This window comes from Elgaria multicarinata, chromosome 5 (genome assembly GCF_023053635.1).
Source record: "Elgaria multicarinata webbii isolate HBS135686 ecotype San Diego chromosome 5, rElgMul1.1.pri, whole genome shotgun sequence".
Classification (NCBI taxonomy): domain Eukaryota; kingdom Metazoa; phylum Chordata; class Lepidosauria; order Squamata; family Anguidae; genus Elgaria; species Elgaria multicarinata.
This window is the reverse complement of record NC_086175.1, coordinates 131,695,510-131,833,404: the sequence shown is the minus strand read 5'-3', so window position 1 is coordinate 131,833,404 and position 137,895 is coordinate 131,695,510. Positions and strand designations below refer to the sequence as shown.

The 137,895-nt window shown below is 45.4% G+C and overlaps 2 protein-coding genes across 2 annotated transcripts; both read left to right on the top strand.

Annotated features, from left to right (window-relative positions):
• The first annotated feature begins 35,945 nt into the window (after nt 1–35,945).
• CAPN5 (calpain 5) lies at nt 35,946–137,448 on the top strand. Its single transcript, XM_063127244.1, has 13 exons — nt 35,946–35,999; nt 57,186–57,362; nt 86,732–86,863; nt 106,751–106,959; nt 107,593–107,785; nt 111,089–111,282; nt 117,883–117,960; nt 119,984–120,179; nt 124,242–124,364; nt 125,154–125,350; nt 128,989–129,110; nt 133,693–133,829; nt 136,034–137,448. Exons 2-13 carry the CDS (start codon nt 57,201–57,203, stop codon nt 136,205–136,207), a joined length of 1,917 nt encoding a protein of 638 aa, XP_062983314.1. The 5' UTR covers nt 35,946–35,999; nt 57,186–57,200; the 3' UTR covers nt 136,208–137,448.
• Nucleotides 96,742–97,221, top strand: OMP (olfactory marker protein). The gene has a single exon (XM_063127869.1). The coding sequence runs from the start codon at nt 96,742–96,744 to the stop codon at nt 97,219–97,221; it is 480 nt and encodes a 159-aa protein (XP_062983939.1).
• Nucleotides 137,449–137,895: the final 447 nt, after the last annotated feature.

Below are 137,895 nucleotides of genomic sequence, written 5' to 3'. Positions count from 1 at the left end.
GGCGCAGTTGGTATATCAGCCTAAGCTGATAAAAGGTGCTCTTTGCCCCTGAGTTCACCTGTGCCTCAAGTGACAGTTCTGGATCCAAGAGCACCCCCAAACTACAGACCCGATCCTTTAGGGAGAGTGCAACCCCGTCCAGGACAGGGCAAACATCACCTCGCCGGACAGATGAACCACCCGCTAACAGTACCTCCGCCTTGTCTGGATTGAGTCTCAGTTTATTAGCTCTCATCCAGTCCATTACCGTGCCCAGTAATACTACTTTCCATACTAGTGGGGTATGATCAGGGGATGTATACTGTCATTGGATTGGAGCAGTAGCTATTATGACTTCCATTTTCCGGGCACAATCTGCCTGGAAATTATCCTGTGCAAAACGCTTGAGATGAACCACATTTTGATGATGCTTGTCAAGCAGCACTTTCTGGTGAGGTGTGCCATCACTGACTCCTAGATGTTTCCAGCCTCGCTCCTGGAATACTTCCGCTCACAACTGTAGCAAACAGGAAACTCATTGGTCCGGCACCCAAGAATAAAAGGAATGGGATTTTGGAAACTGCAAACCATTCAACAACAAACTGAAAATTGTGGTAAATAGTTTTTCCGTCTTAATGGGACTAATACTTATGGAGAATGCAGTAAAAAGCCCACCCGTGAGCTGGCTGGAAGTAGCAGGGAGACAGGGATGATGAAGGAGCCCACATTCTGTCTACAGCTGTATTGCACCGTCCATCTCAGTTACATATTATTTGTCACTTCCTGGCGCCTAGAGAGATGTTTTCCCCTTGGCTGGCTGCTACCTTACAGCTTGGCAGACTTGGCAGACGCAAAATGTGCAGTTGGGGGGAAATGTGCAGTTTATTTATTTATTTTATTACATTTATATACCGCCCCACAGCCGAAGTTCTCTGGGAGGTTCACAAAAGCTAAAAACAGTAAACATTAAAAGTATACAACATTTAAAAACCATCAGAGACATAAAAACAACAGTATAAAAACAGAAGCATCCATTTAAAACAACAGTTCTGGGGTCCATTAAAAAACAAACTTCGCGTTCAATGCCTGGGAGAAGAGGAAAGTCTTGACCTGGCGTCTGAAAGATAACAATGTTGGCGCCAGGCGAGCCTCATTGGGGAGATCTTTCTACAGTCGGGGGGCCACCACCGAAAAGGCCCTCTGCCTTGTTGCCATCCTCCGAGCTTCCCTCGGAGGAGGCACTCGGAGGAGGCACTTCAATGTTGAGCGCAGTGGACGGGTAGGTTCACGTCGAGAGAGGCGTTCCATCAGGTATTGCAGTCCCAAGCCATGTAGGGCTTTATAGGTTAAAACCAGCAGCTTGAATTGGGCTTGGAAACGTATAGGCAGCCAATGCAAGCAGGCCAGAATCGGTGTTACGTGCTCAGATCTCCCTTTTCCAGCTATCAATCTGGCCGCTGCATTCTGCACAAGCTGCAGCTTCCGAACCGTCTTCAAAGGCTGCCCCACATAGAGGCCATTGCAGTAATCTAATTTGGAGGTTACCAGAGTATGGACAACTGAAGCTAGGTTATCCTTGTCCAGATAGGGGTGTAGCTGGGCCACCAACCGGAGTTGGTAGAAAGCACTTGGTGCCACCGAGGCCACCTGAGCCTCAAGAGACAGAGATGGCTCTAGGAGAACCCCCAAACTATGAACCTGCTCCTTCAGGGGGAGTGGAACCCCATCCAGAACCGGTTGAACACCCCCCATCCGGTCAGAGGAACCACCCACCAACAGCATCTCAGTCTTGTCTGGACTTGAGTTGGAAATCTGATAATGTGCAGTTGAAAAAAGATGTGAAAAGAATAAGACACTTGTGACGTGTATATGTTTATTAAGAACTTAACAATAGACAAAGCCAGGAATGGCATGAAACCCAGATTATGTAAGGATGCAGGTGAAAGAGCCCTTGATGGTGGGACTGGTGTTGTTGGGTCCTGTGACAGGGTTGCCTGAATAGATGTGGGGGCAGAGTTGGCGCTTGGCTCTATTGCATGGTGTGGTCATTCTGTCCTGTGTCCTGTTGCTGGTTAGCATCCGCTTCAGGTTGGGAGGTGGTCTGTAGGCCAGGAATGGTCTGCCCCCCAAGGCTTATGAGAGGTAAGTGTCTGTGCTGATGATGGGCTGGAGTTCACGGAGGATCCGTTGCCACGGTTTCAATTGGCGGTATAAGTGACAGCCAGTGGTGTTCTTCTCTTGGGGCTCATTTACACCAAGCAGGACATTCCACTATGAAAGTGGCATGAAAGCGGTATATAAAAGGCAGGAGCCACACTCCTGCTTTATAGCAGGATTGAAGTGCACTGACAACTGTTGGGGCCCGTAGACACAGACCGTAGACCGCTTTCATACCACTGTTATATCCTGCTTGGTGTAGACGTGTCCATGGGCCCCAACAGTTGTCAGTGCACTTCAGCTACCTTGGCATCAACACAGCCTGAAGGTATTGCAATAAGGTCATAGAATCATAGAATAGTAGCGTTGGAAGGGGCCTATAAGGCCATCAAGTCCAATCCCCTGCTCAATGCAGGAATCCACCTTATAGCCTCCCTGACAGATGGTTGTCCAGCTGCCTCTAGGGTGGGAGAGCCCACCACCTCCTTAGGTCATGGGTTCCACTGCCACACTGCTCTAACAGTCAGGAGGTTTACCCTGGTTTCCCCAGTTTGCCTCTTCTGGACAGAGCATGTATTCAGGTGCACTCTCTGGTTGAAGTCTGCGCATTTCCGAATTTGCAAAGTGATCTGCGGACCAAAAATACTGTGTCCAACAGGACGTGTGTACATTTGAAAAAAGGACATTAAAAGTGGGTACTTTTGAAAAACACGCAGAAATAGGCATTAATCAATGGGAGAAGATGGGGCCCCACAATTCAGGAAGGACGCAGACAACCTGGAGCGTGTTCAGAGGAGGGCAACCAGGATGATCAGGGGTCTGGAAACAAAGCCCTATGAAGAGAGACTGAAAGAACTGGGCATGTTGAGCCTGGAGAAGAGAAGATTGAGGGGAGACATGGTAGCACTCTTCAAATACTTAAAAGGTTGTCCCACAGAGGAGGGCCAGGATCTCTTCTCGATCCTCCCAGAGTGCAGGACACGGAATAACAGACTCAAGTTAAAGGAAGCCAGATTCCAGCTGGACATCAGGAAAAACTTCCTGACTGTTAGAGCAGTACAGCAATGGAATCAGTTACCTAGGGAGGTTGTGGGCTCTCCCACACTCGAGGCCTTCAAGAGGCAGCTGGACAACCATCTGTCAGGGAGGCTTTAGGGTGGATTCCTGCACTGAGCAGGGGGTTAGACTCGATGGCCTTGTAGGCCCCTTCCAACTCTGCTATTCTATGATTCTATAAACACAATAAAATAGCAATAAAAACAAAAATGAAAGCCAACAATAAAACCAGCTAGAACAAGAATGGGAAAACAGCAACAACAGCAGTCATATCACAATTATGGTAAAATAATATGTTTTCAAGGCCGTCCTAAAAGCATGCGGTGCTGGAGCAACAATGTCAGCTTCTCCCAAAGGCCTCTGGGGCCACTGCAGAGAAGACCCTGTCCCATGTGATTTGTTGTGTGGGGTGTCAGTTTTGGGAAAATGTACAGTTGACTGCTTTAGCATCTAACCAGAAAAACCCAGAAATACAGGCCTCAATAGAACAAAACCGAAACTATCAAGAATGCACACTTTCTTCACATAGTATGATATAGTAGCTATAGTGACATTTTGGGAAAACAGTATAATGTGGAATTTCCCTAAATGTCTATTGGTAAAAGGCATGTTAAATCAATAAGGAACAGAAGAAATAACGATGCAGGTAATCTTACAGAGGGGATTAAGAAAACCTTCCCCTGTGGTGTCAACATTTCCAGAAATGTTGTATCTGTAGTCTTCTTATAAAAGTCTTGCTATGATGTAATTTCAGAAATCATTTGGGCGGCAGGTGGCTAAAGACTGGGTTGCAATATATGCGCACCTTCTCTTAGACATTTTATTCATCGTTCTAAAAGAAAATTCAATGAACAAAAAACCTACGGTTTATAAAACAACGTTAAGGCGGTACACTTTTCCACCAAGCACCAAAAAGCGGGGAAATTGGGAGTTAAGGCTCGCCAGCCTTAACGCCACATCCTCCCTAAGGAGGCAGAAAGTACCAGTGAAATTCTCATTCTGCCAAAGCAGATAAACCATGAGGACAGGATGGAGAATAGGATATGCAGAGGTGACTGTGGGGTTGTGGAAAACTGATGACGAACAACTTAGAGCCACCTACTTCTTTTTTTGTTTAGAGCAGCCCTTCCCCAACCTGGTGCCCTCCAAAAGTGTTGGACTACGACAATCCATCATTGCAAGTCAGTAAGTCCCATGGTCAGGAATGCTGGGACAGCAGGTTGGGGAACGTAGGGGGCGCCTCCAGGCAAGCCCCCCCCTACCCCACCCCGCTTACCTGCTCTGTCGTCGTTGGGCCCGGGCTTGAACTGAGCGCCCTGGTGCACCTGGAAGCAAGGCCACACTTGCAGCCTTGCTTCTGGGTGGACCCAGGGGCTCAATTCAAGCCTGGGCCAGGCGACGACGGAGCAGGTAAGAACACCCCCACACACACACCTGGCCCCTTACCTGGACCTGCTGCCACCACTGCACAAAGTATGGCAGCTCCAGCCAACCCCCCTCCTGCCTGGCCCCTTACCTGGAGCCGCCACTGCACAAACTGTTGCGGTGGCAGCTCCAGGCAAGCCCCCCCGCACCCCACCGCTTGCCTTCTCCGTCATGGCCTGACCCGTGCTTGAATCGAGCCCCTGAGTCCACCCAGAAGCAAGGCTGCAGGTGCGGACTTGCTTCCGGGTGGACCAGGGCGCTCGATTCAAGCCGGGGTCCAGCGACGACGGAGCAGGTAAGTGGGGTGGGCTGGGGTGGGGGCTTGCCTGGAGCCGTTGCTGCAGTTTGCACAGCAGTGGCAGTGGGTCTAAGTAAGGGCCCAGGCAGGAGGGGGTTGCTTACCTGCTCCGTCGTCCCCGGGCCCAGGCTTGAATTGAGCTTCCGGATGGACCAGGGTGCTCAGTTCAAGCCCGGGCCCAGTGACGATGGAACACGTAAGTGGGTTGGGGCTTACCTGGCAGCAGGGCCAGGCAGGAGGGGGTGGGGTTTCTTACCTGCTCCGTCGCCGCAGTCCAACACCTTTGGAGGGCACCAGGTTGGGGAAGGGCTGCTCTAAACAAAAAAAGAAGTAGGTGGCTCTAAGTTGTTCGTCATCAGTTTTCCACAACCCCACCGTCACCTCTGCATATCCTATTCTCCATCCTGTCCTCATGGTTTATCTGCTTTGGCAGAATGAGAATTTCACTGGTACTTTCTGCCTCCTTAGGGAGGATGTGGCGTTAAGGCTGGCGAGCCTTAACTCCCAATTTCCCCGCTAATCAACTGTTTTGTAATCAGCACTTTTATCTTTTGGAATCAGCAGGACACTGAAGATAATTGGATCTGAGTTCTTGCAAAATATGCATTTTGTCCAATCCGTTTCACTTCTGCCGTTTGTGGGTCTGTTGTGAATGTACCTTGTAAAAATAACCTGTTGGAAATTTTTTCCATTGTAAACTTCTTCATTGTGAACTAATCTTTGTTTCAAGGTACATTCACAACAGACCCGCAACCGGAGATTGATCTCAAGTAAAAAGCAGCGTCTTATGGAAATTTCACACTATTTTCACTAACTCCCTCTCCCCTCCCCCCACCCCAAATTGATGCCTCGATATGTGTATGTATTTACACAAAAAGGTTTAAAATATGACGTCTGAAAGTTTCAGGCTTGCAACACAAAGTGCAAGATTGAAATGAGGGTGAGATAGTGGACTTCTCCGGCAAATGGGTAGGAATAAAACCTTAATATCTCAACAAGGATTGCTCCTAGAAAATATTGATATGGAGCTTTTTTGTAGCAAATTTTATGCTTTTAATTTTGTAGTGAGAAATCGTTTCTGTGAGATTAAAAATAACAGTTATTGTGAGAAAACTGAATTTTGGGCGCCATTTTCCAAGATATTTTTTTAAAAATATATTTTTATTTAAAGTGATACAAAAATAAGGAATGAATACAAACAATCCCCTAACAATTAATATCAAACCAACAGTTATGTGAATATGTATAATATACAAGAAGGAACAAAAATACAAGTTGATTCATACAAATTCTAGGGGAAGGAAGCTTAATCAAGGTAGAGAGAAAGAAAGAAAAAAACACATAAAGGAAGAAAGGAGACCCCCCCCAAAAGGAAAGGGGGGGCAAGGAAAGAAAACCCCATTTTCCAAATGGCAGGTGTTATGATGATCTCCTGAGATGCCCCTATACCTAATTTTAACCTACATGGTAATAAATACCACCATTCCAAATTTCATACTTGTATCACGGTGTGCATGATTTCACCAGAAATTGACGGTAAGCCACTCTACAACTGGTGAAGCACTGGTTGAGCCTCTCCAGCTAAGTTCAGTACTGTAGACAGCCACCCTGTGAACTGACTATGTTGCTTGCTGGAGCCAGGTGCCTTGCAGGAGCTGCACCATCTTGATGAGCTGCTGACTCTGAGTCTAATGGTTAGGTGGACAATCAGGGAATTAGAGGTTTTGCGTTGAGGTGGGTCTCAAATCAAATGCAATCACCTCCTTAGGCAAAATGTTTTGCTTTTAGTTAGCACCCCTTCTTTGCTTCCTCTCCCCCATTCTCTTGTCGCTATTCATGTCTGTTATTTTCCTTTGAATACTTAGCCGTTATTGCAGATCCTGGAGCCAAAACATTTGGTCACGAAGACAGAATTTAGAATAGAGAGCCTAAGCATGAGGTTTCTCCTTAGATGCTCTACTTCCACACGGGCCACCATTTGTCACCAGTTCGTAAGCACCCCAGCGTAAAGCTTCCCAAACCCTGCCTTGCTATTTCCATATTCCTAACAAGTAAGGTGAAACAATAAGTGGTTTTATTTCTTGGTCGTGCTTCATACAAGTCTGAGTTTGGCATCCATCTTGCAATCACACCCGAAAAGCACAGAGCCGAAGCGAGCTCTGGTCCAACTAATTAAAAAAAATACGTTTGGCTTTTGACCACTAGATGGTAACCACATAAACATATGTTACAGCCTCTCCACTCATTGAGCTTGCTCTCATTGTGCCGCTGCTTCCCATTAAAACTTGTGACTTCACTGCTATGGGGTGGTGGTGGGTAAGTCCCAAGTGCAGGAGGCAGTGTGGGCTTTCCAGCAGCCATTAGGCTCACTTGCCTATTTGCCAACCCTCTGCTTGGCTTCCGGTGACCAATCAGCGGTCACAATCTGCCCTGGAACGCCCCCAGCTCAACGCTGGAGTAAATTCACAGGCTGTGTGGTAACCTTGCTTAGAAGGAAAAAGTCGGGGTAAGTCCCTGACTTTTTTAATGCACAGCTTCAAGGAAAAGTCCTGTGATGGCTGCGAGTCGGCGGCTGTGTCGTATAACCGATGCAGCGCCACTGCGTAGTGATCAGAGGGCAAAGAAGATGTATAGACTGCCGCTTCATTTGTCTAATGCGAATTTCCACATCAATGTCTTTCCTTACCACTATAGTAGGACTATTAGTAGTAGTCTACTGGTCCATGTATTGGTGAGCAAGAAGATCAAACCAGTCCATACTCCAGGAAATAAAGCCAGACTGCTCACTTGAGGGAATTGTATTAAAGGCAAAACTGAAGTACTTTGGCCACATAATGAGAAGACAGGATACCCTGGAGAAGAGGCTGATGCTAGGGAAAGTGGAAGGCAAAAGGAAGAGGGGCCGACCAAGGGCAAGATGGATGGATGATATTCTGGAGGGGACAGACTTGACCTTGGGGGAGCTAGGGGTGGCAACGGCCGACAGAAAGCTCTGGCGTGGGCAGGTCCATGAAGTCACGAAGAGTCGGAAACGACTGAACGAATAAACAACAAATGCCAACCCAGCATTTTTTTAACTTCTGTAAGATATTTGTGATAGCTTATATTATTTACTCTAAACAGTTGTCTCAAGCTAATTTTCCCCACTTTGAGGTAGCTATTTCCATACTTTCTTGAAGCACAGCGCAAAATTTGCTGTGTGCATACCACGCCTCTGGGAAAGATTGTTGGGGTGGTCCGGAAAAATTCCTCTCCAAGCAGAGAGATTAGCAGAGTATACAGCGTTCCAGGCAGGATTCAGAGAAAGCAAATACAGCCACAGAGATAATAGACAGCAACAGTATTTTTTCTTCAGCAATACTTTACTGAGGCAAAGACATAGCGATCTTATTTACAATATTACACAATATACTCACAGACACGTCATATTCACACAGGAGAGTAAAGACACGCTTTTACACAAGACTTATATACATAGCAGTATCTTTCTCTACCAATTTGCAACTTAACAGTCAATCAATCACATTTGTCAGGTCGTTAACCAATTATCCAATTATCTCCTGACCTTTAAGTGGCTGATGTAACTCCTTGCAACATTGCATTAGTCTGGGTGACACTGAAACTATGGATAATAAAAATCAAAACCCGGACAAAGATTCCTTCATTTCCCCTGTATACATGTGAGTTCGCATACATGTGTGAATGAGGTCACATGGTAACAAAATAATTGATTTTTTAAAACAGATAAATAGTTCATTTTTTAAAAAAAAATTAGATAATTTATTTATTTATTTATTACATTTTTATACCGCCCAATAGCCGAAGCTCTCTGGGCGGTTCACAAAAATTAAAACTACAATAAAACACCCAACAAGTTAAAACACAATTACGAAATACAGTATAAAAAGCAGATAAATGGGTTGATTCTCAAGACAGCTATTAAAGACACAGGAGTTCTGGCAGAAAAGGAGGACAGGGCTCCTGTAACTTTAACAGTAATGTAGAAAAGGGAATTTCAGCAGGTGTCAATTGAAGAGGGTGAAATTTCCTCTTCATCACAACAGTTAAAGCTGCAGAAGCCCTGCCCTCTTCTGGCCACTCTATTATAGCTAGTATAGCTTTAACTGTTGTGATGAAGAGGGAATTTCACCCTCTTCAATTGACATCTGCTGAAATTCACTTTTCTACGTTACTGTTAAAGATACAGGAGCCCTGTCCTCCTTTTCATATTGTCACCCTAAGTTTAGTAACCCTAATATGGAAGTTCATAATTCAGTTACACTGTTTGATTGAGAGTATGCTATAAATCAAAAAGACTTTCACCATCCTTTGTTAAGTTGATGGCTTGCCAATTGCAGATAAAATATTTTTGGGTGAAGGAATTTATTATGGACAGAACATAATTAACAGGTATTCTATCTGTAACTATACATACGTATTTGGCTCACTCTCTCAGGTTATACACTTCTCCACTGTGCTGCAGCCTGGGGACAACTAGAGATATTGAAAACTCTTGTAGAACTGGAAGCTGACATTTATGCAACCACCTTCCGGGGTGAAAAGGCCAGAGATATTGCCCACCGATAGGAGCAGACAGAGTGTGTTGATTTCTTGGATTGGGCAGGTAAGATTGGTAACTCCGGAGCCTTTTTTGAGATGTAGACCTGTTCTTACTTACATTAAGCCAGATGCTGAAAAGGTATAAATGACCATGAGTACAGCACTGAATTGAAACACGTGAAGATCATGTTAATGTGATGCAGTGAATCCAGTGCTTGATGTGAATTAGGGAAACTGGGTTTGCCTCTCATATCAGCTACAAAAATTGAGTTGCATCATAGGCCATAGATCCTCAACTTGCTGATCTTAATATAGCTCAAAGTGTTGTTTCTTGCAGCTCATTAATCAGTTAACCTGTCCTGGTATAGATCTATCCTATTCTAGGTTGGGGCTGGAGCCCAGCTGCTACCTAATGAACTTCCCAGAGCTCCAGTAAGAACAGTCAATGTAAGCCTGGTGGAACAATATGTTCCATTATGCTTCATGTCGTTAAAACCCCATTATAAATATGTTCTGCCACATATTAGGCAGTTGTAGTCCTAGAGAGGTGTAAATAGCATGGCTTCAGAAACAAACATTTCTGCCGGAAAGGAAGGCCAAAAAAAGGCATCAGAGAGAGTGCTCCAGTTGGGCTGTCATTCCCACTGCTGTTCGACTCCCCAGGGCCATCTACCACTAATTGCCCTGCGGGAAGGATTCCTGGAGAGACAAATAGGCAGGCAAAGATAAGACCAGGTGCCTGCTCAGCTAAACTACTCTCATCTTGGCATAGGAATATGTCCAGTGTTAGAGGAAGTGGGGAGATGCCAATGCATTTAAAAATGGAAAGCTTTTAAAAATGTGGACAGTCAACACTTTTATAAAACACTTTTTATTTAAGGAAAAGTTCATACATTTTTAACATTGCAGTATAAAATAAAATAAACATCCCCTTCCCTCCCAGGTGCTCATTTCCTCTCACTTTTTTGACTCTATAATAATAAATGTTGCAGAGAATGTGTTTTCTAACTAGTGCCTTTCTCTTTAAGACACATTTTTTTCTTCTCAAAACGGTTCAACATTTTGACATTAGTATATCTCTCCCATCCAAGCGTCTGACATGCATCTCAAACAGAAAATCTGTTATAATTGTTCTGTCTAGCTAGGAGATAGCTAAAACATTCGCTACTCTTTATCTATAGCCACCTTTATGACTTAAATACCAAACCTGAGCAATCAGTCTCTGCCCCAAGAGTTGTGTCCAATCCCACATGGTCATAGGAAAACAGACCCTGAACTCCCTTCCGTTGAATATTGTCTGAAAGTCTCTTCGCCCCTCTCGTACGCTAGTTGATTACCAAGTTACCCAATCAGTATCTCCGTCACCCGGGGTTTTCTTAAAATTTAGGGGCTTTCTCCATTCGAAATGTCAGCTATCAATTTTCCAGAATACCTGAGACTATCCCTCATATCAGATGTGAGTGGATATTGGACTCTAATACTAGATACTGCTTCGAATTATTTTACAAGGCAAATTAGAGCTTTACACTTTGTTTTATTTGCAAGCTGTCTGTTTAATCTAAATCTATCTGTAATCCCAACCTATCTTTAATAAATTTTAATTTGGTATCGACTGAGGGGTGATATTGACTGAGTGTGCGTTCATGGTACCGTAAAGGCCAGTGCAGAATATGGGAGACAGGCCAAGAACTTGCTCCATGGAGATAGAGCTAGTCATCCTTTGCCTTAGGACATGAGGGCATGGGGGAAGGGGGAGAGAGGATGTTCAGCAGCTGTTTAGTTTCTCCACACACACATTTAACAGTGAAGGGAGCACTGCAGAGTGTCCACCTTCAGCAGTACAGATAACTTGGAACCCATGTTCCGTTCTTAGCTGAGCCAGGATAACTTGCTATTTTCTAGTTCTTGAGAGATGCATTTGGCCATGTTTTGGATATTGTTTAGTTTGAGTTTACTGTTGTATTAGCTTTAGAGGAAGAGTTGAACCACATGTGTTAGCATGGCTTGAGACGCCATGTAGTAAACCCTTCTTCCTAATGCATACACACACAACTCTTGATGAGTTTATCACTTTATTACTTTATGGGAAGCTTGCATGGCTGCATCTGCACTAAAGGGAAGAGGTCCTCCTTGTTTCCTGTCATGGTGTCATAGAATCATAGAATCATAGAATAGCAGAGTTGGAAGGGGCCTACAAGGCCATCGAGTCCAACCCCCTGCTCAATGCAGGAATCCACCCTAAAGCATCCCTGACAGATGGTTGTCCAGCTGCCTCTTGAAGGCCTCTAGTGTGGGAGAGCCCACCACCTCCCTAGGTAGCTGTCCTCAACAAGGGCTGCCAGAAGTCATTGCCTGCCATGCAGGAGCTCTGAAGCAGTCGGCAGCAGGCACAGCTGTTCCGAGGAAAGGGAGGGAGGCCTAAGAGGAAAGCAAATGTATCAGGATCGGGTTTTGCTTGATTGCTAAGGGATCCTTTTCCTTCCCTGACTTTCTTCCACTCTTTTTTTTTTAGTGAATAACAGTTCAGATAAGCTTGGCCCTCAACCACTGACCCCCTTGCCTGCCCTCTACTTTTCTTGGGATCACTTGCCTATTTGCCAACCCTTGCTTTCTCTCTATCAGGCCCTCTGAACTTCCTTTATTCCTCTTGTTCCTCAGGAGATACCACTAAGATGGGACATCTCTTTTTATCTTCTGTTGCCATGGTAGTACAACATTAGTGGAAAGACTGGATCTGAAATATAGTGAGAAGGCCTGGTGTACAGCTGCTACAACACAGCATTTTGTTACTTATGAAACAGGCATCTTCTGTTACCAGCCTTCCTCAACCTGGGGCGCTCCAGATGTGTTGGACGGCATCTCCCAGAATGCCCCAGCCAGGCTGGGGCATTCTGGGAGTTGTAGTCCAACACATCTGGAGCGCCCCAGGTTGAGGAAGGCTGTGACAAATGTATTTATTTTTTACTCCAGTTTTGTATACTTGAAGTAGCTCTATATACCAGATTCACATGGAAGAATCACAGCATTATCTATCAAATGCAGTCTTTAATTGTTGATATTGTAAATGCAAATCACTTTGGATAGGCTTTTAAAATACATTTAAACACCTTCTTTTGTGCCTCTTTCACCTTAATTATCCATAAGATTCTTCACAGAATCCATCTCAAACATATTGAGCAACCATATTTAGCCTTTTGTACCCTGTTGGGTTAACAGCGTCATTACAAGTATTATTATGAAAGGGTGACCATGGGAAGAAAAAATCTTGTTGGGGGCTTTTTAGATTTCATGCATTGCAGTGTCTTCACCGGAGCTGTGGTTATGGGGACAAATTGAGAAGAGCTCTTTGTCCTCATCATTGTCATCACCTTTTCTCTTTTTGCTTAATTTATGATATTTGACTTCTTTCTTCTGATGGTGGGCAACACGCTTCATGTACTTCATCACCTTGGAGGTATTGGTTACCAGTCTGCAGAGCATTTTGTTCCTGTTGTAGGTGTATTCATCCTTCAGTTCTGTAGTAATTGAAACTGTAGATGTCTGGAGCATTGCCTGACAGGGCTGAGAAAAAGGGCAAAACAAGATTAACGTTCTGTATCAAGAGTAACAAAAAATAAGTAGGGGTTAAGCATCTTTTTTTTTTATTGACCGTGCTTGTATGTCTTTTAACAGGAGCTAGATGTGTACATGTTAAGCAGGAGAGGTTTTTCCTCACACAGAGATAAAAAATGATGGGAAACTCTTCTACTTAATTTCTTGCTATCAAGCTGTTACTAAAAGCACAGGAGCAAGGCCAGTAAAAATGGTGTCAACCTTAACAGTTGCAGTGTTTATATCTTGAAACTGGGGGCTGTCTAAATGTCATCTTTGCCCTGGGGTGGTTCTGAATCAGCGCTGCAGCAGTTGTAGGATGCAGCCACCTATTCAGAGCCACCTCGGGGCAAAGATCTGAAGAGCCGCAGCAGAAACATCAGGGATTTACCCCAACTTTTCTGCCCGAGTGAGGTCAGCGTAGCTCTTCCGCCACCTGGCCTGGCTCCAGCACTGCACTGAGGGTGTTTCTGGGTGGAAAGCAACCTCCTATTGGTCACCAGAAGCCATGGGAGGGCGATGGGGCAGCATCCTCTTACTAAAGGCTAGCTCACACACTAGTTTCATGCAGGGCTGCCAGTTTGCAACCAAGAGATTGGTGATATACTTTGAAATCCCCTAATGAAAGAGGTGAGGAGGCATGACATCTGTCAGCCATTCCCTCCTCAATCCTGCAATCCAGCACCACCCATCTGCCGTAGTAGGGTGACCAACTGTCAGGATTTTCCCGGATTTGTCCTGGTTTTTGTTCTTTCCATGGTGTCAGGGGGGATTTTCAATAATTTTCAATAATGTCCTGGAATGACACACCTTCCCCTTTAAGGCTGCCATTAGCATGGCAGGAGGGAGTGACATGCTTTCTTGAGGCACATCATTTCCCCACCCTGAGCTCCAATTGAGGTCTTAAAGGGGAAAGTGGGTCATTCGTGGACATTATAGAAAAGGCCGCAATTGGAGTGGATGGTGGTGGTGCAGAATGAAATCCTTTCCCCTCCTCCACTCCAATCGGGTTCTTTAAGGTGGCGGAGGAATAGCGTACTTTCTGCAGGACTCAGAAAGCTGCTTCCCCACACACACACTAGGTGTCCTCTTTTTTGGTTTCCCAAATATGGTCACCCTAGCTGTAGAGACCAGGGTTGCAGGCATGCTGCAGGGCAGGTTGGGTGAATGACAGTCCTGGGCAGGGGAGAGGTGAGCTGCAGCTGTATTGTCTGCTGCTACATCTAAATGAGTTTCAACCGATATCTGACTGTTCCACAGAGTGCAATCTGGCAAGCCCAAATGTAACCCTTGGGTCGGTACCCAGGGCCGGGTTCTATGTCTAGGGGTTGTTTGTTTTTCCCTTAAGGTTAGCACAGGCTCAAGCCCCCACCCAGGAAACCTGGGACACCAATTTAGAGATGTCTGAGTAGCAACCTCACCCACACACCTGAGGTATAAGTACTGGTATTTATTCAGTTTGACAACAAGCAACAAAAATAGAACATGGGAAACAACCTTTTGATTAACACATTTCCCTCCCAAGGTCTAGGTAGGCCGATGGAAGCCTGTGTCCTTTAGCCTTATTCACAAGCCCAGGAGACAGTGAATGAATAGGGATCCTCCAGGCATGCAATAAGGTGGATGGTAGGTGGCAGCCATAGGAACTGGGGTGCTCTGCAAAGAGAACTGATTCAGCAGGCCCAAACCAGGAACTGGGGTGCGCTGCAAAAGAGAGCTGATTCAGCAGGCCCAAAACAGGAACCACCTCCAACACTAACAATGTCAAAGTTCAGCTACTCCTTCTGCAGCAAGAGACTGTTGCATGCACAACACTGTATGCAAATGAGCTCCTTCATGTTAGGGCATGTTTTCCCTGCTCCCCCCCCACCGGGTGGCGTGTACTCATTTCTCTACTGCTTTACACTACTTTTTATGGTTCCCCCCCCCCCCTCTAAAAGCATTTATTGTTACGCTGTTAGTAAAGTCTGTGTATCAAACGTTTACATTCCTTGGACAAGGGATGTGTGTTTGTTTTTTGTTATGAAGAAAGCTCTGTTTTAAAACACAAAACACTGTGCCTTATAATGTTTTAAACTGTGATATTCCTAGCCTTTTTGGAAGTGGATGTCTATACCAAAGCCACAACCTGCTAAACAATTATATCCTCCCTATCCCCAAACCCCACAGGTTATTGTTAGAAACACGATTTTGAAATGAAATTGCTTGGACAAAGTGGTGAAAGTTTAAACACTCTGTTTTATTGAGCAAACTTGCAAGTTTGGGTGTCTAGGCAGGTAGGCACACCTACCAGTTAGTGCATAGTCTTTTTATCCCTTAGCCCGGCCGAAGCAGTCCCTCCCCAGTCCATTGGTCAGAGACTAAAGGGGTTACAGCCTATCCCGGTACGCCTTGTAACTCCTCCCTTGTTTACTTGCTTTTTCATTTCATTTGATATTCCACCCACTATTATTTACTTATGTCCATATTTAGGTTTTATTCTTTCTGGGCACACCTTTCTTTATTCCTCTTCATCACATCCCCCCCCCCATAAGGTCATGAGTTCAAACAACAGATTTGTTTCTCTTCCCCTATTATAACCTCAAAAACATAAATTCTGACAGTTCACATAGTTATTTAACCTCAAAGTCATAAATTCTGAGGGGCTCCAGTAAGTCTAACACACAATTCCGTTGCTCTGTTATTTTTGTTATAAAAATATGACCTTCCCTCTGCTAGGTCATATACCCCTGCCCCTCACCGTCTTCACTGTTCCTAGCTGAAAAGACCAACATTCTTTTTAGCTGACCCATTTCAGAAACTCTCACAAAATGTTTAATAATGCATTATCTACTATATTTCCCTTATCTATATAATCCATTGGTTATATCTCATTACAATATCCTTATAACATTGAAAAAGCAACATATTCTATATCTAACATTATTAAAGAATCTGACAGAAATTATACATGTTAAGTCTCAAAATGCACCCTTTAGAGAGAGTGCTCACGTCACTGTCAAAAGAACCAACTCTTTAAACTCTATGAACAAAAACTACCCAAATTAAATATCCTAAAATACATTATTGCCACCAGAAAGCCCACGCTGCCTCCCCAAGTGGGGATTATTTGCGCCCACCCCACACCAGTGATACCATGGGGTTTGGTGACAGAGTGGCACCAGCTCGGTGCTATGAAGGCAGCCTCTGGGTCCTTCACAGTTATTATTTATTTGTGTATATATACCACTTTTCAAATAACATTTGAACTTCATGCCCAAAGAGTTATCTTCAAGCCCTATTGGAAGGCAGCCTTAGGCACTCTTATACTATTCTTACCTCTATACCTGGAGGAACAATATATATCTACTGATATACCAGCAGTATCCCATTTCTTGTCTTTATGCATTATTTATTTTATTTATATTTATGATAACTTTATAACATCAGGTTTTGGTGACTGATGCTTTCATTTCCCGATTCTACTCATCCCATCTTTCTTAGATCTATCTCCTGGTTGTTAAGTCTACTTTTGATTATTTCCACATAAAATCCCTGATTCCAATTCTGCCCCGGCTTCACCCCAAAGTTCTCCTTTCTTTCTCCAGTCTTAGACTGCTGTCCTGGATTTGGCTTGAAAACATCACATCATCCGCTCCTCGCTTTTGGCGTTCCACTTATCTGCAGATTGGTCCTCTGTCATCTGTTGCCTTGGTGCTTGAGAGCCAACCCTAGTAGTGCAGATGTGAAAGTCTTTAAAGTAGAGCAAGGAGTTCCTTAATCAGTGCCTCTACACAGAATGGCAGCTTTAATTGAAAATTTTCGTCAACTGCGATCTAAGCATACATACACAGGCTATGTGTATGTATTTTTCTCAGAATTCAAATTGGCACATATTTAGCCACTTTTGCAAATTTAAAGTGTAGGATTTGGATTCATTTGATCATAATTTAGTTTTTTGGTTGCAAAATACATACAGGGCATATCTATACCTCACTATACCTGGTTTCGTTGTCCTAACTAGGGAAATTGTGGTTCTCCGAACACTGAGTAATGATCTCTAACAGAATTCTCACCCCAACCGCCAAACTACAATTCTCAGGATTCTGTGGAGGTAATCAAGTGGAATAAAACCAATAGGTTTGTAATGCAGATTTAATCACACTGGCCTGTCTACTTCTGTACTTCTGACAGGGAACACCAGATGCATGGTTTGGGTTTTTTGCCCTGAATGCATAGGAATCTGAGTTAGGGTAGGAAATCATAGAATAGCAGAGTTGGAAGGGGCCTACAAGGCCATCAAGTCCAACCCCCTGCTCAATGCAGGAATCCACCCTAAAGCTAGGGACAGATAATAGTCTTATTTGGAGTAGGTGGACAATATTCTTTATTACACAACTGGTATCTGAATCTTACCTTTGTCTTTTTTGCCAGTTTCAGTTTGGATAACAGGTAGTTTATAGATAAACCTACAACTATAAGGAATGCCACTTTACAACTGGCATGTAAAACTTCTAGGCACCGTTTGGATAGTCCCATGCCAGTAAAACAATGGCATATTTGGCACATCGAGGTATGAAGATAATTGGATTCCTCTTTAGTCGTTAGTTGCTCCAGATCCTCTGGAGTCATATCCCAACCAACTCTTGTCCAGGCTGGTCGTTCGCAAAAACCAAGAACATTGTGCAACAGCAAGAGAGTCCCCAAGAGAACAAAATTGTGAGGACCTTGAAGAAACATTTTGTGAAGTTTTCAGCCAGAAATGCCTCCCATTAATTGATGTTCCTTTTGAAGGAATTGCAGCAAATGGCCTTTGAAGTTCATACTGGTTGTCACAAAAGATTTCTATTCAAATAAATCCTTCCATCGTAACCAAGCTTCTGGCTTGAGCACTGGAAAGACTTGAAGGCAAGCAATATCATAGGTCCATCAGCTGTTGAAAGATTCTGTGATGTCATAAAGGAGCTCCAGGTCTTGATAAGAAAAGCTTCTGTGATGTCATTAATATCTCAAGAGAGGCTTTTCTCATCAAGCAAAATATGATGTAATATAGATGCAAGGCAGTAGAATTTCTATTGTAACTAAGCCAAAGTATATGTAATCAAATATATCACAAGTCCTCTCCCTGCATATCCACGTCTCCATTTTTCTCGTCTTCTGTTGTTTTCCTTTGTCTTATTTTATATTGCAAGCCCCTTGCATAAGGACCTCTCTTACCCGTTCTTTGTAGAGTTCTATGTATATAGATATTACTTTATAAATAGTAATTCTTTAGTACAGTTGACTTGTGAATGCTGGTGAATCATAAAACCTCAATGTGAATTTAAAATAGGACTTTAAAAAAAGCTATTATAGTTACGTAGAAATATTTGAAAATGTGATTATATTTTTTTTATTTCAAATAACCTTGTATGTCATATGTGGAAATGTGTGTGCTAATTAATAATGCTTTCATTAATTCTGGGTAAGGCATCTCATAATTAAAATAATGAAAGACTATGGCCTAGAATATTTATGAGATGTTGTTGATCATTTTTGTGTGTGTGTTAATACAAGATTGTTATTCAGTACTGTTCAGTTTTGTTAAATTGTGAATAATCAGTGCACTTTATTTTGAAACAAAATGAGAATGTTTTGGTAATATTCCAGAAAATTTTAACTTTATTTTTAATTTAAAAAGGCATATTTGTGGAAAATTACAAACCATTCCAATATTATTTTTTCGAACTCTAAAGTCTTCTTCGTTCTTTTTCGTGGTCTTTGTGCATCACACATATGGGCTCTGCGCCTGCGCGAAGCCCCGCTTCGGGAATCTTCTATAGCTAAGAGGCATTTTGGGCGGGAACCCCTCCCCTTCTACTGCGCATCTGCAGAGGGGTTCCCGCCCAGATTCCCTCAGTTCTTCTTCGACCATCTTAACGACAGCCTCGTCGAGAACGCTTTCTTAACAAATTAACGTATATAGCTAAGACTTACCTTTATCCTTCTTATTCTTCACGTATCTTCCTTCTTCTCTACTTCTCCTATGTAGAAAAAAGAAAAGAAATTATTACTCTCACTATCCCTCTTACTTTACCTCAAATCTCTTCTTCTCCTATCCGCCCACATGGGCCCCAAGGCCCCATTTAAAAAGTGTAGCCGTTGCGGCACAAAGCTGCCTCCGTCCGACAGACACAACTTTTGTGTGGTCTGTTTAGGAGAAGGGCACAAAGTGGACATTCGTCCCCATTGCCAGGCCTTTTCAAAGCTAACCAGACGCCACAGAACGCACAAACTAAGGGCTGAGCTGTGGGAAAGAGCAGTGGATAAGCCTGCCCTGGCACAAGAAGAGCCATTCGTGCCACCAGCTCCTGTCCAGCCGACAACAAGTCGAGCTGACCGGCCCCGACAGGACGCGCCTGCTACGCCAGGACGCTCTCTAGCTACCTCCGTAGCCAAAAAGTTGTCTAAAAAGGCGAGAACGCCCAAATCTACAGACAAGACGAAGAGTAAGAAAAAGTCAAAGACTCATCGACACGATATTGAAAGGAGACATGATATCGAGAGAAGGCCATCGACATCGACAGATACGCCTGTACCACCAACAATGCCGACAGTTCAGCATATACTTACCCAGTCGGCTTCGACGATCGACCCCATAACCGTAACATCGTTATCGGAGGGAGAGATATAGAATCATAGAATAGCAGAGTTGGAAGGGGCCTACAAGGCCATCGAGTCCAACCCCCTGCTCAATGCAGGAATCCACCCTAAAGCATCCCTGACAGATGCTTGTCCAGCTGCCTCTTGAAGGCCTCTAGTGTGGGACCTCCCTAGGTAGCTGATTCCATTGTCGTACTGCTCTAACAGCCAGGAAGTTTTTCCTGATATCCAGCTGGAATCTGGCTTCCTTTAACTTGAGCCCATTATTCTGTGTCCTGCACTCTGGGAGGATCGAGAAGAGATCCTGGCCCTCCTCTGTGTGACAACCTTTGAAGTATTTGAAGAGTGCTCTCATGTCTCCCCTCAATCTTCTCTTCTCTTCCGCTCCCCATTCAAGAATTTTGGAGAAGTAGGCAAATGGAATAAAAACACATTAAAAGTACATTTTTTTAAAGAAACAAAGTGCAAATAAAACATGCAAAGCCTCTCATCTTTCTTTCTCAACACACACACACACACACATGCACATCATGTTCCTAGTCCTCAAGGCTATAAAAATAAGCCATGAAACCACTGTGCCCCCCATGAAAAAGCACGGTCTAACCAGCATTCCTCAAACTGGGTTCTTCCAGATGTTTTAATCTACAACTATCACCTTTGACCATTGGTCATGCTGGCCGGGGCTAATGGGGATTGTAGTCCCAAACCGCTAGAGAAGGTTGGAACAGCTGGAGTTGTAATTTCCAGGTTTCATAACAGCCCTTGTCATAAGATTTTAGGTCAATGCCGCCACCTGCTGGTAAGAAAACCATTGGAATGCATATTCAGGGATGGGGAGCATGTAAAATATGTGGCTCTCCAAATGTTGTTGGACTACAACTCCCATCAGCCCTAGCCAGCATAGCCCATGGTGAGAAATGATGGAAGCCGCAATCCAGCGATATCTGACGAGCTGCACATTCTCCATCCCTTTATTAGGAAAAAATATTTGCCAACAAAAATTTGTATATTAGGCAAAATTGTGTACAAAGCTGCATGTATTAGGAGAAACACACACAAAAACGTATTAATTTTCATACAAAAGAAGAACTTCTAAAAAATGATCTTCATCAAAGTTTAGGGTGAACCCAAAGTAAAATGGTAAATGCTCACATACACGCACAATGAAAAAAAATAATACCCTATTTTATATCCTGATTTCCCCCAATTTTCTGGGCCTTTTACATCTCTAGATCCATCCTTTTGTTGTTGTGTCACATCTCTGGGTCCTGCCTTGGTATCAGATTTATCTTTTAGCAGCCCCCACAATGATCACAAGGCCCTTCTCTACAAGCGCCTCTACAGTAAAGAGAAACCATGTTGCCTTACCGGGGCTTTGTGCTTCTTGCTTCTTTTGCACAATTGTTATGGGCTGCATTACACGGGTGGAGAGGAGCGACCACGCGGCTTGATGAATACTTCCCCTCTGAGCATGCTCTGTTCACTTCCATTGAGACATTTAATGTGGATATATATATTATGCAGGATCTTCTACCACTAGATGGTGCCATATCAATTGCACGAAAGAAGCAGGATTCACAAAGCCCTGGGTAAGCAATGTGATTTGCCACCATTTTTACCAGCCTTACCTGCGGTGGAAGGAATGACAAGAAACCAGCAGATTCGAACTCGGCCCCAGAAGGCCCAAGCCTCACCCAGTAAGACCAACAACTGCCAACTGCATTGCAACCATTTTGAGGAAGTGAAATCCTGGGGCTATTTCTTAGAAACTTGCTGAGGGCAGTTTTTGAATGGTTTCCATCACAGCACAGCTGGTCATCAGAAGAACTGTAGAACGTTAAGAATTTTCAGATTTTCCTTTTCCCTCCTGATGCCCTTTTCCTCTTGTGTCGTGCCTTTTTCAACTGCAAGCCTGAGGGTGGGTTTTTAAAAAAAAACACTGGCCTTTTCAGTGGAAGAGCAAGGAATAAATGTTTAAATAAATAACAAAGAAGTATGTGGTGTGATGCCTTTGTCAACCTCAGTGGGGCCTCTCATCATTCTTGGGGCACCAGCAATGCCCCCCCTCCCATGCTATGTTCTGGAGTCTGCCAGCCATATCAGCAGCAGAAGAACAGGTAAGGCAGGTGCAGCTTATTCTGCCGTGGTGATCATAGCTTCATCTGATTCATATTTTTATTTTATTTTCAACATTTGTATACCGTTCCACATCAGACAGATTACGGAGTGGTGAAAAATACAGATAGGATAAAGGAATAAAAACACCATGTTAAAACAATTACTGTTTAGAGTTCTAATAAAACCATGGCCGATCACTCAGGGAAGGTTTCCTGAAAAGAAGCAGCACAATGTCCGTGCCTACCTGAGTTCCAAAGGCAGGGAATTCCATAGGAAGGGAGCCACCACACTTAAGGCTCTTCTCCTGGTGGACTCGAAATGGGCCATATAGATCCATGTGGAACCCGCCAGGAATATGGTCTCTGGTGGCCTCGATTGGTAAAGAAGTAGGCACTCTCTCAGATAGCCTGGTCCCAAGTTGTTTAGGGCTAATACTTGAAACTTAACAGGGCTTTCTCTGTTGTGGCACCCCAGCTGTGGAATGCCCTCCTGTTGGAGGCCCAACTCACACCAACACTGGCGTCATTTCGGTGCCAAGTTAAAACATGGCTCTTTATCAAAGCCTTTGAGGGCTAAATGTCATCCTCACACTGTGGGGAAGAAGCAGCGAGGGAGACAGGAGCAGGCAGAGACCATCAGAGCCTGCTTCAGTTGGACACCACCTCCCCAAACAGGGCTAACTGTCATCTTGACCCTGTGGGTAAGAAGAAGAATCTGTTGGTCTGCCCCTCTATTGGGAGATGAGATGGCAGAGCAGGGCCTTCCCACCAGCCTGGACAGTCTCCTTAATTTCTTTTTATTCTCTCTCTCTTCCCTCCCCATCCCCTTTTCCTTGTGTGTCGTGTCTTTTTTAGAATGTAAGCCTGAGGGCAGGGACTGTCTTCTTTACTGATCATAGAATCATATCATAGAATCATAGAATAGCAGAGTTGGAAGGAGCCTACAAGGCCATCAAGTCCAACCCCCTGCTCAATGCAGGAATCCACCCTAAAGCATCCCTGACAGATGGTTGTCCAGCTGCCTCTTGAAGGCCTCTAGTGTGGGAGAGGCCACAACCTCCCTAGGTAACTGATTCCATTGTCGTACTGCTCTAACAGTCAGGAAGTTTTTCCTGATGTCCAGCTGGAATCTGGCTTCCTTTAACTTGAGCCTGTTATTCCATGTCCTGCACTCTGGGAGGATCGAAAAGAGATCCTAGCCCTCCTCTATGTGACAACCTTTAAAGGATTTGAAGAGTGCTCTCATGTCTCCCCTCAATCTTCTCTTCTCCAGGCTAAACAGGCCCAGTTCTTTCAGTCTCTCTTCATTGGGCTTTGTTTCCAGACCCCTGATCATCCTGGTTGCCCTCCTCTGAACACGCTCCAGCTTGTCTGCGTCCTTCTTGAATTGTGGAGCCCAGAACTGGACACAATACTCTAGATGAGGCCTAACCAGGGCCGAATAGAGAGGAACCAGTACCTCACGTGATTTGGAAGCTATACTTCTATTAATGCAGCCCCAAATAGCATTTGCCTTTCTTGCAGCCGTATCGCACTGTTGGCTCATATTCAGCTTGCGATCTACAACAATTCCAAGATCCTTCTCATTTGTAGTATTGCTGAGCCAAGTATCCCCCATCTTGTAACTATGCATTTGTTTCTATTTCCTAAATGTAGAACTTGGCATTTATCCCTATTAAATTTCATTCTGTTGTTTTCAGCCCAGAACTCCAGCCTATCAAGATCACTTTTAAGTTTGTTCCTGTCTTCCCGGGTATTAGCTATCCCACCCAATTTTGTATCATCTGCAAATTTGATCAGCATTCCCTGCACCTCCTTGTCCAAATCATTAATAAAAATGTTGAAGAGCACTGGGCCCAGGACTGAGCCCTGCGGTACCCCCACTCGTTGCCTCTCCCCAGTTTGAGAAGGTTCCATTGATAAGTACTCTTTGAGTCTGATTCTGTAGCCAACTGTGAATCCCCCTAATAGTTGTTCCATCTAGCCCACTTTTAGCTAGTTTGTTAATCAGAATATCATGGGGCACTTTGTCGAAAGGTTTGCTGAAGTCAAGATATATGACGTCCACAGCATTCCCACAGTCCACAAGGGAGGTTACCTGATCAATTGTAAGCCGCTCCGGGAGCCTTTTTGGCTGAGGTGCTGGATAAAAATACTCTAAATAAATAAATAAATAAATAAATAAATATAAATAAATAAATAAATAAATAATTCTACGTCGTTAAAAATAGTTTTAATTGTTTTTAATTGTTTTTATTGCTTTTAAAAAATGTCTGCTGGTTTTAGTTTGTAACAATTAAATATATTTTTAGCTGTGTATATTGTTTATGTTTACATTGTTCTGATTTTATCTGGAAGCCGCCCTGAGATCCTAGTGATATAGGGAAGGATACAAATGTTTAAATAAATCAATAAAATAAATCAATAGTACTAGAACCTTAAACCTGGCCTGGTAGTGAATAGGCTGTGTTCTCTCTCTCTCTTTCTCTCTCTCTCTCTGTGTGTGTGTGTGTGTGTGTGTGTGCCAGAACTGACCTTTAAGGCAGCTTTACTGTTCAAACAACACAAAGTAGGTTAAAAGTAGTACATCAAAAATCCTAAATATACATAACATTAAATAGATGGGGAAATTGCTCTGGCTGAAATCTCCTTTCTACTGTTCAACTGTTTAAAAGGTTTGCTTTTGCACCCTGTGTATGAACAATTGGATTGCCAATATTATCTAGTGTATAATGGTAGCAAGAATTGCTGGATTAGGCGATTCAGATTTCTGCAGCACTAAATTCAGTCTGATGGCAAGAAGTGTCAGCTTTGAGCAAAACTCTAATGTCACCTTCATCCTGGCTAATAATATCAGCAGCGGCCTGATTTATTTGCAATGCAAGCATTCAGCAAGTCATGGTTTCCAGTGACCAGTAGGGGGTGCCAGATCTCTAGTAGTTACTCCCCATAACTGGTTTTAGATATATATATATTTTTCCCTTTTCTTTCCTAAGGGACAAATTCAGCCACTACCTGATTTGTGTGTGTTTTAGGCGTTAGCTAGACCTAAGGATTATCCCAGGCAAATGGAGGGGTCGTCCCTGCCTGCTCCCGGGATCCCCTGTGTGTCATTTGGATCCAAAGGGATGATCCCGGGATATACGCCTGGTCTAGCCATGGCCTTAGAGCAGTGGTTCCCAATTGGGGGGTCTGTGGACCCCAGGGGGTCCGCGTAACCCACCCAGGGGGTCCATGGCACCATTCACATATTCACCATTCATTTCTGGAGTCCACTGACGACGAATTCCTACCAGAAGTAAAATATACCATCCCTGAGCACCTGCGTGATTTAGCGACTAGCTTCAGAGATTACTTCCCTGCACCTAATCCTGAAAACCCATGGAGAAGGAATCCTTTTGAATGCGGCGATGTACAACTAACAACTCTATCTGCAGAAGAGCGAGCTGCACTTGTTGACTTGACTTGCGAGGGTTCATTGAAATCATTTTTCAAAGAATATAGACCGGACCAATTCTGGGTGACGGTTTTTCCTGATTATAAGAAGTTAGGCGAAAAAGCTTTGAAACATCGAGTTCCCTTTCATTCCACATATCTTTGTGAACAAACATTTTCGACATTTTGTTATATGAAGAACAAGCCTAGAAATCGGTTCAAGGTTGATCCAGATTTGAGATTAAAAGTAGGAAATTTTGAGCCGGATGTGGAAGGGATGGTTCGGGACAAAAAGAGGCATGATTTCTCCCATCACATTTAGGTTTAGTAGCTGCTAGACATGTCATAATTTTTTCAATTGTAAATTAGACGTTAGTAAAATTAAATTCGTCTTTATATTCCTAACTAAATCATTGTCATTTTTGCATGGTAATATCACAAATATCACAAATTTTATGGTCTGTTTTTTAGTATACCTAAAATCCTTTGCTTACTAGGGGCTACCCCTTATTTTCTCACAAAAATTGCTTCGCACAGGTAATTACCATAGAGATAACATTTTTTTCAAAAGTAGGGGGGTCCATGGCTTGGCATTTGAAAAACCAGGGGTCCGCAGGACTTAGCTAATTGGGAGCCACTGCCTTAGAGTATAGCGGACAATCCAAGACAGTGATCTTAAAACTGGAGGAAGAGAATCTATTACCTGTAGATGGGACTTAATTTTGTGGGTTTAATCACTAGGTGATACTACCCAATTCTCTTTACCCAGAGCATGAACTACAACTAATGTCCAGCTTTACTAATACAAAACCTATCATATTTCTACTTACATCTGCTTCCTCTCTCCCACGGGATCTCTATGTTCTGGTTATTGATGGAGAGACAGAACTAAGTAATTATTGTGAGTTCATATTTTCATCAAATAAAATGGTGGGAGGTGGGGGGGGACGACACACAACCTTTTATGTTCCAGTAGTTCTGGATGCGTCCCTAAAATCTACCTGGCACGTAGTGAAACTAATCTAAAGGCATCTCCACAGATCCTTCAGGGTGACAACATCAGGCTCAGCTTTTTCGCCACACTCTTGCTCAGGTTTCGCTTTGGAACCCTTGAGAAATTTGCTCCATCAAAGACTTTTTTCTGGACTTACGCAATCCGTTTCGCCTTCAAACAGTGGAGGCTGGTGGCTCCGATGACAGTGGGGTGGTGTATCCGCTCCGGGTTTCAGTCAGAACGCTAAAGGAGCTATCCAAGGTGCGGGGCATGGGCAGATGAGTCCACTCCAGGCTTCCGTCAGAACCAGTCAGTTAGCTGCTTTAGCATTCTGACTGGTTCTGACTGAACCCTGGGGCAGATTCCCCACCCCACGAACATCAGAGCCACCAGTCTCTACTGCCTTCACATAGAGGACTGTCGACTGTATCATAGGACACGTGGCCACTCTAATGACAGCTGTGGCTGAAATAAGGGTGGGGTTCTTAATCAGGAATGGCACAAGCTACCACCCAAGACCCTGCGCAGGGAGATAATGCTGAACTGAACGCCTGGAAAGGAGACACTTTCCCGTTTACAGGGCATCAGGACTTTGGTTAGATGCAAAGAACTGCTGCCATTTATTCTTGGGGGTGGGACAGAAAACAGCAACCATATGGCAGAGACGCCCTCTATACAGGCAACAGACTTTCGTAAGGAGATGACTTACACCAGGACAGGCGCTTTATCCTTCTAGCCAACACCCAGAGGTGGCTTTCTAGTTGGGGAGAATGGGGCGGTGCCTCTCTGCCTCTGCTCCACCCACTTGAGGCAGAGAAACCCCACCTCAACCAGGTACAGCTGCTGCAATGCACGGCATCTTCTATTGTCCTCATCTGACAATCTCAGTATAATATTGAGTATGTTAACCTGCCCTCTGCCCCACCAGCCAGGTTTTATTACTTTATTGATTTAGGGTGACCCTATGAAAAGGAGGACAGGGCTCCTGTATTTTAAACAGTTGTATTGAAAGGGGAATTTCAGCAGGTGTCATTTGTATGCAAGCAGTACCAGGTGAAATTCCCTCTTCATCACAACCGTTAAAGCTGCAGCTTTAATGGTTGTGATGAAGAGGGAATTTCACCAGGTGCTGCATGCATACAAATTACACCTGTTGAAATCCCCTTTTCTATGCAACTGTTTAAAATACAGGATCCCTGTCCTCCTTTCCATAGGGTCACCCTAACTGATTGATTGATTGAAACATTTGTATCCCGCCCTCTGTCACTGGGATCACAGGGCGGCGTGCAGATAAAATCAATTCAAACAGTATAAAACAATAAATAATGTACACTGCTGAAAACGCATAAAACCATTAGAAAGCTAAAACCCGTTGAAAATTTAAAAGCAATAGAAACCATTAAAACTGTGTGCAGCTTTTAGGCAAATTTAACCCTCAAAGACTTTGATAAAAAGGCACGTTTTAACTTGGTGCCGAAACGGAGCCAGTGTCGGTGCCATTCCACAACCGGGGTGCCACAACAGAAAAGGCCCTTCTGCAAGTTCTACCCTATTGTATGTCTCGCTTTTTAGAATGCCATAGGGTTTGGGCCAGACCCTCCACAGGGCCCCTCCCTCAGTGTGTCTACTTTTTCACCGCCAGTGTCACCAGTTGCTGTTGCTCCTCACATAGTTTACTAATACATATTTCTTTTGTAGTTTTGTATATTAAACATAAACTAAAAGATGCCTGCCCCATTGATTTCAAGGAGATCTACTCTCATATAGGCTTATTTACAAATGCAACAGAGGCGCCAGATCAAACATCCTGTACAAATTTACTTGGGATTTCTTTTCAGTAAATACGGATCAGGTTCCATATTTGGTATACAACAGCCTTTCCCAACCTATCTGGAACGCACTGGATTGGGGAAGGCAGCAGATGTACAACGTTTTAGAGGAATCACGTCCTACCCAAGAGCTAAGCTACCTGGTGCATTAAACGTGTTTGTGTGTAGCTGATCCAAACTTTTTATTATTATTTTAGTGTAAACACTAAAGTAAAAGTAGTAAAATAAAGTAATTTAGTGTAAACTTTAATGGAGTTTCCCCCCTCTTTAGCCCCTGCACTGTGTGTGTGGGGGGGTTGGGGGGAGGACAAATTTAGGGGAGGAAGCAGATGGGTGAGATGGTTAATAAACCCCCTACTCATGTGTGGTGCCCTGATCTGGATTGGGGCCCATGCATGTACACTAAAGTTGAAAAAAAAAAGTTGGGATCAACTACATGCTATGCAATGCATTGAACTTTAACAAACCAAGAACCTACAGCTATGGCTCTGATGCGCATTGATTCGATAGGATGTCTGAGTTGAATGGGAGTTGCCCTCGAGAAAGCAACGTTGAAGCCCTGAACGATTCCCAGTGCAGTATAAACTGGGGGTAATGGCGACTTCTGTGAGAAGTGCACAGTGGTTCTAAATCAGCTTTTTTCAACCCGTGCCTTTAACACAGCGGTTCTCAACCTGTGGGTCGCGACCCCTTTGGGGGGTCGAACGACCCTTTCACAGGGGTCGCCTAAGACCATCGGAAAACACGTATTTCAATTTGTAACAATGAAAATACATCCTGCATATCAGATATTTACATTACGATTCATAACAGTAGCAAAATTACAGTTATGAAGTAGCAACGAAAATAATTTTATGGTTGGGGGTCACCACAACATGAGGAACTGTATTAAAGGGTTGCAGCATTAGGAAGGTTGAGAACCACTGCTTTAACAGCTGCAGGGATGAGCAGGCTATTAATGGCAGAGCTGCAGAGTCTGGTTAAAAAGCAAGATTGCCAAAATTTCTTTATGGACAAAGGCAGCCCCTGGTGAAACTCCCTCTTCATCACAAGAGTTCAAGCTGCAGGAGCCCTGCGGGCAGGGCTCCTGCAGCTTGAACTCTTGTGATGAAGAGGGAGTTTCACCAGGGGCTTCAGGCATACAAATGACAACCGCTGAAATTCCCTTTTCTCTGCAACTGTTAAAGATACAGGAGCCCTGTCCTCCTTTCCATAGGGTCACCCTATCAATGGGCTCTTCTCGCAGCCATTGTCACCAACTGCTGTTGCTCCTCCTCCTCTTCTTTCACATCCTTGCTCCCCCTTGCTTGCTGGACAGGTAAAGAGCCAGGGAGGAAGCTGGCCATAGCTAGGTTGACCATATGGAAAGGAGGACCGGGCTCCTGTATTTTTAACAGTTGTATAGAAAAGGAAATTTCAACAGGTATCATAGGTATGCATGCAGCACCTGGTGAAATTCCTTCTTCATCACAACAGTTAAAGCTGTAGGAGCTATACTAGAGTGACCAGATACGAAAGAGGGCAGGGCTCCTGCAGCTTTAACTGTTGTGATGAAGAAGGAATTTCAGTAGGTGCTGCATGTATACAAATGACACCTGCTGAAATTTCCTTTTCTCTGCAACTGTTAAAGATGCAGGAGCCCTGCCCTCCTTTTCTTATGGTCATCCTACCCATGGCATCTCCTGCTCCTCCCTATTTATTTATTTATTTATTTATTACATTTCTATACCGCCCAATAGCCGGAGCTCTCTGGGCGGTTCACAAAAATTAAAAACATTCAAAGTATAAAACAACAGTATAAAACCATAATATAAAATACAATATAAAAGCTCAACCAGATAAAAGCAGCAGCAATGCAAAATTACACATTTAAAACACCAAGTTAAAATATATTTATAGACTGTTAAAATGCTGGGAGAATAAAAAGGTCTTCACCTGGCTTCTAAAAGCATATAATGTAGGTGCCAAGCGAACCTCCTTAGGGAGCTCATTCCACAACCGAGGTGCCACAGCAGAGAAGGCCCTGCTCCTGGTAGCCACCTGCCTCACTTCCTTTGGCAGAGGCTCACGGAGAAGGACCCCTGAAGATGACCTTAGGCTCCGGGCAGGTACATATGGGAGGAGGCGTTCCTTCAGATAGCCTGGCCCCAAGCCGTTTAGGGCTTTAAATGGTAATACCAGAACTTTGAGCAGCAACTCCAGGCAGCTCTAGTCACTGGGCCCTGCTGAAGTTTGTGCCTTATATAAATGCCCAACAGTGCCTACCCTGGATGACACCCCTGATTTTAGGGCTCCATCACACCTACACATTTGCCCTCAAATTATCCCCGTTCGTTTCCATGGCGTGTGAAAGCCTGATCACTTACAACTTTGCACTTTTAAGTTTCATTCATCTTTACACCTCTCCTGCGCACGAGTGGATCGCTGTTGTTCCATTGAGATGCACTCTCAGATCTCCTTTGTACCTTCCCCTACAGTTCATTGGTTGGTGGTAATTGGACACCTCGCCCTGGAGAGAGTTGCAGAGTTGTGTAAATCCCATCGATTTCAACTGCATTTACATCCAATTTATACTAAAATCTCATGCATGCTTAGTAAACCCCATTGAACAGAGACAGACTTACTGAAATGGGGTTTACTCAAAGGTAAGCATGCATGGGATTTTAGTATAAATTGGATGTAAATGCAGTTGAAATCAGTGGGATTTGCTCTTGAGTAAGGGAGCCAGCAGATCTGTAGTTTATGAACTTGAAGATGCACAACTTCAAAGGAATGGAAGATTGATCCTTCTCACTTGAGAACTACCAGGAAAATGCGTTTAAGAGGGAGAAATTAAAACATTCATTAAAAAGCCAAGGGATGAATCAATATGATTCAAACTTGACATGCTGAAAGCCCTCCTTAAGAGCTATTACTGTGCCCATTTTAATCTATTATCTTTAAAACTTATGCAGAAATAAGCATTTTTTAAATTTCCATTTTAAAAAATCCTTAAAATCAAGGGACGACCCAATCTGATTCAATCATTGGGTAGCTAAAGCCCTCCTTAAGAGCTGTCACTGTGCCAATTTTGATCTCTTCATCTTTAAAAATGAGGTTGCTGTGGGCAAGGAGGGTACATTTTCCACATTTCCTTTAAGGTGAAAATGTACCCCTGGTCATGCCTACTCCAGAATAAAAACATAACGAGTTAAATGGGACCTCTCTCCCTCCTCCTTCACAGTTGAGTGGAGAATCGCACCACCCTCCTCTTTTGTTAGTGAGACCACCCTTAGACACACACACACCCAACAAAGAATGGAACGGTCGATAGAACACAACTACAGAACTACACAGGAGGCAGGAAAGCATTCAGGGAGGGAATATAATCCAGACTTTCTGTGCTCCAAAAAGAAATGAAATATGAAGGATAAGAGCCAAAATGAGTGCAGGATGTGGACAACATCATGTGGGTAGCGGGCTGCAAAACTGCATACCAGGCAGGGGGAGTGTGCAATGAATCGCTGGTGTGATGGAGCCCATAGTGGCAACTCGTGTTACTTAAAAGCATGGAGAAGAAGAAGGAGAAGGAGAAGAAGAAGAAGAGGGAAATCTAATTACTTGGTGTTTTCTAACCACCCCATTTTGTTTGCTTCCAGGAATCAGCTCCTGATGGTCTCCGAAACTTGAAAGTGTCGGATTCCTACTCTCACCCATAATGGCCTACAGATAGAGTCAGGGGGGCCTTGCAAAGCTGCATCCGGATGCCAAGTTTCTGAGCTGGCTCGCCGATCACAATGGACCGTGTTGCTGAGAACTGTACGCAGAAGTCCCGGAAATAGCTGCTAATAATTTAATTCTTTGTTTGGGTTGCTAATCTAAGGGGCGGAGGACGGCTTGCTGGCAGGGACGGATCCCTGAGGGGGCTCCAATGCCTTTAAAAGTTGCGGCGAAGGGAAAATTCCACTGTGCGCAGTTTTATCCCAGCACTGCAGAAGTTCTGATGGGGGAAAAAACAGTTAGCAGAATTCTCCTTTCTGCGATAAGAGATTGAGAGACACCTTTTTCCTTTTCCTTTCCCTTTTTTTTTTTTTTTTGCTTCTGTAGGCTTGTCCGTCATGGGGGGTCGTTGGTTGGTTGGGGTGGTGGCATTTTATTTTCATAAATGGCAAATATACACATCAAACCCTACGTGTGACCCCAGCGTTGGCCCAATTATACAGGAAGAACAAAACGCCAAAGTGACGTCTAAGGACCGCATGGTGTTCATGCCGACGGCTGCCCAAAGCGTCAGAGCCAAAAGTTGGAAAACTGCAGAACGTCTAACACTGAAATCACAGTATATGGAATTATGGCAAATAGCTACGGCAAAAAGAAATTGACCTACTACCTAAAACATTTTCTATCGGATCACAATCCCCAGGTTACTCTAAATGTGGCCAGTTTTTGTGCGGCTGCCATAAGCCAACGGAAATCGATGTTGAAGAGTTTTATTGCATTTTAGATTCAGGCTGAGACTGCTGTGTTTTTATGTATGTATTTTATATATTTTATGTATGTATTTTATTGTATGCATCTTGTCGGGGTTTTCTAATATAATTGCTGATGATGTTTTCTGCTGTGCTGGACCATGACCGAAATAAATAAACTGAAACTGAAATATCAATAATAATAAATGGGTGACCCTATGAAAAGGAGGACAGGGCTCCCGTATCTTTAATAGTTGCATAGAAAAAGGAATGTCAGCAGGTGTCGTTTGTAGGCATGCAGCACCTGGTGAAATTCCCTCTTCATCACAACAATTAAAGCTGCAGGAGCTATGCTAGACAGACCAGACTTAAAAGAGGGCAGGGCACCTGCAGCTTTAACTGTTGTGAAGAAGAGGGAATTTCACCAGGTTCTCCCTATATACAAATGACACCTGCTGAAATTTCCTTTTTAATACAATTGTTAAAGATTCAGGAGCCCTGTCCTCCTTTTCATATGGTCACTAATAATAATAATAATAATAATAATAATAATATATTTATTTATTTATTACCCGCCTCTCTCTCTGGCTATCCCAATTGAAAGTAGCGAAAGGCAAAGTCATCTGACTTATAAAACATGTCAGGATTTATTCTATATACTGATCAGAGATATGCACAGTAGTATATCTCAAAGCTTTTCCTAAGATCACGGAAAAGAGGCGAAATATATGTTTGGTATAGAGAAGACTTATAAAGAAAACTTCTAAGAAGTTCACGGACTCCACATACATCTTGGGCTGGAAAGAAAAGCGGAAAAATATGAATAGAGGTTAAGTGTGCTTACCCTCTGTCAATAATTCGATTTAAATTCAATGCATTTCTTTGTATTTATTTATTTATTTCCTTTCTTTTCTCTCTCCCCTCCCCCTTTTTCATCTCTGTTGATTTTGTTTTGGAAAAAATAATAAAATCTTTTTTAAAAAAGTAGTAATTTAATTTTTTGTCTGGAAAGCTGCTGTAGGGAGTGGAGGACGGCTTGCTGGTAGGGACAGATCCCTGAGGGCGTTCTGTTGCCTTTAAAAGTTGCAGCAAAGGGAAAATTCCACTCTGAACAATTCCCCCCCCCCCCACCTTCACTGCAGAAGTTCTGATGGGGGAAGACACCGTTAGCAGAATTCTCCCTTCTCTGATAAACGATTGGGAGATCCCATTTTTCTTTTCTTTTCTTTTTGCCTCTGTGGACTTGCAGGTCCTTTTGTCCCCTTGTACCAGGTTCATTCCTTTGCATCTTGTCATATAGTGGCTCTGATCCTATGCATGCTTACTTGAGAGTAAGCCCCTTGTTGGACTGTGGGACTTCTCTCTGAGTTAACAGGGCTCCATCACACCAGCGTTTTAGTGCACTCTCGTCATGCCTGGTTTGCTGTTTTGCAGCGTGGTACTCACATGACATCATGCCTGTCCTGCAGTCACCTTGTCTCTTCCCCTCCATTTTCTGTATTTTCCTAGAGCGAGGAAAGTCCGGTTTATTTCCTCCATGTGGGATTAATGCAGCCTTCCGACCCTGTGTATTGCTGTCTTTGCGCTATGTCATTTGTTAGGGGCGTGTGCTTTGAAGGGAGGTCTTGCTGACGGAAGAGGAGGTTGGGGCGGTTCTCCTCTTCTAGGACGCCATGTTGAATGAACGGGCTTCCGCTGACTCGGTTGGACAACAAGAACCAATGAACTGGAGAGGGAAGGAGGCATTGGCACAGGGTGGAGTGGGAGAGCAAACAAGCGAAAGGAGGTTTCACCGATTCACATAAACACATGTGAAAGGGACCATTAGCTTGACCTGCTAATGAAACAGAGGTGGAAATCGGGGAGGCAAACCAGGAGAAAAAAGGAGGTGTGATGGAGCCCACAGTCAGGATTGGGTGGGCTGAAATGACGACCCAGGCCTCCCCCACCCAAAGCTGACTAAGAGTTATTCACAGGGCTGCCAACCTCTCTCTGCTAGCCCCTGCACGCTTAAAGTCAGCTTCGTCTGCAGATCGACACCGGACAATAATGCGTATTTCCATGTCCCAGAAAAACTTAGCGAAACTTCACACGTTGATTTCTCCAGATCAAGCTATTCTTAAATGTTCAGGAGCAGGCCAGGTCATCAATTTGTGGTTAGTTGGAAATCCTACTCAAAGGAACACCCCATATTTAATTTTTAGTTTAATAGCCAGGTTGTATGATCTGATTCCCTACAGTGATAGTAAAGCTGAGTTGCATTTGTGGAAGGAATGACTTCACTGAATATCCACAACTGCACATTCGCTCATGCTTTGATTTACAGTTGTTTTAAAGCAATATCCCCCAACCTGGAGCCCTCCAGGTGTGTCAGACTTCAACTCTCATCATTCTTCACCCACTTGTTGGCTTTGGACAATGGTGTTGGGGAAAGCTGCTAGAAACGGATCTATTACATTCCATCAATAACTGGATGACCTCACCCCAAGGATCTGTGCAGGCTGCAGCTGCTTCAAAGGTATTACAAACTATGCGTGCATAACAAATTTCAGCTGACAGCCAGGAATTAAGAGCGGGTGGGGAACACATGCAAGACCTGTAAAGGATAATTTAGGGTGACCATATGGAAAGGAGGACAGGGCTCCTGTATCTTTAACAGTTGAATAGAAAACGGAATTTCAGCAGGTGTCAGTTGTAGGCATGCAGCACCTGGTGAAATTCCCTCTTCATCACAACAGTTAAAGCTGCAGGAGCTATACTAGAGTGATGAGGTACAAAAGAGGGCAGGTCTCCTGCAGCTCGAACTGTTTTGATGAAGAGGGAATTTCAGGTGTCATTTGTATGCATGCAGCTCCTGGTGAAATCCCCTCTTCATCACAACAGTTAAAGCTGCAGGAGCTATACTAGAGTGGTACGAAATAGGGCAGGTCTCCTGCAGCTCGAACTGTTGTGATGAAGAGGGAATTTCAGCAGGTGTCATTTGTATGCATGCAGCCCCTGCTGAAATTCCCTCTTCATCACTATAGTTACAGCTGCAGGAGCCCTGCCTAGAGCGACCAGATACAAAAGAGGAAGGAAGTCTTACTCTGTTCAACGGAGGCTGCTACCTTTTTTTTTTCTGACGGTGACCCCCAAAGTATCGTCCCCTATCCCTCAAATGGATTCAGAACTTTGGATAGTTCCTTCAGAGTTCTGAGTGGTTCTGACTGAAACCCAGAATGCATTCACAGCCCCACCGAAATCCGAGCCCCCAGCCCCCACTGCATCCCCTGGAGACAGAATGAATGAATTCTATGAATGGCGACGCTCCTCTGTACTCCCACCCTCCCGCGACTCCGCCTCAGGCGCACGCGCGTGCCTTGGCCCCTCCCTCTTGCCGAAGCCCCGCCCCTATTCCCTCGCGAAGCCCCGCCCCGCGCCAGCAAAGTGCTGAAGCCAGAGAAAAGCGAGCAGCCAGTCTTGAACGGAGCCGGGTGTCCTGCAGGGAAGGTGAGATGCGGATCTGGCAAGGCGGATCGGCGTGACTCCGGTTTCTTTATCCCTCGCGCGCGTCCCTATGGGGGAGATTTGCAGAGCCAATGCGCTAGGCTAGGGCGGGGAACCCCGGAGACGCCTCGCAGCTGGAGATGTAGCTGGAAAAGGCTGCTGTTTGCAGCGGTGCCCTTTGGCAGACACGCATCTCCTGCACGCAGAGCCCGGTGCATGTGTGTACGCGTTTGAAATGAGCACCCACCCACCCCAAATCTCTGCTGGTGTTTCATTTTCGGTTATTGCCAAGCAGGGGCGGGGGAGAGAGAAGGATTTGGGTTGATGATCCTTCCTTCAGCCAACTGGGCGCCTTCCAGATGTGGTGGACTACCACTCCCATGACCGCGCCGGGAATAATGGGAGTTGTATATTCCCAACGCACCTGGCGGGTAAACGTGGGGGCGGCTGTTTCCAAGCACAGAAGATGGAGAGAGATTTACACACCCACACACAAACACACACACACTTCCTTTTTCTGTCTTGTGACCAGGCGGCGTGGGTGCGTTTTGTAGTTCTCTTTTAGGGGGGCTGTGATCCCCCCGCGTGTTTACCTGGGAGTAAGTCCTCGCCTATTCACTTGGGCTCACTCCCAGGGGAAGTGTGCATAAACTTAAAAGCAGGGGGGAAAGGGGGGGGGAGATTCGGATTGGGGATTTCTCCTGGTTGCTTCTGGAGTAAGGACCCCCCTCCACTGTTCGCAGGGGCTGTTCCTTTCCAGCGTGCTTTCTTCCGCCCCTGAGGCTGTTACATGCTCTGTGCTGCCTTGGTTGGCAGAGCGGCTATGGAGTTGTTGCTTAACTTCCTCATGAGCGCTCTAGGCTGATGGTGCATTTAGATAACAAATGGTTTATTTTTTAATATACACCAGTGGAGCAAGGGGTCAGCAAACACACACACATGGCACCCATGGCTTCAAATTCCTGGTCTTCTATCCAAGCTCTAAACAGCCGATTGTGCAAAAAATTGGGGTGGGGTGGGGTCGGGGAGGAGGGGTGAGCCTTTATTCAGGTGTGTGAACCAAATTACAGTAGCCACCAGCCATCATAGGCAATTGTGACCCCTCGTCATCCCCTACCAAATGCCGGGTTATACAAAACGTAGAAGAGGGATGGGTAACCTCGCGATCTCAGGATGTTTTGGACTACAACTCCCATAAGGCATGCTGGCTGGGGCTGATGGGAGTCATCCCAAGTAAGCAGAGAGCCCCGGGTTGCCCGGGTCACTTTTTACATAGCCAAAGGACATGCGCCGGCAACCGGATTTCTGGAAGGGAATTGAGGTCGTTGAATCCCATTCCTGTGGATCTGAAACATCAGCCTCATCTATACCAAGCAGGATATTGCACTATGAAAGCGGCATATAAAAGGCAGGAGCCACACCCAGCAGGATATAGCATTCAGAAAGCAGTCTATGGTAGGTGTCAGTGCACTTCAACTTGGCTTAGCAATACTACAAATGAGAAGGATCTTGGAATTGTGGTAGATCGCAAGTTGAATATGAGCCAACGGTGCGATATGGCTGCAAGAAAGGCAAATGCTATTTTGGGCTGCATTAATAGAAGTATAGCTTCCAAATCACGGGAGGTACTGGTTCCTCTCTATTCGGCCCTGGTTAGGTCTCATCTAGAGTATTGTGTCCAGTTCTGGGCTCCACAATTCAAGAAGGACGGAGACAAGCTGTAGGGGGTTCAGAGGAGGGCAACCAGGATGATCAGGGGTCTGGAAACAAAGCCCTATGAAGAGAGACTGAAAGAATTGGGCCTGTTTAGCCTGGAGAAGAGAAGATTGAGGGGAGACATGATAGCACTCTTCAAATCCTTAAAAGGTTGTCACACAGAGGAGGGCCAGGATCTCTTCTCGATCCTGCCAGAGTGTAGCCTTTAACGGGCTCAAGTTAAAGGAAGCCAGATTCCAGCTGGACATCAGGAAAAACTTCCTGACTGTTAGAGCAGTACGACATTGAAACCAGTTACCTAGGGAAGTTGTGGGCTCTCCTACACTAGAGACCTTCAAGAGGCAGCTGGACAACCCTCTGTCAGGGATGGTTTAGGGTGGATTCCTGCATTGAGCAGGGGGTTAGACTCGATGGCCTTGTAGGACCCTTCCAACTCTGCTATTCTATGATTCTATGAATACCACTATAAAGCAGTAGTGTGGCTCCTGCCATTGATATACCACTTCCATACTGCTTTCGTAGTGCAATATCCTGCTTGGTGTAGATTATCATCTTCTCTACTAAATTCCTCCCATGGTTTATCCCAAGGAACAGCCTTCCTGCTCTTCTATACAGTAATGTGTGCCTCCGTTCATGTTTCTAGTCCTTATGGTAAAGGTTTTGAGCTGGGATGTCTCAAAACTGATCTCTAGGACCTGTCTTTTAACACTGCGGTTCAGTTGCTGGACATTGGAAGGAATTGTAAAGGCAGAGTACCTTTGAGCATATGTGGAGTCCTTCTCCCCTAGCATCTAGTGTGTCTTCCTACATAATCGCTTTTTAGTTTCTCTGTTCCAAGCAATCTTGAATCTTGTTTCCTAAACAAGCCGGCTTTTTCTTGCTCGTCTGTGTTCTTTTGCTTAATCCATTCTACTAGTTTGACAGTCTCCAGCGGCTCCCCGCCCCCCCCAAATTCCTTTTCTTGGTCTGCACTGAGTGACAACTGGATGGTCTTCTAAAGAAACCATTTTCACAGTCTAGTATTTTATTTTATTTTCAGTCGAGACCGGTTTTATATGTTTGGCTGAAAGGCATTTATTTTCATTGCTGGGATTTCAACCCCACAAGACATGAAGTCGGAACAGATGAAAGTGCCCCTGAGCAGGTGCAGAGTGCGAAGAGCTCCCATCTTTGGTGGGCACAGGGGGGGGGGCATGCAATTCACAAGGCATCCTTTCCCAACGCCATGTCGTCTAGATGTGTCCGACTGCCAACTCCCATCATCCCCCAGCCAGCAAGGGTTGGGGATGCTGGGAGTTGTGGTCTGACACATCTGGAGAGCATGAGGTTGGAGAAGGTTGCCATAAGGGAAATTTTTGTCATATGATCCTTGCCTTGTTATCTCCATGTGAGGGAAGATACCAATACAGAAACAAGAAAGGGGACCTCTAAGTTGCACTAAATGATGCAATTGTTATGGTGCAAACTTTTGATGCAATCCTATGCATGTTAGGATTGAACCCTTACTCAGCCAAACCCATCTCAATAGCAGCCCTCATCAGAGGAACACGAGAAGGAACAGCTTCTTATGGTTTTAAATGTATGTGCATTTTGCATGTTTTTGTGGTTTTTAATTTTTGTATATTGTTTTTAAGTGTTTTTATCTTATGTGAACCACTCAGAGAGCTTCGGCTATGGGGCGGTATACAAATTCAATAAAATAAATAATTATGTACTCACGTTCCGTGATCACTAAGTGCTCCCTTGCAAAGTGAACTGTTTAAACACGGGAGTGGGCTTTTTCACGCTGGGGCAGATCTTAAATAATGGTAGGGATTTGGAAGCAATGCTCAAACTGGTGCACCATCTCTCCCCACCACACACACAACACACAGAATATTTCATGTGTGTATTGTGCATTAAAAGGCCCTGGTTGCCTAGATGTGTGTGTGTAACTGTATAACTATGGGGCGGGGGGGTATGCAAACCTATGTGGAGCCATTCTTGCATCCTGCTCACGTGTACCACCTACGCCCGTCACTAGGGCAGCCGTCCCCAACTAGCATTTAGTCCAACACATAGAATCATAGAATAGCAGAGTTGGAAGGGTCCTACAAGGCCATCGAGTCCAACCCCCTGCTCAATGCAGGAATCCACCCCAAAGCATCCCCGACAGATGGTTGTCCAGCTGCCTCTTGAAGGCCTCTAATGTGGGAGAGCCCACAACCTCCCTAGGTAACTGATTCCATTGTCATACTGCTCTAACACTCAGGAAGTTTTTTCTGATGTCCAGCTAGTATGCTGGGAGACATTAATTAAGCTCCTGGATGCTTCAGAGCATTTTCCCCTTCTGCTCAGCCTCCCATGAGTGCAAGCAGTTGTGTTGGTGCCTGTGCATGGGGTGGGGGAGGTACCAATCTACGTCCTGTACAGCTATTGTTAAAGTTGCAGGAACCATGCTGTGGGCAGGGGAGTTGGCAATATCACTACTGCTTATGCTCTTAACAGCTTTGCTACACCATGGGTTAGGAAGTTGGCTTGTTTCAAACAAACCCTTGTTAAGCTTAACCACAGTTTGCTAGGTTCAGACAACACGGTAAACTGTGGTTAGTTACAAATAGAAATCCAAAGTTTCTAAACTCCTTCCATGCAGAGGGGGAGCGTGTGTGACATTTGAAAAAGCTCATTGTAGCTGTACCTGTGATGCATAAAATCTGTATTGGTGTTTAAGATTCACATCTTTGCCAGTTCTGTTTCTGACCATTTTATTATTATTATTATTATTTATTTATATAGCGCCATCAATGTACATGGTGCTGTACAGAGTAAAACAATAAAATAGCAAGACCCTGCCGCATAGGCTTACATTCTAATAAAATCATAATAAAACAATAAGGAGGGGAAGAGAATGCACCAAACAGGCACAGGGTAGAGTAAAACTAACAGTATAAAAGTCAGAACAAAATTTTGGTCTAGGCTGGAGATGTTTGGGGCTGACAGCTGCTTTATGAATTCCACCCCCTGTGTCACTGATAACAAGATAACGTAACCTTTCCCAACATGGGGCAGATATGTTGGACTGCAAATCCCATCAATCCAAGCCATGGATGTTGGGAAAACCTGGACAAACTGGTAGTAATCCACAGGTGAAACTCTTTCTCTTGCCTCTGTGCTGCTTTGCTGGGAGGCAGGCTTACCTGTTCCATTTCTATTTATAGGTATAGCTTCAGTTGTGCACAATGAGTGAATTGTTTGGCAAAGGTGCGGGCCGTCCACATGTTTTCTTACCTAGGTAGTTCAATAATGTATTGCTCTTGGCCCATTTATTTAAAATCCTGTACCCTGACCTCTGGTCAAAGGTGGTACATTCAGTTCTTAAGAACACAAGAAGAGCCACGCTGGATCAGACCGAGGGTCCATCTAGTCCAGCACTCTGTTCACACAGTGGCCAACCAGCCATCGGCCAGGGATGAACAAGCAGGACATGGTGCAACAGCACCCTCCCACCCATGTTCCCCAGCAACTGGTGCACACAGGCTTACTGCTTCGAATACTGGAGATAGCACACAACCATCAGGGCTAGTAGCCATTGATAGCCTTTGCCTCCAGGAATTTATCAACCCCCCTTTTAAAGCCATCCAGATTGGTGGCCATCACTACATCTTGTAGTAGTGAGTTTCATCATTTAACTCTGCGCTGCGTGAAGAAGTCCTTCCTTTTATTTGGCCTGGATCTCCCACCAATCAGCTTTGTGGGATGACCCCTGTTTCTAGTATTTTGAGAGAGGGACAAAAATGTCTCCCTCTCCACATTCTTCACACCGTGCATAATTTTGCACACCTCCCTCATGTCTCCCCTTAGCTTCCTTTTTTCCAAGCTAAACAATCCCAGCTGCTGTAACCTTCCCTCATAGAGGAGATGCTCCAGCCCCTTAATCATTTTAGTTGCCCTTTTCTGCACTTTTTCCAGCTCTATAATATCCTTTTTTAGGTGTGGTGACCAGAACTGTACACAGTATTCGAAGTGTGGTCGCACCATAGATTTGTATATGATGCAAAATAGGAATCCGTCACTTTGTGAATTGTTGTGCCTCCGTCAACGTCAGATCATTGGGGTGCCTATGTTTCTAAAAGGATAAGTACACTTCAATGAACTTTTATCGTTAGCTAGGCTTCTTGATGAGCTAGACCCATGGGCTATTGGTGCTAGTATCTTTCAGTCTAAGTTTATTGTAGGGATGGGTGGATGAAAAGCAACATTTTTATTGGGGGGATTAATCCCAGTTAGTTATATTTGGTGTTTCTCTTTACAATCAAGTTTGGTGTTTTTTTAAAAAAAATTGTGTAGTATTTAGACTGGTTGGGCCTGTTCAGTCAACACACTATGCCATGGTTAGACCACTAACCCTTTTGCAGAAAATGGTTAGTGAGCATGTTTAAACCCTGGTTGGTTAGGAATGATTCACACAACATACTAAATCATGGTTTACACGACACGCTAAGCCATAATGCTTCAGTCAAAGGGCTTAACCACGGTGGCTTGGCTTGTTGTCTGAACAGGCTGCATCTTAACATGTACACTTAGGAACGGAAGAGAGGATTCCTCTATCAAATATATTAAGTTAAATCCTACTTTTCTGCATAAGAGATTGAACTACATGGCAGTGGGGTGGCGGATATCTGACCTGAAGTCAAGCATTATAAATATGACACAGCAGGTCATGGCCTGTGTTTCATTATTACGGCAAATGACCAATATTTATGACTCTGGCAACTGTTCAGCTTGTGAGAAAACTGTTCTCCCCAATTATTGCCAGCCATTGCATGTGGAAAGTTCTCAGCATTTGGATTCTGGGCACCACACTTCAAGAAGGACGCAGACAAGCTGGAGCGTGTTCAGAGGAGGGCAACCAGGATGATCAGGGGTCTGGAAACAAAGCCCTATGAAGAGAGACTGAAAGAACTGGGCATGTTTAGCCTGGAGAAGAGAAGATTGAGGGGAGACATGAGAGCACTCTTCAAATACTTAAAAGGTTGTCGCAAGGGCCAGGATCTCTTCTCAATCATCCTAGAGTGCAGTACACGGAATCATGGGCTCAAGTTAAAGGAAGCCAGATTCCAGCTGGACATCAGGAAAAACTTCCTGACTGTTAGAGCAGTACGACAATAGAACCAGTTACCTAGGGAGGTTGTGGGCTCTCCCACACTAGAGTCATTCAAGAGGCAGCTGGACAACCATCTGTCAGGGATGCTTTAGGGTGGATTCCTGCATTGAGCAGGGGGTTGGACTCGATGACCTTATAGGCCCTTTCCAACTCTACTATTCTTATCTTTATTCAAGGGACTTTCCCTAACCCAGGGAGGGCATTTACAGACGTTTCACTGGCTACTGGTCGGTTTCTGGGCACAATTCAAAGTGTTGATTATAGAGATGTAAAATTTCCAGAAATTTTGAACACATGGAAAAAAACCGTTTTTCCCCGGGGGTGGGGGGAAAAAATGGAAATTTTCAGAAAAATTGAAATAATGCAATATTAGCACTTTTTACAGATTGAAAGTCACTTTGCTTCTTTAGGAACATAAAATGTAATTATGTCCAAGTTGGTTTGGCATAAAATTATTACATTTGGTATATTAAAAGTTCAGTGTATTCAAACAATTATTACAAACTGAATTAATTATTTCTTTACCTTTGTGGTAACAAGTGGAGCTACAAGCTCCTGAACTGTAAGGAACCTCTTTGGTTTTGCCAGTTTATGAGCAGGCAAAAGATAATTTTAAAAATCAACAGCAGAGGAAACCATCAACATTAGTAACAAAGAAAATTATTTATGTCTTCGCTAGTCCTCCACAGTGTCAAGCGGACATAACGCTCCCATTCCCATAAAAAGAACTGAGAAAAAAAAGGGGGGGGGAAACCAAGATTCAATGAATATGCATGAAATTTAATCAGACTCATTTCCTTAGCTATAGCTATCACTATCGGTTTCAGTCTCTGCTTCAATGCCAGTGCTGCCCCCTGGAGGCAGAAATGCATCTCGCTCTTGCATTTGAGAGTTGTAGACTCAATTTGCAACCTAGGACTTGCTTGTCCTCTGTGCACAGAAATTGTAATAACCTAATACTGTACATAGTTTTTCGAAACCATTTGGAGAAGTAAATTTCTGAACACCTTGTCTTAAACATTTTATTCATCATGCTAAAATAAAACATTTTTTCTTCATTTTTTTCAAATTTTTTTGGGGGGAAAGCCAAAAAAAAAGCCTCAGAAAAAACCGTGTTTTTCCCCGAATTTTTCCAGGCCTTCACATCTCTAGTCGGTTATGAGCTGTAAAGCCCAGGCCGCTTGGGACCAGGCTACCTGAAAGACCGCCTTCCCCCTTATGAGTTTGCCCAGGTTTTAAGATCTTTGGGGGAGGCCCCTCTCTTGGTACTGCTGCTATCAGAGGCTTGTTTGGTAGTGATGCAAGAGAAGGGCTTCTCAGGGGCCACTCCCAGCCTCTGGAACTCCCTGCTGAGTGAGGCTGGGTTAGACCCCTTCTCTAGCATGTCCTTCCACATGCAATGAAAGTTATGCTTATTCGGGCAGGTCTTTGGCATGTAAACTAATCTGTTGCTCAATGGGTTTTTTAAATGGTTCGGTTCATAAGAACATAAGAAGAGCCCTATGGATCAGACCAAGGGTCCATCTAGTCCAGCACTGTGTTCACACAGTGGCCAACTAGCTGTTGACCAGGGACACACAAGCAGGACGCGGGTGCAACAGCACCCTCCCGCCTCTGTTCCCCAGCAACTGGTGTATATAGGCTTACTGCCTCTGATACTGGAGGTACTAGCCATCAGGACTAGTAGCCATTGATAGCCTTCTCCAGGAATTTATCCAACCCAGGAATTTGTCTAACCCCTTTTGAAGCCATCCAAATTGGTGGCCATCACTACATCTTGCAGTAGTGAATTTAAATGCTCTGTGTGAAGAAATACTCCCTTTGACCTGTCTCCACCAGTCAAGTTCTGTTTGCTTCTTTCATTTTTTGATTGTTACGTTTTAAGTTTGTTTTCCATCTGCATTCTATTGTTAGCTGCCTTGAGTGCCAATTTTTGGTGGAAAGGCAAGGTACAAATTAAGTACTACTACCACTAATAACCATCATATAAATAATAATAAAAATTAAAAACAATTAAGAATGCTATAAAAGAAATAAACAGCACCCAACTCATTAAAAAAAAAAACTTTCTGGAACAGACCAGCTTAGATGCCAAATGTCTGAATGGAAAAAAGGGTTTGTCTGCCAGCAGAAGGATAGCAGAAAGGGATAATCTAGGTTCCGTTGGGTGTTCCATTGCCTGGGAGTGCCCCAAAAGCATCTGGGATGGCTTAGATATTGGCTTCTGTTCTGAGAGCCAAGGGAATCCCTTGTATATATGTGTGAGCTTTGTTTTGTTTGCACACAGGGTGATGCAGGTTTGTTCAGTGGTGTGTAGTTTTCCTTATTGATGTGGATCCACCCTGAACACACTGTGTGTGTGTGTGTGTGTGTGTGTGTGTGTGTGTGTGTTAGAAAGGTTTCCCATGAACAGGTGAAAAAATGCAGTGACTCACTCTTTTCCATTGTGCTGCGATTTAAAGAGGGGGCGTGGCGGGGGGTTGAAAGCACGCAAAGAGAGAGAGAAGGTCCCTCTGTGTACACAATATGTCACCGCCTTTGTTGACATGTGTTTGACTTGAAGGAGGGAGCGGGGCTGTATGGTTTCGACAACCCCGGGCCAGTAGATTGGAACCAAGATATTTGCAGGTGCTGCGAAGCGGAATTGATTGCTCAAGGGCGAGAGAAAAAAATGCAGAAATATTGGGGAAGGAGTGCACGGCGATATTCCATCATCAAGGAGGAGGGCTTTCTCTGCTGTGGCACCCCGGTTGTGGAACGAGCTCCCCAGAGAGGTTCGCTTGGCACCTGCATTGTTTTCTTTCCATCGCCAACTGAAGACCTTTTTATTTTCTCAATATTTGAACACCTAATTTAACTTAAATTTAAACTTTGCTGTTTTAATCTCATATTTTAACCTATATTAATTTTTGCTGTGTGGTTTTATTCTGGTTGTGGTTTTTTGTATTGCATTTCGTATGTGTGTTTTAAATTTGTTGGTTGTTTTTATGCTCTTCATGGTTTTAATTTTTGTGAACCGCCCAGAGAGCTTCGGCTATTGGGCGGTATAAAAATGTAATAAATGAATAAATAATATAAATAAATAAGACGCAAGGTTTGATCCAGACTAACTTAGTGACACTCAGGCCTTAGCTAGACTTAAAGTTTATCCCGGGATCGTCCTGGGGTCATCCCTGCCTGCTCCTGGGATATCCTGTGTGTTATTTACATGAACAAGGATGACCCCGGGATGATCCCGGGATAAACCTTAGGTCTAGCTAAGGCCTCAGTTTCCATTATTATTATCATCATCATCTATATACTACCCCATAAATGAAGCCCTTTGGGCGGTTGACATAAGGTTAAAACATTAAAATGATATACAAAATTTAAAACCATAAAAACAAACCACAGACAGAATACACAAGAACATGCATCTAAAGACAACTTTAAGCTGTCAGCTGAACCTAAAACAGATCTGGGATCGATTAAGCTCATCACGTATGGCTAAATGCCTGGGAAAAGAGAAAAGTCTTGACCTGGCACTGAAAAGACCTGGCACTGGGGAGATCATTCCATAACTGCAATCAATGTGACGAGTTAGACTGGAGCCAACCGTATGGCATCTTCCGAAAACATCCCCTTAAGAAACACCTGTCTGCAGATTTTCATGGGAAATCCTAGCTTATCGGCTTCTTTTCTAGGAAGTTCTATCTTTCCCTCCCTCCCTCGCTGATGCCTATGCCTCTGAACATGTTCAGAGTTTCTCTCCCCCTCCACAAAATAAAATTAAGCAAATTCCAGAGGGCCTTTTGCTTTGTGAAAGATTTCTTCTTTTTATATCTAGAAGCTGCTTGTATTTCAGGCACCGTTTAATCCCAGAGACATTTAGGGAGGGTAGTTGGGACAAAGCTATAGTATACACAGCCCTAAAGTTAAGAACATAAGAAGCACCCTGATGCTGGATCAGACCAAGGGTCCATCTAGTCCAGCACTCTGTTCACACAGGGGCCAACCAGCCATCACCCAGGGACCAACAAAGCAGGACATGGTGCAACAGCACCCTCCCACCCATGTTCCCCAGCAACTGGTGCACACAGACTTACTGCCTCGGATACTGGAGGTAGCACACAACCATCAGGGCTAGTAGCCATTGATAGCTCTTGCCTCCAGGAATTTATCCAACCCCCCTTTTTATAAAGCCATCCAGATTGGTGGCCATCACTACATCTTGTGGTAGTGAGTTCCATAATTTAACTCTGTGCTGTGTGCAGAAGTACTTCCGTTTATTTGTCACGATTCTCCCACCAATCAGCTTTATGTGATGACCCCGGGTGATAGTATTTTGAGAGAGGGACAAAAATGTCTCCCTATCCACATTCTCCATACCATGCATAATTTTGTCCACCTCTATCATGTCTCCCCTTAGCCTCCTTTTTTCCAAGCTAAACAATCCCAGTTGATGTAACCTTCCCTCACAGGGGAGATGCTCCAGCCCCCTTAATCATTTTAGTTGCCGTTTTCTGCACTTTTCCCAGCTCTATAATATCCCTTTTTAGGTGTGGCGACCAGAACTGTACACAGTATTCTAAGTGTGGTCGCACCATAGATTTGTGTAAGGGCAGTATGATACTGGCCATGTGATTCACAATTTCTTTTCTTATCATGCCTAACATGGAGTTTGCCTTCTTTACAGCGGATGCACACTGGGTGGACATTTTCGTCCAGCTGTCCACCACAATCCCAAGATCTCTTTCTTGTTCAGTCACCACTAGCTCAGATCCCATTAGGTTATACTTGAAGTTGTTTTTCCCCCCAACGTGCATCACCTTACACTTGCTGACTTTGAACCACTTTTGCCATTTGGACGCCCTCCCTCCCAGCTTGGAGAGATCTCTTTGGAGCTCTTCACAATCCCTTTGTGTTTTAACAACCTTAAATAATTTGGTGACGTCAGCAAACTTGTCCACTTTCCAGCTCACTCCTAATTCCAGATCATTTATGAACAAGTTGAAAAGAATTGGTCCCAGTCCCAATCCCTGTGGGACCCCACAATTTACTTCCTTCCATTGGGAGAGTTGACCATTTATTCCAACTCTCTGCTTTCTGATCTTTAACCAGTTAATGATCCATAAGAGGACCTCTCCTCTTTTTCCATGTCTACTAAGTTTGTTCAGGAGTCTTTGGTTTATTTATTTATTTATTTATTTATTTATTTATTTATTTATTATTGCATTTATATCCCTCCTTTTTTCTTGCAAGGAACCCAAGGTGGCGTACATAATCCTCTTTCTCCTCTCCATTTTATCCTCACAACAACAACCCTATGAGGTGGGTTGGGCTGAGAGTCTGTGACTGGCCCAAAGTCACCCAGTGGGCTTCCATGGCTGAGTGGGGACTAGAACCCCGATCTCCCGACTCCCAGTCCGACATTCTAGCCGCTACACCAATTTCTACCAAATCAGCCTTGTCTTCATGTTTATTGACAATCTCAAATAACTCTTAAAAGGTTAGTGAGACAGGACATACTATGTTGACATACCATGAGCCAACAGTGCAATATGGCTGCAAGAAAGGCAAATGCTATTTGGGGCTGCATTAATAGAAGTCTAGCTTCCAAATCATGGGAGGTACTGGTTCCTCTCTATTCGGCCCTGGTTAGGCCTCATCTAGAGTATTGCGTCCAGTCCTGGGCTCCACAATTCAAGAAGGACGCAGACAAGCTGGAGCGTGTTCAGAGGAGGGCAACCAGGATGATCAGGGGTCTGGAAACAAAGTCCTATGAAGCGAGACTGAAAGAACTGGGCATGTTTAGCCTGGAGAAGAGAAGATTGAGGGGAGACATGAGAGCACTCTTCAAAGACTTAAAAAGTTGTCACACAGAGGAGGGCCAGGATCTCTTCTCGATCTTTCCAGAGTGCAGGACACGGAAACGGGCTCAAGTTAAAGGAAGCCAGATTCCAGCTGGACATCAGGAAAAACTTCCTGACTGTTAGAGCAGTATGATAATGGAATCAGTTACCTAGGGAGGTTGTGGGCTCTCCCACAGTAGAGGCCTTCAAGAGGCAGCTGTACAGCCATCTGTCAGGGTTGCTTTAGGGTGGATTCCTGCATTGAGCTGGGGGTTGGACTTGATGGCCTTGTAGGCCCCTTCCAACTCTGCTTTTCTATGATTCTTTTTCAGCAGGGCTTGTTCTTCTATACACGTACTAATGTTATCATTAATAATGCTTTCAACCGATTTGCCCAGAACAGAAGTTAACTGTTAAGGCTGTGGATTATAAATGATATAATTTACAACTTCGCAGCTTTTCTAACGTAGTTTTCTCCTTGGCACTGCAGTTTTCAAATGATCAGGAGTCTTAATAGACAAGGAAGTGAATCCGGCCAGCGATATTTACTTTTCCAGTTGTAAAATCTGCGTTCAGTTAAGCCCTGTGCAAAGTAGCACTTAACAAGGGGAAAAAGCTTCAAAGTTTTCCAAGCACAACTGTTTCTGCTGTTGTGAGTCCTTTCCCCCTTCTCTCTTGCTCTGCTGCATAATTTCTGCCCCTTCCTGCCTTCCCTTGAATTTGCAATTCATTTTTTTCTTCTTTGTGAAATGCAGAGTCATACAATAACCCCTTTTCAGTTTTGGAAATGAAGCGCTAATGAAAACTGCGGCTTATTTCTATGGAAATAGATGGAAAGTGAATAGCTTTTAGGGCTTTGTATTCTTGATAAAGGAGCTCTAATTCTTAGACCATTCCGTTGGCTGGGTTCGTTCAGATCGATACTTGAATTTCAGTTTCCATCCTCATCCACAACTAACAAAGTCCTGCCTGCTCTCTTGCTGACAGGGTGCCCCCAAAACCTCTTTGTGTATCACCTCCTGCCTTTTCCCTCTGAAGCCAATTTTTCTCAGCCTTGTATCCTTAGTAATACAGAATCGAGTCCTTTGGGCTGTAATGGGGGCTTCAAGATGGAGGATTTTTTTTTAACTTTGCACCAGACACTTGCAAACGGCATGGCGACTACATTGGTGCCGTGCCAGACCAGTCTGGATGGATTTTAAGGACTGGATATGTTTACATCACACGTCATTTTTCATTTTGTGAAGGCTAACAGCTGACAGTTGTTTAGCCACAGCGCAACAGCTTCCAAGCCTGCAAAATGCACAGCTCGGTTGCGTGCAATGACTCTCGTGCTAGCAAAACGCACAGATCGATTCTTTGCAGGGGTATAAAGGTTAATTTCCTTTTAAAGACCGTCTTATCTCCAATAGCTGAAGGGCGATAACAGCAAAAGAAGCTGGTGGGTCAGATGGCAAAGCCACGGCAACATATCTGGCCTATGGGCCAGACTTCATGTCCCTGCTTTAGTAGGGTGACCATATGAAAAGGAGGACAGGGCTCCTGTATCTTTAACAGTTGCATAGAACAGGGAATTTCGGCAGGTGTCATTTGTATATATGGAGAACCTGGTGAAATTCCCTCTTCATCACAACAGTTAAAACTGCAGGAGTTATACTAGAGTGACCAGATTTAAAAGAGGGCAGCTTTAACTGGTGTGATGAAGAGGGAATTTCACCAGGTTCTCCATATATACAAACGACACCTGCCAAAATTCCCTTTTCTATGCAACTGTTAAAGATACAGGAGCCCTGTCCTCCTTTTCATAGGGTCACCCTAGCTTTAGCCCAAAATGAGTGTAAACTTTCGAGAAGTTGGGAGGAAGGCCTTGACAGGAGTTTGTCGACGTGTGCCCCTCCAGATGTTCCCTCACCGTTGGCAATGCTGCCTAGGGAGTTGTAGGCCAAAACATCTGGAGGAGCGCTGTGGCGTCACCAACCTCCGTGACATCTATTATCAACCTCTCCTTCGTTGCTGCCGCTACTCTATTCTTTTTAAAAGAATGAGGGAATAATAAACCTTTGCGTGAGAGTGTGCATGTGAATTGTCCACCTGAGGTAACACAAAATAGGAATAAAGTTTGTTTATCTTGAAAAAGATTTTAAACGACACTTTAAGATTATTCTATTTTATCCACATACATCTACCTCCTTCAACCTCCCAGGGAATACTAAACTACCTCCAAATCATTATTATTATTTAGTACATTTGTGTAACGCCCCATAGCCGAGGCTCTCTGGGCGGTTTACATAGGATAAAAACACTTAAAAACAATATACAAAAAATTAAGATCACGAAAACATACAATTTAAAACCACAAAAACATACAAAAACAACCCAGGCTAATTACATATTGCTAAATGCCTGGGAGAAGAGAAAAGTATTAACCTGGCGCCGAAAATATAACAATGTTGGCGCCACGCAGGCCTCGTCAGGGAGATTGAAACAACTGGGCATTTTTACCCTGGAGAAGAGAAGATTGAGGGGAGACATGATGGCACTCTTCAAATACTTAAAAGGTTGTCACACAGAGGAGGGCCAGGATCTCTTCTCGAACCTCCCAGAGTGCAGGACATGGAATAACGGTCTCAAGTTACAGGAAGCCAGATTCCAGCTGGACATCAGGAAAAACTTCCTGACTGTTAGAGCAGTATGACAATGGAACCAGTTACCTAGGGAGGTTGTGGGCTCTCCCACACTGGAGGCCTTCAAGAGTCAGCTGGACAAGCATCTGTCAGGGATGCTTTAGGGTGGATTCCTGCATTGAGCAGGGGGTTGGACTCGATGGCCTTATAGGCCCCTTCCAACTCTACTATTCTATGATTCTATGGATTAGGGGGCCACCACAGAAAAGGCCCTCTCTCTTGTTGCCGTCCTCCGAGCTTCCCTTGGAGTAGGCACCCAGAGGAGGACCTTGGATGTTGAGCGCAGTACGGGGGTCCTACAACCCCACTTTCTTAATACTATCCTGAAACAAGCCTGTACTAAACCCTACTCACTCCTACCCTCACTAACTCCCTAACCCTGACAAACTCCAAAACCTCCTTAACTGTGGTCTCATTCCCCCTTTTGTCTCCCCATTCAAATCAACCAACCAATCAGACGGCACCATTCACACAGCTCACCATTCTAACTCACTCCCCGCCCCCCACTTACCATTTCCTGAAAATAAAAGAGTTGGCCACAGCAAATCCAAACCTGAGCCAAACACTTAAATATATACGCATATGAACAACAACACAAAATATCGTTTTGTCACAAGCACCCACCAGTTGCCCCCTCCTCGCACAGAAGCAAAGGACCCTATAATGTATTTTCCCATGCTTCAAAGGTAATGGGGGCGGGGGGGGGGGCATTTGAGACAGTTTCTTCTGAGTTCATTTCCACAGTCAACTGTTGCTTTGCAAATGTTTGCCCATGAAACCCCCACTGATTGTAGGGAGGAGGGAACTGGACTTGGGCCCGTGGGCAGGCTGACCTTTTTATTCTCTCAGTATTTTAACACTTAATTTTAACTTAAATTTAAATTTTACTGTTCTAACTCTGTATTTTAATCTTAAATCAATTTTGCTGCGTGGTTTTATCCTGGTTGTGCTTTTTATACTGTATTTTGTATTTGTGCTTTTAATTTTATTTATTTATTTATTTATTGCACTTATATACCGCTCCCATTGCCGGGGCTCTCTGGGCTGTTTACAGAAATTCTAAAATTAAGATAAAAACGAGTAAATAAAATTTAAAATTCTAAAACACAGAACATACACACATAAAGCATTAAAAACCGTTTAAAAAAACCTAAACATGTGGGTGATTAAGATGTGCCGCCATATGCCTGGGCAAAGAGGAAAGTCTTAACCTGGCGCCGGAAAGATAGCAGCGTTGGTGCCAGGCGAGCCTCGTCAGGGAGATCATTCCACAGTCTGGGGGCCACCACCGAAAAGGCCCTGTCCCTTGTTGCCACACTCCGAGCCTCTCTCGGAGTAGGCACCCGGAGGAGGACCTTAGATGTTGAACGTAGTGACCAGGTATATTCACGTCAGGAGAGGCGTTCCGTCAGGTATTGTGGTCCCAAGCCGTGTAAGGCTTTATAGGTCAGAACTAGCACCTTGAATTGGGCTTGGAAACATACAGGCAGCCAGTGCAAGCGGACCAGAGCAGGTGTTATATGGTCGAACCTTCTGGTTCCCGAAATCAATCTGGCCGCTGCATTTTGCACGAGCTGCAGCTTCCGAACTGTCTTCAAAGGCATTTATCCTCACAACAACAACCCTGTGAGGTAGGTTGGCTGAGAGTCAGTGACTGGTCCAAAGTCACCCAGTGAGCATCACAACCCAAGCCTTCTCCTGTTCAAGTCTAACACTCTGACCACACCACCACAGCGGTTCTCAGCATTGTTTTCCTTGTGTTCTTATGTAAGGCAGAATCTTGAATTCTTGCTCAGATGCCACTGAACGAAAGTCGAAGTGGAAAGTCTGGCTTGGAATCTGTGGCTCAGTGCAGACGATGTAGAGAATTGGCAGTGGAATATTTAACAGTGAATGGAACAGTGCTTAGATTAATACCAGACTAGAAATCTCTTATCAAGCTTCTAGTCCCTGTGATTCCACTGTTGGCTAGATGGCACCAGGCAGAGAGGCACAGAGTTTGGCCTTGATAGTCAAACCAACGTTTGTGGCCATGAAGACCCTGCCTGCTGCGACATTTCATGCTTGTCCCTAATCTCGTTTCTAGAGGCTTGCATTGGCCTGCCCAGTCTCTGTAGTAATAATGATTTATACTGCCTCAATAGTCATCCACTGCACAATTTTATTAAGGTAGGGTGACCATATGACTGGATTTGTCCGGAGATTTGTCCGGGAGGGGGAGGGGAAATCCGGATTTTCTCCAAAGAGCAGCTCTAATGGGAATTAACAAAAATGCTTATAACTCTGTCATTTTTTAAGATAAAGACATGAAACTTGGTACAATGGTAGCTCTTAGGAAAGGCTTTAGTCATACCAAATTTGAAACAGATCCGTTCATCTGTTGATTTTTTAGGGATTTTTTTAAAAATTAAGGTTTTAAAATTATTATTTTTAAAATCGTCATTTTTAAAGATAAAGAGATGAAAGTTGGCACCATGATAGCTTTTAGGTAGAGCTTTAGCCATACCAAATTTGAAATTTGCAAATTTAACCTGTTGGTTGTTTTATTATGGTTTTAATTTTTGTGAACCGCCCAGAGAACTTCGGCTATTGGGCGGTATAAAAATGTAATAAATAAATAAATAAATATGAAAAGGAGGCGAAGGCTATCCATGGCTACTAGTCCTGATGGCTATGTGCTATCTCCAATATCAGAGGCAGGAAGCCTTGTGCACCAGTTGCTGGGGAACATGGGTGGGAGGGTGCTGTTGCACCATGTCCTGCTTGTGGGTTCCTGGTCAACAGCTGGTTGGCCACTGTGTGAACCGAGTGCTGGACTAGATGGAGCCTCGGTCTGATCCAGCAGGGCGCTTCTCGTGTTCTTATGACTGCATGAGCATAGAAAAGAAGCAACGGGAGGCCAGACGGAAGTCTGAACAGCCTTGTACTGATGGAGAAATCACAGGTCTTTCCATTTCTCTCCCCCCCTTTCCTTTCCCCTATGGTGGTAGGGAATTATGATTCCCTCCAGGCTGAGAAAAGTCATGTCTGCTCCTGTACTGCCAGCTGCTATTGAGAGAAAGTAATTAATCAGGAAGTCCTTGGCTTGGAGCCAGGAATCCTTTTTAATTAAGAAAAGAAAAGAAAAAGACCAGCGTGTTCAAGAACCGCTACTAAATCCCGATGTCTTCTGTGCAGAGCAGAATATCTAAATCTGGGCGATATTAGAGTGGGGAAATGCCATTCTCTCCCAGTGGAACATACTCACTTTCGGCTTTTCTCCTCTTCCTGACTCCTGATATAATCAGGGTTTGATTGTCCTAAGGTCTGGCGTCAAGGATAGGCATGTTTAGCCTGGAGAAGAGAAGATTGAAGGGAGACATGAGAGCACTCTTCAAATACTTTAAAGGTTGTCACACAGAGGAGGGCCAGGATGTCTTCTCGATCCTCCCAGAGTGCAGGACACGGAATAACGGGCTCATGTTAAAGGAAGCCAGATTCCAGCGGGACATCAGGAAAAACTTCCTAACCGTTAGAGCAGTACAATAATGGAACCAGTTACCTAGGGAGGTTGTGGGCTCTCCCACACTAGAGACGTTCAAGAGGCAGCTGGACAACCCTCTGCCAGGGATGCTTTAGGGTGGATTCCTGCATTGAGCAGGGGGTTGGACTTGATGGCCTTGTAGGCCCCTTCCAACTCTGCTATTCTATGATTCTATGATGGGGCCCCTGCGAGAGGCCCACACCTCAGTAGGGGCCCATTGATAAGAGGCCTCCTGGATTTGCTCGTCATCTTCAGCATTGCAACCTGCTTGCTCACCTGCCTCTTCCTCTGGCCAGGCTAAGGCAGTGATGAGGAAGAGGAGCAATAGATTCCCCTGCCCACTGTCCGTCTGTTGTAAAGAAGGCAGACTTCATGTTAGGCATTATAAGAAAAGGAATTGAGAATAAAATGGCCAGTATCATACTGCCCTTATACAAATCGATGGTGCGACCACACTTAAAATACTGTGTACGGTTCTGGATGCCACACCTAAAAAAAAAAGGTATTATAGAGCTGAAAAAAGTGCAGAAATGGGCAACTAAAATTATGTAAGGGATGGAGCATCTTCCCTGTGAGGGAAGGATACAACAGCTGGGATTGTTTAGCTTGGAGAAAAGGAGGCTAAGGGGAGACATGATAGAGGTGGACAAAATGATGCATGGTGTGGAGAATGCGGATAGGGAGACATTTTTCTCCCTCTCTCAAAATACTAGAACCCAGGGTCATCCAATGGAGCTGATTGGTGGGAGATTCAGGACAAATAAAAGGAAGGACTTCTTCACACAGCGGATAATTAAATTATGGAACTCACTACCACAAGATGTAGTGAAGGCCACCAATTTGGATGGCTTTAAAAGGGGGTTGGATAAATTCCTGGAGGAGAAGGCTATCAATGGCTACTAGCCATTGATGGCTCTGTATTACCTCCAGTATCCGAGTCAGTAAGCCTGTGTGCACCAATTGCTGGGGAACATGGGTGGGAGGATGCTGTTGCACCATGTCCTGCTTGTGGGTCCCTGGCCGATGGCTGGTTGGCCACGGTGTGAACCGAGTGCTGGACTAGATGGACCCTTGGTCTGATCCAGCATGGCAGTTCTTATGTTCTTATGCCTACTTGTTCACTGGTTCTCTGCCTGTCAAGAGGACAACCTCTGTTTTATTCCTGTAGTCACAATGGTGCTACTATGGGAACCTGCAGAGGCTCAGAGTATTTCGTCTTAATCTGCTTCAGCTAACACCTTTTGCTGTAACGTATCAGGCATTTAGAAGCAGTTGTAAAGCATGGAATGGTGCAGTTGTTCATAGAATCATAGAATAGTAGAGTTGGAAGGGGCCTACAAGGCCATCAAGTCCAACCCCCTGCTCAATGCAGGAATCCACCCTAAAGCATCCCTGACAGAGGGTTGTCCAGCTGCCTCTTGAAGGCCTCTAGTGTGGGAGAGCCCACAACCTCCCTAGGTAACTGGTTCCATTGTCGTACTGCTCTAACAGTCAGGAAGTTTTTCCTGTTGTCCAGCCGGAATCTGGCTTCCTTTAACTTGAGCCCGTGATTCCGTGTCCTGCACTCTGGGAGGATCGGGAAGAGATCCTGGCCCTCCTCTGTGGGACAACCCTTTAAGTATTTGAAGAGTGCTCTCATGTCTTCCCTCAATCTTCTCTTCTCCAGGCTAAACATGCCCAGTTCTTTCAGTCTCTCTTCATAGGGCTTTGTTTTCAGACCCCTGATCATCCTGGTTGTGGACCTCTAAACAGTCTCCCCCCCCCATAAAGCCACGAAATCTGGGGACTATATTTATTTATAATATTTATATACCGCTCCCTATTGAAAATTTCAGAACGGTTGTACAAGATAAAATAAAAACAGAATAAAACACTTTAAAGTAGATTTTAAAAGAAGCAAAATATACAGTGAACCATGGCTGGTCATTAAGGAACGGCTTCCTGGAATAATGACGTTTTCAGGAGGTGATGAAAGGAATACAAAGTTGGCGCCTGCCTGACCTCCAGAGGCAGGGAGTTCCATAGGAGGGGGGCCACCACACTGAAGGCTCTTCCCCTGGTGGACTCCAACTTAATTGTACCACTGGTGGGGGGTGGGTGTATATTGTCTGGCAGTAGCTCCCAAATGCTTCCCCCAGCCCTGCTTATCCAAGATCCTTTTGGATTGCAGCTGCTGGAGCCAGACCTCGCATGTGCAAATCAGGTGCTCTGATGCTAGGCTGTGACCACTCTGGTCTTGTGCCGACCTTCCGATCTGACTCAGCGGCGTCCTTCTTCCTTCTGTAATTCTAGTGGCTGCCGGGAAGGATGTTTTCGTCGGTGAAGCCGTATGAAAACCAGAACTACGCTGCCTTGAAGAAGGACTGCCAGCGGAAGAAAGTGCTGTTTGAGGACCCTCTCTTCCCGGCCAACGACGATTCCCTCTTCTACAAGTCACGGATTCAGGGCGTGCAGTGGAAGCGGCCGAAGGTGAGCAGGTGGACTGTGAATTACGCCCATGCTTTGTTGTTGGGTTTATGGAGAGGAACTTGAAAGCATTGGCCAGCCTTCCACAATTTGGTTTGTGTTGTTGTTGTTGTTGTTGTTGTTAGATGTGTTGGACTACAACTCCCATTATCCCCAGCCAGCATGGCCATTTGGGCGAGGCTGGCCTATGCTGTGGCAAGTGGTGATCTTATCTTCACAAGGACCTGCCCTGTCTTGGGCTTTCTCCTGCTCTAGTGATGGGCGGAACTGTTTAGTCTTTTTCCATGGGCTTCTGCCTTTTTCCACATTTAGGTCTGTTCTGTGCTGGTTCCATGCGGATGAATGATCCACGCTTGTTCCGTGATGCAGATGATCCATGCAGAGGCTGGGTGATGGACAGGCGTGGATAATGATCCATGCAGATGGTGTTCATGATTCTCATGAACTGCCATGGATGATGGATCCTCCCTCAACATGATCATTTACTGGAATCAGAGTGGATTTGATTTAAATCACAGAATAGTAGAGTTGGAAGAGGCCTATAAGGCCATCGAGTCCAACCCCCCGCTCAATGCAGGAATCCACCCTAAAGCATACGTGACAGATGGTTATCCAGCTGCCTCTAGTGTGGGAGAGCCCACAACCTCCCTAGGTAACTGGTTCCATTGTCGTACTACTCTAACAGTCAGGAAGTTTTTCCTGATGTTCAGCCGGAATCTTGCTTCCTGTAACTTCAGCCCGTTATTTTGTGTCCTGCACTCTGGGATGATGGAGAAGAGATCCTGGCCCTCCTCTGTGTAACAACCTTTTAAGGATTTGAAGAGTGCTATCATGTCTTCAGTCTGCTGTTCTCCAGGCTAAACATGCCCAGTTCTTTCAGTCTCTCTTCATAGGGCTTTGTTTCCAGACCCCTGATCATCCTGGTTGCCCTCCTCTGAACATGCTCCAGCTTGTCTGCATCCTACTTGAATTGTGGAGCCCAGAACTGGATGCAAAACTCTAGATGAGGCCTAACCAGGGCCGAATAGAGATTTAAATCTTGATTTAAATCACTACTCAGAAAGACTCGATTTAATCATGTGACTCCCCCCCCACACAGTGCACCCTATTCATTGATTTTTTTGAAATTTAGCACTAAGTACACAGGGGTTAATTCTGTGTACATAGATTTGCAAAGGAACAATGGGATTGTGATCTCTGCAGTCACAAATTCACAGTTTTGAGAACTGTAAAACCAAGCATCTGTGATAATATCTTCTAGATAGAAAAATTGTCCAATAACCTTACAGAAACTTCTGGAAGAGCATGACATTGTGGATGGATTAAGGGAATTCATTTACCCAAAAATTTAAGCATTGCATGAATATACAGCCTCGTGCTACATAATTAAAAACTAATCCTTATTTCAAGATGAATAACCTTTGGACTATAATGTATCTTAAACAGAAAACTATCTTTAGGTAGATTTTTCCTCAAAAAGCATTTTATTAAAAAAATCCGATTTAAATTTTAAAAAATCCGATTTAAATTTAAAAAATCCGATTTTTTTTAAAAAAGAATTTAAAAATCATTGATTTTTATCCACCCTGACTGGCATAGATAATCACGCAGATGAATCAATCCCCTGATGGATCTAGACCTTCCAGTCCGTTTCATGCCAGTTCCATGCCGATGAATCCATGTGGATTTTGGAGACGTACTTTTAAAAAAATGAGCTCATTTTTGTGTGCATATTTTTGGTACGCAGTCATCCATTGGCTAAAGAGTATTTTTGCAAATTTTTTAAAACATGCGTAGTTTTCAAACGTACGCATTCTTTTGGATGTGTTTTTCCTACCCTGCGGAATGTGTCTTCACTCTGGAAATGTACGGCTTTCCAAATGCAAATAGCATCCGGCCCATTTACGCGCGGTGCGGATTGGGAGAAATCTACACTTTAGTTCTACATTTAGGAAATAGAAACCAAATTCACAGTTACAAGATGGGGGATACTTGGCTCAGCAATATTACAAACGAGAAGGATCTTGGAATTGTTATAGATCGCAAGCTGAATATGAGCCAACAGTGCAATGTGGCTGCAAGAAAGGCAAATGCTATTTTGGGCTGCATCAATAGAAGTATAGCTTCCAAATCGCGTGAGATACTGGTTCCTCTCTATTCGGCCCTGGTTAGGCCTCATCTAGAGTATTGCCTCCAGTTCTGGGCTCCACAATTCAAGAAGGACGCAGACAAGCTGCAGCATGTTCAGAGGAGGGCAACCAGGATGATCAGGGGTCTGGAAACAAAGCCCTATGAAGAGAGACTGAAAGAACTGGGCATGTTTAGCTTGGAGAAGAGAAGATTGAGGGGAGACATGAGAGCACTTTTCAAATCCTTAAAAGGTTGTCACACAGAGGAGGGCCAGGATCTCTTCTCGATCCTCCCAGAGTGCAGGACACGGAATAATGGGCTCAAGTTAAAGGAAGCCAGATTCCAGCTGGACATCAGGAAAAACTTCCTGACTGTTAGAGCAGTACGACAATGGACTCAGTTACCTAGGGAGGTTGTGGGCTCTTCCACACTAGAGGCCTTCAAGAGGCAGCTGGACAACCATCTGTCAGGGATGCTTTAGGGTGGATCCCTGCATTGAGCAGGGGGTTGGACTCGATGGCCTTGTAGGCCCCTTCCAACTCTGCTATTCTATGATTCTACACACAAAAACCCAACGGAATAGGTTTCTCACCCGACCCAATCCTGCTGTAACCATAGGACACCTCTCCTTGAAAACTGTCCACTGGTTTCTTGAACACTTCCTACCCAGCACATATGCTGTGAAAGGCAGTTTGCCCAACCTCGTACCACTGTTGCACAGCTACGGTGGAGTGCTAAATCTGTTCCTGGGTGCAACTTTGTTCGTACCATCATCTCGGCAGGCATTCCGTGTGAATTTGTGTGAGCTTCTTGGAACATGTCCCAAGACGTGCAGGCATGTTCCCTTCAATTGATGATGTGGGGAAGGTTCTTTATAGGCAGAAAGGTTGGAACCCGCTGTTCTCCAAGGCATATTTTTCATCTGCTGAGAGGAAGAATGGTTAGTCCATAATGCGATTCAGAACCTCTTTGAGTCAAACGGCCAAATTCCATTTCCAAGAAGACCACAGGTCTTCTGCTCAAGAAGTGGGCTGAGCAAAAGGGGCCGGTCCAACATGCCAAAAATATCAGCCCATGTTAGCTTAAATCTTGTACTGCTAGTTACTAAGCTGTAGGCATTGCAGCCTTTTTAGTATGTACCAAAGCTGGGAAGGGTGACCACATGGAAAGGAGGACAGGGCTCCTGTATCTTTAACAGATGTATAGAAAAGGGAATTTCAGCAGGTGTCATTTGTATGCAGGCAGCACCTGGTGAAATTCCCTCTTCATCACGACAGTTCAAGCTGTAGGAGCCCTGCTCCCTTTTGTATCTGGTCACTCTAGGCAGGGCTCCTGTAGCTTTAACTGCTGTGATGAAGAGGGAATTTCACCTGTTGCCGCATGCCTACAAATGACACCTGTTAAAGATACAGGAGCGTTGTCCTCCTTTCCATCTGGTCACTCTAGCCAAGGGAAGTGGTATGGCCTTCTGGGATTTGCACCCCTGTAGGGCCAGATTTTGCCATGGCTGGCTGGGGCATGCTGGGAGTCGTAGACTTTTTTCCCTGCCTGAACATGCATGGGATTATAGGCCTTTTTCTGTCTGAACATGCATATGATTGCACCCCTTCGCGATCCAAGAATTTCTCCCAATTTTCCATCCTGACTGCTCATAACTCGATCCCATCAGCTACTCCAGCAGATTGAGATGTTGGGGATAATTCTGCAGCCTTCTCTAGAGTTGCCAGCTTCTTGGGGCTCAGCAGCAGAGAAAAGCCTGGATTCTAAGTGTGCCAAACAGGAACTATAAAGTATATACCGAAGATGTGGGAAAAGATTCTAGAAGGCGTGTGCCGGCGTTTTACAGCTGGGGATGGCTGAGGCAATGGTCAGTGCATCCTTGGCAGAGAATTCTGAGTAACAAACAGACCCATTCTTATTTTTTTATTTCGGTTCCATTTTATTAGTCTAGTTGTTTGATGATGAAGGACTGTCAGACATCAGCCTTCAGGGCAGCCTCTGAGCACCAATAGCTGCAGTGAAATTTGTGTCCAGTACGCACTTTCGCATGTGCTGAAATGCGTTTCAGTTTGGTGTGTGTGTACGCACGCGCGTCTGTGTGCACTGTCTGTCTATATGTTTTTATGTAAATGGTTTTTCACTTTATATAACATATTTTAATGGTGTTTAATCATTGTGAACGGCCCAGAAAGCTTCAGCTATGGAGCGGTATAGAAATGCAATGAATGATGGAGGAGGAGGAGGAGAGAAAAACCACCACAAGAGAGAAAAGAGAAATACTGATGATGATGATGATGATGATGATGATGATACAGATACACAAAGCCTGGGCCTACCTTTGCTGCAGCAGAAGCTGGAAAAAGACATTTGTTTTTCTGGCAACCGGTCCAGGAAGGCCACTTTTTCCGGTTCAGTTGGCAACCCTGGGTGTCCTTGTTTCTACTTGAGCGAGGTCTTAAATCGAGTCGTTTCCTGCTTGGCTCTGTTGTTGTGGGTCACGGTGGTGGGTTTTTTTTACGATCGTCTGCTGTGCCTTAAATTCTGTGAGCTCTCTTTTGAGGCCTCTTGTCCTCAGGACATTTTGTAGCTAGTAAAGATATGTACATTCCACTCCTACGGTCTCTTCGCTTCACTGGCATCCAAATTTAATACACTGTGGTTTGGTGCCAAGTTAGATATATCGTAAGTTTTGCGGCTTTATTTGTTTTTTCCCTCCTTGCCATGGCTTATGGCACCTTCCCCAGCCTAGTGCTTTACAGTTTGGGATGACAGCACCCGTTATCCCAACACAGGGACTGATAGGATTTGTAGTCAACACATCTGGAAGGCATCAGGTTGGAGAAATCTGGCTTACGGGATGGTTTTCTGCTTTTTCTGAGGAGACATCTGGATCTTAAAGTGAGGGAGGAACCCTCCTGAGACCAAACTCCGTCTTTGGACACATTGTTCCTACTTCAAACCGCAGGAGTAGCTTTAGGCGAGCCTCCATTTTCTCAGCCTCGGTCATGCAACCTGCAATATGGGCGCAATACTGCCATACTTGTAAGGACGACTGAAGACTGTGGATCTTTTGTGACATGCTGTAGCTAGGGTGACCCTATGAAAAGGAGGACAGGGCTCCTGTATCTTTCACAGTTGTACTGAAAAGGGAATTTCAGCAGGTGTCATTTGTAGGCATGCAGCACCTGGTGAAATTCCCTCTTCACCACAACAGTTAAAGCTGCAGGAGCCCTGCCCTCTTTTGCATCTGGTCATTCTAATATAGCTCCTGCAGCTTAAACTGTTGTGATTAAGAAGGAATTTCACCAGGTGCTTTCTGAGTTGAACAAAGTATTCCTGAGTTTAAGAAAGCCATTAAGACTGATCTCTTCCGGCAGGCCTACCGAGATGAATTTTAAGATGCTCAATTGTTATTTTAATATCAGTTTTATATGTTTTTAATCAGTCTTATGCATTTTATGATATTTTTGTGTTTAATGTTGTTCCCTGCCTCAATCCAGAGGGAGAGGCAGGTAATAAATAAAATAATAATAATATGACATCTGGTGCAATTTCCTTTTCAGTACTACTGTTAAAGATACAGGAGCGCAGTCCTTTTCATATGGTCACCCAAGCTGTAGCGTTATGTCTTGGGAAGCCGCCTCAGCTGTTCTGCCCATCTAGGATGTGGGTTTGCTAATGGTTCATTGCCATAGAAGGTCACTTCTCACATGTCCAGCCTATTTGGACGAATGAGAATTTTTTAAAAAAACCCCGAGTTGCCATGTTCCATCTTCCTAAAGACGGGCCATTTGGCATCACGTTTGTGTCTCCAAACAATCTTAATGTATTCATTTTAATCTCCGAGTTACTTCTCTTTCTGGAGGACTACATAATCGTATATTTCTGAAGAGAAATCTCTTTCCCCCTTCTTCCACACACACCCGCCCCCAATTGCTTGTCTTGATTCAGCTGCAATTCCTCCAGACAAAAAGCTCTTGAATTTCAAGAAGGATAATGAAGCAATTGTCTGATTTGGTGAAGGGAGGGAGGAGGGAAGCCATGAGTGCTGTGAGAAGAGAAGGCCCTGAGTGAGCGGATTCATTTTTGCTTCAGTTTTGGGCTGGCGCGTCATAGCTGTGGAGATAAGACAATTCTTCCATTCTTAACGGCAGCTTTCCCTTCCAGAGAAGGTTCACAGTGTTGGGTTTGGGGATCCCCTGGTCAAATTATTATTAGTATTTATTTATTACATTTATATACCGCCCCAAGCTGAAGCTGTCTGGGCGGTTTACAAAGATTACAAACAGTGAACATTACAAACAAATATACAAAATTTAAAACCATAAAAAGCATGAAAACAAGCAATATTCATTTAAAAACAACTATTCTGGAGTCAGTTAAGAAAAAGAACTCAGCATATGCTGCTAAATGCTTGGGAGAAGAGAAAAGTGTTCCTGGCGCCGAAAAAGTAACTGTTTGCGCCAGACGAGCCTTGCCGGGGAGATTGTTCCGGAATCGGAGGGCCACCACTGAAAAGGCCCTCTCAAAGAAGGTGCCATGAATGTGGAGGGAAAGGCACTGCAAATTAAACTCTTCTCCTTCAAAGAAGGTGCCAGCAAAGTCTTTGGAGAGGGCCATGGAGATGATAAAAGGGAGGTTCCTTTCATTCATGGTACCTAGAACACATTCCTGGGCTTGGAATTCTTTAATTCTTGAGTGTATGTTTTTTTGTACCATCAGAGTCGTAGTTTAAAAAAAAACCCACTCAAAACACGAGGAAGAGTCTTGTGGCACCTCAAAGACTAAAAAATTTGTTCTGATGTTACTTTTTAAGGTGCCACAAGACTCTTTCTTGTGTTTGCTACCATTGACTAACATGGCTACCCTCTGGAAATGTACAAAAAAAAATATCCCCCAAAGTAAATCCTGCAACCCTGACAATGGCCCACTGCTGCTCTGGTTCCTATGGAGTCACCCTTCCTCCAACAGCAATAGGAACTTGAGCTCTGGGGCGTGTTTTACTCCTTGCCACAAGGCAAAAACAGGTTTTGTGTAACTGTGTGTGTTGTTAATCAGCCAGGGTTCCTAGAATTCTGTAGGCTCTGTCCTCTCAGGTATGCTGAAAAACCCGTTAGACCTGTACCAAGGTAGCGCAGATAAAGACTGGGCTGAAAAAACTGACCATTGAGGAGGTAGATGCCACATTCTCACATAAGTAACCTATTTATGGCCTGTGTGTGTGTGTGTGTAATATTTGTAGTTTTCTTATATGGTGCAACCACACTTAGAATACTGTGTACAGTTCTGGTCGCCAAACCTAAAAAAGGATATTATAGAGCTGGAAAAAGTGCAGAAAAGGGGCTGGAACATCTCCCCTATGAGGGAAGGTTACATCAACTGGGATTGTTTAGCTTGGAAAAAGGAGGCTAAGGGGAGACATGATAGAGGTGTACAAAATGATGCATGGTATGGAGAATGTGGATACAATGTGGATCTCAAAATACTAGAACCTGGGTCATTCCATGAAGCTGACTGGTGGGACATTCAGGGCAAATAAAAGGAAGTACTTCTTCACACAGCGCATAGTTAAATTATGGAACTCACTACCACAAGATGTAGTGATGGCCACCGATTTGGATAGCTGTAAAAGCGGGTTGGATGAATTCCTGGAGGAGAAGGCTATCCATGGCTACTAGCCCTGATGGTTGTGTGCTATCCCCAGTATTCGAGGCAGTAAGCCTGTGTGCACCAGTTGCTGGGGAACATGGGTGGGAGGGTACTGGTGCACCATGTCCTGCTTTGTTGGTCCCTGGCCGATGGATGGTTGGCCACTGTGTGAACAGAGTGCTGGACTAGATGGACCCTTGGTGTGATCCAGCATGACACTTCTTACGTTTTTATGTTCTTTACTTCATCCAGTGGAGGCTGGTGGCTCAAATGTCAATGGGTCTGGGTTTCAGTCAGAACCAGTCTGAACTCTAAAGAAGCTATTGAATAGCTCCTTTAGAGTTCTGATTGCTTCTGACTGAAACCCAGAGTGGATTCACTGCCCCACTGATATCAGAGCCACCAGCCTCCACTTATTTCATCAGTACTGTCAACAAAGAGAGCAGCTTCATGTAAGGTCAATTTGTCTGTCTAGCCCAGTCTTGTCTAGTTTTATTGGCAGCAGCTTTGGCAATTTCCCGTTAGCTCAGCCTTCCTCAACCTGGGGCACTCCAGATGTGTTGGACTGCATCTCCCAGAATGCCCCAGCCAGCTGGCTGGGGCATTCTGGGAGTTGTAGTCCAACACATCTGGAGCGCCCCAGGTTGAGGAAGGCTGCGTTAGCTGATCTTTTTTAGCTGGAGATGTTACGGATTCAATCCGGATCCTTCTGCATACAAAGGAGATGCTTCTACCACTCAGTTATGGTCAGCCCCCCGGGAAGGGGTGTTTTCTTGTTAAAGATTTTACAGGAAGAATCACTGTTTCAATTATGCCACGACTTCTTTTAATGCTTCTTTAATTTAGGGCATCTCTGATCTGTATCGGAGGTTGACGGATGGCAAATTCTTGAGCAAACCTGTTTGGTGGAAATATGAGGCAATAAGCCTATATACACCAGTTGCTGGGGAACATGGGTGGGAGGGTGCCATTGCATCCGTGTCCTGCTTGTGGGTCCCTGGTCGACAGCTAGTTGGCCACGGTGTGAACAGAATGCTGGACTACGTTGTGAAGTTCTAAAGCAAAATGGTTCGCTTGCTTTTCAGGCCTGATTGGTTTTGTTTTGGATTTCTCCTTTCATATTAATTTATTTAATTTATATTTATTTATTGCACTTATATACCAGGGCTCTCTGGGCGGTTTACATAAATTCTAAAATTAAGATAAAAACGAGTATACAAAATTTAAAATTCTAAAACACAGAGCATACACACATAAAGCATTAAAAGCCGATTTAAAACTAAACATGTGGGTGATTAAGATGTGCCGCCATATACCTGGGCAAAGAGGAAAGTCTTAACCTGGCGCCGGAAAGATAGCAGCGTTGGCGCCAGGCGAGCCTCGTCAGGGAGATCATTCCACAGTCTGCGGGCCACCACCGAAAAGGCCCTGTCCCTTGTTGCCACACTCCGAGCCCCTCTCGGAGTAGGCACCCGGAGGAGGACCTTAGATGTTGAACGTAGTGACCAGGTATATTCACGTCAGGAGAGGCATTCCGTCAGGTATTGTGGTCCCAAGCCGTGTAAGGCTTTATAGGTCAAAACCAGCACCTTGAATTGGGCTCGGAAACATACAGGCAGCCAGTGCAAGCGGACCAGAGCAGGTGTTATATGGTCAAACCTTCTGGTTCCCAAAATCAATCTGGCTGCTGCATTTTGCACGAGCTGCAGCTTCCGAACTGTCTTCAAAGGCATTTATCCTCACAACAACAACCCTGTGAGGTAGGTTGGCTGAGAGTCAGTGACTGGTCCAAAGTCACCCAGTGAGCATCACAACCCAAGCCTTCTCCTGTTCAAGTCTAACACTCTGACCACACCACCACAGCGGTTCTCAGCATTGTTTTCCTTGTGTTCTTATGTAAGGCAGAATCTTGAATTCTTGCTCAGATACCACTGAACGAAAGTCGAAGTGGAAAGTCTGGCTTGGAATCTGTGCAGATGATGTAGAGAATTGGCAGTGGAATATTTAACAGTGAATGGAACAGTGGTTAGATTAATACCAGACTAGAAATCTCTCATCAAGCTTCTAGTCCCTGTGATTCCACTGTTGGCTAGATGGCACCAGGCAGAGAGGCACAGAGTTTGGCCTTGATAGTCAAACCAACGTTTGTGGCCATGAAGACCCTGCCTGCTGCGACATTTCATGCTTGTCCCTAATCTCGTTTCTAGAGGCTTGCGTTGGCTTGCCCAGTCTCTGTAGTAATAATGATTTATACTGCCTCAATAGTCATCCACTGCACAATTTTATTAAGGTAGGGTGACCATATGACTGGATTTGTCCGGAGATTTGATGGCAAGTCCGGGAGGGGGAGGGGAAATCCGGATTTTCTTCAAAGAGCAGCTCTAATGGGAATTAACAAAAATGCTTATAACTCTGTCATTTTTTAAGATAAAGACATGAAACTTGGTACGATGGTAGCTCTTAGGAAGGGCTTTTGTCATACCAAATTTGAAACAGATCCATTCATCTGTTGATTTTTTAGGGATTTTTTAAAAATTGAGGTTTTAAAATTATTATTTTTAAAATCATCATTTTTAAAGATAAAGAGATGAAAGTTGGCACCATGATAGCTTTTAGGTAGAGCTTTAGCCATACCAAATTTGAAACAGATCTGTTCATCCATTGATTTTTAGGAATTTTTTAAAATGTGAGGATTTAAAAAAAAAATGTTATTTTTAAAGATAAAGAGATGAAACTTGGCACCATGATTGCTCTTAACAAGGATTTTAGCTACGCCAAGTTTGAAACAGATCTGTCCATCCATTGAGTTTTTTAAAAAAGTTTGAGGTTTTAAAAATATTTTTTAAAAATTATTTTAACATGGTGACCATGTTGTCCTCCTTTTTGGTTTCCAAAATATGGTCACCCTAATTAAGGGGCCACTGGGGGCAGGAGCTTTCCCCCTTAGAATGTGCTTTCCCCCTTAGTAGTTTTCTTCTATGGTGCGACCACACTTAGAATACTGTGTACAGTTCTGGTTGCTACCATACTCCCAGTTTGGCTTGAGGCTGGCATCACAAGATCTTCTTTTCTGTCTTAACATTTCACGTTCCTTTTGAGCTCCTAGCGTGGGATTTGTCTGCCAGGCCTCTGAATCCTTTCCCGTTTTGTAAACACCCTTTGATGCAAAGGTAGTGAGGTTGGATGAAAGAGGAGAGCCAGACTGAACCTTGGCCTGCAGAGGTTTACATAAGAACATAAGAAGAGCCCTGCTGGATCAGACCGAGGGTCCATCTCGTCCAACACCCTGTTCACACAGCAGCCAACCAGCTGTCAACCAGGGACCCACAAGGATAGGGTGACCATATGAAAAAGAGGACAGGGCTCCTGTATCTTTAACAGTTGCATTGAAAACGGAATTTCAGCAGGTGTCATTTGTATATATGGAGAACCTGGTGAAATTTCCTCTTCATCACAGCACTTAAAGCTGCAGGAGCCCTGCCCTCTTTTAAATCTGGTCACTCCAGTATTGCTCCTGCACCTTTAACTGTCGTGATGAAGAGGGAATTTTACCAGATTCTCCATATATACAAATGAGACCTGCTGAAATTCCCTTTTCTATGCAACTGTTAAAGACACAAGAGCCCTGTCCTCCTTTTCAGATGGTCACCCTACACAAGGAGGATACGGTGCAACAACACCCTCCCACCCATGTTCCCAAGCAACTGGTGCACACAGGCTTAGTGCCTTGGATTCTGGAAATAGGACACAACCATCAGGGCTAGTAGCCGTTGATAGCCTTCTCCTCCAGAAATTTATCCAACTCCCTTTCAAAGCCATCCAAATTGGCGGCTGTCCCTATATCTTGTGACAGTGAATTCCATAGTTTAACTCTGCGCTGTGTGAAGAAGGACTTCCTTTTCTCTGCCCTGAATCTCCCACCCATCAGCTTCATGGAATGACCCCATTGGGTTCTAGTATTATGAGAGAAGGAGAAAAATGTCTCCCGGTCCATCTTCTCCACACCATGCATGATTCTGGCAGAGTTCTTGCTCTAGCTACAGAGCTGCTTGCTTTATGCAGCCAATAGGGCCTGGTGCAGGCTTGCGTTTGATGCTCGAAGAAGATAACGGGTTCACTCAAGGGCCATGTGGAGACCGCCCCTAAAACAGTTTAGATTTTATCCCATAACAAGGCACCATTATTTCCCAACCATCCCTCCAAATTTCTTTGTGTGTTCTCCCCTCTCATCTTCCTTCTGTCCCCACAGCCCCACCAACTAATAGCCTGCATCTTATAGGAGATTGCAAGCGTCATGTTGCAATCTTGGCTTTTATATGAAGACGGAAACCTCTCAGCATCTTCTGCTGCTGTTGTTGTTTGGCTCGGCTATAAATTTTGCCGTTGTTTGCCCTAGCAAACCCGTCACCTAAGATTTACTGCCCAAGATTCTCTTAATGCACGGAGCAGTAAAAAAAAAGCAGTTAATTGTGGCTGCTCTTAGGGGGTCAGAAAGCTTTGAGCAACTCTTAAGAATCTCACTAGATGTTAGATAGTCTTTGCATCTTGCAATTGGGATTCCCCTCTTAAGAAGTGGAATAAAACAACGTAGCAGCCACAGCGCCCCCCCCCCCCCAAATCCAGATTAGGCCTGTGCCAGATGTGGGGTGGCCCAAAGTGTCCCCTTTTACAATAGGATAATCCTGTATTTGAAGAGCTTTTGAAGGCACCTACTATTTGATGAGCTGCCCAGTTTAAAGGCAAAGAAATGTCAGAAGGCAGAGCTGAGCTTTAACATTGCCCATCAGTGACACCTGGACAGCAAAGGACACAAGTCACCGTCTTCCACACTATGGATTCTATTTCTATTTAAATTAGGATTGTTTCAAAATTTGCATCTATACATGCAAATCAGCATTTACAAATTTTATGCATATTGTGGCCAAACCCTGCAACGGATGCCAGCTCTGTCCTCATATCTACTCTGAAAACCTTTCCTTTTCATCAAACCCAGGTAAGGCAGGGACTGTTCTGAACCAGTGCCAGGGCACGGTAATGGACTGGATGAGGGCTAACAAACTGAGACTCAATCCAGACAAGACGGAGGTACTGTTAGCGGGTGGTTCATCTGTCCAGCGAGGTGATGTTTGCCCTGTCCTGGACGGGGTTGCACTCTCCCTAAAGGATCGGGTCTGTAGTTTGGGGCTGCTCTTGGATCCAGAACTGTCACTTGAGGCACAGGTGAACTCAGTGGCAAAGCGCACCTTTTATCAGCTTAGGCTGATATACCAACTACGCCCTTATCTGGACAGAGATAGCCTAGCTACAGTGATCCATGCTCTGATAACCTCTCGCTTGGATTACTGCAATGCGTTATACGTGGGGCTGCCTTTGAAAACGGTCCGGAAGCTTCAGCTGGTACAAAACAGGGCAGCCCGTTTACTAACAGGGACTGGCCGGCGAGATCACATTACGCCAGTCCTTTTCCAGCTTCATTGGCTGCCAGTCCAGGTCCGGGCCCGATTCAAAGTGCTGGTATTGACATTTAAAGCCCTAAACGGTTTGGGGCCAGGTTATCTGAAGGAACGCCTCCTCCCCTTCTCCGTGAGCCCCTGCCAAAGGAAGTGAGGCAGGTGGCTGCTAGGAGGAGAGCTTTCTCCGCTGTGGCACCCCGGTTGTGGAATGAGCTCCCCAGAGAGGTCTGCCTGGCGCCTACACTGTACTGCTTTCGTCGCCAGCTGAAGACCTTTTTATTCTCTCAATATTTTAACACTGAATTTTAACTTAAATTTAAATCTTACTGTTTCAACTCTGTATTTTAATCTTATATCAATTTTGCTGCGTGGTTTTATCCTGGTTGTGCTTTTTATACTGTATTTTGTAATTGTGCTTTTAACCTGTTGGTTGTTTTATTGTGGTTTTAATTTTTGTGAACCGCCCAGAGAGCTTTGGCTATTGGGCGGTATAAAAATGTAATAAATAAATAAATAAATAAATATTACAGGAGCTAATAACTTATTTTATTTATTTATTAAATTTATGCCCGCCTATATATAGATTACCCTAGGCAGCAATCATAGAATCATAGACTAGTAGAGTTGAAAGGGGTCTATAAGGCCATCGAGTCCAGCCCCCTGCTCAATGCAGGAATCCACCTTAAAACATCCCTGACAGATGGTTGTCCAGCTGCCTCTTGAATGCCTCTAGAGTGGGAGAACCCACAACCTCCCTGGGTAATTGGTTCCATTGTCGTACTGCTCTAACAGTCAGGAAGTTTTTCCTGATGTCCAGCCGGAATCTGGCTTCCTGTCACTTGAGCCTATTATTCCGTGTCCTGCACTCTGGGAGGATTGAGAAGAGATCCTGGCCTTCCTCTGTGTAACAACCTTTCAAGGATTTGAAGAGTGCTATCAGGTCTCCCCTCAATCTTCTCTTCTCCAGGCTCAACATGCCCTGTTCTTTCAGCCTCTCCTCATAGGGCTTTGTTTCCAGACCCCGGATGTCACCCACAGTATTCCCTTGCTCTTCTTCCAGCGTGATACCTGTCTGCAGTGCTCTTCTGCATTCTTCTGCATTTCTTTGGGGAAAAGAACATTCACAAACCAGTGGGAGAAAACTCTATTGTCTCAGGACACTCCATCCCTGATCTTAAAGTGGCCATTGTGGAGCAAAGAGGCTCCAAAGGGAGATGGGTGTGTGTGTGGCTGAGTTAGAGTGAATGAAAAAGTTCAATTCTAATGCCTGAGGCTTGAATTGGGATAACGGATTTTTATCACCCAGCTGCATTAATTGGCTCAATTTGTGGCAGAATGCTTCTCGTCAGCAACAGCTGCACTATGAATGATCACTGTTACGATCCTCGGCCACAGAACTTTCTGTACTTAATGTCTTTGTGACCTCACTGTTCTCCTCCCCCCCCCACCGCCCTCAGTTCCACCATCATCATTTGAACTAAGCAGTGGAGGCTGGTGGCTCCAGTGTCCAGGGGGCGCTGAATCTGCTCCGAGTTTCAATCAGAACCATCCAGGACATAAAAGGATTTATCCAAGGTGCTGAACCTTCTTTGGGTATAGGGTCCAGCACCTGGGGCAGCTCCTTTAGAGTTCTGGTTGGTAATATGGGATGAGGATTTAATACGAAAAACAACCAATCAAGGTTGGAGTAAAATATGGAATTTACGAAATTTAAAAAGTATGTCAGTGAGAATAAAGGAAAATTATTACAAATTAGTTTGGAGATGGTATTTAACTCCAGTAAGATTAAATCAGGTGGACAAGAAGCATTCTGTTTTATGTTGGAGGGGATGTCAAGAAATTGGCACGTATGTCCATATGTGGTGGGCTTGTAGATATGTACAGAATTTTTGGCATATAGTATTCAAAGAAATAACAGCAATAACAGGAATTAGGTTAGAGGAATCCCCGGATATAGCGCTGTTATCAATATACGAGGGTGTAAACTGTACTCAAGCAATTAAAGATTTGATTACAATTTTTTTAACGGCCGCAAGGTTAATAATAGCAAGGAAATGGAAGATAGCAAAAAATTATGAATTAGAGGAATGGTATAAGGAAGTTTGGGAGATAGCTATTAATGATAAATTGACTTGTAGCCGAAGAATAAAAAAAAAGGTTTAGGGAAGCGAAGTGATTTTGTAGATGAGTGGAAGACATTGGTAGACTATGTGTGTTTTTAAAAAAGAAAGGTTTTTTTAAAAAAAGAAAGACTATGTGTTTTTTAAAAAGAAAGGAGGGCAACCAGGATGATCAGGGGTCTGGAAACAAAGCCGTATGAAGAGAGACTGAAAGAACTGGGCATGTTGAGCCTGGAGAAGAGAAGATTGAGGGGAGACATGAGAGCACTCTTAAAAAACTTAAAAGGTTGTCACACAGAGGAGGGCCAGGATCTCTTTTCAATCCTTGCAGAGTGCAGGACACGGAATAACGGGCTCAAGTTAAAGGAAGCCAGATTCCGGCTGGACATCAGGCAAAACTTCCTGAGTGTTAGAGCAGTACGACAATGGAACCAGTTACCTAGGGAGGTTGTGGGCTCTCCCACACTAGAGACGTTCAAGAGGCAGATGGACAACCATCTGTCAGGGATGCTTTAGGGTGGATTTCTGCATTGAGCAGAGGGTTGGACTCGATGGCCTTGTAGGCCCCTTCCAACTCTGCTATTCTATGATTCTATGAAACCTCAAAAGAATCATATCAGTTTTGGATGACAGGATAAGTTAGAAAGGTAGACGGTCTTGGGATAGGGGAGCACGAAAGGGGAAGTTATATGTTGGCTTTCTATATATATGTAATATTTAAGGGAAGACTAATTATTTACAGCAAATTGTTTAAGATATACTTTTTTGTCGTCTGTTCCTTTCCTTTCCTTTTTTTGTGTTTGTGGTTTGTTTTGGGAAAGTTTGTCTATTTTATTTTAAATAAAAAGTTAATTATTAAAAAAAAAAAAAAAAGAGTTTCTGGTTGGTTCTGACTGAAACGTGGTGCTGACACACCGCCTCACTGACATCAGAGCCACCACCTTCCACTGGTATTAAATTTCTTCAAGTTTTTGCCTGGTCTCTAGGGCTCTGCCCCAGGACGCATACATGCACACGGACACACCGTGCTGGTGTCCTGCTTCTTTTTCATTTCCAGCCCGCTCTCCCCATCCAGACTGTTAAATATAAGACTGTTTTAGAAATTCAAAGGGATCCAATGGGAGTTTAAATATTCTAGTTAAGCTTTTTTTTTTCCTCTCCGTTTTTTGAAGGAAGAACTGAACTTATGACTGATTTACTGTAAGCCAACAGAAATTAAGCCGTTGCAGTGTAAGCAAATACAGTGCGCAGCAGGCAGTGAAGAGCCATCTGTGTTATAATTATTGGGAGCGCCAAATGTGGTAGTGGATGCAGTTTCTTTCTGAGAAACTTAGCTTTCATTAAAACATTCATTAAAACATTCCATTTCTTTTTTTTAAAAGCCCCAGGTTTCTAGCCCTTATTGTTGCGCAGATGTGCTTGAAAATGTCTGGCCGGTGCCTGCTGAAATCTTGGGACTAAGGTGGACAAGACTTCGAGAACTGCAAACTCCAAGTCCCGGTCTCTTAAAAATTATTTTGAAATAGGCTGGGTGAGAATGTCGGTGGAGACAGCAAAGAGGTTATAGGATAAAACCCTAATTTCTCCTGTGCTGTGCTCTTGATCCACTTTATTTTCCATCTCTCATGCACACATGTGTGATTCCTTGCCTGGGAGCGGCAGCTTTAAATAAAAAATTATGAGATGTCTGCCTCTCCCAAAGCAAGAGAGGTAGCTGAGTAGTATTGTTATCAGGTGGGGACACCTTTAGTGTTTGCGCCTTGCAAAACCGGGATATTTATATTCTCCTGTCCTTGTGAGATGTTCAGGCAAGGCCTTTCTCTTCGTCCCACCACCATCACAGGCACGCCTGGTGGGAACGCAGGAGAGGGCCTTTTCGGTGGCTGCCCCCGGGGCTCTGGAACTCCCTTCCCAGGGAAGCTAGACGGTCTCCTTCCCTGGTGTGTTTCCGGAGGCATACTAAAACCTTTTTGTTCTGTCTGGCCTTTAGTGGGTAGTCTGGGTCTTTGTTAATGCACTGTTTATATGTTGGATTTTTAAAAAATTATTAATATTTTAAATGTTTTTATATGTTTTAATACTGTAGCTTGTTTAATTATTATTTTAATTTTTGTATATCTCTAGCTGTTTCAATTGTACACGTTTTAATTTGTAAAGCCGCCTTGAGTCCCAGTATTGGGAAAAAGATGGGAAATAATAATAATAATAATAATAATAATAATAATAATAATAATAATAATGTATGTTTTTATCTGTACGCCGCCCTGAGATTTTAGTGATATAGGGAGGGATATAAATATTGTAAATAAATAAAATAATAAATAATAAATAAATTATTTTACTTATATACCACTTAATATCAAAAGTCTCTAAGTGGTCTCTAAATGGTATATCAGTCTCTGAGGGTGCAGGCTAAAGTGTTGGATTAGGAGTCGGGAGATCTGGGTTCTAGTCCCCACTCAGCCATGGAAACCCACTGGGTGACTTTGGGCCAATCACAGACTCTCAGCCCAACCTCCCTCACAGGGTTGTTGTTGTGAGGATAACATGTAGAGGAGGAGGATTATGTACGCCACCGTGGGTTCCTTGGAGGGAAAAAGGCGGGATATAAATGCAATAATAATAATAACTTAGCAGGGCAGGAGGATCGTGAAAGTAATCATTGTCTCTGCATTCCACTCGCCATGCATTTTCGTTAGATGGGTGATTTCACCCATCTAGCAGGAGCTCTGTGGAGGGGTGGTGGTGAAAGGAGGCAGGGGCAGATGGAGGATTCTTCATAGGCCAGTCAGCGCAGTCCTCTCCCTTCCCTGCCTATAGAACTGCCCCGTTTCCCTCCTCTCTGAGCTTGCGTTGGCAAGCTCATAGAGGAAGCCGGTGCGGTTCTTTCTGCACAGTGGCTGTGAGGGGGTTGGGGAGCTCAGACTCTTGGGTCCGAGGTCAGAGTGCTGTCTCTGAACTCGGATCCAGGAATCCAAACTATCCTATGCCCCTCCTTCCCGACACTGTCTAGATGCCATAGGATTGCTTTCTAAGGTATACAGAGCAGCAGCAGCAGAAGAAGAAGAAGAAGAAGAAGGAGGAGGAGGCTAGAATAAGTTGTACCAATGTGTTCAATTTGAGTGATTCTAAGAGATCTGTCCTTTTCTGCTTTTCCTCGTGCAGATTTGGGGCTGCCTGTATGCCGAACTTTTGATTAAAAATCTTATGAGCAGAATAGGCAGAGCAGTGCTGATAAGATAAGGCTGCAATTCCGCCACATGCAAGTATCAGTTTGAACCCGATCGAACGCAGGCCAACACTGGTTTGCACCCCGCAGCCGGAGCGGGCGAGATAAGCCCTGGGTCTGAGCATTAAGGGAATTTTGGGTCCTGGCTGCTGCAGAGACGCCGCTGCTAATCCACGTGCGCTGAGCATCCTTTGGCTCTTTGGCTTGCTGTGCCGTGCCCGCCAGAGAGAGGCCAAGGTTAGCTCTACAAGCATGAAAGCAGAGCGGCGTTATCAGCAAAGCCGCCAGGCTCAGCCGAGCGGAGGGCCATGCAGGGTGTTAATTTGAGTGGTTTCATGCATGGATGAAAACGAAGAAGAGGATCGGAGGCTGGGAGGGAGGTGCGTTCCTGCGTTCGCACCCGCAGTGCGTGTGACTCGGTAGCAGGCAGGGGGCAGCAATACAACAGGTTAAGGCAGCGGGCCTTAAAACAGATCGGGGAAGCTTCCGTCCCGTGGCGGAAAATAGGTACGGTCTCGTTCTCTCTACTCCCGAAATTCAGGGGTGAGTGTGGATCCTTCTTTAGCCAAAGCAACACCATCCATGTATATAAAAAAGGAAAGTATCAGCAAGCTTGGGGGGGAGGGTTTGAGGGGGGGAACCCCAAGGTTTGCAGCAAGGCCAGCCCAAGATGTTTTGCTGGCAGAGGAATCATAGAATAGCAGAGTTGGAAGGGGCCTACAAGGCCATCGAGTCCAACCCCCTGCTCAATGCAGGAATCCACCCTAAAGCATCCCTGACAGGTGGTTGTCCAGCTGCCTCTTGAAGGCCTCTAGTGTGGGAGAGCCCACCACCTCACCAGGCAACTGATTCCATTGTCGTACTGCTCTAACAGTCAGGAAGTTTTTCCTGATGTCCAGCTGGAATCTGGCTTCCTTTAACTTGAGCCCGTTATTCCGTGTCCTGCACTCTGGGAGGATCGAGAAGAGATCCTGGCCCTCCTCTGTGTGACAACCTTTTAAGTATTTGAAGAGTGGTATCATGTCTCCCCTCAATCTCCTCTTCTCCAGGCTAAACATGCCCAGTTCTTTCAGTCTCTCTTCATAGGGCTTTGTTTCCAGACCCCTGATCATCCTGGTTGCCCTCCTCTGAACACGCTCCAGCTTGTCTGCGTCCTTCTTGAAGTGTGGAGCCCAGAACTGGACGCAATACTCTAGATGAGGCCTAACCAGGGCCGAATAGAGAGGAACCAGTACCTCACGCGATTTGGAAGCTAGACTTCTATTAATTCAGCCCAAAATAGCATTTGCCTTTCTTGCAGCCATATTGCACTGTTGGCTCATATTCAGGAAGAGGAGGAGGATGAGGAGGCGCCTTTTCCCATTCCATGTCCAAGACCAGATTGACAATTAAAGCTTTCTTCCACACTGGTGATGGGACGTCATCTTCTACAACACCTGAAGGCAGCAGGCCAGCTTAGGGGGCTCGGGACCGACTGTGTGGTACCCAGCTTTCTTTTCCAACATCTTGCTGCCACCTCACAGCACCTGCCGCCTGAGGCAACGGCCTCACTCTGCCTAATAGTAGGACTGGCAGACTAATTCTGATTTTGTCCCCAAATTCCTCTTCCCTTGCAATTTATTTATTTATTTATTTATTTATTTACAATATTTATATACTGTTCCCCATTCAAAATTTCGGAGCGGTGTACAAGATAAAATACAATAAAAACAGAATGAAACACCTTAAAATAGATTTTTAAAAGACGCAAATTGTAAAGTGAACTGTAAACCATGGCTGGTCATTAAGGAATTATTATTATTATTATTAATAATAATAATAATAATAATAATAATAATAATAATAATAATTCTTATCTGCCTCTCCATTCTCCTCTAGGCAGGGAACAACAGTAAATATAAAATACATAAAACTGAATTAAAACATAATAAACATCGTTAAAAACACTCTAAAACATCTTAAAAGGCTTCCTGGAACAATGATGTTTTCAGGAGGCGCCGAAAGGAATACAAAGTTGGTGCCTGCCTGACATCCAGAGGCAGGGAGTTCCATAGGAGGGGGGCCACCACGCTGAAGGCTCTGCCCTTGATGGACTCCAGTTGGAGGATGGGTCTATGTGGAACCACCAGGAGCAGACCCTCGACTGACCTCAGTGACCGGTCAGGGAGAAAGTGATCCTGGATCCAGCAGGACCCCTATGGTCTTATTAGCAGTGGAGGCTGGTAGCTCCAGTGTCAGTGGGGTGGTGAATCCTTTCCAGGTTTCAGTCAGAACTCTAAAGGAGCTATCTAAAGTGTGAAGCATGAAGTTCACTGCTCATTGGTGCAGAGTTTAGATCACGTCTCGAGCTGCTGTCATCCGTGTCGATCCCCCTGTGGGTGAGGTGTCAAAGTTTCAAGCACGGATCATTAGCTGTCTGCCCAAGGTGCATCCCTTGATGCTGCATAGGAGGAACCGGAACGTGGGCTCTTAGATAAAATGCTTCCCCCCCTTCATTTTTAAACCATGTAGTCTCCGGAGACTCACGTAAACCCATTAACATCTTTTACTTTAACGGATGTTTTTATACCAAGAAAAGACAAGCGAAGAAAAGGCGCAAATGTTTTCAAGAGCACGTTTAAGGCATGGAGGAGGCCAGGCGTCAACCTTTATGGTCTCTGGGAATCTCAGTGCCTTGTTTGCCGAATGCATTCGGGCTCAGGAGGGTGATGTTTTGCTTCTTTGGTTTCCAGGATCGTATTGGCTTCAGTTTTAAAAGAATTCCTGTGCCGAGGAAAGGGTGACGTTTGCAATATATGTCGGTTGAGCAAACCTGCTGATATTTTCTGTTATGGCCTTTCATCCCCCAAAGATCCTTTCCCCCCATTGCCATGGGGCTGCTTCACGCCGCGCGACGCAACTTGTCCAGTGCCAGAAGAAGCGGCTGCATCTCCAGGGCTGCCCAAATCCCTGGTGTCATGCGGTACCAGGAGTCCCCCGGCCACATCCCCGTTCATATGTCTCATCTGCGATCAGAGGTAACAGCGGGGATTCTTCCAGGGGGCGGGGCTTGAATAGCAAGCCCCGCCCCCTGGAGGAACCCCTGGTTCTGCAGGCCAGTTTTAAGTCCACAGTCAGTCCTGTTGTAAGGATTGCAGAAAGATACTGTAGGCGGAACTCTCGAAAGCACTATGCAGCGCTTGTTTTGGAAACCGGCAGCATCTGAAAATTAAATTCGGGATAAGTCAAGTCCACCAGAGAGGCCTGCTTTCTTCTTGATGTATTTATTTATTATTATTGCATTTATATCTCGCCTTTTTCCCTCCAGGGAACCCAAGGCAGCATACATAATCCTCCTCCTCCTCCATTTTATCCTCACAACAACAACCCTGTGAGGCGGGTTGGGCTGAGAGTCTGTGACCGGCCCAAAGTCACCCAGTGGGTTTCCATGGCCGAGTGGCGACTAGAACCCGGATACAACACTTTAGCCACTACACCACACCAGCTCCCTCCTGATGCAGAAGAAGAGGGGTCAGTTTTCAATGCAATGAAGTTTTCTAGCCTGCGATGCTGGCCTGGCATGAGATTATAACATAAGAACGTAAGAAGTGCCCTGATGCTGGATCAGACCAAGGGTCCATCTAGTCCAGCACTCTGTTCACACAGGGGCCAACCAGCCATCGGCCAGGGACCAACACAGCAGGTCATGGTGCAACAGCACCCTCCCGCCCATGTTCCCCAGCAACTGCTGCACCCAGGCTTACTGCCTCGACTACTGGAGGTAGGACACAACCATCAGGGCTAGTAGCCATTGCTGGCCTTCTCCTACAGGCATTTATCCTACCCACTTTTAAAGCCATCCAAATTGGTGGCCATCATCGCATCTTATGGTAGTGAATTCCATAATTTAACTCTGCGCTGTGTGAAGAAGTCCTTCCTTTTATCTGTCCTGAATCTCCCACCAATCAGCTTTGTGGGATGACCCGGGGGTTCTAGTATTATGGGAAGGAAGAAAAATGTCTCCCTCTCCACATTCTCCACACCAGGCCTAATTCTGCACGCCTCCATCATGTCTCCCCTTCGCCTCCTTTTGACCAATCTAAACAATCCCAGTTGGTGTAACCTTCCCTCGTAGGGGAGATGCTCCAGCCCCTTGATCATTTTCGTTGTCCTTTTCTGCACTTTTTCCAGCTCTATAATATCCCTTTTTAGGGGTGGCGACCAGAACTGTACACAGTATTCTAAGTGTGGTCGCCCCATAGATTTGTATAAGGGCAGGATGGTGCTGGCACACCTCATTCAGGGCGCCCTGATTTATGTGCCTCCCAGGCGGCCTTGCTCATCCGTGGCTCTGGAAGAGTCCATGTCCTACAATGACTCCTTAATGAAAAACAGGCCCGCTTTGCTGAGCATCCCAAACTTAATATATCATCCGCGCTCGCCTTGCTCATCTCGTTCTGTGACCTGCGGCTTGACAGGAGGCAGCAGCCGACTAATTGAATGGAATTGGGAGGCGTTTTCTGCTGGAAGGGGATATTTTGCCCTCCCACCGTTCGCGGTACACGGTTTGGATAGCAAAGAGTTGTTCAGGCAGGATCAGATTGACAAAAGGGGCCTTTCTAAGCCAAGGCGAATGAATGGGGCCTGTTTTGGGGTTTAATGCGTCCCCTTCCCTGCGCCGGATTGAGTGACGTCTCCCCAGCCGCTGTCCTCGCCTTTCTTTTCCATCTGTCTATCGCTGGGCCTTCTGTATGCAAGGTGTGGGCCCTAGCTCTGAGCTGCAGCCCCTCCCCATAGGTTGGGCTGATTGATGCTGGATGCAGCAGCAAGCTGTCCAGGTTCATGAGCATCACTATATTTTGGGGTAGCGCATTTTGGCGCTTCCCGTGACTTGAATCTCCCAACTGTCAGCTTCGTAGGATAAGCTCGTGAAGCTGCATTGTTGATCTCCTGAATTTTTCCATCTTTTTCCAGGCTCTCAGACTCTACCACTGAACACCGGATGCTAAGTGCAAATTAGTGTGGTGCAGTGGCTAAAGTGTTGGACTGGGAGTCGGGAGATCTGGGTTCTAGTACCCACTCGGCCATGGAAACCCACTGGGTGACTTTGGGCCAGTCACAGACTCTCAGCCCAACCCACCTCACAGGGTTGTTGTTTGAGGATAAAATGGAGAGGAGGAGGGTTATGTACGCCGCCTTGGGTTCCTTGGAGGAAAAAAGGCGGGAGATAAATGCAATAAATAATAATAATAATAATAATAATAATAATAATAATAATAATACATCACGCCAGTCCTTTTCCAGCTTCATTGGCTGCCAGTCCAGGTCCGGGCCCGATTCAAAGTGCTAGTATTAACATTTAAAGCCCTAATCGGCTTGGGGCCAGGTTATCTGAAGGAACGCCTCCTCCCATATGTACCTGCCCAGATCTTAAGATCATCCTCAGGGGTCCTTCTCCGCGAGCCCCTGCCAAAGAAAGTGAGGCAGGTGGCTACCAGGAGCAGGGCCTTCTCTGCTGTGGCACCCCGACTGTGGAATGAGCTCCCTAAGGAGGTTTGCTTGGCACCTACATTATATGCTTTTAGACGCATAGAAATGCAATAAATAAATAAATAAATAAAATAATATAATAAACTGAAGGGGAGGATGTTTTCCAGTGGAGGCTGGTGGCTTTGATGTCAGTGGGGTGATAAATCCGCTCCGGGTTTCAGTCAGAACCAGTCAGAACTCTGAAACCCAGAACGGATTCGCCACCCCACTGGCATCAGAACCACCAGCCTCCCATGGTGCTTGCTCTCCTGCCCTGATGAGATGCTGCTAGAAATTGAACCTTGGCCTGAGATCCATCAGTGCTGCCCTAACATCAGCGTCATAAAACTCCTCAGCATTTGTATAGCACCTAGAATCATAGAATCATAGAATAGCAGAGTTGGAAGGGGCCTACAAGGCCATCGAGTCCAACCCCCTGCTCAATGCAGGAATCCACCCTAAAGCATCCCTGACAGATGGTTGTCTGTGCATTTTGTAGCTGTCATCCTCACAACAGCCCTGTAAGGTAAGCCAGTATTATCATCATCCCCTGTATTGCTGATGGGAGAATTGAGGCTGGGAGTGAGAGGCTTGCCTAAGGCCATTTGATGAGTTTATGGCGATGGCGAGATTCAAACTGGGGACTTCGTGGTTCGTAGCTCTCGCACTTGTAGGGACAAGCGGCAACTCTTGAGGGGGTGAGTGATTAGGATTGGGAGACTAGCTTGAGGTGAGGAGAATGGACCCTCCTTCCCTCCCTGCCCAAAGCTAATTTAAATCAGGGCCAGGGAGTTGCTGAGGTTGCATTTCCCCTCTTAAAAACAACACCGCAGGAAATCTGATCAAACTGGAATCTTCCCATCAAATCTAATTTCGTCTTTGTTCCAGAGAAGAACATAAGAACATACGAGGAACCCTGCTGGATCCATCTAGCCCAACGCTCTGTTCACACAGTGGCCAACCAGCCGTCGGCCAGGGAACAACAAAGCAGGGCATGGTGCAACAGCACCCTCCCGCCCATGTTCCCCAGCAACTGGTGCACACAGGCTTACTGCCTCGGAGGTAGCACACTGGAGAGGGTGCTTCAGATGCTCTCTCTCAGGGCTAGGCAGCCCAGTGCTTTCCAGATGTTTTTGACTACATCTCCCATATTCCCTGACCACTAACTGGGGTTGATGGGAGTTGTAGTCCAAAACATCTGGGGGGCACCAGGTTGGTTCTGTTGGAACCTGATTTGGTTTAGGAACTAGTTTTCCTCCGAATGAGCGATTGCAACTCTTTGAGACAGTGTGTGAGATCCAGAAGTTTGTCGCTTGGCTCAGAAACGCCTGCCTTGGCCTTTCCAGATTGCTGAATTTGCAAGAAAAGTTGTTAGGAAGTTCCCCGTCCTTGGACAGCTTGCTGGTTTTCCTACGCAGGCCTCTGACTCCAGAGACTCCAGAGAGGTAAAGGTCAAACGGCGACTGGTTCTCCCGTGCCAGCTTTTTCCTAAGCAGAGTTTCCCGTCTCTGTGCCAAGACAATCGCTTTACTGCGCCGAAATCTGGCTTTCGGTACAGGATGTTTTGGTTGACCCCAAAACATCTTGTACTTATCTCCCCTAACACCGAAGCAACTCGTGTTTGGGGAGACGGGGAAAGTGGGCTGTTCTCTGTTGCATCATCCTTACAGGAAGCTGGATACTGGCGGAGTTCGTACTCTTAACTGCTGTACTATCACTTTCCTGCCTGTGGGTGAATTCTTTTTCCTCTTCGCTGCCCATTCCTCCTTCCGCTTATGTCCAAGGGAAGAATATGCTTTTCCCCAGCTGCTGTTGTAATGCAGAATTCCCCAAACCGGGCCTCTTGAGATATTTTGGACTTCAACTCCCATCAGCCCCAGCTGCCATGGTCAGGAACGCTGGGAGCTGTAGTTACTGATGGGGGAGAAATGAGTTCAGTTTACCTTCTAATGTAAACCCACTTAATAGCGCACTTTCGAACCGGTGCGCAAACCGAAAATCAGCTCTGTTTGAAATTTGCACTTCTCTGAATTTTGTAAAGGTGGTGTTCTCCAACCGAAAAAAAAAATCCATACAAAACTGTGTATATTAGGGGAAATAACATTGAAAACTGTTTTTGCAAATTGGTTGCAAAAAATATGTATCTTAGGCAAAATGTATACAAAAATTAATGTGTTAGGATCTCATGGTTCCAATTTTATGAAAATGTGAGATTGGAAAAAGGAGAAACTGAAACATGACATTCTGATTAACAAACTAGCTAAAAGTGGGCTAGATGGAACAACTATTAGGTGGATCCACAGCTGGCTACAGAATCGGACTCAAAGAGTACTTATCAATGGAACCTTCTCAAACTGGGGAGAGGCAACGAGTGGGGTGCCGCAGGGCTAAGTCCTGGGCCCAGTACTCTTCAACACTTTTATTAATGATTTGGACGAGGAGGTGCAGGGAACACTGATCAAATTTGCTGATGACACAAAATTGGGTGGGATAGCTAATACCCTGGAAGACAGAAACAAACTTCAAAGTGATCTTGATAGGCTGGAGTGCTGGGCTGAAAACAACAGAATGAAATTTAATAGGGATAAATGCCAAGTTCTACATTTAGGGAATAGAAACCAAATGCACAGTTACAAGATGGGAGACACTTGGCTCAGCAATACTACAAATGAGAAGGAATTGTTGTAGATCACAAGCTGAATATGAGCCAACAGTGCGATATGGCTGCAAGAAAGGCAAATGCTATTTTGGGCTGCATTAATAGAAGTATAGCTTCCAAATCACGTGAGGTAGTGGTTCCTCTCTATTCGGCCCTGGTTAGGCCTCATCTAGAGTATTGTGTCCAGTTCTGGGCTCCACAATTCAAGAAGGACGCAGACAAGCTGGAGCGTGTTCAGAAGAGGGCAACCAGGATGATCAGAGGTCTGGAAACAAAGCCCTATGAAGAGAGACTGAAAGAACTGGGCCTGTTTAGCCTGGAGAAGAGAAGATTGAGGGGAGACATGATAGCACTCTTCAAATCCTTAAAAGGTTGTCACACAGAGGAGGGCCAGGATCTCTTCTCGATCCTCCCAGAGTGCAGGACACGGAATAACGGGCTCAAGTTAAAGGAAGCCAGATTCCGGCTGGACATCAGGAAAAACTTCCTAACTGTTAGAGCAGTGCGACGGTGGAATCAGTTACCTAGGGAGGTTGTGGGCTCTCCCACACTAGAGGCATTCAAGAGGCAGCTGGACAACCATCTGTCAGGGATGCTTTAGGGTGGATTCCTGCATTGAGCAGGGGGTTGGACTTGATGGCCTTGTAGGCCCCTTCCAACTCTGCTATTCTATGATTCTATGATTCTATGAAATGGAAAGATTTGTTCATCTCTAGCTATAGTCCAAATCATCTGGAAGGCACTTGGTTGGAGAAGGTTAATGTAGTGTCAGTTAGGAGGAAACCTAGGAACTTGCCTTATACCAGGTAAGGCAATTTGTCTGTCTACCCTTGTACTGTCAATTCCAAGGGTCCTCAAACTTTTTAGACCTATGGTCACATTTCAGAATTTGAGAAAATGCTGTCGGCACCACCTCAAAATGCTTAATACGTGGATCGCTACTTTGGCGTCTACCTGTCGTGTCTATGGCTCTTAGGCTGTGTCTTATTCTGCAAAATCGTTTATTTTGTGTCTGTTGGACATCACAGCGTCTCTTTAATAATGGTGTTGAATTCAGCTAATTGCTGGTAGTGCTAATACTTCTTTCGAACATATGTTTTGGCAATATCCAGTAGTTGCTTCTCTTTGGGAGGAGGTTATTACACAGATAAATTTTGTTCTGGAAGAGTCTTTAATATTCACCGATGTGGACGCTTTTTAAATTATTTACCTGCTTCATGGAAATTATGAGTCGGCATAAATGGATTCTCTGTGCCCTTTTGACAGCTAAAAGACTTATACTGCAACAGTGGAAGGATGAAACACTCAACTCCTATAATGCAATGGATTGAGGCTTACAACATTTTCAGTATTTGAATTGGTGGCATATAGACGCCACCTTCAAACAGATACTGATTTGGTCCACTTTTGTTGCAGAAATGCATTTGCGATTGCACATTTGTCAAGGGAACTGGACTCAGCCCTGGTTCTGGTTTCTGAGATTGCAGTGGGTTTTCCCTACACATTTCAAAGCGTAGCTTTGTAAATCACAAGCAGTGGAGTGTTGTTCTTTAAATGATGGCTACAATTCTCTGAAAATTATACCCTGTGATTATTTTTTTTTACAGTGCTCACATGGAAATGTAACATACTTCCATCAGCTAAATGGCTGGCAGGATACGTGTGGCTTATTTTGCTTTATTATTTTTCTTTTGGTATGCTTACACTTTTCCTAATCTGCCTAGTAAAACCAAGGACAAGTATGCAGAAAGTCTAATACAGAGATCCCGACTCTTTTGAATCGGTGGGCACACTTGGAGTTTTGGAAGAGTGCCTTGGGCGCTCTCACAAAATGGCTGGGGCTTGCCCATTCATAAAATGGCTGCCATGGTGGACATTGCCGCTCACAAAACACTAGTTTCCCAGAAAACAAACTAGTGAAACGTAAATAAGTTCAAGACAGAAGTAGAGACTGAACTCTTAAACACAAATGCATTTTATGAACTGAAAGATAGGTGGCGGTGAAGGGCATCACTTTGCTTTGCAGCCTGCCAGCCTCCCAGTTAAAAGAAAAAAAGTAATTTAAAACAAAGTTAAAACACTATGATCAACATCCAAGGCCTTCCTCCGAGTGCCTCTTCCAAGGCGGCCTTCACAGTGGTGGCCCCCTGACTGTGGTATGAGCTCTCCACTCAGGCCCACCTGGCACCTTCTCTCCTCTCAGGCACTTAGTGTCATATGATGAGGCACTGACGTCAGCTGCCTTAAGCAGGCCTCTTAATGTAATTTGTAACTGAAAATGTTTTTAACAATTAAATGTAACTATTTAAATGGTTTTACATTTTGTAGGTTAAAAAAATTCAGACCGTGTTATATTATAACGTTGTATTATGTAATGGCGAATAATGTAGTTTATATTTGTGTGCAAATCGTTGTGAACCGCCCAGAGAACCTTCGCTATTGGGCAGTATAGAAATAATTATTATTATCATTATTATAAATATAACGATTGGGAGAGGCAGGAGAGACACAAGGTTTAAAACCCCTATTTTATTTCCAAAATCTATTCTGCGCCAACTCTGCCTCTCCCAACCAGCCGGAGTTCATCTTCTCCGAGTAATTTTCGTTCCCCTTTCTCTTTGCAGGAGATCTGCGACGATCCCCACCTCTTCGTGGACGGCATCAGCTCCCATGACTTGCACCAGGGCCAGGTGGGCAACTGCTGGTTTGTGGCGGCCTGCTCCTCACTGGCCTCGAGGGAGGCCTTGTGGCAAAAGGTAAGAATGAGCCTTTCTTGGCCCCATCACGGGCCATTTCCCTTGTGGAGCAGCAAGACGTCTGGAGAAAGTTCTAGCCCCGTGTGGATCCGCTTCGTGAGGCCTTCACCCTGCTGAAGCCAGCTTCCTGCCAGCCCTTGACTTGTTTTGGTTTGCTTTTAAAAACACGTTGCTAGTGCTCATGATTGTGAAGAAAACTCTGGGGGAAATGTGAAGGTTCTCCAAACCGGCAAAGTTAGTGCGACCTTATGAAAAGGAGGACGGGGCTCCTGTATCTTTAACAGTTGCATAGAAAAGGGAATTTCAGCAGGTCTCATTTGTGTATATGCAGAACCTGGTGAAATTCCCTCTTGATCACAGCAGTTAAAGCTGCAGGAGCTATACTAGAGTGACCAGATTTAAAAGAGGGCAGGGCACCTGCAGCTTTAACTGTTGTGATGAAGAGGGAATTTCACCAGGTTCCCGATATATACAAATGACTAGGGCTGTGCACGGACCCCCCGATCCTCTTCTCTTCCCGATTCGCAACTTCTGGATCGGGCCCGCCTTGCTCCGCCTAGGGTCCGCTCCGTTCCGCTGCGGAGCTCCGGCTGGGCCGCAGTTGCGACCTGGTCTTCCTGTTTGAGTCCTCGGGCTCAGTTGAAGCAGCCGCGGGACTGTGGACGGATGCAAGTAAGACCCCCCCTCCCCCTTGCCCCCTTACCTGGTTCTGCCGCCGTCCCCGCACGGGCGGTGGCAGCAGGGCCAGGTAAACCCCCCTTACCTTTCATGCGGAGCTCCGGATCGAGGCGAAGGATCCGCCTTCACCTCGATCCACTCCATGACGCTCTGCTGCTCCCCCGATCCTCTTCGCCTCCGCCTTAAGGGGAAGCGGAGCCCCCCGATCCGCTTCTGCTTCTCCGGTCCGAGGAGAAGCGGATCACAGCCCTACAAATGCCACCTGCTGAAATTCCCTTTTCAATACAGCTGTTAAAGATAAAGGAGCCCTGTCCTCCTTTTCATATGGTCACCCTAGGCAAAGTGCTAGGAGAGGAAGGCCAGTGGTCAACACATCTGTTCTCCTTTTCTGCATTCCTGACCTCTTTCTCTCTTAAGAACATAAGAAGAGCCCTGCTGGATCAGACCAAGGGTCCATCTAGTCCGGCACTCTGTTCACACAGCGGCCAACCAGCCATCGGCCAGGGACCAACAAAGCAGGACATGGCCCCACCCATGTTCCCCAGCAGGCTTTCTGCCCCTGATACTGAAGGTAGCACCTAGCCATCAGGACTAGTAGCCATTGATAGGCTTCTCCTCCAGGAATCTGTCCAAATTGGTGGCTATCTTGTGAAAGGGAATTCCATAGTTTCACTACGCGCTGTGTAAAGAAGTCCTTCCTTTTATTTGTCCCGGATCTCCCACCCATCAGCTTCACAGGATGACCCCATTGGGTTCTAGTGTTATGGGAGAGGGAGAAAAATGTCTCCCTGTCCATGTTCTCCCTCATAGCTTTTGTTGCTTTTGTGATTGGGCTGAGGGCTAATTTTTTAAAAAATAGGCACATCTGTACTAATCCGTTCAGATAAAATATGATAGATGTTTGGAATACACGTTTTAAATCCCTGAATGTCTTTGCTCCATCCACCATCCCAGTCTTTGAGAAAATATTATGAATTCTAACCATCAACACCTCCCTCTCAGAAACAACTAACAATTCAGCATGAGGAGATGAGTTTTAGAAACCTATCTTCAATTTATTTCTCTTGGGGTAAATAAAGCAGATCTGTCTTAATGCAAGTGTGGTGTAGAAGTTAGACTGGGAGTCGGGAGATCCGGGTTCTAGTCCCCACTCAGCCATGGAACCCCACTAGGTGACTTTGGGCCAGTCACAGACTTTCAGCCCAACCTACCTCACAGGGTTGTTGTTGTTGTGAGGATAAAATGGAGAGGAGGAGGAGAATTATGTATGCTGTCTTGGGGTCCTTGGAGGAAAAAAGGCAGAATATAAATAATAATAATAATAAATAAATATATCCCCTATATAATCTGATGCAGAACCCTTTGGCTTGGGTCTGCTCTAATTTTATTGATATACCTTTCCCTTCAACATCTTGCAGATTATTTTTTTTTTTTAAAAAAAACCCACCACCTAGACCATTTCATGCACATGTAAAACCTTTATTTTTGCACACAGGTGGTTCACTCCCTTTTTTACTTCTCTTCTTCCCTGACAATCCCACCACAATTATACGTTGCTGAAAGTTCTTTTCTGTCTGCCGCACTTCACATTAATTTATTTTCTATGCATTTGTCCTGCACCGGCTTCTGAAACAAGGCGTGTTTGTTAAACTGACTGATGCCCACCTCTGTCCTTTTGTGGGCTCCCCAGAGGTGTCTGGATGGCCACTTGGGAACAGAATGCAGGACTAGACATTCCTTTGATCCAGCGGAGGCTGGTGTCCCCAATGTCAGTGGGGCGGAGAATCTGAAGCACCTTGAATAGCTCCCTTAGAGTTCTGACTGAAACCTACCCCACGGACACCGGAGCCACCTGCCTCCACTGCTTTTGATCTGATCCCGCAGGGCTCTTCTTTTGTTTCAGACGTCACAGCAGTAGACAAGCCACGCTTGTACAGATGTAGAAATATGTATACCTCGTCTTTCTTGTGCATAAATTGAACAGCTCAAGGCGGCTAACAGAAAGCCAGTGTGGTGTATGTTGAGATGAAGAGGGAATTTCATGCATAAAAATGACACCTGCTGAAATGATGAGCCAGTGTGGTGTAGTGGCTAAAGTGTTGGCCTAGGAATCGGGAGATCTGGGTTCTAGTCCCCACTCGGCCATGGAAACCCACTGGGTGACTTTGGGCCAGTCACAGACTCTCAGCGCAACCTACCTCACAGGGTTGTTGTTGTGATGATAAAACCTAGGGAGGTTGTGGGCTCTCCCACACTAGAGGCCTTCAAGAGGCAGCTGGACAGCCATCTGTCAGGGATGCTTTAGGGTGGATTCCTGCATTGAGCAGGGGGTTGGACTCGTTGGCCTTGTAGGCCTCTTCCAATTCTGCATTTCTATGATTCTATGAAATGGAGCGGAGGAGGATTATGTACACCGCTTTGGGTTCCTTGGAGGAAAAAAGGCAGGATATAAATGCAATAAATAAAATAAATAATATAGTTTTATGGTGTTTGTATTTGTGTTGTACCCCGCCTCGATCCAGAGGGAGAGGCGGGTAAATAATAATAATAATAATAATAATAATAATAATAATAATAATAATAAATAAATAAATAAATAAATAATAATAATAATAATAATAATTTGACCCTCTGTTAACAGGACCAAGCTCTCCCAGGGTCAACAAAGCTGGTGGCAGATGCTGCCCTCTAGTGGAAGCCTGCTGAATGTCTGCAAATTGCACTTCTAACGTGCCTTGAGGATTTGACAATAGCAGCCCCCCTTGCCAGAGGTTTTGCAGGATGCAGAGATTCGGGGCACATGGAAGAGGGGAAGTAAAGGACTATCCAAATTTAACTGTGTTTTAGTTTCCGGAAATCTCATTGACAGGTTGGCGCTTAACACCATGCCTGGGCAATGAGAGCCAGAAAGTCTGATTCAAAGGCTGGCTGGCTTTTCACTGAGCATTTATGTGGAATCAGTGGAAGCTGGTGGCTCCAATGTTAGTGGGGCAGTGAATCTACTCCAGGTTACAGTCAGAACCTGTCAGAACTCTGAAGGGTTCTGGTTCAGACTGAAACCCAGAGCAGATTCATAGTCATAGAATCATAGAATAGCTGAGTTGGAAGGGGCCTACAAGGCCATCGAGTCCAACCCCTTGCTCAATGCAGGAATCCACCCTAAAGCATCCCTGACAGATGGTTGTCCAGCTGCCTCTTGAAGAACTCTAGTGTGGGAGAGCCCACAACCTCCCTAGGTAACTGATTCCATTGTCGTACTACTCTAACGGTCAGGAACTTTTTCCTGATGTCCAGCTGGAATCTGGCTTCCTTTAACTTGAGACCGTTATTCCGTGTCCTGCACTCTGGGAGGATCGAGAAGAGATCCTGGCCCTCCTCTGTGTGACAACCTTTTAAGTATCTGAAGAGTGCTCTCATGTCTCCCCTCAATCTTCTCTTCTCCAGGCTAAACATGCCCAGTTCTTTCAGCCTCTCCTCATAGGGCTTTGTTTCCAGACCCCTGATCATCCTGGTTGCCCTCCTCTGAACGTGCTCCAGCTTGTCACTCCCCACTGACATTGGACCGTGTAGAATACTGCCTGCAATTAATTCATGATTGTTTTTCTTATTAGTATAAGCAAAACGGCTAGAAATTTAATTGTTTTTAAAAGTGATGGAACTTGGGTTATAAGAACATCAGGAGAACCTTTCTACTCCAGCTTTCTGTTCAGACAGTAGCCAACCAGCTATCTGTGGGAAATCCACAGGTAGGACATGAGTGGAACAGCACCCTCCCACCCATGTTCCCCAGCAACTGGTGTGCAAAGACATACTGCCCCTGATAATGGAGGTAGTATACAGCCATCAGGACTAGTAGCCATGGATAGCCTTCGCCTCCAGGAATTTATCCAACCCCCTTTTAAAGCCATCCAAATTTATGGCCATTGCTACATCTTGTGGTAGTGAGTTCCATAGTTTAATTCTGCGCTGTGTGAAGAAGGACTTCCTTTGATCTGTCCTGAATCCCCCACCAATCAGCTTCCTGGGATGACCCCACACTGTGCATAATGTTGTATAGCTCTGCCATGGGCCTCCTCAGTTGCCTTTCTTTCTTTCTTTTTTGTAGCAGAACAGTCCCAGATGTTGTAACCTTTCTTTATCCTTTTAGTTGCCCTTTTCTGAACTTTTTCCAACTCTAGAATTTCCTTTTTTAGGTGTGGTGACCAGAACTGTACACAGAATTTCCACGTGTGGTCATACCATAGATTTCTATAAGGGCAGTATGAAGTTGGCAGTTTTATTTTCGATTCCTTTCCTGATTCTGCCTGACGTTTTCATCAACCTCTTTCCTGATCTCTGAATGGGGGGCGGGATCTTGGATTAGGTAGGGCTGAGTTCACACAACACACTAACCCACCATGACCCACCTTGAGAATCATAGAATCATAGAATAGCAGAGTTGGAAGGGGCCTACAAGGCCATCGAGTCCAACCCCTTGCTCAATGCAGGAATCCACCCTAAAGCATCCCTGACAGATGGTTGTCCAGCTGCCTCTTGAAGAACTCTAGTGTGGGAGAGCCCACAACCTCCCTAGGTAACTGATTCCATTGTCGTACTACTCTAACGGTCAGGAAGTTTTTCCTGATGTCCAGCTGGAATCTGGCTTCCTGTAACTTGAGCCCCTTATTCCGTGTCCTGCACTCTGGGAGGATCGAGAAGAGATCCTGGCCCTCCTCTGTGTGACAACCTTTTAAGTATTTGAAGACTGCTATCATGTCTCCCCTCAATCTTCTCTTCTCCAGGTTAAACATGCCCAGTTCTTTCAGTCTCTCTTCATAGGGCTTTGTTTCTAGACCCCTGATCATCCTGGTTGCCCTCTTCTGAACACGCTCCAGCTTGTCTGCGTCCTTCTTGAATTGTGGAGCCCAGAACTGGACGCAATACTCTAGATGAGGCCTAACCAGGGCCGAATAGAGAGGAACCAGTACCTCACGTGATTTGGGAGCTATACTTCTATTAATGCAGCCCAAAATAGCATTTGCCTTTCTTGCAGCCATATCGCACTGTTGGCTCATATTCAGCTTGTGATCTACAACAATTCCAAGATCTTTCTCGTTTGTAGTATTGCTGAGCCAAGTGTCCCCCATCTTGTAACTGTGCATTTGGTTTCTATTCCCTAAATGTAGAACTTGGCATTTATCCCTATTAAATTTCATTCTGTTGTTCATTCTGAAGCCATGGCTGGTTATTGGGTTAATGAACCACACCGCCTGGTTAACTAGCAAGCACGTGGGAAAAGCTCTGTGTTCAGACCACATGATAACCCACGGTTCAATAACAACCATGGCTTAGCGTGTCATGGGAACCCAGCCTAGGACTCACTAACTTCTTCCCCTCTCCTTTAAACGCCTTGCCAAGGCTTCTTCTTTGAAATGAACTCTTGCGACTGATGGGCTGTGTCTGTTTTATTTTATTTTATTTTATTTATTTATTTATTTATTTATTACATTTATATACCACCCCATAGCCGAAGCTCTCTGGGCGGTTTACAACAGTTAAAAACAGTAAACATTAATAATATATAAAATTTAAAACCATCAAAAACATAAAACAACAGTATAAAAACAACAGTATCCATTTAAAAACAACAGTTCTGGTGTGCGTTAAAAAACAAACTTAGCATTGTTAAATGCTGTTAAATGCCTGGGAGAAGAGAAAAGTCTTGACCTGGCACCTGAAAGATAACAATGTTGGTGCCAGGCAAGCCTCATTGGGGAGATCATTCCACAGTTGGGGGCCCACCACCAAAAAGGCCCTCTCCCTTGTTGCCATCCTCCGAGCTTCCCTCGGAGTAGGCACTCGGAGGAGGACCTTAGATGTTGAGCGCAGTGTACGGGTAGGTTCATGTCGGGAGAGGCGTTCCGTCAGGTATTGCGGTCCCAAACCATGTAGGGCTTTATAGGTTAAAACCAGCACCTTGAATTGGGCTCAGAAACGTATAGGCAGCCAATGCAAGCGGGCCAGAATTGGTGTTATATATCCAAACCTCCTTGTTCCAGCTATCAATCTGGCCGCTGCATTTTGCACGAGCTGTTGAACGCAGACTGAATGATTAACTCTCAGCAGGGTTACTTATTTATTTATTTATTTATTTATTTATTTATTTTATTACGTTTATATACCACCCCACAGCCGAAGCTCTCTGGGCAGTTTACAACAATTAAAAATGGTAAACATTAAAAGTATACAAAATTTAAAAACCATCAAAAACATAAAACAACAGTATAAAAACAACAGTATCCATTTAAAAACAACAATTCTGGGGTCCATTAAAAACAAACTTAACGTTGTTAAATGCTGTTAAAATGCCTGGGAGAAGAGGAAAGTCTTGACCTGGTGCCGAAAAGATAACAATGTTGGCGCCAGGCAAGCTTCATCGGGGAGATCATTCCACAGTCGGGGGGCCACCACTGAAAAGGCCCTCTGCCTTGTTGCCATCCTCCGAGCTTCCCTCGGAGTAGGCACTTGGAGGAGGACCTTAGATGTTGAGTGCAGTGTAGGGTAGGTTCACGTCGAGAGAGGTGTTCCATCAGGTATTGTGGTCCCAAGCCATGTAGGGCTTTATAGGTTAAAACCAGCACCTTGAATTGGGCTCGGAAACGTATAGGCAGCCAATGCAAGCGGGCCAGAATCTTAAGGAACAAAGTTTTTTTCCTCTGCCATCCCTGCTTTGGCTGCCGGTCAATGCAGCTTGCAGCACCTTCTCATGGTTTGACTTCCTTCCTAGGAAGCATTTCGTGCAGCTCTGCACACGGCCTCCCTCTCCGCTCCCAGCTCTTTGAGCCTGGGAGGCCCCATTCAAGCCGGAGAGGAGGCCCCGCGGGAGCCTCGTTATTTCAGAACTCGGCGTTTCTCCCTTGGTAGCCCGTAGCTTTTTTGTTTGTTCCTTCGATGCTGATTTTCCATCCCCTTTGCGCTCGGGGTGGAAGCTGGGGAGAAGGGAGCTGTGCCCTGCTGCTTGTTAGTCTAGGAAAGGAGGAAGGGAAAGGAAAGGAAAGGAAGAGGAGGAAGGAGAAGGAAGAAGGGACGAAAAAGAAGGAAGGGAATGAGAAGGAAGGAAGAAGGAACGGAGGGAAAAGAAGGAAGGAAGGAAGGAGTTTCAAGGATGGAAATGAGGCTGAATGCCTCATAGGAAGAAAGGAAGCTGCTTTACACTGAGTCAGACCCTTGGTCCATCTTTGGTCCATTATCGACCCTGACTGGCAGCAGTTCCCCAGGGTTTCAGTCAGGGTCCCTTCCTTGCACTGCCTGGAGATGCCAGGACCGAACCTGGGGCTTTGGAGCGGTTACGCCGAGCTTTGCTCCCCCACTCATTGTTCCGAGTCACTGTTTGTGGCGAGTTGCCTTCTGGACAGGCGGAGTTGCCGGGCTGCAAGGCATAGGTGAAACGAGGAACCGAACCCGCTCCCTGGCCGAGGGATTGGCCATAAATGAGTAGTAGAGCACATGCTTTGCACGGAGAAGGTCTCAGGCCCAATCTCTGGCATCTCCAGTTAAAACAAGAAATGTTTTTGTTTGTTTGTTTGTTTGCATGTTTGAAGAACAACACAGGAAAAATACAAGGCCAGAGAGAAGGTTTCAGCCTACCTTTTTTTTTTTGCCTGACATACTATTTTTCTACCTGCAGGGAGCAGGCCCCTAAAATGGGAGAGCGGTCAAATGTGCAAGCTACATCTCCCCCTGCTCGCCTTCTCCAACTGCAACTAGGAAAGAGACAGTGCAGGGATAGCTTTACTGTTCGGTTCCGTTGACTAAACTGGCAAATCATCATCATCATCATCATCGCAACTGACCAGACATAACAGTCATAGACAAAAAAGAAAAACACACATACCTCATCGACATAGCAATACCGAATGACAAAAATGTTGTTGAGAAGGAAGAGGAAAAGAGAGGAAAATATACACCACTGGCTGTGGAAGTTAAAGAACTATGGCAACAGGAAAAGGTCACAATTATTCCGTTAGTCATATCAGTCACCGGCATCACATCAAAAAACTATGTGGCAACTGGGCCTACCAAAATACATCAACACCAACATCCAGAAAGCAGTCATACTTAAAACATGCTCAATGGTCAGGAAATTCCTGAATCAGTAAAAGACAGCATAACCTGGCAAAGCCCGACATGTCCATCTAGAAAAACCACCAGGAGCGAGAAAAGAGAGATAATAATAATATACTTAGTTACAAACTTAGTTGAAGTAGGGCAAGCGTGGGCAACTTCAGGCCACGGGCCAAATCTGGCCCTCCAGGGACACACCCTCTTTCATTGGCTCCACCTCTTTCCCCCTGACTACTGATTGTTTCGTGGTATCTCAGCTTTTGTGCACTTTTTCCCCATTGCAAGAGGTTGCAGTGTCTCTTCTAAGCCTTGATTGCTGGCGGTAAGAGCTTTAGAATAAAATAGGCTGGCATTTTTGATATTTTGGCCCTGGCCTTTTTGCCCCACCCACTACGGGAATGTGACTCCCCAAGAGTTTCTACAACATTCTACAACGGGCTGAAAGAGGTTCTCCACCCCGCAATACGGAGTGAGAAGAGAGGAAGGCCCTTTCTACACCTAAGGATTATCCCAGGAAAACGGAGGGATCATCCCCTGCCTGCTCCCGGGATCCCCTGTGTGTCATTTGCAGGTGTAGAAATGACCGAAGTCTCTCTGTATCTTCCTCTCTCCCCTCCCCGTGTTCCCAGCACATGGCTGTGACCCCCAGCTGCTTCCCCAAAGGCAAAACTGTCACATGCCCTCTTCTCTCCCTGCCTCCTCGACGAAAGCAGCGTCCTCCTCGCACTTTGGAGACCTCATTTAACTCTAAACGAGAGCGCCGTGTGTTTTGCCCAGCCGTGGTTGTCAGGCGGGTTGTCAGGGAGGCTGACATCAGCGATGTCATCCCTATAGATTATCGCAGGGTGTCAGGATGTGTTCCTCCGCAAATGAGATGAGGGCACCCAGAGGAAACCCCCCGAGGGCCCTTCGCGTCACCAGCCCGGGTTGCCTAGCACCGCTGGGACAGGAGGGGATGCAAGAGAGAGAGAGAGAGAGTTTGCAAGTATTTTTCTTCTTCTCCATACGCTGGCTGGTCAGGAGAGGCAAACGGGGCTGCAGAACTTTGCCGGAGAGAAGAAAGTGAGCGGAGGGAGAAACACGCAGAGCGAAGCGCCATGGCTTCAGGCGCAGGCGAGCTGGAGCTCCCGTTGGTGCAGGACCTTCAGCTGACCAAGTGCATGAAGCTCCGAGCGCAGAGCCTCCAGCAGAAGAACGAGAAGCCGCAGGAGGGCGAGAAGCTCCTGCAGGCCGACGAGTTTGTCTATCGCGTGGACTTCTCCCGCCAGCACGACCTCCGTTTCCTGCGTTGGAACATCCGGCTGCACAAGCCGGGCAAGCTGTCCATTGTGGGCACTTCCCAGCACTGGACGCCGGACCTTACCAACCTCATGCGGAGGCAGCTGCTAGAGCCGGCAGCGGTGTTCTGGAAGAAGCCAGGGGGCAAAGAGGTGGAGTGGAACGAGGCCGACGCCCTGGAATTTGGAGAGAGGCTGGTGGAGTTAGCCAAAATCCGGAAGGTGATGTATTTTCTCCTGGTGTATAGCGATGGTCTCGAACCGGCTCACGTGAAGTGCTCGGTGGTGTTCAAAGCCTGAATTTGGACCTCTCCGGGTCTCCTTTGCCTGCCTACGTTTCCCGCTTTCATCTTTGCTTTTGGCTCTGCGGCTGCCATTTTCTGGAAAACACCGGTGAAGCGTGCAACGGTGGTTTGTTAAAAATTGCATAGATGCCAGGCTTGCAGTTTTAGGTGTGCTGAAACGCCTCGTCCTCTCGCATGCACAAAGGCAGAAAGCAACCTGGCACGGGTGACGAGCATCTTGCTGAGAAGGGAGACTCGTTGCCTCTGGAAGTTTTGGAACAGCCCTCAACAACTCAAGAATCCCATTCAGTGCGAAAGTGAAAAGGCCATATGACAATCTCAGAAGCCTACCTCGCAGGGCTGGATACAAAGGAAAGCAAGAGCACCTGGATCAGCTGACAGTCCCCCCGCTCCAGTTCTTTACACCAGAAGTCTGGGAACCTTCATGCAGCTGACTGTGTTCCAGAGCAGAGTATATCGTCTCTCGTGGAATCAGGAGTTTGGGTGGAAACCTGAGGATTGTAACTTTCTTTTACCTTCTCAAAGCAAGTTTCTAGCCCTCATGGATGCCGAGAGAAACCTGAAAATATTTTTTTATCATTAAAGTAAGGGAAGAGTACGGCAGGATCTATTGACTCATTTTCCTATCCTCCCCCTATCAACATACTCTCAGGTCTTATTTTCTTTTCCACTCACCAAATTGGAGCGCTTTAGTTGCAGAAAGTATTAGAAAGATGTCCCTTTTTCTTCTCTCTTATCATCCTTGTGAAGTAGATATCATTTTACAAACGGGGAACTGAGGATCAGAGAGAACATGTTGGTCTCCTGGTGAATCTGTGGCCAGGATTGGATTTGAACCTAGGTCTCCCAGACTCAAATCCACCCGCTGCTTCACACTGCTTTATTTCTCTCAGAATAAATTATTTTGCCACACCTGAGGGGAAAAAACCCTTCACAATCGTACAAGGTGAATAAAATCCTGTAAATGTAAAGCTATTTATTTATTTATTTTTGCAAACCTGAGCCATTGATACAATACACGTATTCTCCTTGCTGAACTCAGAGGTAGAATGGAAGGGTATCTATCTATCTATATGATATATATTTTTGCACATGTCTGATAATGCTGCTATACATAGGCAAGGGCATCTGAATTTAATTATGTATTCATTTATTTGCTTATGCGACTCTGGGATGGATTTTTCCCCTGCCTCTCTTGGCCCTGACCAGGTGTTTTCACTGCCTGCTGCTTGGAACCTTTGATAATCGCATCCACAACAACAGCAAACCTGAATGTGAGCCCCTTCCAGAGTGAGAAATGGAAAACAGCACGTATGCCACCCTCCTCTCTCTCCTTAAATAAACAAACAAAACCGAAGATCTGTAGCAGTCCCTCAAGACCTCAACAGCCATTTGTTTTCCAACAAGGTTGCTGGTTTTTCCGGTCTCTCCTTGTGAGTAGCGCTCATTAGGGATGCTGTTGTGGCTGAAAAAGGAGAAACACACTTCCATTTTGCTGGCATCTATCGATTCTGGGCCGTAGGAAATTGCTTGTGGTTTCCATGAGAGGCTGGGTGCTGGAGATGGAGCTCATATTGCAATCATAATGCCGAACCCCGATTAAAGTGCATTGGGGAGGGAAAGGGGGCCTCGTGCTTCCTGGGGTGGGCCTGTCCGTGCAAAAGCTAACGTTTTTGGGGGTGGAAGGACAAACACCTTGGAGAATATTTATCACAAATGGGCAGATTTCCTAGGGCAGTTGCTGGGCACTCCCTTGCAACAGCAGCTCAGTTATGTGTGCAGATTGGGCAGCGCCTCTCTTGCCTGTTCAGCCTGGGCCTCAGCCCCTGAGGCAGAATAAGAGTCTCACCAGCTGCCACTGTGCTTCCTTGAGCATCATCCTGCACCAGCTGCATTCTGCAGCTCTGGGCCCATCTCCATTGGAGGCTGGTGGCTCCGTTTTCGGTGGGGCTGCAAATCCATCCTGAGTTTCAGTCACAACTAGCCAGAACGCTAAAGAAACTGTTCTGAACCTAGTTTGGGGAGAGGGTTCAGAACCTTGAAGACGTCCTTTAAAGTTCTGGCTAGTTCTGACCAAAACCCAGAATGGATCCACAGCCCCACTAAAATTGCAGACACTAGCCTCTACTACTACATGCCTCAATAGCGGTTGCCAGCTGCGGGGTGCCTGATGATATTGAACCACAACTCCCACCAACCCCAGCCAGCGTGGTCAATGCCTGGGGAGGTGGGTGTTGTAGTACAATGACATCTGGGGAGCCATGCTTAGGAACCACTGGAACCAGTGTGGCGTAGTGGGAGTTCGGAGATCCAGGTCCTAGTCCCCACTCGGTCATGGGAACTCATGGGGTGACTTTGAGCCAGTCACGGACTCTCAGCCCAGCCTACCTCACAGGGTTGTCGTTGTGAGGATAAAGTGGCGAGGAAGAGGATTATGTACGCTGCCTTGGGTTCCTTGCAGGGAAAAAAGTAGGATATAAATGCAATAAATAAATAAATAAACCAACAGTCAATGAATGGAAAGTCAAGGTTAGCAAATCTGGGAGAAGGCATAGTTTCACCTGCTTAGCTCCGCTGGTAGTTGGGAATGAGGATGATGAAGGAGTGAAACTGAAGAGCATGAGGGAAAGGGTGGGTTCCGAGGAGGGGTTTGAAGGGAAGGAAAAATGTCAGCCCCTTGCCCCTGTGTCCAGGGAGGGAGTCGTAGGCATTGCAGGCAGTAGGGGAGAATGGGCGGAGCTGCGGTACAGAGCAAAAGGCTACAGGCAGCTGATGGTAACAGCATTGGAAGAGTAGAGGGCCGAGGCATAGGGCAAAGAATATCTCACACTGCATCTTGTTTGCTGTTGATCTAGGCAAGCTGCTCGCTCCGGAAACGGTTGTCCAAAGACGGGGCGGTTCAAAGAAACACTCTCAGAGTGCTCTGAGCCATTTTATGTAATGGGCTCAACGACAGCTCTTCTGCTCTAGCCAAATGTTAGGAAAAGGCTACACACCATGTTAATTGCATAGCGTGGAGCTGAGCCAGGTTCAGATCGAGAGCAGATTAAAGCTCTCTCTCCCCCCCCCCACCAGTTTTTCCTCCGAATTCCAAACATGCACCCCTGCTTGGAGGGGGGGTGTTAAAAGAAGGAAAGAATCATTGTAGTAAAGGGAGTCTTTTCCAAAAAAAAATTAGCTTCTCCCCTCCCCACAGTGGAGTGGACTTTGGGATGTGTATGGAAAGGCTTAATTCTCCCCTCCTGGTGTGTGCTGGTCCAGATCCAAATTGGGACCATACGCAGTTACACTGAAGTCAATAAAACAATCAGGCTATGCAATTAACGTAATGTGTAGTTTGACCTATGCGTGTGGGAGCGGGGGGGGGGGATGCATTTAAGCCTGTAGTGTGGCATCTGTTGAGCCATTTTGGCTTATGAGGGACCCTGGAAGGTGGCCCAAACCCCTAGGGTAGGATCCAATGTTAGGGTGACCATATGAAAAGGAGGACCGGGCTCCTGTATCTTTAACAGTTGTATTGAAAGGGGAGTTTCAGCATGTGCCATTTGTATATATGGAGAAGGAAAGGAAAGGAACCTCTCGTGCAAGCACTGAGTCATTACTGACTCTTGGAGGGATGCCAGCTTTTGCTGACATTTTCTTGGCAGGCCTTATAACGGGGTGGTTTGCCCTTGCCTTCCCCGGCCGTTATTACCTTTCCCCCAGCTAACTGGGTACTCATTTTTTGATGTTTTCTTGGCAGGTCTTATAGCAGGGTGGTTTGCCCTTGCCTTCCCCGGTCGTTATTACCTTCCCCCCAGCTAACTGGGTACTCATTTTTTGATGTTTTCTTGGCAGGCCTTATAGCGGGGTGGTTTGCCCTTGCCTTCCCCGGCCGTTATTACCTTTCCCCCAGCTAACTGGGTACTCATTTTTTGACATTTTCTTGGCAGGCCTTATAGCGGGGTGGTTTGCCCTTGCCTTCCCTGGCCGTTATTACCTTTCCCCCAGCTAACTGGGTACTCATTTTACCGACCTCGGGAGGATGGAAGGCTGAGTCGACCCGAGCCGGCTGCCTGAAACCAGCTTCCGCTGGGATCGAACTCATACCGTGGGGAGAGTTTCAGCTGCAGAAACTGCTGCTTTACCGCTCTGTGCCACACAAGGCTCATATATATGGAGAACCTGATGAAATTTCCTCTTCATCACAACAGTTAAAGCGGCAGGTGCCCTGCCCTTTTCTAAATCTGCTCACTCTAGTATAGCTCCTGCAGATTTAACTGTTGTGATGGAGAGAGAATTTCACCAGGTTCCCCATATATACAAATGACTCCTGCTGAAATTCCCTTTTCTATGCAACTGTTAAAGACACAAGAGCCCTGTCCTCCTTTTCCTATGGTCACCCTACCCAATGTTAGCCTTACTTACAGCTGACCCATTGAAATGAATAGCACTTTGGTTAGGTGAGGCTAACCTTTGTCCCATTCATTTCAACGGGTCTACTCTAAATAGGACACATGTTGGAAACTACTCCTGGCAGCCAGTGTGTGTTATAATATATTAACTACATAAGCTCAGACTCTTGCTTGGGAACGTATGTCCCGGCTAACCCAGAGACTGAAACCTGGTTTACACTGATCACGGCTGTGGATATGTGACTTGCAGTAATGAGAGAGTTTAGCTTGGTCCAGGCTCGCCTGTGCGGTGAACATCTCCATGGTGAAACGGGCCCCTTCCCCAACCACTGCAACAACAGAAATGCAACAACAGAAATGCCCACCACCTCTCCATGTCTACAGCCTGGTTCTCCGTGCTTCCCATTTGTGTACCTGTGTGTGTACACAGAATTGTGCGCTCCATATCTTGACGAGTTCAGCAACATGAACCAGGCCTCATTTTTCACAAACCATTCATCTGGTCAAAGAAGGGTTTTGTATAGGGTGACCATATGAAAAGGAGGACCGGGCTCCTGTAGCTTTAACAGTTGTATTGAAAAGGGAATTTCAGCAGGTGTCATTTGTATATATGGAGAACCCGGTGAAATTCCCTCTCCATCGCAACAGTTAAAGCTGCAGGTGCCCTGCCCTCTTTTAAATCTGGACACTCTAGTATAGCTCCTGCAGCTTTAACTGTTGTGATGAAGAGGGAATTTCACCAGGTTCTCCATATGTACAAAGGACACCTGCTGAAATTCCCTTTTCTACGCAACTGTTAAAGATACAGGAGCCCTGTCCTCCTTTTCATATGGTCACCCTAGTTTTGTAATTTATATGTTGGTAAAGCCCATGACCACTATGAGCAGGAAGTGTGTATTTCTTGCTCAAAGTGGCCATGGACTTTACCAACATCCACACCAAGGATCCGCCAGGAAGTTGCTTGCTTCACACCAGCCCGTTTGCAATGACACAACTGGTTCTTGCTGTCCAACCTGTAGTAACTGTCCAACCTGTAGTAACTGCTACTCTTTGGTGTGCTGGTACCTCTCTTTTCCCACTCTTTTGAGCCGGGCACTTGGATGTATGCGTTCCTCTGTAACGGAAAATAAAATCGAACGTGGCCACTCAAAGCTTCCAACAGAGTCGTCTTCTTCTGTGTAAAAAGTAAAAGTTATAGTGAAAGAGAAAATTTCTGCAATGCTGTTTCCCAGCCTGTGATCCTTTTGTCATTTTGATGGCTTTGTTTTGTTTGATGCCTTTTCTGTTTTCAGTGAAGCACCTGAGACAACAAACGTCACCATTTAAAATCAGCAGAAGCTGTAGCAACTCCAACTCTTCTTTGTTCGTGCTGGTTGGGGATGGTGGGATTTGTAGTCCCCAACACAGCTGGGGAGGGGACAAGGTTAGGGAAGAGTGATCTATACCAACCTTCCCCAAAGCGGGTGGCTCTCCGGATGGCCTTGGACTACAACTCCCACCATGCTCAGCCAGTATGAGTTGATGGGAATTGTAGTCCAACAACATCTGGAGGGCCACGGGATGTGGAAGGCTAAATGTAGACAATATTGGTTGAGATGAGCCAATGGCAGCATATTGTATTCTTAGTATGAACCACCCAGGGAGCTTCGGCTATTGGGCGGTATTAACAATTAAATAAATAAATAAATAAATAAATAAATAAACAAACAAACCGCCCCTGAAAGAACAAAGTATAAAGATGTCAGTACACCTGAAATAAAAAAAAGATGTAGAACAGTGATGTAGGGTGACCTTTCCATATGGCTCAAGTTAAAGGAAGCCAGATTCCAGCTGGACATCAGGAAAAACTTCCTGACTGTTAGAGCAGTACAACAACGGAACCAGTTACCTAGGGAGGTGGTGGGCTCTCCCACCCTAGAGGCCTTCAAGAGGCAGCTGGACAACCCTCTGTCAGGGATGCTTTAGGGTGGATTCCTGCATTGAGCAGGGGGTTGGACTAGATGGCCTTGTAGACCCCTTCCAACTCTACTATTCTATGATTCTATGGTCACCCTACATCCCTGTTCGGCTGTGACACTTTCCCTGAGACACAAACCAAGTTTTGGGGTCTGGGGGGGGGGTCACAGTTCCCTTGCTCCTCTGTTTGCCAATAATTCTGGGAATCAGAATCCGTGCACGGGTGGTTCTGTTGTCCTCTCTACGGCCATTTGCACTTGGCTTTAAAAAGTTTGCATTAAATTCATTTTCAGTGGGGGATTTTTTTTTTTTTAAAAAAGTGATACCTTCCGTCTTTGTGTTTCTTTTTCACATTAAAATGGGCTTTAAACCGGTGCTTGAAATATTCTTTTTTTTAAAAAAAGTGATGGACTCAAATGCGCCCGGTTAGACTTCCTTTCCAGTCTAACTTTTCAGCTGCGTATATTTCTAAACCTTACAAGAGATGGTTGGAAGAGGGTGGGCGTCTGCATTGGAGTGAAAACCAATTATCCTTTTTCGCCACCCAACCCCATTACTTTAGGGTTTGTGAAGTGAGAAAAGCAAACCTTTATATTTCCATTTTGACATGGGGCGGAGAAGGCAGCTTGCTTCTTTTCTTATTCTTTTTTCACTTTCCTGCTCTTCTGCCTCCCTTTATTAATATATGGCTCTCAGAGGCCGAGAGCAGCATAAATATTAAAAGCTTTCTTGTCTTATATGCCACTCTGCAGCGCTGAGTGGTTATATTTTATCTGCGTTTATGATGTGCCAGTTGCTAATGGACTTTCAGGGGTGAAATGTGTGATGAGTTTGCCCTCTTGTTTCGACCACGAAAACCTATTACTGATTCTGCGTTGGCTTTTATCTCCTAGACGGCCCTTCCCCGCCCCCGAGGGGATCTGTAGTCCCAAGGCATCTTGGGAAGACCGGTCGTAGGGTGGCCATGTATTCTCTTTTACAAATGACAGCCCTCTATTTGAAGGGCAGAGTTGACACCAAGGGTAGACATGATTTCACTTGCTTCCTTTCTCTCTCTTGCGTTCAGACGCAACAATGCCGCCGGCTGTAGGGTCACTGTGCAGCTTCTTGGCTCTTCCATTGTCAAGTGACACAAGAGATATTTAGCTCTGCTATTTCCCGTTGTGACGTGGAAGGCTCTGCAGATTTCAGACAGAGGGCTTTCTCTAAACGAGCGATTTACAGCACACTCATGACCAGCCGCTCACGGAAGTTTGCAGATCCATTGCACGACGTCATCAACAGCCAGGACGTCTCCCGCGTTTTCTCCCAGTTATCCCACTTTTTTAAAACACAGAGATAATGCTGTATCTAATTTATCATGGGATTTCCTCAATTGTGTAAAACCAGTGTAGCACTATTATTCTGCCACTAGATGGTGATGTAACAGAATAGCATTCCCAGAGGGGAAGTTTTCAATTCATAATCACATGGCCGCTGTCTAAGGGAGCCTATACTGAACATGGAAACACCCAAGAAAAAAGAAAGCCTGGTATCTTTAACAGCCATTAAAGATACAGGAGACTTGTCCTCCTTTTCGTCACGCTACAGAAAAGGGAATTTCATCCGGTGTCATCTGTATGCAGGCAGCACCTGGTGAAATTTCCTCTTCATCACAACAGTTAAAACTACAGGAGCCCTGCCCTCTTTTGTATCTGGTCACTCTAATATAGCTCCTACAGCTTTAACTGTTGTGATGAAGAGGGAATTTCACCAGGTGCTGCATGCATGCAAATGACACCGGCTGAACTTCCCTTTTCTATACAATTATTAAAATACAGGAGCCCTGTCCTCCTTTTCATATGGTCTGCCTTTATAAGAAATCTGGTGGGGGGGGGGAACCAATTTGAGGTATGGTGTGTGTGTGTGAGAGAGAGAGAGAGAGAGAGAGAGAGCGCAAAAACAGTGGTCTGAGCATGTAGTGGTCATGGAATACTGGGGAGGGGGCAGAAAAGCAGGAATGTAGGTCAATGGACATATATTGTCCTGAACAGGAGATCTTTGGTCTGTAATACTTCGTTGCAGGTCTCACTTAATAGCTTGGTAAGAAATGTATCAATCTTCTTCAAACAACCCCTGAATCATGCTCTCTGCTGCCATCTGCAGGCAGCCATCATGGTGATGAGAGAAAACAGATTGAAAATAGGTTAGCGGGTTTGAAGCAGTGCAGCATCTTAATCGAAAGCATTAGTAATTGCAAACAGGTTCTCAGAAGAGGGAATTGTGAGCCGACACTGATAAAACTGAAGCTGATTGCTGCGAGGTCAAACTTGCAGATACGGAAGTGAGCAGCCCGTTCAAGAGCTCAGTTGCACTAAGGTGACCATATGGAAAGGAGGACAGGGCTCCTGTATCTTTAACAGTTGTATTGAAAGGGGAATTTCAACAGGTGTCCTTCACATGCATGAAGCACCTGGTGAAATTCCCTCTTTATCACAACAGTTAAAGCTGCAGGAACCCTGCCCTGTTTTCTATCTGGTCAAGAGGGCAGGGTTCCTGCAGCTTTAACTGTTGTGATGAAGAGGGAATTTCACCAGGTGCTTCATGCATGTGAAGGACACCTGCTGAAATTCCTGTTTTCCAGCTGTTCTCAATTCTGCTCGCTTGACTTTGTCGTGGACTCTGGGATCAGTCAATCTGAAGTCCCCTCCTCCCCCGACAGAGGCTGAGTTCCCAGGGACCAGGGGAGGATGGGCTCGGAGTTGCTGGCATTCTCTCCGATAAGCTCCTTCTTTGACTCGTGAAGAGTCTTGCAGGATCTCTTCCCCTGCTAGTAAATTTCTAGTTCTGCTTCTTTTTCTTTGGATTCAGAGTCTGATTGACCTCCTTAAACCCCGTCCCCTGCACTAGGGAGAACAGCCTTGATCCTGACAGCCATCTTAAATATCGTGGTCTTGCACGTTCTATCCTGTGTTGACTATCCTCTGTGCCCAGTTGTCCTAAAATTCAAGTTTTCATTGATGGGATTTCGGTGGGGAACCCTCCGCATACCTATTCACGCTTCTCCTCCTGCGCTTGTAACTTATTTCCCTCTAGTCGGGACGTCATTTGTTTTGATTCTTGCATATACGTCTCTTTAACTAAAGCTCTCAAAGAGGCTGACGTAACGCCGCTCCTCTTTTCCCGTCGACACAGGTCATCCCAGACTGGAAGGAACAAGAGTGGTCTGCCGAGAAACCGGACAACTATGCCGGGATTTTCCATTTCCAGTTCTGGCGCTTCGGCGACTGGGAGGACGTGGTGATCGACGACCGCTTGCCGACGCTTCACAACCAGCTCATCTATTGCCACTCCAACGCCAAGAATGAGTTGTGGTGTGCGCTGGTGGAAAAGGCCTATGCCAAGTGAGTCAATTCTGTTTCTCAGGGGGCCTGTTTTGAAAGAACTGGGCATGTTTAGCCTGGAGAAGAGAAGATGGAGGGGAGACATGAGAGCACTCTTCAAATACTTAAAAGGTTGTCCCACAGAGGAGGGCCAGGATCTCTTCTCGATCCTCCCAGAGTGCAGGACACGGAAGAACGGGCTCAAGTTAAAGGAAGCCAGATTCCGGCTGGACATCAGGAAAAACTTCCTGACTGTTAGAGCAGTACGACAGTGGAATCAGTTACCTAGGGAGGTTGTGGGCTCTCCCACCCTAGAGGCCTTCAAGAGGCAGCTGGACAACCATCTGTCAGGGATGCTTTAGGGTGGATTCCTGCATTGAGCAGGGGGTTGGACTCGATGGCCTTGTGGGCCCCTTCCAACTCTGCTATTCTATGATTCTATGATTCTATGACTATAATCCTGTTGGCATGCACCACCAGAGTTTGGTATTAGAGGGAATACTATTTATAGTTGCCTCGGGGGCCAGTGGTCACAGAACGGCCCTTACTCCACGCTCTCGTTCTCCTGTAGAGACGGCACACGGCGCTCCTCAAACAGAGGTCACGGTCTGTGTCGTGTCCCCTGCAATACTATTTCTCTTCCTCCACGTCTAGACTCTCAGGATGCTATGAAGCCTTAGACGGAGGGAACACCGCCGATGCCTTAGTGGATTTCACCGGCGGTGTCTCGGAACCCATTGACCTGATCGAAGGAGGCTACGTGAACGACGAAGCCAAAAGGAACCTCCTCTTTGAGCGGGTGCTCAAGGTCCACAACCGAGGAGGCTTAATCAGCTGCTCCATCAAAGTATGGAATCTACAGACCTTGTTTGCGTAGCTGGGGTGGGGTGGGGGATTGAAACCGTCTGGAAATTGAAGTTCAGTAGAAAACGTGGCAGGTGGATTGTAGGCAGTGAGTTTCTGCCAAATTATGAAACTGAGCTCTATTGTTAATCTAGGGTGACCCTATGGAAAAGAGGACAGGGCTCCTGTATCTTTAACAGTTTCATACAAAAGGGAATTTCAGCAGGTGTCATTTGTATATAGGGAGTACCTGGTGCAATTTCCTCTTCATCCCAACAGTTAAAGGTGCAGGTGCCCTGCTCTCTTTTAAATCTGGTCACTCTAGTATAGCTCCTGCATCTTTAACTGTTGTGATGAAGAGGGAATTTCACCAGGTTCTCCATATATACAAATGACACCTGCTGAACTTCCCTTTTCAATACAACTGTTAAAGATACAGGAGCCCTGTCCTCCTTTTCATATGGTCACCCTAGTTAATCCTAACCTCTGCCTCACCATACTTGATGTGTTCTTCTACAGTAGAGGTTAATGGACCTTTTTTTTTTTAGCTCAGTGGCCAGATTGCTACCTGGGAAACAGTAGGGTGACCATATGGAAAGGAGGGCAGGGCTCCTGCATCTTTAACTGTTGTACAGCAAAGGGAATTTCAGCAAGTGTCAACTGTATGCATGAAGCACCTGGTGAAATTCCCTCTTCCTCACAACAGTTAAAGCTGCAGGAACCCTGCCCTCTTGACCAGATAGAAAACAGGGCAGGGTTCCTGCAGCTTTAACTGTTGTGAGGAAGAGGGAATTTCATCAGGTGCTCCATGCATACAGTTGACATTTGCTGAAATTCCCTTTGCTCTACAACTGTTAACGATACAGGAGCCCTGTGTTGGAAAATCACACTCTGATCCAGAGCTAAGCAGAATTAGCAGCGGCTCTCAGTTTAGGATGCAGCAAAGACTCAAGGAGGCAAAGGATTCTTTGTAGGTTAAAATAAATCCTTTATTGGCACTTGAATAATTTGGCACATACACATACTCACAGACGATCAATATGCAGCAGCATACATCAAGATGGAGGAATGATAAAAGCATACAAAACACAGCTGCTTATATAGGGTAAATCTGTACAATGATGAAATCACTAATTGATTAATTGCAAAAATGCTTCCATACAATAATTCAATAACTGTCCAGCTGAGACCTTGACATTTAGAGAATACATTTTCTGCTGACTCCTCCTTTTCTTCAGGTCTCCAGGTACTTGAAAAAACAGTGGAAAAAGAAAAACTAGATCCAATCCAGGATCCAACACCCTGTCCTCCTTTTCATATGGTCACCCTAGAAAATAGGTCATTTTCCCAGGCCATGGCCAGAGCCCAAATTGGGTGTGGCTACCCCCCTCTCTTTCACACACCCTCCAGTATCAGAGGCAGTCTGCCTATGTACACCAGCTGCTGGGGAACATGGACGGGAGGGTGCTATTCCACTCGTGTCCTGCTGTGAGGTTCCCAAAAGGCCCCCAGTTGTCTGCTGTGCAAACAGAACACTGGACTAGATTTGGTCTTTGGTCTGATCTAGCACGGTTCTTCTTACGTTCTCACGACACATCTCAAAAAACTCAAGGGAAATGTTTCTGTAAAGAAAAAGACAAAATCATTACACTAAACATTCTTGAAGGAGAAGGCTTTCAGTAGCTACTAGCCCTGATGGTTGTGTGCTACCTCCAGTATCCGAGGCAGTAAGCCTGTGTGCACCAGTTGCTGGGGAACATGGGTGGGAGGGTGCTGTTGCAACATGACCTGCTTTGTTGGTCCCTGGTCGATTAACCACTGTGTGAACAGAGTGCTGGACTAGATGGACCCTCGGTCTGATCCAGCCCATAATATAAAAAATTTCATTAAACAAATACCGCAGTCTTTAACCATGTACACAGAGAACATGCAGCTGCCCACCTCCATACACCATCCCTGTGTTATAAACAATAATCCTTCAATACAATTTAATACAATTTTTAATATTAAATTAGAGTTAGGCTTCATCTACACCAAGCAGGATATTGCACTATGAAAGCAGTATGAATATTTATTTATTTATTTATTTATTTATTTATTACACTTATATACCGCTCCCATAGCCAGAGCTCTCTGGGCGGTTTACAGAAATTCTAAAATTAAGATAAAAACGAGTATACAAAATTTAAAATTCTAAAACATGGAACATACACACCTAAAGCATTCAAAACCGTTAAAAAACGAAACATGTGGGTGATTAAGATGTGCCGCCATATGCCTGGGCAAAGAGGAAAGTCTTAACCTGGTGCCGGAAAGATAGCAGCGTTGGTGCCAGGCGAGGCTTGTCAGGGAGATCATTCCATAGTCTGGGGGCCACCACCGAAAAGGCCCCGTCCCTCATTGCCACACTCCGAGCCTCCCTCGGAGCGGTATATATGAAAGCGGTATATAAAAGGCAGGGGCCATGCCAAGCAGGATATAGCAGTATGAAAGCTGTATATGGTGTGTGTCAATGGGCCCCAACAGTTGTCAGTGCACTTTAATGCCACTATAAAGCCGTAGTGTGGCTCCGGCCTTTTATATATTCCTTTCATTCCACTTTCACAGTGCAATATCCTGCTTGGTGTAGATGAAGCCTTAGTTACAAATGCAACTCATTGGATTTTTTTTTTTTAACTGTTGAGTTAATGAGGAACTGTTGGAACCCGATACCAGACCAGTAAAGTGGCTGTCGCAAAGCTTTGATATGTGAGCTGGAACGCTAAATAAACAAACTCCTTCAGTTGCCTGAGACCATTGATGGATTTATGCCTTTATTTATTTATTTTAGACATTTCAGTCCCTGTTTTCTCTCACCAGGAGAACTCAAAAGCAGTTGACAGCCCAGAGATACAAATAATCAAGATAATATGAAACAACGTAATCACATATTATAGGAACAGAATCAGAAAACAGAATGGATTATGAGTTCAGCTTCCCCCAAAGAGCCAGGTGTTTAGCAGCTGTCAGAAGGCATACAGTGGCCAGGGTCTGTCTAAGGAAAATGATGCCACCACCAAGCAGGCCATGTGTCTTATGCCTCATTTATTCTGGAGCCTCCGCGCTGAGGACGTTGAAAAAGTGTTATGTTTGGTGCTCCGTCAGTAATAGAAGGTCACAGCCTTTTCATAGCTAAATTTTCCTTCAACAAAGGCATTGCTGCCAATGTTCCCAGACCAGGCCCAAAATAGGTCAATGTGTCTAAGCTCGCTTTATTTCTTCTCCTCGTAAACGCCACTTCGTACGATTTGTTCCTTCTCCCGGCAAGGCCACCTCAGCTGCCGACATGGAAGCCCGCCTGGATTGCGGCCTGGTCAAAGGACACGCCTACGCAGTCACAGATGTGAGGAAAGTCCGACTAGGCCATGGCCTGCTGGCCTTCTTCAAGTCCGAAAAACTCGATATGATCAGGTTGAGGAACCCCTGGGGGGAGAGAGAATGGAACGGCCCCTGGAGTGACACGTGAGTAAGCACCGGAGCACTGTTCGTTGAATTGGGGCCAGGGCAGGACTGTTCCACTTAACGTATGGTCTGCCTTCCTTTGGACTAGTTCTCATGAGGGATGTACGGAAATCTGTACACATTTGATTCTGTTGCGAATTTTTCCAACATCCCAAGTTTTCACTGAGCTGCAAACCTGTTTCTGTGGTGTACCAATTCAGATGGCAGGTGGAGGCTCCCATGATGCTCATCCATCCATCCATCCATCCATCCATCTATCTATATCCCTGCATATAGAAAACAAGCATGTCAGGAGAAAGGTCCAACCTTTCCCCCTCTCTTCTGTCTTCTGGTTTGTAGCGTAGATTTTTATTTATGAAGCTCTCTGGACGGTTTACAAAAGTTGAAAACAGTGCAAATTAAAAAATATATACAATAATTTAAGAGCATAAAAACAGCAATATCATTTAAAACAACAATTCTGAGGTCAGTTAAAAAAAACCACTCAGCATATGTTGTTAACTGCCTGGGAGAAGAGAAAAGTCTTAACCTGGCGCCGGAAGGATAACAATGTTGGCACCAGGCAAGCCTTGTCGGGGAGATCATTTCATAATTGGGGGGCCACCACTGAAAAGGCCCTCTCCCTTGTTGCCATCCTCCGAGCTTCCCTCGGAGTAGGCACTCGGAGGAGGACCTTAGATGTTGAGCGCAGTGTACGGGTAGGTTCATGTCGGGAGAGGCGTTCCATAAGGTATTGTGGTCCCAAGCCGTGTAAGTCTTTATAGGTTAAAACCAGCACCTTTATTTCATACGGAGAAGCATTCCATCATATGAGCCCCTCTATTTTAATTGTGGTCTCTCAGAGACCCCCTGAAAGTATATTTCAGGCTGCGGGTGATTCCCAGACCACAATTTTAAGTATCACCTTCTCATGCAAGTCTTAAGAACGACCCCAAACACATCCTTAATTATCTCTTTGATTATGTTAGGGTGACTGTATGAAAAGGAGGACAGGGCTCCTATATCTTTAACAGTTCATAGAAAAGGGGATTTCAGCAGGTGTCATTTGTATGCATGCAAAACCTGGTGAAATTCCCTGTTCATCACAACAGTTAAAGCTGTAGGAGAGCTCCGGCTATTGGGCGGTATAAAAATGTAATAAATACATAAATAAATAAATAAATAAATAAATAGGAGCTATACTAGAGTGACCAGATACAAAAGAGGGCAGGGCTCTTGCAGCTTTATCTTTTGTGATGAAGAGGGAATTCCACCAGGTGCTGCATGCATACAAATAACACCTACTGAATTCCCCTTTTCTAGGCAACTGATAAAGATACAGGAGCCCTGCTCTCCTTTCCATCTGATCACCCTAGGAGAGTCAATGGGTAAAATTCAACGCAAGTCCTACTTAGGGTAGAGTGACGATATGAAAAAAAGGACAGGGCCCCTAGATCTTTAATAGTTGCATAGAAAAGGAAATTTCAGCAGGTGTCATTTGTAGGCATGCAGCACCTGGTGAAATTCCCTCTTCATCACCACAGTTAAAGCTGCAGGAGAGAAATTATCGTGAACTGGTTCAAGGAGCTGATACCTGACATACTAATAGATGGATCGGATCTGGACCGAGTCCACCGTGTGGGGGGGCAAAACTACAAAGGGACTAGAGACATACTGGTGAAATTTGGCAACTATTACAAAAAAGAGCAAATTATGAAAGAATTGAGATCTAAGGTTCAGATACAATGTAAAGGCAAACCAGTGCAAATTTACAATGATCTTTCTCAACGCACATTAAATTGGAGACGTAGTCTTAAACCAATAACGGTAACATTAATGAAGAATAAAATTCCTTATGCATGGGGTTACCCGGTTTTTTTAAGATTTACATATGGGAGGAGGGAACACAGAGTAACCTCATTGGATCAAGGTAAAGATTTGCTGAAGAGGCTGGGTCTGGATGGGGAAGCAGATGGGGCTGGAGTGGGTGGGGGAGGGAATGAGGCTGGGACATCTGGAGAGTAAGAGAATTGTTAATTATGTTTGGAGATAATTGCAAATAAAAATGCTAATATAGAAACCTGCCGGCCAGGCACAGCACTGCCTCCCCCCTCCCCCTTTAAAGTAGATGGCTGGAGTACTAGACTCACGGGGATATGGGGGGGGGATTAGAGTGGGGGGGTGGGGAGGGGGGGAAAGTAGGGGAGGAGGGATCGGGGTAGGAGGGTGGGGGTTTTATGTACGGAGTTTGTGTTTTTATGTAAGCAAGTTTGAATTGCTGAGCACAAGGGATCGGAAGAGATTTCAAAAGGGTGATTATGGATAAAAAGATAAAGGTATCAACACTCAATGTTAAAGGTTTAGGGGCAGTCGTGAAAAGGAAGAGAATAGAACAAATGCTAAATAAAGAGGGATCAGATATTATAATGATCCAAGAGACACACCAAGGCTCCGAGAATTCGAATATGATAAAATTAAAGTGGTTAGCCTATTATGAAAAATCATTAGGGACATCAAAAAAAAATGGAGTGGCCACTTTGATTTCAAAAAAAAGTGGGTTTATATTAGAAGAAGTAAAAAAGGATGATAAGGGTAGATATCTTATGTTAAAAGGTAAAATTGAGGGAAAGGTTTATACTTTGATTAATGTTTATGCCCCAAATGAGAGGCATAGAGAGTTTTTTATAAAGTTGTTTAAAGAAATAGAAGAATTTAAGGAGGGGTATGCTATATTAGCTGGGGATTTTAATATGGTTATGGATAATAAAAGGGACAGGTCAAATCCCACTAATGCTGAAAAGAGGAACAATATGACTATATTGAATAAATTAGTAAAAGAAAATGATTATTTAGATTCGTGGCGCTTACTTAACGGGAATAGGCCTGGATTTTCATACTTTTCCCCAGTTCATCATACATACTCCAGGATAGATTATATATTTGTTTCAAAAGACTTTGCAACGAGGATTTGTAAAATGGAAATGGGGGTAATAAAAGTAATCGATCATGCCTTGTTAAGTTTAGAATTTACAGTTAAGAAAGATTATAAAGAGGCATATAGATGGAAGTTGAACACAAAGATATTGAAATACAATAAAATAGTAGATAAAATTCGGAAGGAACTGTCGGAGTCATGGGAAATTAATGAAAAAGGAGGAACAGCTGGGTCAGTCATTTGGGACACCATGAAGGCTGTAGCAAGAGGAATCTGTATTAGAGAAACATGTAGTTTAAAAAGACAACAACGTGCAGAACAGGAAAAGTTAGAGATAGAAATTAAAAACTTGGAGGAAAGATATTGGCGAAGTAAAGATAAATATAAATTAGTGGAAATACAAGCTAAGAAGAAACAATTAGAAAACTTAAATATAGAAGAGATTCAAAAGAATTTAATGTATATGAAAAGGGAATATTTTGAAAACAGTGATAAGAACTCGAGGTTGCTTGCCAAGCTCACACAAAAAGAAAAAGGGAGGAATGGGATAGAAACGTTGAAAGATAGTCGAGGGAATTATTGTCATGCAATGAAAGCTAAAATAAAAAATTTTCAGGAATTTTATCAGGAATTGTACAAGGGTAAAGAAATTCAACAAGAAAAGGTGGAGGAGTATATTGGAAGGTTTATAAAGAAGGAAATAAAATCAGAATATAAGGAGTTAATGGAGTCAGTAATAACTCAAAGAGAAGTTGAAGAAGTTATTGATAAGTTAAAAGTGGGTAAATCACCAGGAGCAGATGGTTTGGGTCCAGAATATTATAAGGTCTTCAAAGATTGTTTAGTTCCAAAATTAATGGAACTTTATAATAGGATATTATCAGGAGAGAAGATACCTGAATCATGGGAACATTCAGTGATAATTCTGATCCCAAAACCAGATAAAGATTTGACTAATCCTGATTCTTATAGACCTATTTCTTTAATAAATCAGGATGCTAAAATTTTTACATCTATTATGGCCAAACGATTAAATAAATTTTTGGCAGAATATATAGGGGCAGATCAATGTGGGTTTGTGGTAGGAAGACATATGCATAATTTAGTGGGTAGAGTTTTAAATGTAATAAATGTAATAAAAAAAGCAAATATTAAGGCAGGTATTATGGCATTAGATATTTTTAAAGCTTTTGATTGTGTGAGCTGGCAGGCACTAAAGAGTATTATAGATAAATTGGGATTTGGAAATAAATTTAAAAATGTAATAGAACAGCTATATTCCCAAAATACGGCGGTAGTGGTGGTAAATGACGGACTTACTGAAAAGATACGACTAGCCAGAGGAACAAGACAAGGATGTCCGCTCTCGCCGGTCCTTTTTGTAATGGTTATGGAAGTTTTGGCGAAGGCACTAAGGGAGGATAAAGAATTAGAAGGAATTGGAGAGGTAAGGGAGATAAAGCTAAACATGTTTGCGGATGATACTTTATTGACCATTAAGAATCCATTAAGAAAATTAGAAAGAATTAAATATCAGTTGAGGGAGTTTGAGGAAATTACAGGGTTAAAAATAAATTGGTCTAAATCAGAGATGATGTTGTTTAACTATACTAAGAAAGAAGAAAAGGATTGGGAATTTAAGGGAATGGAATTGAAAGTTAAGAATGAGATTAAATACTTGGGAATTAAAATTACAAAAAATCTAGAGAATTTAGAAAGGGAAAATTTAACGAGGTTAAAGAAGGAGGTACTAGAGAAATTGGAGAAATATAAAAGATTAAATTTATCTTGGTTTGGGAGAATAGCTTTGATAAAAATGAAGATATTAGCTAAAATTAATTTTGTATTTAGGATGCTACCTATAAAAATATCAGAAACCGAGATAAAAAGTTGGCAAAATATTATTAATAAATATTGTAATGGAGAAAAGAGAGCAAGAGTGAATAAAAATAATTGGTACCTAAGCCAAAAAAAGGGGGGAATGGGTCTCCCAAACATAAAATTATACTACGTAGCAAATAGATTAAGACATGTTGTAGAAGCAATTATGGGAGTAGGAGATTTATATTGGATGGAAGAAAAAAACATAAGTAAGGTAGAGATGAATCTGGAGAATGTTTTTTTTAAAGATGGAGGAAGAAAATGGGTTGGAAGTATAGATAATCCACTCCTGAGGACTCAATGGGAAATTTGGAGCAAATTTAAAGGGAAGCTGCTTCCGAGCAACTCTCCCTTAGCACCGATAATAATGTTAAAGAATTTCCCAGAGGATCTAAAGGGTAGATTATGTAAAATACTAAAAGAGAAAAATAAAATAAAATTAAAGGATTGGGTAAGAGATATTAAAACAAGAGAAGATATGGAAAATTTGTTAAAGGAGAAGAAGCTATCTTGGCTAGAATATGGTCAATTAGAACAATGGAATAAAAAGTGGATTAAAGATAATAGAATGTGCAGAAAGATGACGAGGTTTGAAGAATTAGTAGTAAGTAAGGAGAAAGGAAAAGGAGGTAGTATAGTTTCAAAAGGATTAATGAGTGAAATATATAAAATATTGTTAGAGAAGGAGTTTAGAGAGAATACAGAGAAAATGATTTGGGAATCAGATTTGAAGATACAAATAGGGCGACAGAGCTGGGAGGGACTATGGAAACAAAGAGTGTTGAGAAGTTTATCAGTAAGAATAAAGGAGAATTATTTTAAAATTTTATGGAGGTGGTACCTAACCCCGGTTAGATTGAACAAGATAAGTGATCAACATTCAGCAAATTGTTGGAGAGGATGTGGGGAAATAGGAACGTATTTACATATGTGGTGGCAATGCAAATATGTACAAAGATTATGGAAGATGGTGTTTTCAGAAATTGAAGAAATAGTGGGAATGAAAATAGAACAAACACCAAAAATAGCATTGCTGTCACTATTTGAAGATATAAAGTGTGGAAAAGGAACTATAGAGCTGATATCGAGTTTGTTGGTTGCAGCACGATTGTTGATAGCTAGGAACTGGAAGATCCAAGGGGAATATTCTATTGAGGAATGGTATAAAGTAGTATGGGACATAGCCATTAATGATAAACTGACATGCAATATTAAGTGGAGAAAAGGCGTAACTAAAATAAATGAGTTCGAAGGAATTTGGAAACAGTTCCTAGTGTTCGTGTTTACTAAGGGAAGTGGGAAACCACCATCAGAAGAAATGATTAGATTTTGGACTCAAGAATGATCCCGAGGTGGGGGGTGCACTTTTATGTTAAGAATGGAAATGTTGTAGTGTGATAAGGCATATGTAATAGTTTTTGATATTTGTACTCAACAATTATTCAATATGTATGAAGCAGATATTTGATGTATTTTTTTTTCTTATTGTGTTGTTTCAAATATATTTTGGAAATGTTCACTTATGTTTATATAGTGTTGAAAATGAATAAAAATTATTAAAAAAAAAAAAAAAAAGCTGCAGGAGCTATACTAGAGTGACCTGATACAAAAGAGGGCAGGGCTCCTGCAGCTTTATCTGTTGTGGTGAAGAGGGAATTTCACCAGGTGCTGCATGCCTACAAATGACACCTGCTGAAATTTCCTTTTCTATGTAGGAAGATACAGGAGCCCTGTCTGCCTTTCGATAGATTATGTTCTCTGCATTTTTGCCACCATCTAATGTGTCCTTCCTTTCATTCCTACAGTTCTGAAGAATGGCAGAAAGTCAGCAACAGCGAGAGAGAGAAGCTGGGGATGACGGTGGACGATGACGGGGAATTCTGGTGAGTCTGTGGTGCACATAAAAGAAAAACAGGATTTCATTTCAGAGACGCTTGGGGAGGGGCATATTCCAGTGGTGGGCGGAGCCGAAGGCAAAGGAGGCGGGGCAAAAATGCCAGCCTGTCTTTGCATGTAGCTCTTGCTGCCAGTCACTGAGTCTTAGGAGATGTGCTGCTTCCCCCAAGGTGGAGCCTTCATTATGAGACCAAGGTCAATAACCAGGGGAAAGACACAGAGCAGTCTGGAGGAATTCATGAGCGGTTCAGTCCAATAGACAGTTAGGGAGCCTAGGAAAAGGAGGGTTGGAGGCTAGGGTGAACATATGGAAAAGACGACAGGGCTCCTGTATCTTTAACCGCTGTACTGAAAAGTGGATTTTTTATTTACTTATTTAAACGGTCCGGAAACTTCAACTGGTACAAAACAGGGCAGCCCGTTTACTAAGAGGAACTGGCCAACGAGACCACATCACGCCAGTCCTTTTCCAGCTTCATTGGCTGCCAGTCCAGGTCCGGCCCGATTCAAAGTGCTGGTATTAACATTTAAAGCCATAAACGGCTTGGGGCCAGGCTATCTGAAGGAACGCCTCCACCCGTATGTACCTGCCCAGACCCTAAGGTCATCCTCAGGGGTCCTTCTCCATGAGCCCCTGCCAAAGGAAGTGAGGCAGGTGGCTATCAGAAGAAGGGCCTTCTCTGCTGTGGCACCCCAGCTGTGGAATGAGCTCCTTAAGGAGATTCACCTGGCACCTACATTATATGCTTTTAGACGCCAGGTGAAGACCTTTTTATTCTCCCAGCATTTTAACAGTCTATAAATTAATTTGAACTTGCTGTTTTAAATTTGTAATTTTGCATTGCTGCTGTTTTTATCTGGTTGAGCTTTTATATTGTATTTTATATTATGGTTTTATACTGTTGTTTTATACTTTGAATGTTTTTAATTTTTGTGAACCGCCCAGAGCAGTCCGGCTATTGGGCAATATAGAAATGTAATAAATAAATAAATAAATATTGCATTTATATCCCGCCTTTTTTCCTCCAAGGAACCCAAGACGGTGTACATAATCCCTCCTCTTCTCCATTTTATCCCCACAACAACAACCCTGTGAGGTAGGTTGGGCTGAGAGTCTCTGACAGGCCCAAAGTCACCCGGCGGGTTTCCATGGCCACGTGTGGACTAGAACCGGGGATCTCCCGGCTCCCAGTCCGACGCTTTAGCCACTGCACCACACTGTCTCATCATTTCAGCAGGTGTCATTTTTATGCATGAAATTCCCCCTTCATCTCAACAATCAAAGCTGCAGGAGCCCTGCCCTCCTAGCTAGAGTGACCAGATACAAAAGAGGGCAAGGCTGTCTGCAGCTTTAACGGCTGTGAAGGCTCACAGGGTTGTTGTTTTGAGGATAACGTGGAGAGGAAGATGAGGATTATGTACGCAGCCTTGGGTTCCTTGGAGGAAAAAAGGCGGGATATAAATGTAATAAATAAAGACCTGAGAGAGCGCCTTCTCCGTTACCAACCTGCCCGGTCACTGAGGTCATCCGAGGGCCTGCTCCTGGTGGTTCCACCTAGATCCATCCTCTGATTGGAATCCACCAGGGGAAGAGCCTTCAGCGTGGTGGCCCCCCTCCTGTGGAATTCCCTGCCTCTGGAGGTCAGGCAGGCTCCGACCTTGTACTCCTTTCGGCACCTCCTGAAAACATCTTTATTCCAAGAAGCCTTTCTTTAACATGCAGCCTTGGATTTCTGATTTTTGCTTCTTTTTACATTTTGTTTTAACTGTTTTATTCTGTTTTTTATTTTCATTTTACCTTGTACACCGCTCCGAAATTTTTCAGTGGGGAGCAGTATATCAATATTCTAAATAAATAATAAATAAATAAATAAATAAATAAATAATATGCCACCGAATGTAATAAAACCTCTCAGTGGCTCACCTGCATCGCCACGGCAACAGGGGCGGAATGAGGCCCGTGTACGCTGGCCGCGTCGTAAGTTAAGGTTCGATATTCCCCCACCCTAGGATGGCGTTTGACGACTTCTGCACGCACTTCACCGACATCATCAAGTGCCGCCTCATCAACACGTCTTACCTGAGCATCCACAAGACCTGGGAGGAGGCGGTCTTGCGGGGGGCCTGGGCGAGGCACGAAGACCCCTTGAAGAACCGCTGCGGGGGCTGCGTCAACAACAGGGACACCTTCCTGCAGAACCCGCAGGTGAGACGTTAAAGAGGGGAGGGACGGTGGAGGAGTCGCCACCGCTCCGGAGGAGCAAGACGCCTGCTGGTTTCCAGGTGCGCCTTTCGCAGGTGTCAGCCTCCACCCATCGATCAAACGCATAGAGGGGGCGCACGGCCATAGTTCCTGACATCACTGTGCCCTTCTCTCCCCCGCAACACCTTTCCATTTTTAAAATTATTATTCATTTATTGTTACATTGACACCTTGCCTTTTCCCCTCTCGCAAGGGACCCAAGGTGTCTCACGTGGCGGTCCTCTTCCTCCTCTCTGTTTTATCCTCACAGCAGCCTTGTTAGGTAGGTTAGACTGAGCGTCAGTGCCTGGCCCAAAGTCGCCCAGTGAGCTTCATGACTGAGTGGGGGACTAGAACCCGGATCTCCCGAGTCCCGACCCAACACTCTAACCACTACACCATACTGTTGCATCCCGCGTTGCAGAACCTGCACTCCGTTCTCCTGAGTCCCAGCCCAGCATTCTGAGCTCTGCATCACCCTGGCTCTCTCTTTTCTGTTTTCCAGCTCTCAGGCCTAATCTACACCAAGCACTATGAAAGCAGTATATAAAAGGCAGGAGCCGCACGACTGCTTTATAGCGGTATTGAAGCACACGGACAACTGTTGGGGCCCATGGACACAGACCATATACTGCTTTCATAGTGCTACATCCTTCTTGGTGTAGATTAGGCCTGAGTTTTGCTTTCCCCCCTCGTTCCTCCCAACCCCTTTTCTTTTTGTGCCTATTCTCCCATCACGTACTAGCAGCACATCATAGGGTGACCATATGGAAAGGAGGACAGGGCTCCTGCATCTTTAACAGCTGCATAGAAAGGGGGATTTCAGCAGGTGTCGTTTGTAGGCATGCAGCACCTGGTGAAGTTCCCTCTCCATCACAACCGTTAAAAGCTGCCTAGTCTCCCATCACATACTAGCAGCACATCATAGGGTGACCATATGGAAAGGAGGACAGGGCTCCTGCATCTTTAACAGCTGCATCGAAAAGGGGATTTCAGCAGGTGTCGTTTGTAGGCATGCAGCACCTGGTGAAGTTCCCTCTCCATCACAACCGTTAAAAGCTGCCTATTCTCCCATCACATACTAGCAGCACATCATAGGGTGACCATATGGAAAGGAGGACAGGGCTCCTGCATCTTTAACAGCTGCATTGAAAAAGGGATTTTGTATCTGGTCAAGAGGGCAGGGCTTCTCCGGCTTTAACAGCTGCATTGAAAAGGGGATTTTGTATCTGGTCAAGAGGGCAGGGCTCCTGCGGCTTTAACTGTTGTGATTTCAGCAAGTGTCATTTGTATGCATGCAGCACCTGGTGAAATTCCCTCTCCATCACAACCGTTAAAGCTGCAGGAGCCCTGCCCTCTTTTGTATCTGGGCACTCTAGTATAGCTCCTGCAGCTTTAATGGTTGTGATGAAGAGGGAATTTCACCAGGGGCTGCATGCATACAAATGACACCTGCTGAAATTCCCTTTTCTATACAACTGTTAAAGATACAGGAGCCCTGTCCTGCTTTTCATATGGTCACCTTAGGCAGGTGATTGCACAATAAAAGCCTCATCTGGAAGCACCCTAAATCAATAAATAAGAGGCCACTAAGGGATGCATTGCCTGAAACAGTAGAAAAGCCCTAAGAGAGCTCATACATATTAATGAGACACTGGGGGTAGAATTGCAAATATTTTCCCCCAATTTAGATCTAATCTACACCAAACAGGATATTCCACTACGAAAGTGGTATGAAAGCGGTACATAAAAGGCAGGAGCCACACTGCTGCTTTATAGCAGTATTGAAGTGCACTGACAACTGTTGGGGCTCATTGACACATCCCTTGTACCACTTTCATGCTGCTATTTCCTGCTTGGTGTGACTCCTGCCTTTTATATACCACTTTCATACCGCTTTCATAGTGCAATATTCTGCTTGGTGTAGATCAGGCCTCAGTCTACATTCCGTGGCCACTAGGGTGACCATATGAAAAGGAGGACAGGGCACTTGCATCTTTAACAGTTGTAATGAAAAGGAAATTTCAGCAGGTGTCATTTCCATATATGGAGAACCTGGTGAAATTCCCTCTTCATCACAACAGTTAAAGCTGCAGGTGCCCTGCCCTCTTTTGTATCTGGTCACTCTAGTATAGCTCCTGCAGCTTTAACTGTTGTGATGAAGAGGGAATTTCACCAGGTTCTCCATATATACAAATGACACCTGCTGAAATTCCCTTTTCAATACAACTGTTACAGTTACAGGAGCCCTGCCCTCCTTTTCATAGGGTCACCCTAGTGGCCACTGAGCTTCCTCACTCCTCATTGGGCTGATGGTGTTGGGGGAGGGCTTAGGTAGGTGTCCTTTTAAATACTTTTTGGTACTTCTGCAGCTACGTTTTCACTTCTTCTTTCTCAGTTGTCCTATTCGGTCTCCAGTCCTGTCGACACTTACCGGCTGCGTTCGCTATTAGAGGGAGCGATACTTGGTGTTTTTATATTGTTTTCAAGTATCCAAAAGCAGGTCACAAGATCCGTTCTCTTGGAGGGATTACGACTCCCGTCACTTAAGTAGGTCACTATTAGCATCGCTCCATATTGCAGACGGGGGTGCCGAGGCTGAGAGACCGTGGTGTGTCTACGTGCGAGATCGTGGCAGGGGAGAGGCTGGGAAATGCCTTGACTTGGAGCTCAGTGTAGCCCAGCATTTCCTGATTTGTACCTCGGCTCCTTAGTCGCGATGCCGCACCACAAGAAGATGGCAGTTCTGTTGGATCCTGGAATGGATCTTGGTTATGTTTTCCATTGCTTCGTTAATTGCTGAGGATCTGGAAGAACAGAGGACTCAGCAGAAACTTAAAGATCAACTCTACACCTGGACATTGAGTGTAATAATTGAATAATTGTCTAAGTGATTGTCTTCAATTAAGGGTTGCAAGGAGTTGCATCATTGTACAGTTTGTCTATAAAAGTAAATGTGTTTCGCATGTTCAGTATCTGCTGCTTGTTCCCCATTACCACTTGATGTGTGCTGTATTGACTGACCGTTTGTAAGTATTTGTATCTGTACTGCCATAACTAAATTATATGTATTTGCCAGTAAAAAGGTTTGTTTTAACCTACAAGAATCTTTGCCTTAATTCATGTCTTTGCTGTCTCTTGGCTGAGAACCGCTGCATTCTCTGCTAGTCTCTGGAGGCCCAGACAGAGACTTAATACTAGGGATGTGCTCCGCTTCTCATCGGACCGGCAAATTAGAAGCGGAGCGGGGTGCTTCGCCTCCCCTTAAGGCGGAGGCGAAGAGGATTGGGGGGCTGGTGGAGCGTGGCGAAGAGGATCGAGGTGAAGGCGGATCCTTCGCCTCGATCTGGAGCTCCACCAGAAAGGTAAGTGGGGTTTACCGGACCCTGCTGCTGTCGCTGTCGCCCATGCGGCGACAGCGGCAGGGCCCAGTAAACCCCCCCGCCCTCCTCTACCTTACCTGCCTCCGTCCGCGGTCCGTCGGCTTCTTCAATTGAGCCCGCGGTTCAACCAGGAAGTTTGCGGCCCAGACTTCCTGATTGAACCGCGGGCTCAATTGAAGAAGCCGACGGACTGCGGACGGAGGCAGGTAAGGCCCCCCTCCCCCTTGGTCCCTTATCGGGCTCTGCCGCCGTCGCTGCACGGGCGGCGACAGCGGCAGGGCCCGGTAACCCCCCCGCCCTCCTCTCCCGGCCTTACCTGGCGGCACTCCCCTCCACTGTGGAGCTCCGATTCGGACCCGGAGCTCCGCGGCGAAGAGGAGCGGAGTATGGGCGGAGCGGCACGGAGCGGAGTGGGCCGATCCAGAATTTTCAGATCGGCCCGCGGGGCGGAGCGGGGGGTCCGTGCACACCCCTACTTAATACAAAAGGTTATGTGCCAGAGTCCCAGTCTGTGCCATAACTAATCAACTTTTATGCCATAACTCAACAGTTCTAGCCTCCAATCTGGAGGACGCCAACCAGATGCCCACACTTTGCCCCGTCCCAAATTCTCCCATTTTCTGTGGCTTTCTTTTCCCACCAGTACGTTTTTGACGTGAAGAAAATGGAGGACGAAGTGCTGATCTGCGTCCAACAGAAGCCCAAACGCACAAATCGGAAGGAGGGCAAAGGAGAGAACTTAGCGATAGGGTTCGACATCTATAAGGTAAGTTGGAGAGGCAACTCTCCTGTCTCCGAGGCAACTGCTTCTCGCAGCACATTTTGGACTGGGCAGGAATTCTCCAAAAAAACACAGAACACCCTTCCGGCTCTGACGAGATACTTCCCTTAAGAGCTTTTCCTTGTTTCTTCGTTTTCCTTTCCACATTTGCATCCCTTCCTTCTACCAAAAAGAGCTTCGTGTGGCGCAGAGCGGTAAAGCAGCAGTTTCTGCAGCTGAAACTCTCCCCACGGCCTGAGTTCGATCCCAGCGGAAGCTGGTTTCAGGCAGCCGGCTCGGGTCGACTCAGCCTTCCATCCTCCCGAGGTCGGTAAAATGAGTACCCAGTTAGCTGGGGGAAAGGTAATCACGGCCAGGGAAGGCAACAGCAAACCACCCCGCTATAAGGCCTGCCAAGAAAACGTCAGCGAAAGCTGGCGTCCCTCCAAGAGTCAGTAATGACTCAGTGCTTGCACGAGAGGTTCCTTTCCTTTCCTTCTACCAAGGAGCTTAGAGCGATGTACTTCGGGGAGTGAGGCAGAAGGTCCTGGGTTCGATTCAGGGATTTCAGGTAGCAAAAAAACTCGACCTGAGAATTTAGACGCCAGATGCCACTCAGAATAGGGGGCGTTAAATATCATGGCACTTTACACCATTCTTCATGATGGGAAGGCAGATCGGAGAATTCCGATCGGAGTATGGTTTGTAATTGGAACGGATGATGCAAATGAAAAATGTTGGCCGTAACCCCACAGGGACACACCCTCCATTTCGTTTGTGCTTTATTCCACGCAGGTGGAACTGAATCGGATTTACCGGATGCACACCTTGCAGCCCAAAGTAGCCAGTTCCATTTACATCAATTCTCGCAGCGTCTTCCTGAGGACGGACCTGAAAGAAGGCCGTTACGTCATCATCCCGACCACCTTTGAGGCTGGCCACGTGGCTGAGTTCCTTCTCAGGCAGTTCACAGATGTGCCTTCTGATTGCCAGTAAGAGGCTGCCCCTTCCTTCCTTCCTTCCTTCCTTCCTTCCTTCCTTCCTTCCTTCCTTCCAATGCTCTTTCTGTATCCATATGTAGAATCATAGAATAGCAGAGTTGGAAGGGGCCTACAAGGCCATCGAGTCCAACCCCCTGCTCAATGCAGAAATCCACCCTAAAGCATCCCTGACAGATGGTTGTCCAGCTGCCTCTTGAAGGCCTCTAGTGTGGGAGAGCCCACAACCTCCCTAGGTCACTGGTTCCATTGTCGTACTGCTCTAACAGTCAGGAAGTTTTTCCGGATGTCCAGCTGGAATCTGGCTTCCTGTAACTTCAGCCTGTTATTCCGTGTCCTGCACTCTGGGAGGATCGAGAAGAGATCCTGGCCCTCCTCTGTGTGACAACCTTTCAAGTATTTGAAGAGTGCTATCTAGGCCCCCAGTTCTTACATACATTTTTATACATATTCTGCAGTCTCTCCCCGTCATTTCCCAATCATTCTTGCTTGCTTATGCCTTTATACAATAAACTCAAAGTGGCTTTACAAAAACAAAAAGTCCGTAAAATAACACCAGACACAATGAACATAGTTCAATAATTACATAGTAATTATGTAATTATTGAAACATAGTTCAATAATTACATAGTTCATAATTACAGTAAAAACAGTGTGAATTAATAAGATCCATTTCATTCAACAAAATCCAGGGAAGGATAAAACAATTCAGCAAAAATAAATAAATAGGGAGACGGAACTTTAGCCCAACTTTATTCCTGCCAACAAATAAAAGAGTCTTAGCAGCTGAAGCTTAAGAGAGAGGGGGCCACCAAACCTCTCTGGGGAAGGAGTTGCACACCCTGGGTGCCCCAACAAAGAAGGCCCTGTCTCACCTCCCGTGCTTCTGAAAGTGGTGGGACATACAGCAGGGCCTCTGATGTTGAACACTGTGGGTGGCCAGGATTGTATGGGATAAGCCAGTACTTCTGATATCCTAGTCTCAAATAGTTTCAAATTTTGTAAATAAGAACCAGCACTTTGGATTGCCCTCGGAAACGAACTGGGGTGAAACAATCTGCAAAGTAGGCTCCAGAAATGCAGTTTAATATATCTTTCTGCCCAAAAAATAATTATAGCTAACAATGGTAGATAACAATATGTTCATATTAGAAACAGCTTCTCAATTAAAACATAACATAAAGACAAACGGATTAAAGACATAATTAAAAACACAACAGTGGAGGAAATAAGTAACAACTCCCATTTAAAACCCCTTCAGCCACAAATCTGCTGCCTGAATACAAACAGCTATGCCTGTAAGCAGAAGGACAACAGAGAGAGGGAGCCAACTAGCCTCCCTGGGCAAGGAGTTCCAGAGCCCGGGAGCAGCCCTGTTCCGCATCACCACCAAACATGCCTCTAATAGCGATGGAACCAAGAGAAGGGCCTCCCACAAAGATCTTAAAAGCAGGCAGGTTCTGAACGCTGCTCTGAGATCTTCATGATGTAGGGCGGGGTATACCGTATTTCTTCGATTCTAAGACGCACTTCCCTCCCCCCCAAATAAACAGCTCTAAAAATGGAGTGCGTCTTAGAATCGATGGCGTCTTAGAATCGAAGCAATATGGTAGATGCAAATATGGCTTTTTGAGATCACTTTGCCGGGTGATTGGGGCCTACAGCGCGCCCCGTGCAGCCCTCGTGAGCCGTGCCCGGAAGACACGCGGCTCCAAGAGTCAGGAGGCTCACCCCCCCCCCCCCAAAGCACTGGGTGCCCGCCCCCCCCCAGCCGCCGCGCTGGGAAGCGCGTGCCCCGAGTGGAGCCTGGAACTCCTCACGCCCACAGAAAAACCTGTGCCCAGAGGCCAAAGAAGAGCTGCTCCAGTGAAGCGGCTCTCACGCGGCAGCTCCAGCTCCAGCTGTCTCTCTCCTCTTCGTACAGGCAGGCCTCCAAACGAGGAAACTCCTGCAGCAGCCGCCAGCCATGCGAGCGAGGACTTACTCGCGTGTAGTCATGCTTTGTGACTGCGTACCCTGATAGACACGCGACTGGAGAGTTAAGCGTTTTAGCTCCTTAATCGCGTCTTCTCCTCTCTCTCCCCCCCCCCCCCAAATATTGTTTACTCTTTGTTTCTACGCGCCTCCCCCTCTTCTCGCACAGAGGGGAAAAGAAAAGGACCCAACCATTAGAAGAAAGCGCGGAGTGCGGGGAGGAGGTTGGCTGGGCGGGGAGGGAAGTAGTATTTCTTTGATTCTAAGACACACGTTTTCCCCCAAATAAACATCTCTAAAAATTGGGTGTGTCTTCGAATCGATGGCGTCTTAGAATCGAAGAAATACGGCAAATGTTTAAAATAAATATGGAAGAATGTAATTTTCAGATAGCCTAGTGAGTCATAAAGGGCCCCATAGGTCACTTTGAATTCTTTGCACTTTGAATTCTTTGCCCAGAAAGAGACTGGTAGCCACCGAAATGGGTCTGTCTGTAGCTGTTTGCACCAGCAGAAGTTTCTGAAAGCTGTTCAGAGGCAGCCCTATGTAAAGCATGTTACAGTAGTCCAGCCTGGATGTAACCAGGGTATGTGCACTACTGGTCAGATATGCTTAGTTCTCTTTTTTTGGATGGTTTTAAATTATAATGCCTCTAAGTCTTATTATATTTTTTTTGATGGTTTTAAATTTTGTATACTTTTTAAGTATACAATGCAGACAAGGATGCAGACAAGCTGGAGCATGTTCAGAGGAGGGCAACCAGGATGATCAGAGGTCTAGAAACAAAGCCCTATGAAGAGAGACTGAAAGAACTGGGCATGTTTAGCCTGGAGAAGAGAAGATTGAGGGGAGACATGAGAGCACTCTTCAAATACTTGAAAGGTTGTCACACAGAGGAGGGCCAGGATCTCTTCTCGATCCTCCCAGAGTGCAGGACACGGAATAACAGGCTCAAGTTAAAGGAAGCCAGATTCCGGCTGGACATCAGGAAAAACTTCCTGACTGTTAGAGCAGTGCGACAATGGAATCAGCTACCTAGGGAGGTGGTGGGCTCTCCCACACTAGAGGCATTCAAGAGGCAGCTGGACAACCATCTATCAGGGATGCTTTAGGGTGGATTCCTGCATTGAGCAGGGGGTTGGACTCGATGGCCTTGTAGGCCCCTTCCAACTCTGCTATTCTATGATTCTATGATTCTAATGTCCACTGTTTTTTAACTTTTGTAAACCTCCCAGAGAGCTTCGGCTTTGGGGCGGTATATAAATTTAATAAATAAATAAATTAAATTGTATGTTATTTCACAATTGCTCCTTACAGGCCTTGGTCCCTTTCAGATAGAACCTGGACCAGCAGCACTCCTGGCTGCCTGGAGCCCTGCACGTGCTAGCTATGATGGGACCAGTGGAGGCCAGTGACTCCGATGTCAGTAGGGCGGTGAATCCGCTCCGGGTTTCAGACAGAACCAGTCAGAACTCGAAAGGAGCTATCCAAGGTGTGGATAGCTCCTTCCGAGTTCTGACTGATACCCGGAGCGGATTCACTGCCCCACTGACATCGGAGCCACCAACGGATGGGCCCCTGAGAGCAGAGAGAGGCCTGGCGTTGTGGGCTTGCAGTCACTGATGTCTCTCGGGTGTTGTGTTCCCTTCTTTTTTCAGAGAGCTCACCCTGGACGAACCCCCTCACACCTGCTGGAGTGGAATGTGTGGCTACCCACAGCTGGTCTCACAAGTCCACGTCATCTCGGCTTCTGGGCTGAAGAACCAGGGCTCTGAAGAAGGTACCCGAATCCCCTCCGTGCTGGTTTCCAGCCCAGTGTCCCCAAAGGGCAGTGTCCCCCAAACAGAAACCCAACAGGCGCAGGAAACAAAACTGTATTGATCTGAGCAGTTTACATCCCAGTATGTTTCATGCAATTGGCTCAGCATCTAGGGAATCTGGTGCAATTTCTCAGATGCCCAGCCGGCATCACGTAGTGTGAGGTCCCGTGTTCGAGTCTCGACTCCAGCCCGATTTATTTTATTTTATTTATTGCGTTCATATTTATTTTTTTATTTTTTTATTTATTGCATTTCTATACCTCCCAATAGCTGAAGCTCTCTGGGCGGTTTACAAAAATATCCTGCCATTTTTCCTCCTTAAAGAACCCAAGGCGGTATTACAGAATCCTCCTCTTCTCCGTATTATCCTCAACGACAACAACCCTGTGAGGTAGGTTGGGCTGAGAGAGTCTGTGACTGGCTCAGAGCCACCCAGTGAGCTTCCGTGGCTGAGTGGGGACTAGAACCCGGATCTCCTGACTCTCAGTCCAACACTCTAACCACTACGCCACACTGGCCTTAGGCAAGTCACTCTTTCTCTTTCAGCCTTAGTTTCCCCATCTCTGGTATGGCAGATAATAACCCTGGCCTACTTTACGGGGACGTTGTAAAGATTACCTCTAGAGAATGCACGTGAAGCGCTTGGGACACTTGAAAGCGTAATGCAAATAAGAAGTATAACTGCATATGCTAATAGAACATTCAAGTAGTGAGTTATGATGCTGCATAGTCGAAACGGAGCTACCGTATTTCTTCGATTGTAAGATGCCATTGATTGTAAGACGCACACTAATTTCAGTACCACCAACAGAAAAAAAACAACCCTAAGACACACTTGTGAATCTAAGATTTCTGGGTGCGATTCAAAGTGTTCGGCATTTACTTTAATCATAGAATCATAGAATAGCAGAGTTGGAAGGGGCCTACAAGGCCATCAAATCCAACCCCCTGTTCAATGCAGGAATCCACCCTACAGTATCCCTGACAGAGGGTTGTCCAGCTGCCTCTTGAAGGCCTCTAGTGTGGGAGAGCCCACAACCTCCCGAGGTAACTGATTCCATTGTCGCACTGCTCTAACAGTCAGGAATATTTTCTTGATGTCAAGCTGGAATCTGGCCTACTTTAACTTGAGCCCGTTATTCCGTGTCCTGCACTCTGGGAGGATCGAGAAGAGATCCTGGCCCTCCTCTGTGTGACAACCTTTTAAGTATTTGAAGAGTGCTCTCATGTCTCCCCTCAATCTTCTCTTCTCCAGGCTAAACATGCCCAGTTCTTTCAGTCTCTCCTCATAGGGCTGTGTTTCCAGACCCCTGATCATCCTGGTTGCCCTCCTCCGAACACGCTCCAGCTTGTCTGCCTCCTTCTTGAATTGTGGAGCCCAGACCTGGACGCAATACTCTAGATGAGGCCTAACCAGGGCCGAAGAGAGAGGAACCAGTACCTCACGTGATTTGGAAGCTATACTTCTATTAATGCAGCCCAAAATAGCATTTGCCTTTCTTGCAGCCACATCGCACTGTTGGCTCATATTCAGCTTGTGATCTACAACAATTTCAAGATGCACAACCCGTGAGCCACAGGCAGCCTTCCAAGAGCTCCAGTCACTGCCATGCAAACGGCCGCTGCTGAAAAAGCAGTGACGGCACCGCACGAATGGCCAGATTGCTGCTTTGCTGCTGCTAATGGCGGCGGTAAAGCAAGGATCATGGCCAGGGGGTGGCTGGGGCAGGGGAGCATGTAGCAGTTCCTTCCTCGGCAACCAGGACGGACATTTTTTCATAGATTCATAGAATAGCAGAGTTGGAAGGGGCCTACAAGGCCATCGAGTCCAACCCCCTGCTCAATGCAGGAATCCACCCTAAAGCATCCCTGACAGATGGTTGTCCAGCTGCCTCTTGAAGGCCTCCAGTGTGGGAGAGCCCACCACCTCCCAGTTCGTTTCCACCAGATGTAGCGCTGATGATTACAACTTGGAACGCTTTCAATGAAAGCATGTTCTTGGAGGATAAAACTATTCATGGCTAGTAGTCAAGATGGCAATACATCGGCTCCAGTATCAGAAGGAGGATCCCTCTGCATGATCAGTTGCTGGGGAACATGGGCAGGAGAGTGCTGTTGCGCTAGTGTCCTGCTCGTGGGCTTCCCATTGGGGCATCTGGTGGGCTACCGTGCGAACAGAATGCCGGACCAGACAGGCCTTTAGTGGGATCCAACAGGGATCTTGTTACGTCCTTAGCTGCACTTTTTCATTTATGTTACTTTCTGGCTCCTTTGAATTCGGGGAGCGCTATTCTAAACTCCAGCAATACTCTTAGGTTTTACCCAGAAAACTCTTAGCTTTCACACAGCCCTGTCCATAGCTTTCTCCTCCTTGCTTGAGAATCGCGGTGTCAAAAACGAGCGCTGCTTTTTGCAATTCCTGGTTTGGGAGCTGAGCATTTCCGCCAGAAGCACCGTAAGAAGCTGCCGCGTGTTGAGACAGACCATGAGTCACAGGAGAGAAGGGAGCGTTCAGACATGGACGCTCCTGGGCAGGTCAAGTCAAATAAAATCTGTTCAAGCAAAGGCCAGCCAGTGACCAGTTGGCTGAGCTCTAGAGCAGGGCTAAGGAACATGCAGCTGCCCAGATGTTGTTGGACTCCGATTCCCATCAGCCCCACCAATGGGGGCTGATGAGTCTTAATTCATCGACATAGAATCATAGAATAGCAGAGTTGGAAGGCCATTGAGTCCAACCCCCTGCTCAATGCAGGAATCCACCCTAAAGCATCCCTGACAGATGCTTTGTCCAGTTGCCTCTTGAAGGCCTCTAGCGTGGGAGAGCCCACAACCTGCCTAGGTCACTGGTTCCATTGTCGTACTGCTCTAACAGTCAGGAAGTTTTTCCTGCTGTTCAGCTGGAATCTGGCTTCCTTTAACTTGAGCCCGTTATTCCGTGTCCTGCACTCTGGAAGGATTGAGAACAGATCTTGGCCCTCCTCTGTGTGGCAACCTTTTAAGGTTGTCATCTGGAGGGCCACCTGTTCGCCAGCCCTGCTCTAGGGAGATGTTATCCCAACTGAGAGCTGAGACCATCTGCAGCCTTATATAAGCCAGCAAGGGCTGTACGGTGTTTGGCCCCACCTCCCTGTAGGAGGCGGCCTGCGCGGTCTTAAAGGGCCCTTGTCCTGTTCTGCAGCCGCTGGCTTCTATGGCGTGAAGTAGCTGGTGGTGGAAGGGAATATGGATATCACAGAGGCACATCTTCTGAGTCTGAAGAACGTGGAAGGACCACGTCCTCAGGCTGGGAGAGCCCATGAGGAGGTGCTGTGTGGGACTCTCTGTCATCTGTATCTGTCATGGAGTAGAGTGAGGGGCAGGGTTCAGCACCCTCCTGCCCATGTTCCCCAGCAACTGGTGTACATAGGCATACTGATACTGGAGGTAGCATAGAGCCATCAGGACTAGCAGCCATGGATCGCTTTCTCCTCCAGGAATTTATCCAACTCCCTATTAAAGCCATCCAAATTGGTGGCCATCGCTACATCTTGTGGTAGAGAATTATTATAATATTATTATATTATTATGCCATTCATATCCCGCCTTTTTTCCTCCAAGGAACCCAAGGCGGCGTACATAATCCTCCTCCTCTCCATTTTATCCCCACAACAACAACCCTGTGAGGTAGGCTGGGCTGAGAGTCTGTGACTGACCCAAAGTCACCCAGTGGGCTTCCATGGCCAAGTGGGGACTAGAATAGGGTGACCCTATGAAAAGGAGGACAGGGCTCCTATATCGTTAACAGTTGCATGGAAAAGGGAATTTCAGCAGGTGTCATTTATATATATGGAGAACCTGATGAAATTCCCTCTTCATCACCACAGTTAAAGCTGCAGGAGCTATACTGGAGTGACCAGATTTAAAAGAGGGCAGGGCTCCTGCAGCTTTAACTGTTGTGATGAAGAGGGAATTTCCCCAGGTTCTCCATATATACAAATGACACCTGCTGAAATTCCCTTTTCAATACAAGTGTTAAAGATACAGGAGCCCTGTCCTCCTTTCCATATGGTCACCCTAGACTAGAACCATGATCTCCTTCTTCCATAGCTTAACCCTGTGCTGTGTGAAGAAGTCCTTCCTTTGATCTGTCCTGAATCTCCTACCCATCAGCTTCATAGGATGACCCTGTTGAGTTCTAGTATTTTGAGAGAGGGGGAAAAATGTCTCCCTGTCCTCTTTCTCCACACCACGCATAATTGTGAACACCTCTAGCATGTCTCCCCTCACCCGTCTTTTCTCCGTGCTAAACCATCGCCCCTGTCGTAACCTTCCCTCCAAGGGGAATTGCTCTTTTAGAATTGCTCTTTTAGTTGCCCTTTTCTGCGATTTCTCCAATTCTACAATAGCCTTGTTTTCGGTGTGGCAACCAGTACTGTACACAGTATTCCAGGTGTGGCGGTAGCATCGATTTGTTTGAAAGGGAGCCTGCTTCAGAGAGCAGGAACTCGTTGGCTGATAAGGACCGGCCTCGGGAGTTTCAGCAACCATTTTTCTTTTCCTCAGGAGTGGATCCCTACGTGGTCATAAAGTGCGAAGGGGAGAAAATCCGTTCGCCGGTGGTGAAGAACACCCTGTCACCAGAATTCGACGTGAAAGGCCTGTTCTATCGCAAGAAGCCAGGGAACCCGATCCTCGTCCAGGTGAGGCCTTCTTCATCTCGGAGGCCCTTCACGATGGCAGATTGGATCTTCACAAACCAAGACAATGGAATCATAGAATCATAGAATAGCAGAGTTGGAAGGGGCCTACAAGGCCATCAAGTCCAACCCCCTGCTCAGTGCAGGAATCCACCCTAAAGCATCCCTGACAGATGGTTGTCCAGCTGCTTCTTGAAGGCCTCTAGTGTGGGAGAGCCAATAAGATGAGATATAAGCAAGTAGAAAATACACGCGCGTTGTGGCACTTCTTCACTGTCAGAACAGTCTTTTCTCCTCAGACTCACTCTGAGTTTTTATTGTATTTATGAGGCTAACAACTGGGGTGGGGTGGGGGCAGGATCCCACAGAAAGGGAGAAAAGCCCCAGGATGAATTCAGGTTCCCTCTCACCCTCTCCTCCTTCAAAACATTGGTTCTCAGGCTTTCACATTGCTTTGTGCTGCTACCTGTTCTTTCATCACATGCGAGCCGCACTTTTTAAAAAAAAACTTTCCTCTTCGGTCATGAGGACTGGAAACTTAGGGCTCATCTACACCTAGAGCCCTTTCGAGGAGGGATGATCGCGACGTTTTGTGCTTCAGCGATCATCCCTCACGGGGTGCACGCCAGCAAAGGTTACATCAACTGGGATTGTTTAGCTTGGAAAAAAGGAGGCTAAGGGGAGACATGATAGAGGTGGACAAAATTATGCATGGTGTGGAGAAGGTGAATAGGGAGACATTTTTCTCCCTCTCTCAAAATAATAGAACCCAACGGGGGCATCCCATGAAGCTGATTGGTGGAAGATCCAGGACAAATAAAAGGAAGGACTTCTTCACACAGAGCACAGTTAAATTATGGAACTCACTACCACAAGATGTAGTGATGGCCACCAATTTGGATAGCTTTAAAAGGGGGTTGGATAAATTCCTGGAGGCGAAGGCTATCCATGGCTTCTAGCCCTGATGGTTGTGTGCTATCTCCAGTAGTCGAGGCAGTAAGCCTGTGTGCACCAGTTGCTGGGGAACATGGGTGGGAGGGTGCTGTTACACCATGTCCTGCTTGTTCATCCCTGGCCGATGGCTGGTTGGCCACTGTGTGAACAGAGCGCTGAACTAGATGCACCCTTGGTCTGATCCAGCATCAGGGCACTTCTTACGTTCTTATGAGTTTGCCCGCAATTTAAGGAGAGCCGTTCCAGGGCGATTTTTATTTTATTTTTTACAACTCCTGACCCTTGCGCAAGAGCAGAGTCGCGATCCTGCACGAAGATGCATTGTTTTAAAACACACACACAGAAACCCTGCGCTAAAAGACCCCGAGACCCATCCAGAACGTGTCGACAGTGCTCACCCCGGATGCCCAAGGGCTTGCTCCGCACAGCTGGTTGCCTCTTCTCTGAGCATGTTTAGCCTGGAGAAGAGAAGATGGAGGGGAGACATGAGAGCACTCTTCAAAGACTTAAAAGGTTGTCACACAGAGGAGGGCCAGGATCTCTTCTCAAACCTCCCAGAGTGCAGGACACGGAATAACGGGCTCAAGTTAAAGGAAGCCAGATTCCAGCTGGACATCAGGAAAAACATCCTGACTGTTAGAGCAGTACGACAATGGAATCAGTTACCTGGGGAGGTTGTGGGCTCTCCCACACTAGAGGCCTTCAAGAGGCAGCTGGACAACCATCTGTCGGAGATGCTTTAGGGTGGATTCCTGCATGGAGCAGGGGGTTGGACTCGATGGCCTTGTAGGCCCCTTCCAACTCTGCTATTCTATGATTCTATGAGCCCCACTTCTCATGAGGAACAGCAACACCCGAGCCACGCGCCTCGGGATTTTTGCGAGAGCGGGGGGAAAACCGGGACAAAAGCCGTCATCGATGTCCCGGGCAAACCAAGGGGTCGTCCCTAGATCACCGCGGGATTACATGTATGTCATGGGGTGCAGTAGGAATGACCTCGATACTATTCTGGAATAAAGGGCTGGGTTGGATTAGGCTGCAGTGTGTAGATTTGACTGAAAACTAAGATTCTCAGAAAACTCCTAGGAATACCGCATTTGTGGACCGCATGCAGTCTTGGGTATGCAGTTGAACGGAGAGCATAGAATCATAGAATAGTAGAGTTGGAAGGGGCCTATAAGGCCATCTAGTCCAACCCCCTGCTCAGTGTTTCTCCCCTGATTGTCCGGCCCTTTCTGTTTCTCTTCCTCCAGGTCTGGAACCATAACCTTATAACGGACGAGTTCCTGGGCCAGGTGGGTCTTGTGGGTGACCCAAACGAACTTCACCCAATGCACATCCTCCGTCTTCAGGACAAACGAGCGAACCTTCTCCCTGGAAGTCTTGCAGTGCAGCTGGTCAGCAGCGACGTCCTCACGAACATCTAGACGCCGCGAGGACGGTTCCTTTTGTGCCATATATACATGTGTATATATATATAACCTTGCAATATGCAGTATATATATATATGTACATATATGCCTGCCAATGTATGTGTACCGTGCATGCGTTTACTTTTAAAAGGGGACCGGGTCTCATGCGTTCGATTATTTTTGTTTGGTTTTTAAATTTTTATACAAAGGTGCCTTTTTCAAGAAGCAAAAATGTTTCTGTTCTGTGTTTGGGTGGTTTTTTTTGGGTTTGGGGGTTTAATTGGTCCGAGGCATAATTCGTAGCCGGTGATGGACAGCAAGGTGGTGCGGAGGGGTCTCTAAACCAGTGCCGCTCTTTTTCTGGGCGGCCGCAGTACCAGTGCCACTAGGATGTATGTTTACACAGAGAGCTGCGTCTCTCATCCGCACATGCGCGGCTGGGGATGTGTTTTATCCCCAGCCTGGAAAACCACGTTGCCAAGTTCGCAGAAGGGCTGATTCTTAACTTGTGCATCCCCGGTGCTGTTGATGCCAAGACGGGAAAAGGAGGAAGGGGCATGAACCCTGGCCTGTTTGGGCTCAGGAAGGAGGAGCTGAAATCCGTTGCTTTGATGCACTCTACCTGCACAAACGGTTGTCCAGGACTGTGCGCATGCTGTGATTTTGCATCAGTGCGGGAAAAGCACGGAGTGTTGTATTGGGCATAAAAATCACTCCAGCTTTCCCCCTCCCCTTTTTACAAAAAGATCAAGTTTGTAGTCCTCATTGTTGCAAAGACTTTGAAAGCGTGTAAGCAATGCCTACTGGGATCTCAGAATGCCACAGGGCAAGCCAGGAAGCTATCTATCTGTATAAAACACTAAGGTGATGCATGGTAATGTGGCACACTGGAGGTTCTGGGCAAGAACTTCCAGTTGCTAAGCAACAGGAGCTACTATGAGAAGAACTTTGTATGCTGGAGGTTCTGAGCTATGAAAAGAACTTTGTGTTGCTAAGCAACAGGCTGGCCCCACCTGTTCACCTGCCAGTGGGACTTTTGTGAGAGGAGACCAGAGAGGAGACCAGGTGGCTTGCTAGAACGCAGGTAAGTCCCGCAGGACAGCAGGGGGGAGTGGCTGGGAGTTGGCCAGGCGGCTCACGGAGGTCTCAGGTAAGTCCCGCAGCTGGGAGGGGGGAGCCCAGAGAGGAGGCTAGATGGCTCACTGGCGTGTGCAGAGGGCTCAGGTAAGTCCTGTGTGTCAGTGGGCACGTGAGCATGGGGCAACAGCTGGGAGGGAGTGGGGGGAGGGGAGGGGAGGAGGGGGGAGCCAATGGACTCCCCGTCAACCACCACCCCACCCTCAAGCACTGGAAAAACCTACTTCTGAGATTTCAGCATGCATCGCCCACACACTTTTAAGCACACACTCTCAGCCATGAGGACTAGAAACTTGTTCTCTTTTAAAAAGAAAAAAAAACCCAGCACCATGCTTCTCCAAGAGCTGAACACTGTGCCCAATCCCTCGCAGAATTACAGTCTACCCGGAGTCCGGGATCTCTCTTGCCCTGAGCCCTTGGAACAGAGCATGGAAGATGTATTTGGTAACAAGCACCATTTCAGCTCATTGGACACCTTCTGGAAAAGCCGAGGCGGGGCTCGCCTTCCAGCCGGCCCTTTTTATATACCCCGTCGTGCCATAGAGAATAAGCCAAATTAGGTAGGC

What these genes read in the sequence shown, in the direction of transcription:
- OMP (XM_063127869.1), top strand. Translation starts at nt 96,742, where the DNA reads ATGGCTTCAGGCGCAGGCGAGCTGGAGCTCCCGTTGGTGCAGGACCTT.
- CAPN5 (XM_063127244.1), top strand. Translation starts at nt 57,201, where the DNA reads ATGTTTTCGTCGGTGAAGCCGTATGAAAACCAGAACTACGCTGCCTTG. An exon ending in AACGGCCCCTGGAGTGACAC is followed by an intron (nt 111,283 to 117,882) that starts GTGAGTAAGCAC and finishes TCATTCCTACAG; the next exon opens with TTCTGAAGAATGGCAGAAAG. An exon ending in GAACCAGGGCTCTGAAGAAG is followed by an intron (nt 129,111 to 133,692) that starts GTACCCGAATCC and finishes TCTTTTCCTCAG; the next exon opens with GAGTGGATCCCTACGTGGTC.